General features: G+C 35.0%; 8 protein-coding genes, 1 long non-coding RNA gene and 1 other non-coding gene across 17 annotated transcripts in view; 4 read left to right on the top strand and 6 right to left on the bottom strand.

The window, feature by feature from the left end:
* Window positions 1–246, bottom strand: part of LOC109147011 (eukaryotic translation initiation factor 3 subunit C-like) — a 1,067-nt gene extending 821 nt beyond the window's left edge. The window contains exon 1 of the mRNA XM_019294653.1: window positions 97–246. Coding sequence (XP_019150198.1) covers window positions 97–231 — 135 coding nt within the window. The 5' untranslated portion in view covers window positions 232–246. The remainder of the gene's footprint in view (window positions 1–96) is intronic.
* A 19,111-nt stretch (window positions 247–19,357) lies between these two features.
* On the top strand, window positions 19,358–19,431 carry TRNAI-UAU. The gene has a single exon. It is a non-coding gene; the product is annotated as a tRNA-Ile (tRNA).
* Window positions 19,432–29,649: 10,218 nt separating this feature from the next.
* On the bottom strand, window positions 29,650–35,784 carry LOC109147083 (peroxisomal acyl-coenzyme A oxidase 1-like). Its single transcript, XM_019294733.1, has 13 exons — window positions 35,382–35,784; window positions 34,633–34,741; window positions 34,467–34,528; window positions 34,092–34,301; window positions 33,531–33,618; window positions 33,281–33,443; window positions 32,862–33,060; window positions 32,072–32,269; window positions 31,852–31,983; window positions 30,901–31,021; window positions 30,688–30,798; window positions 30,385–30,454; window positions 29,650–30,281 (listed from the first exon to the last, which is right to left on the bottom strand). The coding sequence occupies exons 1-13, from the start codon at window positions 35,517–35,519 to the stop codon at window positions 29,888–29,890; spliced, it is 1,995 nt and encodes a 664-aa protein (XP_019150278.1). The 5' UTR covers window positions 35,520–35,784; the 3' UTR covers window positions 29,650–29,887.
* A 35,961-nt stretch (window positions 35,785–71,745) lies between these two features.
* LOC109147069 lies at window positions 71,746–87,211 on the top strand. 6 transcript variants are annotated; one of them, XM_019294705.1, is made up of 16 exons: window positions 71,756–71,783; window positions 71,888–72,063; window positions 75,996–77,869; window positions 77,966–78,379; window positions 78,951–79,264; window positions 79,365–79,744; window positions 80,699–80,754; window positions 80,830–80,937; window positions 81,012–82,822; window positions 83,040–83,145; window positions 83,879–84,059; window positions 84,953–85,020; window positions 85,106–85,215; window positions 85,303–86,142; window positions 86,622–86,718; window positions 86,865–87,211. In XM_019294705.1, exons 3-16 carry the CDS (start codon window positions 76,006–76,008, stop codon window positions 86,879–86,881), a joined length of 6,366 nt encoding a protein of 2,121 aa, XP_019150250.1. In that variant the 5' UTR covers window positions 71,756–71,783; window positions 71,888–72,063; window positions 75,996–76,005; the 3' UTR covers window positions 86,882–87,211. The 6 variants fall into 6 exon arrangements, with proteins under 6 accessions (XP_019150252.1, XP_019150247.1, XP_019150251.1 ...); XM_019294704.1 differs by having other exon boundaries at window positions 71,763–71,783; window positions 71,888–72,090; XM_019294707.1 differs by having other exon boundaries at window positions 71,746–72,090; window positions 77,972–78,379.
* A 1,320-nt stretch (window positions 87,212–88,531) lies between these two features.
* Window positions 88,532–94,371, bottom strand: LOC109147084 (uncharacterized protein At1g04910-like). Its single transcript, XM_019294734.1, has 9 exons — window positions 93,879–94,371; window positions 93,206–93,296; window positions 92,376–92,452; window positions 92,169–92,257; window positions 91,866–92,055; window positions 91,081–91,262; window positions 90,516–90,618; window positions 89,799–90,130; window positions 88,532–89,123 (listed from the first exon to the last, which is right to left on the bottom strand). Exons 1-9 carry the CDS (start codon window positions 94,122–94,124, stop codon window positions 88,766–88,768), a joined length of 1,668 nt encoding a protein of 555 aa, XP_019150279.1. The 5' UTR covers window positions 94,125–94,371; the 3' UTR covers window positions 88,532–88,765.
* Window positions 94,372–101,686: 7,315 nt separating this feature from the next.
* LOC109147064 lies at window positions 101,687–103,652 on the bottom strand. The gene is made up of 3 exons (XR_002048544.1): window positions 103,609–103,652; window positions 103,278–103,391; window positions 101,687–101,784 (listed from the first exon to the last, which is right to left on the bottom strand). It is a non-coding gene; the product is annotated as an uncharacterized LOC109147064 (long non-coding RNA).
* Window positions 103,653–105,230: 1,578 nt separating this feature from the next.
* Window positions 105,231–108,081, top strand: LOC109147081 (F-box/FBD/LRR-repeat protein At1g13570-like). Of its 2 annotated transcripts, XM_019294729.1 has the most exons (4): window positions 105,231–105,421; window positions 105,828–106,616; window positions 107,271–107,429; window positions 107,532–108,081. In XM_019294729.1, exons 2-4 carry the CDS (start codon window positions 105,870–105,872, stop codon window positions 107,871–107,873), a joined length of 1,248 nt encoding a protein of 415 aa, XP_019150274.1. In that variant the 5' UTR covers window positions 105,231–105,421; window positions 105,828–105,869; the 3' UTR covers window positions 107,874–108,081. The 2 variants fall into 2 exon arrangements, with proteins under 2 accessions (XP_019150274.1, XP_019150275.1); XM_019294730.1 differs by lacking the exon at window positions 105,231–105,421 and having other exon boundaries at window positions 105,627–106,616.
* A 224-nt stretch (window positions 108,082–108,305) lies between these two features.
* Window positions 108,306–110,779, bottom strand: LOC109147082 (probable pectinesterase 68). Of its 2 annotated transcripts, XM_019294732.1 has the most exons (6): window positions 110,301–110,779; window positions 109,474–109,663; window positions 109,153–109,359; window positions 108,810–109,048; window positions 108,482–108,666; window positions 108,306–108,433 (listed from the first exon to the last, which is right to left on the bottom strand). In XM_019294732.1, the coding sequence occupies exons 1-5, from the start codon at window positions 110,594–110,596 to the stop codon at window positions 108,510–108,512; spliced, it is 1,089 nt and encodes a 362-aa protein (XP_019150277.1). In that variant the 5' UTR covers window positions 110,597–110,779; the 3' UTR covers window positions 108,306–108,433; window positions 108,482–108,509. The 2 variants fall into 2 exon arrangements, with proteins under 2 accessions (XP_019150277.1, XP_019150276.1); XM_019294731.1 differs by having other exon boundaries at window positions 108,306–108,666.
* Window positions 110,780–114,886: 4,107 nt separating this feature from the next.
* On the bottom strand, window positions 114,887–120,730 carry LOC109147080 (putative glucuronosyltransferase PGSIP8). The gene is made up of 5 exons (XM_019294728.1): window positions 120,199–120,730; window positions 116,698–116,956; window positions 116,353–116,554; window positions 116,130–116,277; window positions 114,887–115,655 (listed from the first exon to the last, which is right to left on the bottom strand). Exons 1-5 carry the CDS (start codon window positions 120,447–120,449, stop codon window positions 115,112–115,114), a joined length of 1,404 nt encoding a protein of 467 aa, XP_019150273.1. The 5' UTR covers window positions 120,450–120,730; the 3' UTR covers window positions 114,887–115,111.
* A 21,479-nt stretch (window positions 120,731–142,209) lies between these two features.
* The window catches only part of LOC109147019 (tubulin gamma-3 chain-like), a 2,210-nt gene continuing 240 nt past the window's right edge, over window positions 142,210–144,179 (top strand). The window contains exons 1-5 of the mRNA XM_019294657.1: window positions 142,210–142,563; window positions 142,875–142,928; window positions 142,989–143,093; window positions 143,827–143,901; window positions 144,003–144,047. Coding sequence (XP_019150202.1) covers window positions 142,210–142,563; window positions 142,875–142,928; window positions 142,989–143,093; window positions 143,827–143,901; window positions 144,003–144,047 — 633 coding nt within the window. The remainder of the gene's footprint in view (window positions 142,564–142,874; window positions 142,929–142,988; window positions 143,094–143,826; window positions 143,902–144,002; window positions 144,048–144,179) is intronic.

The raw sequence follows: 144,179 nt of genomic DNA, 5'->3' as shown, positions 1-144,179 counted from the left end.
GAAATTTAAGATTCTATAGCTGTAAATTATGGACCATGTGTGATATGCCAAAATATAGAGTCAATATAAATCATCTGTGACAATAAAAGGTCATACCTGTTCTGGTGTCTTTTCATGATATTGGCTTTGAGAGACACCTTGCGCAAGCAATTCTTTTACCCTGTCAGCAGAATAAAGCTCAGACAGACAACTATCCCCCTCGAAAATATAAGTCCAACCCTGAATGCACATAGACCAAGCTGAGCCATAGCTCTATTAAAAAGTATCTGTGTAGAAATGTCCATATGTTGTACATTACCTGTTGGTCCCAAAAGAGGTAAGGTGAAAGTCTAGAGTGGGAGAATAAACCAACAATTGCTAAGCCAGAGATAAACCAAAACTCTTAACTAGATTGCTAGAGTATGGTGCACAGCGGAAATAAATAAACATAAAGTGTGTGTGAGCAGTATATCTCGTGTAGAGCGTATATGTAAAGAGCAGTAAGTAAAGAAAGCAGTAAAGAACACAAGACAATTATAGTGGTTCGCGAGGTGGTGTAATCCTCCTACTCCACTTGCTCTTATCTCCAAGAGCAATTCACTATATCTACCACTCATTGGTTCCAAGATACAATGAATTTCCGTGATCTAGTGCTTTGATCACAAAGCCCGCACTAATCACGCCCAGTGACACCACACTGCTGCTTCAGGTTTCACGTCGCCGCGCTACTATCCCAGGATTTCACGACTCCGCGTTACTTTCCCCCCGTCTTCCACACTCCGGTAGAAACGTATCCCGTGATCTAGTGTTTTGATCACAAAGCCCGCACTAATCACGCCCAGTGCCTCCGACACTGCTGCTTCGGATCTCACAGCTCCGTGTGACAATCTAGGATTTCACAGCTCCGTGCTACTTTCCTCCCTTCTCTTGTTTTGCTCCAAAACAAGTGTTGTCTTGCTTCCAACTTCTGAGACTCTGTAGTTGATCTTCAATGATGCGCAGGTCTCTTTGATGAAGATAAACACTCTGGAATGATTTCTCTTGATAGCTCTGAGTGTTTTCTCTCTTTGAATATATCAAGTAAAGCACTTGATATTTTTGCTCTGTTTAAGAACTCTCAGAATATTTCTCTTTTGAAGCTCTCTGAGTTCTTTTTCTTTTCTCACTTCTCACTTGAAGATTTTTGGTATGCTCTGTACCAAATGAGATTTTTGCTCTATGCTCTTTTAAGCTTAATTGCTCTATTCGATCCCTTTTATGGATTCGAATTTTCTGCTCTCTTTTTCGTGAGTTCGTTAACTGCTCTATTGCTCTCCACTCTTCAAATCTTCATATCTTCATCATTTTATAGCTGGTAATGAGAATCTATCCGTTGGAAAGAGACGCTCTCATTTTTGAAATCTTGTATCTTTTTGTCAGAGATCTTATCTTATCTTCTGCAAAGATGTCAGAAAGGATAAGCTAGCCGTTGTTAGAGCTTCATCTCCATGTAAATGGGTTCTCAAACTTCATCTGATATTTCCTCTGGTTTTACGTTGAGTGGGAATATCTGGGTGTAGAACGGCTTCTCTGATTAGCTCTGAACTGGTCCTTGTATCTTTGGGAAAAAATATTCATTAATTTAATCCCATACTAGTTAAAACTAGTATTTTTCCTTGTGAGAATATTTTCACTGTAAGTTCATCTTCATCTTCTTCATTCTCACGTCTGGCCCAATTTGAATTTCTCCTTTGTAATTGACACTCAATTTCAATTGGCTTGTAATTGGCACCCAATTTGAATTTCTCCAATGTAATTGGCTCCCAATTGACTTTAACTTGCAATTGGCTCCCAAACTACTCCTGGTGCTTTCAATTGCTACCCAATTTGAATTGTTGACTTTGACTTCGAAACTGGTATTGAATTTCATCTCAATTCAATTTGATCTCCTATGTCTTCACTTCAATTGTTCATCTCAATTCAATTTGATCTCCTATGTCTTCACTTGAAATTGCATGTTCATCTCAATTCAATTTGATCTCCTATGTCTTCATGTTCATCTCAATTCAATTTGATCTCCTATGTCTTCACTTGTGTTGACTTTGACTTCGAAATTGGCTCCCAGACTTCTCCTGGTATTGAATTTCATCTCAATTCAATTTGATCTCCTATGTCTTCACTTGAAATTGCATCCCATACTACAACCCAAGCCCAACTCCATCAGATTAATTTAATTTGGCTTCTCAAATTTTACCTTGTAAAATTGTTGATGGTGAGTTTCAAACATGAGCCATTTCGCATAATATATCAAGCATCATCCACTTCGTCCGTACAGCTTTTGATTAAATCTCCAATCACATTTGATGTACTCCTTTCTTTCCATAGATGCTTGATCTCCAAGTAAATTTCATGCATTCTTCCAATATTAATTTTCTTCACGAAAATTCTTCTGGGATATCTTCTTTGAGTAGTAGCATTGACGTGAATATTGTATCATTCATCTTCTTCTTCAATTTGTCATTTTCTCCAGACAAATTCTTGATTTTAGGCTTGATATCTTCTTCTACTATTTTCATGCATCTTCCTCTGTTTTTCTCTTTTCAAATTAAATAATTTCCCGATCATGGTCTAAGACTCTACTAGACCTATAAACAAAATTGGGGGATCTACAAATACAAATTTGGCATATCAAAACCATTACACTTTATTCCTAACAATTTCCCCCCTTTTGATAATGCCAAAACCTATACTCAGTCATTGGCTTTAAGTCTTTGAAAAATAATCTTTTTGCTCAATTTTATTTGACAAAGCCAAGATGAGTTTAACAAATGGTTTTCTAGACATAATCAAAAGAAAAATTGTGAATTAATTTTTAGACAAGTTCCTAAACGCATCTTGAATTATTTTTATTTTGATCATCATCAATTTTTTTAATTTTGTTGTGCGTTTGACATATTTCTTGTCTTTTAATTCACGAAAGACTAATTACATTAAACAAACAAAATTAAAGACTCAAAATAGACCACGGGAAATTATTATTGATTTATTTCGAATTTATAGAGAAAAACGCAACAGAGCTTCGAAAATAGAGAATATATCAACTTAAGAGAATTTTCTGATTACCTTCTGGGTTTCTTCACACCAGAGTCTTTCTTCAAAATTTCCTTGACATGTTCTCTGAGCTTGAAGAAATCATCTTTGAACTTTGCATTCTGAAATTTCTTTGTAAGCTGTCCGGCCATGTAGTGTCCAAAAGCTTCTTTGATATTGTTGCCTGGAAGAACTCCGTTTTCCCACCATAAGACACATTCTTCGAAGCTTCTTTCTTCTCCAAGATTCATGCCCATATTTCCAGTGAAATCTCTTAGTTCATACCACATCTCGGTTCTTTTCCTTTTGCCTTCTTCTTCTTTATTCTTCTCCGAGATCCATTGGATTGATCGGCTGCAGGCCATTTCTTGATCATGCTTGGTAAATTTTCCTTGGTCCATATTGTTGTCTGAGTGGCGGTACCCTTAGAGCATTCAAACCAGCCACGCTGTTCAGCAACCTTCGATGTACTCGTACCAAGACTAGGATTCGCGAACTGAGCAAAACCAATCTGAGATGGTCCTTGTGAGGATTGTCCGCGGCTTCGGCCTCTACCTTGAGTAGACATTACTGGCTGTTGTTGACTTCCAAGAATAAATTCTTGTTGTTGCAAAGCCAAGTGACTGAGAATTTCTCCCCCTCTTTTGGCGTTATTAACCAAAAATGCAAGGGTCTTAAAATCTCGGTCTTGGTTTGCCTTCATAGTTTCAACACTATTGTGCGTTTCAATGGAAACGGTTTATACGTTGTCCAGCTTGTTTGTTGTAACTGCGAGTTCAGGTTCAAGTTTGTTGATTCGGCTTTCTTGGTCTTGAATTGCTTTGATCTGTCTCAAGTGACGTTCGTTGTTAATCTTTTCAGCTGCTTCTCGTTCCTTCTTCATGAGCTGAATCACTTCAAGTAAGCCTTTTGTCAATTCTCCTTTCAAAATTCTTTCTGCTTTGTCAATCTGGGTCTTCAAAATATTTTGATGCTCCATTAATTCCTTCAGATTGACTCGTACATCCGTGTGTTATTGTTCTAGCTTTTGGTTTGGTTCAACCAACTTTTCTCCAACTGTTTGACAAACAACATCACTGGATTCGGCTACTTTGGCAAATAAGGATGAAAATATGCCATCATCTTGATCATTCATCTGCACAAAGTTTTGAGGGGATCCAAATGGACTTCTATTCGGATCTGTGAGAACAACTGTATCAATAAGTTGCATCCCTTCTTCTTCAGGTGATTCGGCTTCTTGATTGAGATCACCAACTTGTTCTTCTAGGACTTCTGTTCTCGTGTAATTGTCTGCAAATAATTCTTCATTTTCTAGAACAGGGTCCATGGTAGGCATGGTAGACTCGGTATGGTGTACCGGCAATACACTGGATAAATCCTCTGTGATTTGCAGTCTACTCTCAGTAGCAACTTCTACTGCAACTTCAACTAGTATATCTCTTCTTCTTTCTTCTGACACTTGTTCTCTTATTTCTTCTCGTACTGACACTTCTCCTCTTAATTCTTTTCTTCTTTTATCCCTTTTTGTAGCCATAAGCAATTTTTTTTTAATTCCTTTTTATTTTATTTTTATTCATATATTATTTTTTTGTGTGTCTTTTTGGCTACGAAACTTTTGATCTTTTTATATACATAGGGATTTTTCATTTTGTAGGAGAGAGAGACAGAGAGAAAATAGAGATAAACAGAAGCACAAAATAACCATAATTTTATTCATCTCCTTCTTAGGGAGAAGGAGAGAGAGAGAGATAACATAACATTTGTTCAACAAGCAGAGAAGCCAGTACTCATGCAATCTTCTAAGTCATAGCCTCTTGGTGGTGAAGGAGCATATCCCGGTCCTGAGTCACCACTGGACTCACTTTCCTCGAACATCGACCCGTTTGAGCTTGAAGATGAATAGGTTTGATTAAAAAACCTAGTAAAGTCCACTCGAGGACGGATGAACGGGTTGAGTGGCATCTGCTGAGGAGGCGGTGGAGGAGCAGGGATTTCTTGTGGCAGTGGTGCAAGAACTGGCAGACTTGGTGGAAACTTCGGGAGAGGCTCTGGTGGAGGTGGAGGTTGATAGAGCCCATCAAAACCGAAACCGGGAGGAGGTAGAACCGGTCCAAAAGTCAGTTGTTTTAAATACTGGAGATATTCTGAATTGCTCATATTCAGAATTTCAGCATACATATCAGGTTGAACAATTGGAGAGAACTTCATAAATGGAGGCTCAGACCCTTCCACTCGGTCTTGTTCTGCCAATGGTTTCTTGCACCATCATCTTCTTCATAGATAAAGCCCGGTTCACGCGGTGGTGATTCTGCAACTGTTTGAATTTGTGGCGACTCCTTTTCTTGCTCCCTTTCATTAGATATTAACACCAGAGGGTTGCTTGGTGTTTCTCCTGCTGTTTTTCGTCCGTCCGTGCGTGTTGCCCTTCGGGGTTGTTTGAGAACTTTCTCCCAGGTTCTCTGACTTTGCTTCCTTATCTCGTTTTCCTGAGACTCGCTGGACACCATCTTGCACCTGCAAAAATTCAAACAACAAAATCTTCCACAACAGGTATGTCTCGGCTGTCTCCCAATATATAGGGTGGTCAGGAGTGTAATCGGTTCACTTGTCGATGGAGAATTAATTCTTCTTGCCGTCGTTTAGAGTTTACGGATGTGATGGATAGCGGCAAGACTTCTCATTGGCTAAGATGGCGGTGGATGGGAAGAGATTTGATGGGCAACGGTTTAGAGGGGAGAGTTAAATGAGGGGTTAGGTTTTAATTGCTCTGTGGGAGACGATTTATATTATTAAGCTGAGAAAAGGTATGGAGTGCCGATTTGAGAGAGAAAGAATATCAGTTTGGAAAGATTTGATCTAGGAGAGGATTATGGGGGGAGGTTTAGGTTGGGTGGAGGTTTAGAAAGGGTGGGAGTTTATGGGTGGAGGTTTGATGCCCAATTAAACTCTAATTTTCCTCCTTTATCTCCTGATTTCCTTCTCAAATTCGTGTACCACAAACATAATAACACTCAAACATCTCGTTAGTAGCAAAAATTACTCCTCAAATAATTAATCACACATACCAATTTTATTAAACTCATACACGGTAATTTCCAATCAAAAATTAAACACATTTGGAAACTAACAAAATTAACATTCATATTCCAAATTAACATTTAGAAACATCTTCATAATTAGCACAGAAATCAGATTCCAAAATATTTTAGAAACTAACAAAAATATTAACTTCTAGATTTCTAAAACATTTTATTGCAAATTATATCACATATACTGCATATATACGAAACACACATACAATTAACACATTAAATCACATTTTGCACATAACACGTATATATTATCAAACAAACACGGTAAATCATTTTTAGAGCAAATTGTTCATGCAAACAAGTTAGTTAATTTACAGAAACATGAACACATACTCAAAAACTGATTAACATATTAAAACATGCAATTTTATACAAATTATCAAATAAATCACGAATTGCATATTTCATCAAATTAGTTTGCATGGCATATGATCTCACGTTAAATAACACATGCAAATACACAAATAAATTCCTAACACATATTGCAATTTTATCATATAAAAAATTTCGAGTAAAAACATACATGCAAATACGTAAAGCAATTTATTCATATAAAATAATTTATTTTGAGCACAATTATCAATTTAAATATAGAGATTAAGTCCAGTGATACTTAGCTCATTTCGATCATTCCCAACTCGTGCCTTAAGGTAGAAAATCTCGTTTCGCATAAAGGCTTCGTGAGAATATCAGCAACTTGGTTTTCCGTAGGGATATATTCGATCTTCAGATTTTTCTTTTCAACGTGATCCCTTATAAAATGATGTCGAATGTCGATATGTTTGGTTCTTGAGTGAAGCACCGGATTGTGAGTGATAGCGATTGCACTAGTATTATCACAATAAATACTAACGTCATCACAATTAACTCCGTAATCCTTCAATTGTTGCTTCATCCACAAAATTTGCGCACAACAACTTCCTGCAGCAATATATTCGGCCTCGGCGGTACTAGTTGCGATGGAATTTTGCTTTTTGCTGAACCAAGAAACAAGCCTTCTCCCTAAGAACTGGCATGTCCCGGAAGTGCTTTTTCTGTCTATTCTGCAACCTGCAAAATCCGCATCTGAAAAACCCGTTAGAGTAAAATCTGTACCTTTTGGATACCATAATCCAACATTGATTGTGCCTTTCAGATATCGTATGATCTTCTTTGTTGCGGTGAGGTGGCTTTCTTTTGGATTTGCTTGGAATCTTGCACACACGCCCACAGCATAAGAAATGTCCGGCCTGCTTGCAGTAAGATATAGAAGTGAACCAATCATTTCTCTATATTTTGTTTGATCGACATCCTTTCCATCTTCATCTTTGTCTAGACTTATTGATGTGCTCATTGGTATTTTGATCGATAATTTTCCATCAAGGACAAACTTCTTTATCAAGTCGCGGGTGTACTTTGCTTGATTGATGAATACTCCTTCTTTCAGTTGTTTGAATTGTAAGCCCAAGAAGTAATTCAATTCACCCATCATGCTCATTTCGAATTTATTCTGCATAAGCTTCGAAAATTTCTCACACAAAGAATTGTTAGTGCTTCCAAAAATAATATCATCAACATATATTTGCATTAATAAAATATGATCACCATCTTGAATTCTAAATAGAGTTTTGTCAACAAGGCCTTTGGTGAATCCACAGCTTATCAAGAACATTGACAAAGTATCATACCAAGCTCGAGGTGCTTGTTTCAACCCATACAATGCCTTTTTAAGTTTGTAGACTTTATCACCTTCGCCTTTTACCTCAAAACCTGGGGGTTGTTCGACATAAACTTCTTCTTCGAGTAGACCATTCAAGAATCCGCTTTTCACGTCCATTTGATAAACGGTGAAATCTTTGTGTGCGGCGTAGGCTAGGAAAATTCTGATTGCTTCAAGTCGGGCCACCGGTGCAAAAGTTTCATCAAAATCTATTCCTTCTTCTTGAGAGTATCCTTTTGCAACGAGCCTTGCTTTATTCCTAACAATCACGCCTTCTTCGTTTGCTTTGTTCCGGAAGACCCATTTGGTTCCTACAACGTTGTGGTTCGCCGGTCTTGGAACAAGTTCCCAAACATCATTTCTTTTGAATTGATCGAGCTCTTCTTGCATAGCATTTATCCAATCTGGATCATTGAGAGCTTCGTCAACTTCTTTCGGTTCAATCTGAGATGGATAACAAGTGAACAATGCTTCCATGGTAGATGATCTTGTTTTCACGCCTTCATGAATATTCCCAATAATTAATTCTGGAGGGTGATTTTTGAGCCATCTTAAATCTGGTTCAAATGGGTGCATGGTACTGGGTGGATCCATTTGTTGTGTACTGGGAGAGTTGGTTCGAATTTCCACATTTAATTCATTTTGTAATTGACCACCAACTTCACCAGTAACTTGATCACTAATTGGATCACCAACTTGTACTGCATCCTCATTCTCACGTGCGGCATCACTCCCAAAATTATTATTTAAGGAATTTCCAACTTCTTCTAGATGAGGGATGGGATTTTCTAGAGAATTAATTTCCAACTCATCCATTCCCTGCAAAACATCATCTTCACACGTATCATTAGTATCACAAAAATCAATATGACACTTGTTACCATTTTGTGCAATTTATTCGTCCAGTGCATCATTTTTGATCTGTAATTTTTCATCAAATACCACGTGTATGGATTCTTCAACCACAATTGATCTTTTATTCAAAATTCTGAACGCCTTGCTGGTAGTCGAATATCCTAGAAAAATTCCTTCATCTGCACGCTCATCAAAAGATTTTAGATGCAATTTATCATTAATATGAATAAAACATTTGCATCCAAAAATATGAAAATAACCAATATTTGGTTTTCTCCCTTTATATAGCTCATATGGCGTCTTCTTGTACTGCTTATGGATCATGCTTCGATTTTGCGTGTAGCAAGCAGTGTTGATAGCTTCTGCCCAATATCGTTTCGGGAGACCGGCAACACTAATCATCACTCGTGCGGCTTCTTTGAGCGTCCGGTTTCTTCTTTCGGCAACACCGTTTTGTTGCGGTGTTCTTGCGGCAGATAATTGATGAGAAATTCCATGTGAATTGCAAAAAGCTTGTATAACTCCATTCACGAACTCGGTTCCGCGATCCGTTCGTATTTTTGATATTTGCAATTCTTTCTCATTTTGTAGTTGCTTCAACAGCTTCGGTAGAACTTGCTCAACTTCATTTTTCTTCTTGAGAAACACGGTCCAAGTGTACCTAGAAAAAATCATCAACAACAACGAGAGTATATTTCTTACCACTTACACTTATTGGATCAACCGGTCCAAATAAGTCCATATGTAGTAAGCTTAGCGGTCTTGACGTTGACTCGTGTGTCTTTGATTTGAATGATGATTTGATTTGCTTTCCGCATTGGCATGCATCACACACTTGGTCCTTCTTGAACATAATATCTGGCAAGCCTTCTACTAGATTCTTCTTTGCAAGCTGATTGATAGTCTTGAAGTTTAAATGGTTGAGCTTTCTGTGCCATTCCCAATTAGCTCCATTCGAATTTCTGGCCATTAAGCACACTGAATCTTTGTTTGTGCTCCAATCAACAACATACATATTCTTTCGCCATTTTCCAGATAAAATAATCTCATTTGTGAGCTCATTTTTTATTAGGCAATTATCTTTAGAAAATTCTACAAGATAGCCTTTATCACAAAATTGACTAGTGCTCAACAAATTAAATTTCAATCCTTCAATGAAAGAAACATCTTCAATCTTCAAACCATTTTTCTTGATCGTGCCAACTCCTTTTGTAATTCCATAATTTTGATTTCCTCCGAATATAACTTTTGGTCCATCGATTTCTTTGAAATTCTCTAGATATGATTTATTTCTAGTCATGTGGCGTGAGCAACCACTATCGATGTACCAAATATCCTGCAAAAAAGATTAATTAACTTTAGGTACCCATATTTGCTTGGGTCCTTTACTGTTAGTGATTTTTGGTAACCAAACCCACCTTGATCTTATTGAATTAAGATGAGACGATTTGTAACCATTAGAGACACGATAATCATAACTCACTTTAGAAAATATTTTTGGCGCCGGATTTTGAAAATTATTTTTATATTTTGGCACCTGGGAAGAGAATGGTTGCTTTGGTCTATAAAAAGTATTACATCTATTGCACAACCAATCCTTTTGAGTGGGATGAAATTTCCCAACTTTATTTCTAGAAAAGCTTCCCTCTTTTCTATGAAATCTTTTTGCACTTGACTCTTTGGCATATCTTTGCTTGATGAATTTTTGTTGTTTTGCCGTATCATAGAATTGTTTTGGCCTTTCAACATTCAACTTTGCATTTGTTTGATAGCCAAGTCCTTGTCTCATCGTGCTATTCTGACTTTTAACAAATTTTACCACTTGAACTTTATTATTTAAAGTAGTAGTAGAATTAGTCAGATTTTGAGGGGTTTGAGAACATGTGGAGTCATAACCAATTCCGGTTCTATCTCCTGATGGCTTTTGCATGCTCACCATTTTATCTATTATTTTAGACGAATTAGTGAACGTAGCAATAGTAGCTCTAAGATTATGTTCTCTAACCTCTCTAGCTTTACACTCTTCTTGAAGATGAATATTTTGTCCATATGTGGAAATGTCCATATGTTGTACATTACCTGTTGGTCCCAAAAGAGGTAAGGTGAAAGTCTAGAGGGGGGGGGGGGTGGGGGTGAATAGACTTTCAAACGTTTTCGCACAGCACAACAATTGCTAAGCCAGAGATAAACCAAAACTCTTAACTAGATTGTTAGAGTATGGTGCACAGCGGAAATAAATAAACATAAAGTGTGTGTGAGCAGTATATCTCGTGTAGAGCGTATATGTAAAGAGCAGTAAGTAAAGAAAGCAATAAAGAACACAAGACAATTATAGTGGTTCGCGAGGTGGTGTAATCCTCCTACTCCACTTGCTCTTATCTCCAAGAGCAATTCACTATATCTACCACTCCTTGGTTCCAAGATACAATGAATTTCCGTGATCTAGTGCTTTGATCACAAAGCCCGCACTAATCACGCCCAGTGACACCACACTGCTGCTTCGGGTTTCACGTCGCCGCGCTACTATCCCAGGATTTCACGACTCCGCGTTACTTTCCCCCCGTCTTCCACACTCTGGTAGAAACGTATCCCGTGATCTAGTGTTTTGATCACAAAGCCCGCACTAATCACGCTCAGTGCCTCCGACACTGCTGCTTCGGATCTCACAGCTCTGTGTGACAATCCAGGATTTCTCAGCTCCGTGCTACTTTCCTCCCTTCTCTTGTTTTGCTCCAAAACAAGTGTTGTCTTGCTTCCAACTTCTGAGACTCTGTAGTTGATCTTCAATGATGCGCAGGTCTCTTTGATGAAGATAAACACTCTGGAATGATTTCTCTTGATAGCTCTGAGTGTTTTCTCTCTTTGAATATATCAAGTAAAGCACTTGATATTTTTGCTCTGTTTAAGAACTCTCAGAATATTTCTCTTTTGAAGCTCTCTGAGTTCTTTTTCTTTTCTCACTTCTCACTTGAAGATTTTTGGTATGCTCTGTACCAAATGAGATTTTTGCTCTATGCTCTTTTAAGCTTAATTGCTCTATTCGATCCCTTTTATGGATTCGAATTTTCTGCTCTCTTTTTCGTGAGTTCGTTAACTGCTCTATTGCTCTCCACTCTTCAAATCTTCATATCTTCATCATTTTATAGCTGGTAATGAGAATCTATCCGTTGGAAAGAGACGCTCTCATTTTTGAAATCTTGTATCTTTTTGTCAGAGATCTTATCTTATCTTCTGCAAAGATGTCAGAAAGGATAAGCTAGCCGTTGTTAGAGCTTCATCTCCATGTAAATGGGTTCTCAAACTTCATCTGATATTTCCTCTGGTTTTACGTTGAGTGGGAATATCTGGGTGTAGAACGGCTTCTCTGATTAGCTTTGAACTGGTCCTTGTATCTTTGGGAAAAAATATTCATTAATTTAATCCCATACTAGTTAAAACAAGTATTTTTCCTTGTGAGAATATTTTCACTGTAAGTTCATCTTCATCTTCTTCATTCTCACGTCTGTGTGTTCTCAGACTTCAAACTGGCTTTGAACTTCCACCCAATTTGAATTTCTCCTTTGTAATTGACACCCAATTTCAATTGGCTTGTAATTGGCACCCAATTTGAATTTCTCCAATGTAATTGGCTCCCAATTGACTTTGACTTTGTAATTGGCACCCAATTTGAATTTCTCCAATGTAATTGGCTCCCAATTGACTTTGACTTGCAATTGCTTCCCAATTTGAATTGTTGACTTTGACTTCGAAATTGGCTCCCAGACTTCTCCTGGTATTGAATTTCATCTCAATTCAATTTGATCTCCTATGTCTTCTTTGAATCGGTCCCCAACTTGAAATTGCATCCCATACTACAACCTCAATTGGCTTCCAATTTCAATTCTACATTGGCTCCCATGTGAAACTTGCTCCCAATTTCAATTGATTTCATGTGAAACTTGCTCCCAATTTCAATTTCTCTGAAATTGGCTCCCAATTTCAATTGATTTCGAACTGGCTCCCAATTTCAATTGCTATGAAATCGGCTCCCAATTCCTTTGAATTGGCTCCCAAGGGCAATTGCATCTCAATTGCCACCCAAGTGAAATTTCTTCCCAATTTCGACTTGTAATTGGCGCCCAAAGCTTAAACTAGCGCCCAACTCCATCAGATTAATTTAATTTGGCTTCTCAAATTTTACCTTGTAAAATTATTGATGGTGAGTTTCAAACTTGAGCCATTTTGCATAATATATCAAGCATCATCCACTTCGTCCGTACAGCTTTTGATTAAATCTCCAATCACATTTGATGTACTCCTTTCTTTCCATAGATGCTTGATCTCCAAGTCAATTTCATGCATTCTTCTAATATTAATTTTCTTCACGAAAATTCTTCTGGGATATCTTCTTTGAGTAGTAGCATTGACGTGAATATTGTATCATTCATCTTCTTCTTCAATTTGTCATTTTCTCTAGACAAATTCTTGATTTTAGGCTTGATATCTTCTTCTACTATTTTCATGCATCTTCCTCTGTTTTTCTCTTTTCAAATTAAATAATTTCCCGATCATGGTCTAAGACTCTACTAGACCTATAAACAAAATTGGGGGATCTACAAATACAAATTTGGCATATCAAAACCATTACACTTTATTCCTAACATTACCCTGCAAGTGACTCATCAGCAAGAGATCACGGGAAACAGAAAACTCATTCAAGATAGCGTGGTGGTATATATCACACAGCATAGCACGGGCTTTAGTTCGCTCATCACCACTAGTACAGATCTGCACATCCGTCACTGTTGTAAATGACATTTCGCAACTGTTGTACAACAGTCACGGATGTCATGGTCGCAGAAAGTTGAGCATCTGCCACCGTTCTTCTCAAAGAACGGTGGCAGATTCTTTTTTTTTTTCTTGATTATCAGTGACCGTTCTTTGTTTAGAACAGTCGCCGATACCCCAAAAAAAAAAAACAAACAAACAAACAGATTCAAAGATGCAGCAGTATAGTTGGGCTACAAACAAATATTACTCCAGACCAACAACAACTTTTATCAAAATAGAACAAAAAATAGAACAAAGTTCCTGAAACCTGATTATAGAACAAAATATCCCACTTCTTGATTATCAAAAAATACATTTTCATGATTCATTTCAGCACTGTATCCAAAACTACACCTGACTCGGGCTATATCTTCAGCTCTTGCCAGCTTGCTTTTCCTTGGCTTTCTGAATCTTCAGCACCTTCTTCACAATCTTTTGCTCTTCCACCAATAATGCTCTGATAATCCTACAAATCTAATACAATATAGTAGATTGAATCATCATTCTAGTGAAATCTTTGCATAATTGCACACTCAAAGTAAAAATAAAAACAATCTGGAAAGTATGCCAAATATAGACAACTTACCTTTTCCTCACAACACTGCCTGATAATACTCCACCATAAGCACGGTTCACAGTTCTCATGTTCCTAGATAATCTAGACCTCTTGTATTCAGCAGGCCTCAAGTGTGGAATCTGAGGTTAGGACAAATTTTATTTTAAAAATTTTCATTAAAATCAACATCAATGAGCATGGATGACATGCAGCACTTTACCTAATAAACTAGGTTTCCATTCCAAAGCTTAGAATAATCGGAGTACAAATCAAACCACAAGGTATTAACGTAACATTTTATTCAGCTAAACAAAATTAACCTTCAATATGAAGTACAGAATGCTATCCTAGATCCATATGAAGATAAATTGATACCATATTAAGTAGAATTTCCATCAGAAGCAAAATCTAAGCGCAAAAATACCAGTTAACAAACATTGATATGAAACAGCAATAATTTTACAATCCCAAAGGAATTTTGAAAGAATGTGGATCAATTATAGAGTTATGACATTATTGACATACAAATAGTACACAGCATTGAGTCCAAAAGGAGGGGTACTCGTAACTCATGAAAGCTAGGAGGCTTCAATCCCGGCCCCCATTGTCCAATTGATTCAACCATTACTTCAAAGCTTCTTGAATTAGCCGCATTAAATGGTATGCCATTCTCATAAAAAAAAAAAAAAAAATCTGCTATATGTAGCATTGTCCTCTTTGTTTCTTCTTTACTCTTTGTACAAGCCTCAATTGTTCTTTGAGTAGGACCCTTGGAATGCCTCTCATCAACTACTTCTTCAGGGGTCTTTCTAAGTAGTGATGCAACGGATTGAGTTTGTTTTCCTACTCTCGGTTGCGGTTCGGCAAATCTCAACATGGTTTGTTTTCTCTTACTAGCCGTCCCGGAACTTGGATAAGTAACGGAATCGTTAGATGATGGTTGTGTTTCTTCCCTTGCCGATTCTTGCACATCATCATCCACATTATCATCCAAGACCACCCTTGATCTCTTCATTCTTGATGTGCCTTGCATATATTGTTGCATTTCCCTCATAATCTCCGTAGTTGTTTTGGGGCATTTAGCAACATCTCCGTAACCCGCCGCCAAGTGTTGTTTTAGTCTTTTGATTCCCAAATGCATTTGTTTGTGGCAAAGTGAACATTCGACTAAATCTTTGTTTGCCAAGTCCGGCCAAAAACCATACTTCCATCCCGGATCATTTGATTTAGCTTTCCTCTTAGTGTCGGTAGATGGATCATAGCTTTCATTTTCCAAATTTGCAGCCATAATTGAGTGTAATCCTACTGTCCAACCATGAAACAATGTACAATTTTAAAAAAAAAAAATTTTTAAAATAAAGTAATGACCAAGTGGCAGGCAGTGAGCACTGCCTCTGCTCACTGCCCCCACGTGGCCATAAGGCCATTAATGGCTTAAATACCAAACAAAGTCATTTGACTCATTTCTTTGGTATATAAAGCCACTACAAATGCAAAACAAAGAGAAAACAAACAAAAAAAAAAAAATCGACGAAGTGAGTCAGTGACGAACAGCGAAGAAGAAAGAAGAAATCAGGAAGCAACTCACAGGGAAACGGTGGTCCGGCGACGGCGGTGGTCCGGCGATGGCGGTGGTCCGTGGGCGACGGCAGTGGAGGGAGGGAGGGCCGGCGTCGGAGTCGCACTGAAGGTCACAGAGTCGCACTGAAGGTCGCAGAGTCGCAGCAGTTTCTTCGTTTTTGACTAAGTCTGAAAGTCTCGCACTTTCTATTTCTTATCTTAGGGTTTTTTCCTTATTAGTTGTTACTTAACTTAAAAAAAAAAACAAAAAAAAAACAAAAAAAAAACAAAAAACAAAAAACAAAAATGGGCCGGGTTTGCGGGTTCAGCGTCGGATTTGCGTCCATGGCGTCGCATGGGACGCCATGGCGACGCCTTGTCGACGCCATATCTCGACTCGCCCCTTTCAGGCGAGTCGAGCCCCCCAGGCGTCCTGTCTCCACCGACAGGACGCCAAGGCGACGCCATGATAACTATGCACAGCAACTCTCATAGTTTTTTAGTACTTCATGCATATGCCAATTATAGAGTTATGACATTGTATCACTCGTGGTACAATGTGAATTTGCCATATTTAGCATGAGGAAAAATGCTCAGCTACTAGTGTAAGCAGCAAAGGTTTAACTACCACAGAGAGAACAAAGTGTTGGTCCCAAAAGAGGTAAGGTGAAAGTCTAGAGGGGGGGGGGGGTGAATAGACTTTCAAACTTTTTCGCACAGCACAACAATTGCTAAGCCAGAGATAAACCAAAACTCTTAACTAGATTGTTAGAGTATGGTGCACAGCGGAAATAAATAAACATAAAGTGTGTGTGAGATTGTGTGAGCAGTATATCTCGTGTAGAGCGAATATGTAAAGAGCGGTAAGTAAAGAAAGCAGTAAAGAACACAAGACAATTATAGTGGTTCGCGAGGTGGTGTAATCCTCCTACTCCACTTGCTCTTATCTCCAAGAGAAATTCACTATATCTACCACTCCTTGGTTCCAAGATACAATGAATTTCCGTGATCTAGTGCTTTGATCACAAAGCCCGCACTAATCACGCCCAGTGACACCACACTGCTGCTTCGGGTTTCACGTCGCCGCGCTACTATCCCAGGATTTCACGACTCCGCGTTACTTTCCCCCCATCTTCCACACTCCGGTAGAAACGTATCCCGTGATCTGGTGCTTTGATCACCAAGCCCACACCAATCAGGCCCAGTGCCTCCGACACTGCTGCTTCGGGTCTCACAGCTCCGTGTGACAATCCAGGATTTCACAGCTCCGTGCTACTTTCCTCCCTTCTCTTGTTTTGCTCCAAAACAAGTGTTATCTTGCTTCCAACTTCTGAGACTCTGTAGTTGATCTTCAATGATGCGCAGGTCTCTTTGATGAAGATAAACACTCTGGAATGATTTCTCTTGATAGCTCTGAGTGTTTTCTCTCTTTGAATATATCAAGTAAAGCACTTGATATTTTTGCTCTGTTTAAGAACTCTCAGAATATTTATCTTTTGAAGCTCTCTGAGTTCTTTTTCTTTTCTCACTTCTCACTTGAAGATTTTTGGTATGCTCTGTACCAAATGAGATTTTTGCTCTATGCTCTTTTCAAGCTTAATTGCTCTATTCGATCTCTTGATGAGTTTCGAATTTTCTGCTCTCTTGTTCGTAAGTTCCCCATCTTCAAGTCTTCATATCTTCATCATTTTATAGCTGGTAATGAGAATCTGTCCGTTGGAAAGAAACGCTCTCATTTTTGAAATCTTGTATCTTTTTGTCAAAGATCTTATCTTATCTTCTGCAAAGATGTCAGAAAGGATAAGCTAGCCGTTGTTAGAGCTTCATCTCCATGTAAATGAGCTCCCAAACTTCATCTGATGTTTCCTCTGGTTTTACGTTGAGTGGGAATATCTGGGTCTCAGTTTTGATGTAGAATGGCTTCTCTGATTAGCTCTGAAGTGGTCTTTGTATCTTTGGGATTTAAAAATATTCATCAATTTAATCCCATACTAGTTAAACTAGTATTTTTCCTTGTGAGAATATTTTCACTGTAAGTTCATCTTCATCTTCTTCATTCTCACGTCTGGGTGTTCTCAGACTTCAAACTGGCTTTGAACTTCCACCCAATTTGAATTTCTCCTTTGTAATTGACACCCAATTTCAATTGGCTTGTAATTGGCACCCAATTTGAATTTCTCCATTGTAATTGGCTCCCAATTGACTTTGACTGGCTCCCAATTGACTTTGACTTGCAATTGGCTCCCAAACTGCTCCTGGTGCTTTCCCAAACTGCTCCTGGTGCTTTCAATTGCTTCCCAATTTGAATTGTTGACTTTGACTTCGAAATTGGCTCCCAGACTTCTCCTGGTATTGAATTTCATCTCAATTCAATTTGATCTCCATGTCTTCTTTGAATCGGTCCCCATCTTGAAATTGCATCTCATACTACAACCTCAATTGGCTCCCAATTTCAATGTCTTCTTTGAATCGGTCCCCATCTTAATTGCATCCTATGTCCCCATCTTGGAATTGCATCCTATACTACAACCTCAATTGGCTCCCAAATTTCAATTCCTTTGAATTGGCTCCAAGTGCAATTGCAATCGGCTCCCAATTCCTTTGAATTGGCTCCAAGTGCAATTGCATCTCAATTGCCACCCAAGTGAAATTGCTTCCCAATTTCCACTTGTAACCCAAGTGAAATTGCTTCCCAATTTCCACTTGTAATCGGCGCCCAAAGCTTAAACTAGCGCCGCAATTGCATCTCAATTGCCACCCAAGTGAAATTGCTTCCCAATTTCCACTTGTAATCGGCGCCCAAAGCTTAAACTAGCGCCCAACTCCATCAGATTAATTTAATTTGGCTTCTCAAATTTTACCTTGCAAATTTTACCTTGTAAAATTGTTAATGGTGAGTTTTGAACTTGAGCCATTTCACATAATATATCAAGCATCATCCACTTCATCCGTACAACTTTTGATTAAATCTCCAATCATATTTGATGTATTCTTTAGCCACGAACAAGTTGTAGAGTTCTCTTCGGTACTTACACACTGCAATGACATGTGCACATGGTAATCTATCGCTCTTCCACTTTCTGCATTTACATGTACGGTTGAGCAAGTGAACTTGGACATATGTTTATGAACCTTGGGAGATTTTTCCTGTATCAAGAGAAAAGTCGTACAATCTAGTCGCGTCATTAAATCTTTGAATGGTTGCATTGTACGCCGGTTGTTCTCTACTTTGTAGCTCGTTAGAAATAATCGTTGGTCAGCGCAAACCCGCATCTTGCATTCTTTGGCTCGCGGTACGTCTGTCGGCAAACATAGTGCTTAACTTGTTGAAAGTAAGCCTTGTTATTGACGTTACCGGTAGCATTCGACAACCCTTTAGAGAATTATTAAAGGATTCGAATGAATTTGTTGTCATTATGCAAAATCGGTGACCACCATCATGAGACAATGTCCACGCTTCGGGCTCGATTGCAGACAAATAATTGTGGACGTCTGGCCAATATTGTTATATGCTTTGCATTGATGAACGGAATTTTCTTTTGATAACGGCAATATTGTTGTATGCTTTGTATTCTTTTAGTATGCAATCAAAAGAAACCAGGCAGAGATTAAATTGGCTCTTGATACCAAATGTAAGCACATAATCCACATTAAACATTAATGGGAATAAGGTCAAATAGACACTTCAACTATAGGCTAAAGTACAATTAGCTCCTTAAACTAACAAAAGTTTCAAATGGTTTCGTAGCTCAGTTGGTTAGAGCGTTGGTCTTATGAGCTGAAGGTTGCGAGTTCGAGCCCCGCCGGGACCATATGTTACTAGTGTATATTTGGTGCCCGCATGGGCATAGAGGTAGTTTGGAAAGAATAACTAGGGGTCGAGTCTCACCAGGGGCGGAGGGTGTTTGGTTCACGCAATGTTAGAAAAACTACATAACTTAACCAAACATGAGAATGTTATATTACCAAGCAAATATAACATTGGTTATCTTATATAACCCGAACCAAACGCCCCCTTAAGTTACATGTAATTTTTTTTTTAATTTTAAAAAATAACTAAAAATGAAACTCGAAACTGGGGGTCTCGTTCTTCCCGTACTGGAAACCGGCCCGAATCAGCACCCTCTTCCCTTCCACCTCTGTAGAAGAAAAAGAACCACTTAAGAAGTCGTAGCAATTTCGAGACCCGTTGGGGAAGCTTCTGACTGTCCAGAGATGCATGTCGGTGCCTCTTTTGATGTAGCCTTTTCCGATCGTGGCGCTAATGCCGGCACATGCCTATAAGAACGGAAAATACTACATGTACTCTCATTTCTTACTCTTAACTTGTATTCTCTCCCACAAATTCTTGATGTAGACACATTGCCTCGGACTCACATGATGAAAATATCAAATATTTGTTTGACATGTCATGGAGTAAAATTAAGAAAGTAGAATTTGGGAGTACATGTAATAGAACTCCTATAAGAACTCCGCATCTGGCAGGTAAACTATGCTGGTTTCTCGTCTATGTAGCTGCTTCCTTCCATACATCATTATCAACCATTGAATAAGTTATGTTCTATACGGATCGGATAAGGATAAAGATAAAATGTTCTATACATCATTATCAATCATTTAATAAGTTAGGTTCACCATACATATTATCATGAATGAAATACTTAACTGACCCAGGATAAATATACTCAACATAACAGTGATCACTAACCATTATTAGTATGTCGTTATCCTCCATATTGAATAATATATACAACATCATCTGGTACATTAATTTTAAAATGCAATATTATTTAATTTCCCCCCACTATTCTGTGAAGAAGGTTGTATCAAAGTCGAGATCTAGCTTTTGATTTCCAAAGAATAGTTTGAGCGTATCACTGAAAATGTTAGAATCTCTAAGGTATGTAGACAATCTTGCATGCTAGAATAATGTAAGATGAGCTCGCACGGGCTTAGCTCAATAGTTCAGTGGGCTGTATTTGGGAGAAGAATAATGTAAGAAGAAATTAATAAATAAAAATGTATTAAATGATGGAATTGAAGTTGAATGTATAAATTGTCAATGTATATTGTCTCACCGCTAAAGGTATGGGGAAATTAGTATACAAAGAACGAAATCTTTGTACATAAAATGAATATGCTGGGGGCAAAGTGGACTTTGCTTTGACACGTATTTGGTCTAATGTATAAAGAAAAAGCAATTAATGTTTGTAGGTATATGTATAACATATGGTTGATACATTGTAGTGTAATGTTACTGCTTTCAAGAGGGCGAGAAGTTATGTAGTTGCTTCCGAATTGCTTAATCTTTCAAAGGGACAATTGTACGTGACTTTCTCCTGAGTCACCCATCCTGATGGCCTGAAGGTGTTAGCTCTAGACGATGATGGACAAGATTGTGTTGCGACTACCAATTTCATCTACAAAGAGGTTTTCAATAATGTGTAAATACAATCGTTGATATTATGTTTTTTTTTTTCAAAAACGACAAAATTGCTATATATCTAGACATTAGCTATTAATTTGAGCAATTATTTGCTCGAATTCAAGTAATGATAGCATCAACAAACATAAACGATCCAGACCATATCTTCAATTGCACTATATAATATTTGATGTTATAATTTAAATAATCGTATAACGACCCAAATATTTTTAACATATTATAACAAATCCGTTCCGTGCATCGCACGGGTGAAAATACTAGTTATTATGCAATAATAAAATAAAATTTTTAATAATACTAATAATAATAACAATAACAATAATAAAATAAATCCTCCTATGTAGTTTTCCGCCCAAACTTTTATTAATAATAATGTTATTTCGCTTAAAAAGGGAAAATAGAAAAGAATCGGCCGTATCAAAAATTTATAAGGAAGATTGTGTGAAAATAATGAGACCAAATTAGATATTAATAATTAATCGTCCAAATTTAATAATAATAATAATAATAAGCTTATTAAAACAATCAGTAATATATAGAATTTATAAGGAAGATTTTGCGTGAAGATGGAAAACAAATAAAGCAAGAATCCCATTTCTTATAGAATTTGTGTAATTAAACGGAAGATTTTGCAAAATGTATAGCTGTAGAGTCCTATTTATACACTTCATTATGTTAATCGTATAGCTGTAAACTTTTTCTCGGTTATAAACATTTGAATCTTAACAGAGTACAAATCAGCATAGAAATCTTATTACACCAAATACGTATGGCTTCAACTTCAATTGACATTGTTGGGCGTGAAATTTATCCTAAGAACAAAGGAATGCAATAAAGGTTCGATTCCTGCGCCGGAGTAGGGCACACGCGTCGGCGCGTGGACTTCCAGCGAAAGATAGAGGCGGCGCGTGAGGGTCACTCGCCGGGCGAAAATGCGTCAAACTCGACAGTCCGGCCTATCGGCGAACGGCGACTCTCCTAATGCTGGAGGTGACAACAAACGGTCGGCGAAAACTCCCAACCCAAATCTGCTGTGAGCGCAGAAGAAGAATAGAAGAGAAAAAAAATTCTTTCTTATAGACCTAGAGCTCTTGATACCATGTTAAACTCCATCTAGTTTGTATATATTTCAATCAAAGGGTACACCTATTTATACAAGAGTATACATGCTAGCTAAGGTAAGTATCGAAAATACATCTCTAAGAATATACCCTAAATCCCTAAGGTTAGCTGAATATAATCCCCTGAATCCCTAAGATTATGATAAATATAATCCTACCATATAATGTCTAACAACCACCCAGGCTAAGGACACTGAAGCTAACCTAGATGACAGTACCCAAAAAAAAAAAAAAAAAAAAAAGAAGAAAAAAACTGAGAAAGATACATGTAGTGATGACTACTATTGTGACTCAGCAGAGCCACCAACTCAAGAGTCAGAAGAAGAAGAAGAAGTTACACAACATATCACACCTCCATCTATGAAATTTAGGCTGTCATCTTATAATCCAGAATGTGATTTCCCTGAGCTTGAAAAGGGGATGTTATTTGAGGATGTAAGGCAGTTTAAGACTGCCATGATAAAGTATGTGTTGGTCTCGAATGGGTGGCGAGAAGTCTAGAGGGGGGGGGTGAATAGACTTCTCTAACTTTTCAAACTTTTCTTAAGCACACAACACTTTGGTAATTTCAAATCTAAGTAACAAGCATAAACAAGTTAAACAACTTAGAGTGTGCACAGCGGAATATGTAACGGCAAAGTGTTATGCTTGATTGTGCGGTGCTCAAAGAGAGATTCTAAACATGCAACACGTTAGAAACACTTGATATAGATTAAGGATGATGTATGTAAAATTTCACTTGCATGCAAACGTGGGAACTATCAAACCCAGACTGATAAAGATATGCAATAAATCGTAACGGGTTAGTTCGCAATTGATAATAGCATGCACGAAATATAATGAGCAGTAAGTAAAGAGAGAGAGAGAGAGAGAGAGAGAGAGAGAGAGAGAGAGAGAGAGAGAGAGAGAGAGAGATTTATAGTGGTTCGGAGATGGTGTAATTCTCCTACTCCACTCTTCTCCTTTCACTCCAATGAGGAAATTCACTATTCTTCGATCACCCAGATACAATAGTGAATAAGTGTCCACTGACACTTCTCCGAGTGCTTCGCACAAAGCTACACTCCACCAAGGTTTTTCGCAAGCTCCTCTTGTTACTCCGCCTTCCCGAGTACTTCGCACCAAGCTGTACTCCTACACCACGAGAACTACGCACAAAGCTACGCTCTCATAGGGTTTTCACAAGCTCCTCTTGTTACTCTTCCCTTTACAACTGAGTGCTACGCACAAAGCTACACTCAAACCGGGTTTTTCACTCTCTCTAGTTACTCTACCCTCTTTCTACACTCAGTAGAAGTGTTTACAACGAAATACAATGATTTCTCTCTTAGACTTGAATTTTTCTAATGAAAATCTATTTCCCCATTTACTGGCTAATAAAAATATATCTTGCTTTTCTTGATTAGTCGTGCTTGCTTGCTCATTCGTTCTTCTAGTCTTCAAGTCTGCTTGGACAATTTATAGCCAATAAAAGCTATTTGTCCGTTGATCAACTTTCGATCTCGATCGTCCATTTTGAATTGTAGTTGATCAAATAATTGATGTGTCAACTTGATCTGCAAAAAGTCATTTCGCCGTCTGTCAGAAGATTTGAATAATCTTGCCGTTGCTCTTCATTAATCTGACAAAAGCTGTGTAGCCTCCAAATTTGAATTAATCTCAGGCTTGACTTTTGTTGAATTATTGATCTGATGTGCCAAGTTGTCTGATGTGCCAAGTTGATCAAATAATTTATCTGCTGATATTGCTTGAGTAATAAAAAGATCTCCTTCGTGAATCAGCTTCTTCGACTTCGTCATATCCCGTCTAAAGATGATGTCATATCCCGTCTAAAGTTTTGTGTATCATGTCTAAAACTTTAGCCCGTCTAACTTGTATCATGTCTAAACACTTCGTGTCTAACATCAAAATTGCTTCAAGTGAAAGTTGAACCAACTATCATTTGGTAGTTTTACAAATCTCCTTCCAACTCCATTAGTTAACCTTTTAATATATCTTATGATATTAATTCCTTTTGTCTCTTCTCTTCACATGGGTTCCATAACCCGTCTAAAGACTTCATGTCTAATGGTGACATCATCACCCGTCTAAAAAAATGTCTAAAAAGCTTGATTTGATATCACTTCATGTTTAATACTTGGCTCGATATCACATGGGTTCCATAATATTAATTCCTTTTGTCTCTTCTCTTCACATGGGTTCCATAACCCGTCTAAAGACTTCATGTCTAATGGTGACATCATCACCCGTCTAAAAAAATGTCTAAAAAGCTTGATTTGATATCACTTCATGTTTAATACTTGGCTCGATATCACTTCCTGTATAACCAGGAATTGAACCATAGATTATCAAGTATCTTGCTTCAACAAGTCTCTTTCCATCTCGTCCATCTCAACCTTTAATGACTCCAACGCTTCATAAATATGTTAAGCTATATCCCGCTTACATTTATTCTTCCATCAATAAGGTGTTCACGTAGGCTTCATGGCAAGGGTGCACCATACTTTGTGAACTAGAACTGACTCAAATAAAATAAAATTGGGGACTACAAAAATACATTTGGCTCATCAAAACTTATACAATATATTCCTAACAGTATGCAGTGCACTTCAAAAGGGATATATACTTTTACAAAAATGAGAGTATGAGGGTGAGAGTGAAATGTGTTGAGGGGTGTCCTTTTCTCTGCCACTGTAGTTGGGAAAAAAGGTATAGGTGTTTCCAGCTGAAAACATGCCTACTTGACCACTGTAGTTATGAAGGGTGAGCTCTTAGCTGCTGTTGGGAGGGATTCTAATAACCATATGTATCCAACGGCTTAGGCAGTGGTTGAGATAGAAAATACAGATTCTTGGATATGGTTTTTACAATTATTGATTCCAGACTTGGCTATTAACAATAGTTGAAATTGGACAATAATTTCAGATCAACAAAAGTTAATTTTAAAATGATAAGAACTTACTTATTTACTTTCTTATATACTAACTGATTTACAGTTGTATTTGGACAATAATTCTTGTTTTTGTTTGTTTTTCTGTAGGGTTTAGTGAATATAATCTAGGAGCTTCTGCCAAATGTGGAACATAGGAACTGTGCAAGATATATACATACAAATTAGAGCAAGAAACATAGAGGAAATGTTTTGAAAATGCACTTTTGGATGTGTGCTAATGCAACCACTAAAGAGCAGTTCAATGCAATGGTTGACTAAATAGGGTTAAAGGATGCACAAGCTAAAGGAGATTTGGGTAATTATCCTGCAAAGTTCTGGTGCAAAGCTTTTATGAGAACTGAAGTGAAATGTGATTCAGTTGATAACAACATGTGTGAGGCTTTTGATGGAACAATTGTTAAGGCAATGAGCAAACCAATAGTGGAGATGTTGGAAGATATAAGGGTAGCTACCATGACAAGGATTGCAAGGTGTAGAAAAGAGGTAGAGAAATGCCCTGGTAACTTTGGACCTAGAATAATGAAAAAACTGAATGAGAACACAGTTGAAAGTATAGGTTGGCGTGTTGACTTCAACGGGGATGATGGCTATGAGATCAAGAAGGGAAGGCAGCAATTCAAAGTGAAACTACAAGGGAAAACATGTTCATGTAGATCTTGGGACCTCACAGGTATACCTTGTGCACATGCATGTTGTGCCATCTTTATCTAGGCAAAGATCCAGAAGAATACATTGATGAATGCTACTCCAAGAATGTTTCCAAAAACATTTACAGTCATACTATCCAGCCACTCAATGGGGAAATCTACTGGCCTAGGACTAATTGTGAAGAAAGATTAGCCCATTTACCAAGGACAATGACTGGTAGGCCCAAGAAAAAAAAAAAAAAAAAAAAAAAAAAAAAACCAGAGAGCCTATAGAACCCCCAGTTGGAAAAATTTCAATGCAAGGTCGAGTTATGACATGTTCCATTTGTAAACAAAAGGGACATCAAAAGAAAGTTTGGCCTTTAAAGAGTTTTATGCCAATTGCCGCCTCAGGTGGTGCATCTGCCTCAGCTTCTGTTGTTGCCTCAACTTCTATGCCAACTGATGCCTCAGCCTTTGTTGTTGCCTCAACTTCTGGTTCTGCATCATCTACTAGGAGAAGTAAACTGCCTGTGAAAAGATCTAGTGGCTTTCATGTATACATCAACCCAAATACTAGAGCACAAATATTAAATGCATGCAAGTTAATGCATGGTTCTTAAATTTATATACTATTCATGGTTATAAATAGCATGAATAATGTATTAACCTTTTTGCATTTTGTAGCCTAGAAGAAGAGGACAACAAGTGCTATCAGTTGGAAGGAAAACAAGTGCAACGGTTGCCAAGAAGAAACAACAGTGGAAACTTGGAGTGAAACACTCATCGTTTTTTGTCTATTAACTGTGGAACTGTGGAAACTTGTATGGACTAACTTGTGAATGGCCTAATATTTTGTAACTGCCTGTGAATGGCTTAATGTTAATGGTTAATGGTTTCATCTTCATCTTTTGACAGTGATGGACTAACTCTGTAAACTAGCAGTGGCTTAATGTTAGTGGTTCCATTTATCGTTTCAGTATGATTTATGCTTTCATATTATGGCTTCTGGTTTACCTTTGAGTTGATGGTTTATGGTTTATGCTTTTAGTATGGTTTTAATTTGAGTTGATGTCATATGGTTTATAGTTTCATATTATGGCTTATGGTATAGCTTTCACTTGATGCTTATGGCTTATGGTTTTAGCTTATGGTTAATTCACATGACAGTGAACAATTTGGTATTGCGACCATTCATAAACTAGTGAACACAGTCATTCATAAATCAGTGAACTATTCATAAACAAGCGAACACAACCAAATCAATAAATAATCATTCATATTCATAAACCCTACATCTACAGAATACAAGCAAGTCCAAATTTATTCATAAACCAAACATTAAACCATTCAATTGCAGCTAAAACAACTACAACTCCAACACCTACAAATTTAACCATCTTTACAGTACCAATTTTCTTCGTGGCTTCTTCAATCCTCCCCCATCTTGTTTGGACCACCTTCATCTCCTTAAACTTTCAACAACCCTTTTTAACTCCATTAAATCAATTTTGGTAGATTCATACTCCATAGCTCCCATTCCTTGCATCAAATCCTCAATGCACATCCATTGCCCTGAAAAAACACGCAAAACCCTAATGCAAACTGAAAAAAAAAAAAAAAAACAAACAAACAAACAAACAAACAAAAAACAAACAAAAACAAACAAAAAACAAAAGTAAGAAATCTAACCTTCCAATTTTGACAGCCAAAAATTTTTCTTACACTATCCCGAGTTGTGCATAATGGGGATTTCAACCCACATTTACAGTACAAACATAGCTCATATTGAAAAGTATAATTGCGAGAAGGTATTTTTGCAAAACTTGAAGACGACCTAGAATTGGAAAAAGCCATTGCAGTGGCGTTTCTTCTACACTTGCGCCTAGGGTTTCTTCTACACCGAGTTGTTGTTGCCTCAGCCTCTGGGAATTTCGCAGACTGGATTTGGAGATTTTACACGTTGGATAGGTAAGAAATATAAGGAGGAGTGATAATAATACAATGTAAACAGTCATGTCAGCGCTCAACCGGAAAAAAAGGGGTGGATACCGGCTAATTGGTGAAATTAGAGGGATTTGCGCTGTTAAGTAGACTAATTGAACTTTTTTAGGTCGAGTGGCCTGATTGCACTATCACGTTACGTTCAGTGGTCAATTTAAACCTTATTCCTTGATTTTATTATGTTTTTCTTTCCATCACACATTCACACTCATTTAAAAACAAAATTAAAAAGATTAATATTATTATATATCCAGTATAATAATAATATATAACTGGGTATATAATAATATTAATCCAGTAATAAGAAGACGACACCTCAACTTTTATAAAGTTTTACTATGTATAAAATAGTTAACATTTATGCTTTCAAAAAAAAAAAAAAAAAAATAGTTAACATTATATTGACTAACTTAATATTTAATATTAGATAGATAATCTTTAATACAGTATTCTTAATCTTTTGCCCACAAAATAGTATATTTTGTCTAATGAAGATGCAATGTATGCATATCTAAACAAATTTGTTTCTTGTAAATTTGTTTTAGGAATACTCAATTTCGTCCTTTGGTTATTAAGATTTTACCACATTGGTCATTGATTTTTGAATTTGTTCAATTTCATCCTCAACTATACAATTTTATCTAAAATAGTCATTTGTCCAAACCAAAATAATCTTGATTAGGACCATTGTTGTTAACATTTATATAGTTGGGGATGAAATTAAACAAGTTTTGAAGTCGATGACCAAAATAGTAAAATCTTAATAGTCGAAAGACCAAATCAGATATTAACTCTTTTTTTAGTACTATTAATTAACTCTTTCTTTTAATTACTAGAAGTTTAATTAATTTTGTAAAAAATGAAATGAAAAAAAATTAAAATATAAGTATTTCTAACATAATCAATGAAACAATTTCCTATTTGGTAACATAGTTAGCTTATCAGCCAATTTTAGCTTAATTGACCACTATTAGTTGCTTGACTTGGTTAATAACTAATATAAGTGTTTGATTAATTATTTTTTTGTAACAGCTTATTGCTCCAAAACGCTAAAATTCAAAAAGGCACTTTATCAAACAATTTTTTTGGCCAAAAATGGTGGATCCACCATTTACCAAACATGGCCTTTGAGAAAATCATTTGCATGTAATCATTTATCAGCTAACAGCTAATTTACCAAACATCTTTCTACAATACCAAACATCTTTCTACAATCAGCTAATGCTAACTAGTCAAACTCAATAACACAATCAGCTAACAGCTATTTACCAAACACCTCCAATGATGGCAAATTATGTTGTGGAAACGTGCCCACCTTGCAAGGTGGGCACGATATCATATCCATAATGTCTATACTGTAGATTCATAATTTTTATATTGTAAATTCATAGTTATAGAGCTATATGTTCATAATTTTCGATGTTTATATTCTCAATTGTTGAACTCTGTTTTCACAAATTACAGAACTATATGTTCATAATTTGATAATTATACTGTTTAGAAATTATGGATCTACAGTACAGATATTATGAATCTGCAGTATAGAAATTATGAATCTACTATATAAAAATTATGATTATGAATCTACTATATTTAAATTATGAATCTAAAATATAAAAACTATGAATCTAAAATATAAAAATTATGAATCTACCGTATAAAAATTATGAATACAAGGTGGACACAATTATGAATACAAGGTGGACATGATTCCACAGCATAACGTTCCTCCAATGACGCTGACATGCATGCATTTTAAAATCTTCATTCATTAATCATTATAACAAGGCAAATATACAATAAGCCCACTCCGGCAACTTAATTAATTCCTAAATGGTAAATTGTAAATAATAACATAGGATCAAGTCCTAAATTCATTGTGGACACTGAGCAATAGTCCTCATATGCTTAAAGAATCATCCATCATATGTATAATTGTATATAAGTATTATTATGCATTAGTTTCATGAACATTTGTAGGATTCCAGTTGTAAAAATAATTGCTTTCAACCACCATTCCCCTTCATGAGGGAAAAATCACCTAATTTAACAAACAGGCAAACAGCCCATAGCCATCAGACCCAATCCATTGAAAAACTAAAGCAAACAATTCTTTATTCAAAGTCTAGCCATTCTCAGTTGTTGCTTCAGCAATGGCCTGATGTATTCATGGTAGCCATCAGGCACGACGGATTCGTTCAGAGGATCCTTCCACGCCGCCTCGTACAGTTTTGGGTACACGTTTCCGTCATAGCGTCCCAGGATTGAATCGAGGAAGTGATCGGTGTAGTTAAAAGCATCCACGAGTGCCACAGCGTTGGGACGTACCAAAGTGTACAGGGCCCTCAGCTGGTCGTTTGCGAGCGAGGCCTGCTTCGGGGTGATGCAGCCGGTGGAGAGGAAGTCTCCTTGGTGTTTGTGGATGAGGTAGAGCGAGTAGATCCCGAAAAGATTCTCCAACTGCTGCTTCACGCCATTCCCCGGAATATCCTGCTTCAGCTTTTCGATAAACCTTAATATACCAAAAAAAACACAACAGATTCTTTCAGTTGGCAACTAGAGTTTCCAGGCAGTTGTTTAGAGTTTAAACACGAGAAAATAGGAATAACGCTTACTTGGAAACGACGATCACTTGGCAATGAGCGACTGCTGCTTCAACTAAATCCGAAGATAATTCTGCAAAGCCTGCAGATTAAAAAAAAGGATAAATTGAAAGGGTAATAAATTAGAGTGAATGAAACTTCAGTAAACTTGGGCTAAGGTCACTCAACTGGGCGATAATGCACATGAGCCAAACCACACTAAAAAATTGAATCCAACCAATTAGATAGTTTAACCCATGGCCTTATAAACCCATATGTTTTCTCTTATTTTATCAATGTGGACTCTTAACAAACTTAAACGACTAGAATTGGTACCGTCTTCAGAGCTAGCAAAGTTGTTTAGGTTTTTAGCACAAGAAGCGATCATTCTCGCAGCTCTTGCTTCGTAAGCCTCCAATACTGCACTAGGGTTCATCCAATCCTTTGCTGCACGGGTAACATCAAGTAAACAAAAAGCCAACAGATTCGTATAAGCTGCAGCCCGTACAGGCCGTTTACCTTTGCTTCAAATGAAGACGAGCAAATTACCTTGCTGAACATTAGAACGACATTGCAGCAGTTGTTGCAGTCTTCCCATATAAGCTGTAGTTCCGACAGGATGTTTACCCGAAACCAGCTGAGAAACGGTTTTCATGAGAAACCTAGCAACCTGCACAAAAACAGATTAGTTTAGTTTAGTCCACTTCACAGTTACACTTAGGGATGTCAATCTGGCTATCATGTTCGGTTTTGGGCTGTCGGGCTTATTGTTTTTTGTTTTTTTTTTTGGTAGGGTTTAAAATTCTTGGCCCTAACACTAAAACCTCGAATTGTCAGGTTTATCAGGCAGCTCAACTAAAATTGACAATTTTCAAATAACATTATAAACTTTCAATTTTACGGAGTAATAAACTAGCGCATTTATACTAATAAATACTCTGTATAAACTTATATATCATTAATCAATCTAAACCTCCATTTCCAAATTCCAACTAAAAATAATTAATATATTTACACTATAATATAATAATATAATAAGTTCCTTTATATTTCATTATTTATTTTCATAAAAAATATTTTATTTTGTAATACATTTATTAATATATTTATTAAAATTTTATTTTAAAATTTAATAAAAAATACTAAAGATGAGCTTACATACAAACTCAATGTATATTTTGTTCCACATCACTTGTCAAACAAAGAATAGCCAGTGGCTCAGGCTAGCCCACTAAATTTCATGTTAGCCCGTTCGGGCCACCAACATTATCGGTTTCAGGTTTATTGGGCTAAAAAATTTCGGCCCTAACTCTAAATTTTTTCGGTCCTATCAGGCCAGCCCATTGGTTTCGAGCTAAGATCACATCCCTAGTTACACTATATAGTACTCCATATCTTATTGATGATAATTGGAGTTATTAAAGGCATTTCCGTAAATGCCAGCCTATAAAAGCAACAGTGAAAACCCTCAGGATCTGAAAACGAGTTAGTATCACATACTTGTAGAAGTAGCACGGTGTTATCTCCTTCGTATGTACAAGCAGGGATATAAACAGCAAACAGTTCCGGAAGCCCACTGCTATTAAGATAGCCGTGGCCCCCACATAACTTCCGACATTCTTCAATTCCATCCTGCATATCGATGATTAGGCGAGGAACAAAACCATGTCAGGAAACGCAACAGAACAAATTCTACGCAAATATTTCATTCATTACGTACGGCAGTAGCCGAGGTTGTCAAAGACTTCAATCCCGCAGTGCATGCATGAGCCTCTGGCAAAGTTGAGAAGTCACCCGCTTGCAGTTTCTCGGTCACGTCGGTGTACAATGACTTAAGCCACTCCCCGACAAATCTGAAGGCATATGCAGAAGCCAACAAGGGAAAGAGTCGGCTTTGTTGCGTTTTATAGTCAATAACCTACAAGCAACACAGGTCAAAATCATTTCAACGGTTTTCGGCTTATCCATAAAGCATATGACAAGATAACAAGTCTACCCTCCATTAGTTCATTGCTAAACAACTCATAAATCAACAAAATTAAAGCTTGGTATCCAAATAGTTGCGAGAAAAACACAAGTGCTGTCAAGAAAACTAAGACATCGGTGGCTAAATAAGAAAGTGGATAACTACAGATACATACATTAAAACGTAAAAACAAGAATACCATAAACAGCATAAAGTACTTTAAAACAACTTTAATGAAGTATCATAAACTAAGATTCTTGAAATTGGACTGAACGGACTTACAAAATCCACCAATACCCATAACCGGGAGGACCCAAAGTGAACCGAACAGATACCATGTTATAAACTAAGATTGAGCTAGGGTCACTCAATTGGGATACAATGCACATGGGCCAAACCACACTAAGAGACTGAATCCAACCAATTAACTAGTCTAACTCATGGCCTTATAAACCCATATATTTTCTCTTATTTTTTTCAATGTAGGACTCTTAACATAAAGCAAATAAATTATTTTGATGTCATAAATCTCGTCCGTGATTACCTGAGTTTCCTGTCCATCATTTTGCAAACCAAATTGTCTTCGCACAGCACTATATCGAGTAGCTATGCACACTGCACGTGACAATGCAGTGGAAGCATCTGATACTATAGCTTGCCTAACATATACCATGGTCCCGTAAAGTAGTTGTCGAGGAACATCAGATTGCACATATTTTCCATCCCTCGTTACTTGCGAAACTCTAAACAAAAATGAAACTAAAATTTAGTGCAAAATTCATAGTTCTTTACCTCAAGCATAAAAGTTCAGGAACCATAACGAGAAAAACATATATATAAAGGAACCGTGAAAAAAGAATTAATGTTATCCCAGTTGACTTTAATGCCAAAACCCTCACATGGAAATATGTAGTCACATTAATGGTTTAAAAAAAAAAAAAAAAGATGCAGATAAAGAGATACCTCATCAGCATTTGATCCCGTGGGATACGAACATGATCAAATCTTAAGACCCCATTATCCATTGTGTTGTATGCACCAGACCCGAATTTCATTCCAATATCACCAACCGTTATACCCGGAAGAGGCTTATGATCCTCCAAACTCCTTAGTTGAACAATAAATCCTATAAAGGAAATATTACAAGAAATAAATTGACACTGGACCTATACAATAACTGGGAACGTCTTACAAAAAAATCATTTACTCTTACCGTTAACTCCATAGTCTTTACCATCTACTATAAGACGTGCATAAACAACTGCATGGGTAGAGACTTTACCCAATCCACCGGGCCACCACTGTTACAAAAATAATGTAAGGATAAGAAAATAGCTACTCCGTACAAAAATTACCAAAAATCAGAAGAAGAGGTAGGCAGGTAGCAGTTGGAACATACTTATATCAGATAACAATTTTCAAGCAAGAAAGTGTTTATTTTATTTTTACATTTTTTAGATGTCCTATGTACCTAATGCCCAAATTGGGCCATGTGAAAACAACAAGAAAAGAATAACCTAACCCCATTTTCACAATATATATATATATATATATATATATATATATATATATATATATATATATATATATATATATATATATATATATTTTGAAGCAAGAAAGTGTTGTTTTTATTTTTACTCTTTCTAAACGTCATTCGTACTGAATGTCAAAATTGAGCCATGCGAAAAGACAAGAAAAAAATAACCTAACCCCATTTTCACATATCTATCACCCTCTTATCATTGACGTATTAATCCTTCAGTCCTCCCACCTTGCTTGAAGTCAGTGTAGGACTGTGAATAATAAATTCATCAGTTCGGGGATCAAAAGTGGCAGTGGTTTCAAGGCCTTGCACGTTCGATCCATGACCAAGCTCAGTTTGTGCGTAGCAGCCAATAATTTCCATTTTGTAGGCCAACGGTAACCACTTCTTTTGCTGTTCTTCGGTGCCCGATCCTTTTATGGCAGGTACAAACATACCCTACACAAAAGACAATTATGTTATATTCAAAACGGGCAAGAACTTTATAGAACAATACATAAAGTCGGTGGAAGAGGCTATTGAATGTGAACATACATAAACCAAAATGAAAAATCATTACACAACAATACATGGAAAGGAAATTATAACAGTGAATAGGGTTACCCAATGAAGGTCAGTATACGCAGGCTCATCCATATAGAACCTAAACTTTCGTGCCTCTTCCTCTGCAAATGCAATCAAACAAAAACACCATAAAACATGAAATTCAAAAACCTAAAGCAAATTCAGTATATCAGAAGAATAATAAGAACATAAACACAAAACGTACCGGTAAGACGAAGTTCATTGATTAGTTTCCAGGCATGATTCACCTTCCTCAGTGCATTCTTAAACAATTCCTTCCTTGGCATCATAGTTCTGCCCTCCTTACTAAGAGCCTAATCTCCCATACATACAATAATTACACACATTAAAACAATAGGAAAAAACATACTCCTTAACTTTTACTAAGCTGACTTTTCTTGCCAAATCAACTACAGTATTACAGAAAGTACAACAGTATACACAAACAACTGTATAGTACAGTACAACATTACAAGGACTACCTAACTAAACAAAAAGTGATCACTTTTCTTGTTATCATAAAATACCCAAGTTTTGCATCAAAGAAAATTTAAAGAATATTGCCACCAATTTCCAGAATAAATAAATTCCAACAACATAAACAGAAAAAAGGATAAAAGGCCCGCTTGAGCAGCTCAGTTGTCAATGACCCGGGATCCAATCTCACCTGCAGCGAGGGCTCCTCACACACAGTAAATAAAGGTCTAATCTATGTGTTCAGCAGAGTTTACATGATTTACATCCCATATGCTCTGTCGGGCCAGGTGTGGGCCCGGGTGGGCAGCTTAATTGGAAAGTAAAGTTTAGGAACAATGACCAGATCCCATTGGATCCCACCAGAGGCAGTCTCAAAGTGAGGGGCTCCTTGTGGGCAGTAAGTAAAGTCTAGTCCACAGGGTTGGGAATTTAGCCTTTTGGGAACAACAAGAAAAAGGAAAAAAGGGGAAATTTTACAGGATCGCTGGCAACGAGCTTGGAGATACGGTCATGGAGTTGAAATTCAGATAGAGAGCCGGCCCAAGCGATCTTCATTGCATCAACGTCAAACTCAGCCTTCCTCCTCTCGCCGGCCAAGAAGTCAACGGATGCCATTCTCTTGTGTCTTTCTCTACTGCTCACAAACAAAACCCAGAGCTCTGATTTGAGAGTAATACACAGAACTCTCGAGTTTATCCCTTAAAAATGAGACGCGAAAAGGAATGGGCACAGCCTTGAAGCCTTTGTAGGTGTGCGGTCTGTGACAATGTGGGACGGTGGGCGTTCGTCGAAATTTAGGAGTGAAATGTCGTTTGTGTTTCCCAGCAGTCCCACGATTAACTCGTGCTTCTTTGTTTTTTTCAACTCAGCCCTTGTCGGTTCATATTTTGCCGATGGATTAAGGATAAGCCCTGAAACTGCTGGAAGGGATCAAAAATATATCGTAGACTTTCACCGCATTGTGAACCTATTCACATTTCACACTATGGATATATTGGACAAACCTAGTGAAAAGGTAGCTAAAGTTGAAAAAGAATTTAAATAAAGTTATAAGTTAAGAGTTGAAAATTAAAAAATTATTAAAGAGAGAAGTGTCAAATAGATCCATGTACTATTGTCAAGTGCTCAATCCCCCATGAACTAAATTAAAGGTTAATCAACCACACTTACCTACTAAATATGTTCAATTAGCTTTTTTTGCAGGTAATTAACTTTTTTTTGCAGGTTTCCAATTCAATTATTAAAAAAATAATTTCAAAATAATTTAAAAATTATTATAAAAAATAAAAAAATAAAAAGAATAGCGGACAGCCGGGGGCTGTATTCTTTTTTTTTTTTTTAATATTTTATTTTATTTTATTTTATTTATTTATTTTAATAATTAACTAGGTAATTTGTTATTAACCTGTAAAAAAAGATAATTGAACAAATTTAACTCGTAGATGGACCTATTTGACACTTAATTTAGTTCGTGGTGGAAATTGAGCACTTCGCAGTAATAGATGGACCTATTTGACACTTGTGTCATTATTAAATTAGTTGTTTATGCTTAAAAGTGTTTAGTAAAATTAGTTTTCTGATAAGTTGATAAATGTAAAAATACAAAAAAAGGACATCTCATACCATTTAAATTAGTTTGTTTACATATTAAAGTTTAACATTTTGTCTTTTAAAAAAATTACATTTTGAAATAAAAATATTAGCATAATCATGATATAGCATCTCATAATGAAGTATCAATATTATTGTGAATCTCCTTCATCTAATAATAATAATAAGCTACTAGCATCCCATAATAAAGTATCAATATTATTGCGAATAAGCTACGAGCGTATGAGATGATGTAAATATCCCCTCACTTTGAGAGATTGTTCACATACTATTGCTTGTGAGACTTGATCCCTTATTATTATTCTCAAACTTCACATTGGACCAACTAAACTGTCCATGCGGCCATTTTCACGGCAATTTATATCCTATACCACGGTGGGCGTTGCATTGTGCGCCCAGATGCAAAACGACGTCGTTTTAATTTTTTTTTTTTTTTTTTATTTCCCGCTCCAGTGTATGGCAGTTAATTTTTCTTTAAAAAAAATCTCTGTTCAAAAATGTACATAATGTTATACTAGAATACACATAATTGTATATATGAATGTACATAATTATATAACAAAATATACATACTCTTTTTAAAAGATAATACACATAATCTAACATAATACATAATAAACATAAACTTTTAACATAATACACATCAACTCTTAACATAATACACACAAATTTTCTTATTCGGATGTACATAATTGTATAAAAAGAATGTACATAATTGTATAAAAAATGTACATAACTGTATAAACAAATATACATAATTGTATGAACAAATATACATAATCACAGCAACTTCCTACCGCGCCTCCCAAAACGACGTCATTTTGGGAGGCGCGTGGCGCACAGTGCTACGCGCGTCGTGGTGTAGGATATAACGATTGCCATTTTCACACTATATATTTGTAGTTGTACTTTTAGTGGATTATATTTGTGAATAAATTAAATATACATAATATATTAATTATAACATTTTAATTGATGATATATAATATATTAACTGTATCTGCATAATTTAGACAAAGTTTATAAAGTTCATGGTAAATCATAGACTACGGCATAATCTATATAAAGTTTATAGTGTTGTTATTGTATGTTCTTGTATATTTTCTCATAAATTTATTATTATAAATTTATTATTATATGTATTCATGTAATTGGTAATGTTAATTTTTATTTATAATTTTAAAATTTTAAAATTTAGCTAAAAAAAACTCCGCTTAATTGGTTAATCGAGAAAAAAATTTTAATTTGATTAATTTGGTACTAAAAATTTGATTCGAGTAACGATTATAATTTTAAAATTTTCGGTTAATTCAGTTTGGTTAATAGAATGCACACTTCAAATTTTTTTATATTCAATTTTTAGTTTGTTTTAGCACCTTTACTAGTATTTGACCCGTGCGATGCACGGGATGTTATTTAAACATTTTTAATTGTGTGTATTTTATGTTAAAATTTGTGTGATATATTTGGGAATACAACAAAAAACGTATGAAAATGGTAGGTTACAAATAGTTGCAAGGTGTTGGTAATATAAAAAGAATACATTACAAAATTACAAATTATTGAAAACTTCATGATATACAACATTAGTGGTTGATGTAGTAGTTGAACTTGAGTCTTTTACAATCAATATTTTAAGACCGTCTGGATTATTAACCCGAGATGCAGCTACGTACAACTGACCATGTACAAAAACTGATTTCTTTAGTATTAAACCTACATGAGTCAACGTTTAGCCTTGACTTTTGTTTATGGTCATCGCATATGAAAGCATCAATGGGAATTGCCTTCGTTGAAACTTGAACGGCAATCTTGGATCCGAGGGTGACATTGACATTCGGGGGATTAACACTTTTGTACCTTTGTTGGGACCAGTGAGAAGCTCGCCTTCAATAACATGGTCTGCTAACTTTGTGATTATCAACCGAGTTCCATTGCACAACCCAAGAGAATGGTCAATATTTCTCATTAACATTACTGGTGAGCCAATTTTCAAATTCAGTGTATGATTTGGTAGACCCGACACACGAATGCTATTTAGAAATTCCGGTGTGTGTACATCTCCAAGTATACCATTATCGCCGTCGGCTTTGCATACTGTGTCTGAACTATAGTATGACCTGCTTTCGGCATTATGCAACTCAGTCATATATTCATTAACTGCGTTGACCACGTCGAGCGTTGGTGCTAGTATAGCACGACCTATTAGATGCTCGTGGTCAGTGTTTCCATTTGCAAACATTGGAAATGTACTGTCCACAATTGCTTTAATGTCGTCCCCCCGGATGATACTAACATGTGATTTGGTATTTCAACCTCTGCGAACCCGTCATTCCGCCCACCCAGCTTTCCATCGCCGATATTGGCAATCTAGTTAGCAAACTCTTGTAATGCCCGCCGGTTCACACCGTTGTGTACCGAACTTAGCCTGAGGTTTTTAGTCAACCTTAAAACTTTGCAACTATCCCAAGGTTGATTTTACCAATCTAAGTAAACAATTTCATAGTCTTATTACACATCTAATATAAATAAATTTCTTTTGCAAAACAACATAATATAAATATCCCTGTGGAATACTTAAAAAACTATTAATTGATACCATATTAGTTACAATTTAAACTATAAATATTTTAATTATAATAAAAGTATTATAACAATGATAGTGTGGGCTTTCACATTTCAGATTTATATTACCAAATATAAATATAAATATATAATATATAAATATAATAATAATAACAATAATAATAAATACATAAATAAATAAATAATTTTTTTTTTTGAATGCTACTAGCTCTATTACATTGTAGTATCTGTTCATATACTTAATAAATAAATAATTAATTAATTAATAAATTACCTTCAAAAAATTAATTAATAAATTAATAAATAATAATAATAATAATAATAATAATAAAAGTATGCCGTGCGTTCAACCCCTTTCCGAGCTCTTTCTTCACTGTAATCCATCCATCCATCCAACCATTTCCAAAGCTTCAATCGAGAATCTCCGCCACTGCGCTTTCCGTTTTGCCAGTTCGAGAATTTTCGCAACTCCATCCCCGCTCCCTTCCAGATGCGTCCGTATCTCGTCTCTTAGCTAGGTCTAGAGCTCCCTTTCCAAAACGTCTACAATCTGAAGTTTTACCGGAGCTGTATTTGATCTTTGACGCACGATTCACAGAGAAACATCGATCGATTCAACCTCGAATGATCTAGAAGGGTATTTTCATATATGATGGACAATTTTTGAATGTCCTCGCAAGTGCACGAGTCAATTATTAGTAATAGTGTGCTTTAGCAAGGGTCGATCCCACAGGGAATTAAAACAATGCAACTTACAGATTGAAAACGATCAAATTAACAAATTAAAGTTCTAGAAACAAGATCCAAAAATTAAGACTAGCTTAAATTAAGTAAACGAATAAATTACCAAAAAACGATCAAATTAACAAATTAAAGTTCTAGAAACAAGATCCAAAAATTAAGACTAGCTTAAATTAAGTAAACGAATAAATTACCAAAAAACAGATTATCAACTTAAACTTCAGATTAGAAAAACAAAACTGGGAACATGAATCAATTACTATTACTAATTCTGCATTTTAAGTCTAATGGTGCCAACCAATTACGAGTTCGCTCTTTTCTAAAATATGATAACTTCGTATGACGTCCAAAGTAATCATGTGTTTTAACCATTCATGTACTTAAGATACTTATTCAAATAGTTAAAACCCATTAAGTCCTAAAAGAACTACGGAATACCCGGGTTATGAACCAAATAAATAAGCCAACAAGACAGCCAAATTATTTATCCTTTTATCCTACAAAGCTTAGAATTAACAGGTATGGTATGTACACAATTAATTCCATCAAACGACTAATTAACGTTAGAACTGGCCAGATTCAACACAATTAATCATCACATGAAAGCGTAAGATAAAACATAATTTAATTGAAAGCATTAAAACTCATATTAGTGCAGAATTTTCATAGTTATTGTTTCATGAACCCAGATTAAAGAATTAGCCACTCAACATTTCGATTGTATAACTAATATATGAATGCTACTGCAAAGATACAACAACCTCACGTATCCCAAAATTGCAATCTTGATTTTATATAAACTAATAGATACCATGCACTACTAAATTGCAAATTAATTCTAGAACCTGGAGTGTGCAAATTGCCAAAATCAATTGTCCCCACTGCCGAATTGAACCTAGAATTTACTGCTATAATTAATCTGCTGGGACTGAGATGCGAAGCGCCTTCACCGTCGTACGCCGCCGAAATCACTCTCCTTCTCTTTTCTTTTCGCAGCAAATACTTTGGGTGTGAGAATTGAAGGCTGAATCTGTGAGATTGGTCATGAAAAAAAATCGATGAACACTGGCTTCTTTTTATAGTGCTTAGTTCAACTGCTTCACTGAGATCCCGCTGATCAACCGGAGATTCTATAGCTCAACGTCTCAATCGGATCTTCCAAAGGACTAGGCAGCGCTGGGAGAAAATCCTTTTGGATCGCGCTTGAATCGGCCAAACTGATGCGTCATATCCTTTTGTTTTGCTGCATCAATTCTTTGCACAATGATAAAGGACTTTATCAAATGGACTACAAATATTGGGCTCAACTAAATAATCATACTAATTGGGTTTAGAAAAACATAATACTAAAAGTAATAATAAAACAACCTATTATTTAATTATTTTAAGAAAAACTAAAAAACATAATGAAATATAAAAATATGTACAATAACTAATTAAAAATTACTTATTAATTAGAAACAATAAACTAAATTAACACTAAAAATATTGTTCATCAAATTTCCCCACACTTATTTATTTGCTTGTCCTCAAGCAAAGACATTATTAAAAAGAAAAGAAATTAAAATAAAATCAAGCATAAGATCGAGCTTTACCCAAATAGCCTTTCAAATTTATTGCCTCATAAATGCAAAGTTAGTGTCAAACTCAAAGATTGTATAAAACATTTGACTAGAAATTAAAAACTTTAACAACTAAAATAATTATAAAACGTGTGTTCGTGTGCTGACACCCCTTATATGAATTATACAAAAACTCAATAGAAAAATATGAAAATTTCACCAAATTCAACCTAAACCAAATTCAGAAATATTCAATCACAATGCAGGTGCAAAACATGAAGGAAATCAGGATCAAGGCACTTATTAAAATTGAAAAGCAATTGCTTGTCTCTTCCAAAGTTCACTCATTATTCTTCTATTTTGACTTTTTCCAAAGAGAACTTCCCCAAAAACCTCGCCATTTTACGCCAGACTTGTTTGGGTTTTCAATTTTGTGTGTACTCATAAACCAGACCACGACACTTATTTATTTATTTATGGTACATGTGTATAGGTGGCTGATTCAGCGGAGTAGAATCTCTGAATTTATTGCAAATAAAATAAATAAATAAATAAAACACTCTCATTTTTTTTAAAATATTTTTTAATCCTTTTCTTTCACCTCGCTTATGCCATAAAGATGATCCTTGAAACCAACATACTACACCACAATTTATAGCACTCAAGAATTGTTTAAGAATTTGATAAGGGTAATATAAGTTGAAATCAACATATAAACTATTAAAGAAAACGCATAAAACATATAAGGGTATTTGTGATTTTCATATTCTATTTTTTTATTTTTATTTTTTTGTTTTTTTTGATGTTTTTGGTTTTTTATTTGACAAAGATATAAAATTAAAGAAATTAACAACTAGTTAAAAGCAATATACACACTAAGAGCTGACAAAAACCTGCATTATTTTCATCATAGGCTAATCAAAAGACTTACTAAGTAAAACTCAAGTTCGTACTTAATTGCTTTTAAAAGTAAAACATTTTTATTATTATTTTATTTATTTATTTATTTATTTATTTATTTATTTATTTGCAATGAAAACACATAAGAGGAAGAGAATGACAATTATTTAGAATATAAATACCTTCCCCACACTTATTTCAAACATTGTCCTCAATGTAGAGAACAACAATTAAAAGAGACACACAAAAAACTGTCAGAGCTCATCAAATTATTAAAATAGAATAAGCAAGTCAAATTAATAATAAAGGAAAAGGGAAAGAGAATTGGGTTGCCTCCCAATAGCGCTTCAGTTATTGTCTGTAGCTAGACAACTATGGGCATTCAGAGTGCTGCAACTCTATCCGTTCAACAATCTGGGCTGAAGATTCACCCTCGAGGTACTGCTTAAGTCTTTGCCCATTTACCTTAAATTTTTCACCTGTTCTTGGATTTTCAATTTCACAGGCACCGTGAGGAAATACCTCACGAACCACAAAAGGTCCTGTCCATCTAGATTTTAACTTACCTGGAAACAATCTCAAACGAGAGTTAAATAACAAAACTTTCATCCCAGGTTCAAATTTTTTCTTCAAAATAAACTTATCATGATAAGCTTTAGTCTTCTCTTTATAGATTTTCGAGTTTTCATAGGAGTCATTTCTTATTTCATCTAATTCATTCAAATTTAATTTTCTAATTCTACCAGCCTTCTGCAAATCAAAATTTAGAAATTTAATAGCCCAATAAGCTTTATGTTCTAACTCTACTGGCAAATGACAAGCCTTGCCAAATACCAACCTGTACGGGCTCATACCAATCGGGGTCTTGTAGGCTGTCCTGTAAGCCCACAGTGCATCATTAAGTTTGATGGCCCAATCCTTCCTAGAAGGATTCACCGTCTTTTCCAATATCCCCTTGATCTGCCTGTTACTCACCTCTACTTGGCCAGAGGTTTGTGGATGATATGGAGTAGCCACTCTATGAGTAATGCCATATTTTTTCAGAAGACCTGCAAAAAGTTTATTACAGAAGTGGGTACCTTCATCGCTAATAATAGCTCTTGGTACCCCAAACCTGGCAAAAATATCTTTCAAAAACTGTAGAACAACTTTACTATCATTTGTCCGAGTAGCTACAGCTTCAACCCATTTTGATACATAATCAACAGCCACAAGAATATAATTATAACCAAAAGAAGTAGGAAAAGGCCCCATAAAATCAATTCCCCAAACATCAAAGAGATCAATGACCAAAATATTTGAGAGGGGCATTTCATGACGCTTACTTATATTACCAGTTCTCTGGCACCTATCACACTTAGCACAAAATTCAAACGCATCCTTGAACAACATCTTTTGAAAGCAGGTTACATAAAGGCTTACAAATTTTTGAAAAATCTTTTATGAAGCGCCTGTAAAAACCTGCATGACCAAGAAAACTTCGCACTTCTTTTACAGAAGTAGGGGGAGGTAATTTCGAAATAACATCAATTTTAGCCTTATCAACCTCGATTCCCCTGTCAGAAATTATATGCCCCAAAACGATGCCCTCTTTAACCATGAAATTACTTTTTTCCCAACTCAAGGTTAAATTCATTTTAACACACCTTTCAAGCACAGACGATAAATGAGCAAGGCAATCATCAAAAGAGTCACCAAATAGAGAAAAATCATCCATAAACACTTCAACATATTTTTCAATCATATCAGAAAAGATCGACATCATACACCTTTGAAAAGTCGCAGGTGCATTACATAACCCAAATGACATCCTGCGGTAAGCAAAAGTGCCAAAAGGGCATGTAAATGTCATTTTTTCTTGATCCTCAGGTGCAATAGGAATCTGAAAATAACCTTGAAAGCCATCAAGAAAACAATAATAAGCATGCCCAGCTAATCTTTCTAACATTTGGTCAATAAAGGGCAAAGGAAAATGATCTTTTTTAGTGGCGGCATTTAATTTTCTGTAATCTATGCACATGCGCCACCCAGTTACTGTCCTAGTTGGGATTAATTCATTTTTGTCATTATTGACCACAGTAATCCCAGACTTTTTTGGCACTACATGAACTGGACTTACCCATTTACTGTCTGAAATTGGGTAAATAATACCTGAGTCCAGCAACTTTAGGACTTCTGCCCGTACAACCTCCTTCATATTTGGATTTAACCTGCGCTGAGGTTGACGGACAGGAGTTGACCCTTCTTCAAGAAGGATACGGTGCATACAAACCATTGGACTTATTCCTTTAATATCTCCTACTGTCCAACCAATTGCACTTTTATACTTTTGTAATACGTCTAGCAGACTTTGTTCTTGTTCAAGTGAAATGTCATAGGCAATTATTACAGGATAAGTATTATTTGGACCTAAGAAAGCATATTTTAAAGAACTAGGAAGAGGTTTTAGTTCCAGCGTGGGTGGAATTTCAGCTTCGATAGAAGGACGGTGTTTTCCCTTGATTTGCTCCAGACATGTAACTGAACCTCCTTCAACACTCCCCTCTTTTATTGGGCTTTCGTCGTGTTCCACGTCATCAACCTCGACCTTCAACGGATATTGATCTAAAAACTTAGCAGAAATTATTGAATCTAAAACATCTACAGCAAAACAATGATTATTATTGTTTTCAGGCAGTTTCATTGATTTAAGAATGGAGAATTCAATAGTTTCATCAAGCACAGTCATGGTTAATTTTCCATTTTGAACATCAATCATTGTTTTTGTTGTGGCCATGAAAGGTCGGCCAAGCAAGATAGGCATGTCCTGCTCATAATTATACTTTTTATTTATGTCTAATACGACAAAGTCAGCAGGAATTATTAATTTGTCAACTTGGACTAAAACATCTTCTACAATGCCTCTAGGATATCTGACAGAACGATCAGCAAGCTCTAAGGACATTGTAGTAGGTTTCAATTTATCCAGACCTAACTGCAAGTAGACAAAATATGGCATCAAGTTAATGCTTGCCCCTAAATCAAGCATAGCCTTTTCTTGCTTAGAATTCCCCACTGTAATATTTATTATGAAACTACCAGGGTCTTCTAATTTTGGAGGCAAGTTAGTTTGCAAAACAGCACTTACAGTTTTAGACATGAAAACTTTTTCATTATGTTCATATCTACGCTTTCTAGTGTTCAATTCTTTTAAAAACTTAGCATAAGCAGGCATATTTTTAATCATGTCTAACAATGGTAAATTCACATTCACTTTTGACAACAAATCATAAATGTCAGAAAATGATTTATCAAATTTTGAATTCCTTAATCTACCGGGGAATGGAACCGGGGGAACATAAGGCTTAGGGGGCACATAAGGATCATCAAATTTATGCAACTTGGGTTTATCATTATTAATATCATCATCAACATTCAAGTTTTCAACTATTTCAGTTTGTTTAGGAGTGGTACTTGCTTTCACATTATTTTCAATAACTTTACCACTTCTTAAAACAGTCAAAACCTTAGCTTGTTCAGGTTGGCTGGGCAACTTACCTGGCACATGGCCTTGTAGAGCTTCGGCGATTTGCCCTATTTGTGCTTCCAATTTTTTCATTGAAGCTTCATGTTGTTGAAATCGTCGTTCACTTGCTTCTTGTTGCATCTTGAATTGCTGCTCCGTTGTTTCCTGCTGTCTATTGCAGGCTTGTACCAAAGTATTCAATGAATCCTCCAAAGATGGTCTTTTTGGTTGAGGTGGATCAGTTGATTGATAATTTTGATTACTACCCCATGAAAAATTAGGGTGATTCTTCCACCCCGGATTATAAGAATTGGAATACGGGTCATTTCTTGGCCTTTGATTAAAATTGTTCATTGCACTGACCTGCTCAACATTGTCAGTTTCTTCAATCATACATGCATTCTTTTGGTTCATACTCATCATAGAACACATGCTTGTCATTTGTTTTGTTAACTCAGACATATACGCCGTCAAATCAGAATTTGAGCTAACTTCATACATTCCTGGTGTCCACCCCCTTATGCTTTTTTGTTGGGAGTTTGCTCCTAGCATTTCATACAACGCTAAGGTCTCCTCCGCAGTTTTTTCTGCCATGGCACCTCCAGCCGCATTATCAACTACTGATTGGCTGGTTTGGGTCAAACCATCATAGAATGTTTGATTTTGCAGCTCCAACGGGTAGCCATGGTGGGGGCATTTAATGAGCAACATTTTAAACCTTTCCCATGCCTCATGAAATTGTTCGCCTTCAGCTTGCGAAAAAGTCGCAATTTTTCTTCTTAATTCGGAAGTCTTGGCATGTGAATAGAATTTACCTATGAATTTGTTGTACACCTCCGGCCATGTCCGAAGGGACCCCGGTGTGAGAGACATGAACCATGTCTTTGCTGCATCTTTCAAGGTGTAAGGGAAACACCTCATTCTCAATTCATCCTCCGTTAGGTCATTCAACGGAAAGTTTTGGACTACCCCGTAGAAATCCCTAATGAAGGTGAGGGCATCCTCAGTTCCTGAACCATGAAAAGACGGCAATTGATTGTAATGAACCGTCTTTAACTCATAATTCCGCCCTGCATTGGTAAGCACTATACAAGATGGTGAAGTTCCTACTTGGGGCATACCAAAGTCTTTCATTAGCCTAGGATTAGGCCTGGGGTTGGGGTTAGGATTGGGATTGGGTGGAGGAAGTGCAGCCATGGTGGTGGTCGTTTCTTGTGGTTCAAAAATGGGATTTTCAAAAACTAATATTTTTTTCTTTCTCCTGTCAATACGGTCGTCTAAAGGTAACAATTTAGGGTTTAAAGAACGACGACCCTGCATAACATAAATAAATAAAATAACAAAAATAAATAAAGAAAAAAAAAAGGAAGAAAAGAAGAAAAAAAAAACAAGCAATTGAAAGTAAAATAAATAAGATAAAAGGGACCAGGACTATGTGGTCCAATGGTATCCGGGTTGGACTTCCATTTGGAAGATTATGAGTTCGAGCCTCAGTGGAGGCGTTATTGGTTCTCTGTGTTTCAGTAGGTTGAGAAAGTATATGAACAGATACTACAATGTAATAATGCCATTAGCATTCAAAAAAAAAAAGATAAAAGGGAAATAGGAAAAAGTAAACCAATATTAAACACTTAAAAAAAAAAAAAATTTAAACAATTCCCCGGCAACGGCGCCAAAATTGATGGACAATTTTGGATGTCCTCGCAAGTGCACGAGTCAATTATTAGTAATAGTGTGCTTTAGCAAGGGTCGATCCCACAGGGAATTAAAACAATGCAACTTACTGATTGAAAACGATCAAATTAACAAATTAAAGTTCTAGAAACAAGATCCAAAAATTAAGACTAGCTTAAATTAAGTAAACGAATAAATTACCAAAAAACGATCAAATTAACAAATTAAAGTTCTAGAAACAAGATCCAAAAATTAAGACTAGCTTAAATTAAGTAAACGAATAAATTACCAAAAAACAGATTATCAACTTAAACTTCAGATTAGAAAAACAAAACTGGGAACATGAATCAATTACTATTACTAATTCTGCATTTTAAGTCTAATGGTGCCAACCAATTACGAGTTCGCTCTTTTCTAAAATATGATAACTTCGTATGACGTCCAAAGTAATCATGTGTTTTAACCATTCATGTACTTAAGATACTTATTCAAATAGTTAAAACCCATTAAGTCCTAAAAGAACTACGGAATACCCGGGTTATGAACCAAATAAATAAGCCAACAAGACAGCCAAATTATTTATCCTTTTATCCTACAAAGCTTAGAATTAACAGGTATGGTATGTACACAATTAATTCCATCAAACGACTAATTAACGTTAGAACTGGCCAGATTCAACACAATTAATCATCACATGAAAGCGTAAGATAAAACATAATTTAATTGAAAGCATTAAAACTCATATTAGTGCAGAATTTTCATAGTTATTGTTTCATGAACCCAGATTAAAGAATTAGCCACTCAACATTTCGATTGTATAACTAATATATGAATGCTACTGCAAAGATACAACAACCTCACGTATCCCAAAATTGCAATCTTGATTTTATATAAACTAATAGATACCATGCACTACTAAATTGCAAATTAATTCTAGAACCTGGAGTGTGCAAATTGCCAAAATCAATTGTCCCCACTGCCGAATTGAACCTAGAATTTACTGCTATAATTAATCTGCTGGGACTGAGATGCGAAGCGCCTTCACCGTCGTACGCCGCCGAAATCACTCTCCTTCTCTTTTCTTTTCGCAGCAAATACTTTGGGTGTGAGAATTGAAGGCTGAATCTGTGAGATTGGTCATGAAAAAAAATCGATGAACACTGGCTTCTTTTTATAGTGCTTAGTTCAACTGCTTCACTGAGATCCCGCTGATCAACCGGAGATTCTATAGCTCAACGTCTCAATCGGATCTTCCAAAGGACTAGGCAGCGCTGGGAGAAAATCCTTTTGGATCGCGCTTGAATCGGCCAAACTGATGCGTCATATCCTTTTGTTTTGCTGCATCAATTCTTTGCACAATGATAAAGGACTTTATCAAATGGACTACAAATATTGGGCTCAACTAAATAATCATACTAATTGGGTTTAGAAAAACATAATACTAAAAGTAATAATAAAACAACCTATTATTTAATTATTTTAAGAAAAACTAAAAAACATAATGAAATATAAAAATATGTACAATAACTAATTAAAAATTACTTATTAATTAGAAACAATAAACTAAATTAACACTAAAAATATTGTTCATCAATATAGCCTATATTTATGTTTTTCTGTGTGCTTCGAAAGAGTTCTACTTCCTAATCTTAGATGTTCTTGCTATGTTCTTGCTACAAATTCAGATTTCATTTAGCATTAATGCCTTCTTACTGTTCAGTTTTGCAGAATATGGGTAAATAACAACAAAGATTTGAGATTCAATCCCCAAATCGAAGCTGTAAAGTGCGATCTGGAACATGCATGACCAGATCTGTAAGATTTGGAACCAACAATTGGATCTACAAATAAAGAAGGTGTTTTTTTTACCGAACTTTTGTTTATATAGTTTTTTTTTTTTAAATAATTATATACAGTCATGGCTTTGAGTGTTATTGCCTGCAAAAATCCTTCTTGCATCTATGTATGTTAGTTTCTTAGAATGGTAATACATCAAATAGTAGAATTGCATACCAACCTCTTTGTTAATCTGTTTTTCTAGACAGTAAATCATGCTTTTAATGTGTATGTGGTTGATAAATTAATGATGTTCGGATAAGTTATTTGTTTTTTATGTTTCTTAATTGTTTCTTTTTTGTTCTTACTTGACATCCATTGGAAGCTATAATTGATTCGGCTGATAATAAAAGTAGCAACCATGTGTTGTCGGGAGATTTTATTAGCAAATACTTATGATTAACCTTCCAATACTTAAATTTCTTAGACCAAGACCAGGTCCATCTAGAAATTTTTGCAACATTTGTGAATAAGCTCCTAGAATGCGATCTACTGTACCCTTCCCTTCTTTCGCACCCAACTTTGGCAATCTGCAATGTTTGAACTCAATTCTCCTTAATCCAGAACAATTGGAAAACCCTTGAACACTCCAAGTACCTTATTTCCTATGGTATAAACTATTCCTTTTCAGTTTCATTTCAATAATCTCATATTTTTGTGTACATTTGACACATTACCATAGTGGTATCCGATGGTGTTCATGATCTGAGCATGTGGCAGTTAATGTCCCCTATGTTTTTTATCAATTATTTACTATAGAAATTTCGATTTGCATTGTTATAGAAATTCCATATGGCTTTTCCGACTTTGAGGTTAAGGTGTTTGATGGATGTGCAAACACATACCAGGGTCTGGCTTCCATAATTCCTGCTGGGAATGACGGTCCACCCAGACGCTTAACTCTCCCCGAACCATTCGGTAAGTTTGCACAATCCTCTAACAATGTCGGCTCAGTTAAAACTACTCCATGCAGACAACATCGTATGTAGTTTGTTGCTTGTATTAGTTTTCATTGCTTGTAGTGTTGCTTGTATTAGTTTGATGTCCTGAATCAAAAACAGAAAAAAAAATAGATTTAAGATTAGTTTTGAGATATTTTGATAATTTACCCAACATCAATCTACTGTTTTCACAAATACAAACTTTAAAATTCAAATATGCTTTCGGACTACTGTAGATAGTGTCTCTTTGGCTTTATCAGGTGATTATTCAGATGGTCAAAGACTATTGGTATGCTATATACTCACATAGGAAACTAAAATCAATACCCTATTTATATGATCTTGCCTTCCTCTTGACTCGTGTTGGTGTGGTTCCTTTAAACTTCACCATGAATATCTAATATAAACATTTGTAATGTTATTTCGTCCATTTTGAAATCTGAAAATGTGAATGTAAAATTCCCAACAACAAAATAGTTCAGAAAGAATGGATAGTGAAGAAATACACATCAGTTCCCATTTAAAAAAAAAAAACCTCTGTCCACAAAGGAATTAGAAGAGAAAGGCATCTTGTAGAATGTTTCCCAAAGTGGCTTAGCAAATTGGTTCAGGAGGCAAAAATTTTTAGTTTCTGTTTGACAACTTGTTGATTGACAACTTACCCTGTTATTGTACTGAGGTTTATTTACTAAATCATTTTGCTATTACTAATTTGTTAATCTGTTTATATACTAAATCATTTTAAATTGGTAATAATCTGTTTGCTGTTATTCAAATAATAATTTTATACTAAACTCTTTACTTGTTTATTTATCTACATGCTATGAAATCTTTAGCTGTAGTGAAGATTTTCTTAACCCTTAGAATACAATTTTTAAATCATCTAATGTATAGCTTATATAATCTGATTAATTTTTAATTTATTGCATGTGTATTTCTGTGTAGAAAAAAATACTCAATCATATGAAATTGCCCTCTCGCACAAGCAATTTTCTGTTTGTTAATCAACAACCCAAATACCCTGTTTTGCAGGTTTTCTGCCTAAATACTTGCTAAGTGCTATTTACTCAGAGAATATCCTAAAGATTACGGTTGATGCACATGCAGTGACTGGATTAAAAAAAAAAAAAAGATAAGTTGAAGTTTAATAAGTTAATAAATACATATTCTCTATATTATGTAGTTAATTTTTATAGTATGAAACTTTTCTTGCACTATTTTGTGTTAAGCTATGTGTTAGTTATATTTTACATAATCCCTAATCTACAAAGAATATGAACACATGAAACATTGAGCTGTTAGTGAAATCTGGAAACATACCTTTATTTTGAGCATTGTGTTTCCTCTTTGCCTTTTATATTGAACTGTGTCCTTAATCTCTGTCCTCTAACTCTGTATTTGTGTTATTTATCAATTCAAAACTTTTGAGGGTTATATTTTTATGAGTGCTTCTGGACGCCGCATTGCTATTGCACTTCCATGCTTCTAGAGAATCAATTCTGAAATTTTATCATAGTAGTGAATTTTTCAATAATGTACATATTTTATGGAACTCATATTGTTCTCCACTCATTTCCATTTCCCCCATGGAAGTGGAGATAACATTTGGTGGTGAAGAATTTCATTTCAATGAAAGTCCAGTCTCTGCATGCTGGCTTGATATAAGGGAATATTTTGGTTCTCATAATAGTGTCTTTTTATTAATAGCGTGATTATTTTTGAATGTTTTCTCCCCTTCCTCCCAAACCAGCTGGTTTCTATTATAATGGCTCTATTGATATTCCACTTGATAGCACTGCAGTTCATGAAACCTTTCATAACTGATGAATGCATACAACCATGTTCATCATTCTTGTCTTGATTTGTTGCCAATCACTTTGACTCTCAAATTTAAGTCAACATTGAATGCAGGATTTAAAAAAGAAAGAGAAAGAGTTGCAGGCTAAAGAGGCTGAACTGAGGAGGTGAGAACAGGTATATGTTAATGGAAAAACTAACCTTTACATGTAATAATGCATTTGTGCCCTGCTACTTTTTTTAAAACTGCTATTAAGACTGCATTTGATAGACTGAGCTGTGTGTCTCCCTCATATTTTTAGATGGAGTGTAGTGCGTATGTTTACCAAAAAAAAAAAAGGATTCAGAGGTTTACCAAATGTACAGATGTTTTGAAACCGGCTCTTCTGGATATGGAAGCTTCGGCGGCCACATCATACAGATGTTTTCCCTTGGTAGGCTCTAATTCGACGCCGCTTCCTTTCCGGCGAAGCTTCTGGTATCAATGCTGGGCAGCATGACCTAGTGTTTGTATTGAAGACTGAAACTTGATAGTCTTTGTATTGGAGAGGAAGTGATGTATATATAGATGTTTAGATATAATTGCTTCCCTATCGTTAGTTAATGAAAGGGCAGAAATCGATTGGTCTCCAACCAATTACTTTGGAAACACAAATCTGGCTCTTCACCATAAATATTATATGGGAAAATGAAGAGTACACACGGCTTAAACTTATAAATTGAATCTGATTGGCTTATAAAAAAATCTTGGGCGTAAAATAAATAGAAACAAAATATTTAGTTTAAATATTTTTTGGTAACCGATGAGTTTACACGTTCTTTTAAGCAAAATGATATAAATATTTGATACTCCTCAAAACGACGTAGTATTGTTTGGGCGGGAATTTTTTGCTCCTATTGTTTTGCTTTAATATATATAGAGATAGAGATAGAGATTGCTATTTTGTCGGAGGTCAAGTCAGAAAAATATATTATTTATACGACAAAAGCAATACATGTTGCATCAAGGGGTGGTGGCGCAGTTGGCTAGCGCGTAGGTCTCATAGCTTCTGAGTTATCCTGAGGTTGAGAGTTTGAGCCTCTCTCATCCCAATTTTTTTTTTTGTTCAACCAAAATTTGACCTATTTGAACAATACAGTCCTCCTATACAAATTGGAGCTCTATCTATACACTTAATCTGAAATTAAATCATTATATTACTCAACTTTTGGTACCGACCATCATTAAATTTATTATATGCTTCTAATTATGATGATATTTATTTTAAATAAAATATTTGATAAATTTAAAATTTTAGAAATAATATCTAAAATAGTATATTGATTATGTCATAAATTTCAAATTGATCGTCAATTATCAATTCACCCAAAATGACCATTTGGTTACGCGAAAATGTATTCAATTTAGTCTTTATTAGTTTAAGTAACAAGTGACTAAAATAGGTAACATTTTACATAGTTGAATCGATTATTTTGGATGAATAGATAGTTGATGAATAGTTTTAAATTATTAAATAGTTAAGGGATCATTTTAGATATTAACTCAAAATTTTATACAACTCACCATTTTAAGTCATTGCATTTTTATTTTATTTTTTGGAAAACAAACAAAGTTGTACATTAATTCATTAATTCATAGTTGGGCACATCATAAAGAGAAGAAAAATGAATGGCTTGAACGCTCAATGGTTTAGTATGCAGTATTTGGAAAAAAAAAAATCAAAATTTGAATCTCGACGGCGACAATGTGGGGATTATGTTCAAAATGGACAGACCCCTTGTGTGCACCGACATTTGACCATGTCTGCTAAGTCATTGAACCACCGTGATTTACATCTTTCCAAATATTTCATCGGGTTGTGGTATGAGGGCCCATTGGGGCTGGAGATTCAACCAATCGTTATGTTGTGAGCATGTGCCCACGAATCTATATCCATAATTTCTATACTGTAGATTCATAATTTTTATACTGTAAATCCATAATTTCTAGACTCTCGGTGAGCTAAAATTTATATTTTAGATTCATAATTTCTAAAATCGTAGGATCCATAATTTAAATACAGTAGATCCATAATTTCTATAATGTACTAATTTGTGAAAACATGGTTCAACAATTGGAATCTAAAGTATAAATTTTAGCTCACCAAAATTCTATAAATTATGGATCTACAATATAAAAATTATGAATATAGATTCGTGCGCACCATATGCATGGTGGGCACGTGCTCATAGCATAATTTGCCGGATTCAACCTTTTCAGCACGTTTGGTTCACGGAATGAATTTTGAGGTAATAGGAATGCTATTTCATAAGGAATGGAATAGACAAGGAATAGAATAGGAATTATATTCTATTGTTTGGTTCGCCGAAGGAATAGACTTTAGGAATTATATTATAGTGTTTGGTTAATTTAAGGAATAGGAATGAAATATGTTTTAAAAGACATAAATAGCCTTATAAAAATATGTGATGGTGGCGATGGTGGTGGTAGTGGTGGCAGTGGTGGTGGTGGTGGTAGCGATGGTGGTGGCAGTGGTGGTGATAGTGGTGGTGGCGATGGTAGTGGCGGTGGTGGTGATGGTGGTGCTGGGGTGGTAGTGGTGGTGGCGATGGCGGTGGCAGTGGTGGGGGCGACGGTGGTGGTGGTGACGGTGACGGTGACGGTTGTGGCAGTGGTGGTGGGGGCGTCGACGGTTGTGGCGGCGGTGGTGGTGGTGCTGCTGGGTGGTGGTTCTGGTGGCGGTGGCGGCGGTGATGGTGGTGCTGTGGTGGTAGTGGCGGTGGCAGTGGTGGGGGCGGCGACGGTTATGGCGATGGTGGTGGTGGTGGCGGCAACGATGGTGGTGGTGGCGACGACGGTGGTGAAATAGGATAAATTTATATATAGGGTAAAAAAAGGAAATAGATTCTAAAATCTATTCCTGAGCGTTCAGTAATAGGCTAATACCAGAGGGGGCCCTAGTAATAGCAATTACCTTATTTGATGTAATAGGCTATTACCAGGAATATTATTCCTGGTAATAGAAATGGTTACCAAACAAAGAAATAGACCTATTACTGGGAATGCTATGTCATTCCCCGCCTATTCCGTGAACCAAACGGGCCATTTGAGAAAAGAAAAATGAATGGGATTGCATTCTATATACAACATGACAAAAGACGAAACTTCCCAAATTAAGAGATAAACATCCATCTCGATATGAAAATTATCAAAATTCACAAGCTATTCATCAATCTCAAACGTATTCAACAAAAACTAAATCAACTTACAATTTCATTTGGAGTTCATTTTTTTTTTGTTATCCTTTTATCATCTATGATTAAACTATAGTCAAAAAATAAAAATTCAATAAGTATAAATAAATACTAGGCTACTTCGTTCTCTTCCAACTTGCAATATGTGTAGGAATGCTCCTCCTTATTAAGTCCCAATCAAATCGCTACCGAAATTGAGTTATTTACAAACTTGATTGGGTAGGGTGTAGGGTTTAACCTTCACTAATTACAACATTGCCCATCTTGAAAGAAAATATAAAACGTGTACACTACTACAACATAGTAAAATCTTGAACTTGATTTAGTTCTAAAAGCTTATACTTTTTGTACTTTAAGGTATATTATTTTATTTCGAATGCAATAAATGTTCACGATTTATGTTAAGCATGTAGAATTTCAAACACTAACAAAATTGATGATAACAACAACGATAATTTTAGAGGTTAACTCTTATTGATTGGTGTTTATATGTTTTTCAACTGATTGAAATGTTTGGAAAAATATGATTGTTAAAATATTAAGGAACTACATAAAATTTGTATTGTAAAAAATATATTTACAATTTGCTGTAGATATTACTTTCAAAGCATGGGACAACCAACGATTATATGTTATATAATATTGAGTAAAAGTATTTTTAAAATGTTACTATAAAAGTTCATGCATTATAGAATCTTCCTAGATTTGAAATGATTTTTGTTTCTAATGAAACGTCATTAACTCAAGGCCTTTTTTTAAAAGGGTTTTAATATAATTTAGGGAAAATGGCACTTTTTCCCCCTAAGTTATATATTTATAGCACTTTTTCCCCCTCAATTATTTATGTAAGCACATTAGCCCCCTCAATTATTTTAAAAGTGGTGATTTTTCCTCCTAATATATTAAATTGACATTTTTACCCTTAAAGTAAACATTTTATTTATTTTACTTCTCCAACAAATTATTGCGTATATGTAGCGATTACCACGGTTCGGTACGAACTGAACCAGACACTATAGCAATTGAATTAAAAGTTTTCGGTTATGATTCAGATCTAGAACCCAATATTTGAATTTCAATTTATTAAATTTAAGAATAAAAAAACTGGATCATGAACCGTGAACCGGCGGTTCCGGATCCGGTTCGCGATTTTGAACCGTCTTTATTTTAAAATTTTATTTTTTATTTTAAAATAGTCTAAATTCAACAATAAATATATTTTATTTTTTCAGTTCGAAACATGAACCGGCCATTCTGGTTCGCTATTTTAATAAACTCTAAATATCGCGTTTTGATTATAAATTGTAATTGAGATATTTTGGTTTGGTTGCTATAGTATCTGTTTGGTTTGAACCAAATTATAGTAATAATTTGTTGGAGAAGAAAAATAAATGAAATATTTTTTTAAAATATTTATTTTAAGGGTAAATATGTCCATTTAACATTTCAGAGGGAAAAAGAGTCACTTAAATAATTCAGGGGGAAAAAGTGGTATAAGTATATAACTCAGGGGGAAAAAGTGCCATTTTCCCTATAATTTATATCAATTTACTTTTTTTTTAAGATCTCAATTTACTTAATTTGGTAATAAATTAAAAGTGTTTATTATATTTGAATGAAATATTTAATGTCATAATGATCATTATATCAAATATGATTAAATTATTATTACTATATTAATCAAGGTTTCCTAGTTTTGTCAAGACATCTCATCATGATGTGGAATGATAAGTCCAAATATTTTGTCAAACAAATTTATACTTCATTTTCTAAAGGACAATTATACGGTGTTCAATTGCATTAGTATATTTTGTATCAAGTATAATCATATACAAATATGATATTACTCTTTTCATTTATATTTTGACTAAATATATAAATACATTCACTAGAAAATCATTACGACATTATTTATATGTTTACAAATACTTGATAAAAAATTAATTTATGATAAGTGTTGTTAAAGTTTTCCAAATATCAACATTTATAGTATGTTTCAAGTTATATATATATATATATATATATATATATATATATATATATATATATATATATAAAATTTATTACACAATTATTTTATTAACAATTAAGAAAGACATTCAAGACCAAGGACCTTGTAGTCCAATGGTACCATGTTGCTCCGCTAAGTGAGAAATGTCTCGATGGAGGCATTTGATGTAATAAGGTATCCCCTTCCCATAAATAAATAAATAAATAAATAAATAAGAAAGACATTCAAGGAGTTGCTTATGCATACACTAGTTTGTTTCCTATTATTATTATTATTTTATTATTATTATTTGACTATACCAGTTCGTTTTTATGTACTAACTAGTTTTACACGTGCATTGCGCGAATAAGTTAATGTCCAAATGTTTATAATTAAATAAATATTTGAAAGTATATCAATACAAGATTATATATGAAAAGTTCATACATAAGTAATTTAATGTCAAATTTATTTATTTAAATATGCAACTCATAGTATATGAATATAATATAATATAGGAGATTCATTATAATTGTTACTAAACTTTTTTTAAATAGTAATCAAGTATTTTTGTTGTAAAGGGTTCTAATATATTTAATGAATGCACATATATACAAGATCGATTAATACCAGTCCTTTAGGTGTTTTGCTCAGTGTTTATTTAGTTCAACCATTATTGTTGAATAAATTATTATGGATACAAAAATTCCTAATTTAAAGAATTTAGATGTAGTAAATTTTTTTTTTTTTTGAGGAAACCATTGTGGTTGCATTTATAGATAACATGAAACTGAGTCTGGTGGGATAGCATCCCAGTACATAGTGTAACAACCCAAAAATTTCATTTTATAAATTCGGTATTAAGAAGTTCCAAAATAGCCGTTTTCACTCCATTAAAATTTTTGCGATCAATCGGTGCTTGAATAAAATATTTTAGTCGCATTTTAAAATTAATTCGACACCGAAGAAATGAATCCCATTCGAAAATCCATAAGTTTTCGGGTACTTCGCGTACCAAGATTTAAATCGAGAATTTTATCTGAGTGAGAACGGGAGAATTCAAAAGGAAATTTTGAACAAGTGTTCATCCATATAGCTTTTGGAAAAATTCACTTTTAACCCCAAAGTATTTGAAATAGCCAATCTACCCTTGGTTCATGGAGCATGCTGGACCACACTACTCCAAAGTTGCCTGATAACTTTTCTAGCCAAAGTTTTTACACTTTTGTCATCCACCAATCATAGGAGATCATCCTAGGGTTTTGTGTTCCTATATATTGAGGATTTATCAGACTTAGCCTCTTTGTTTCCACCATTGAGCTCCCTCCCCTGCAAGAGCACCAAGAAATCACAGTAAGTTTTCAACCTTCATCTCCATCCACTCATCTTCCCTTCTAGCTTTCATCATTCCCTGAGATTTTAGTTTAAGTTGGTTGTGTGTGTTTGTTGAGATGTTTAGAAGGTAAAGGGGGTTGTGGCTAGCTAAGGAAGAAAGTGGAAACCAAGCTAGAAGAAGAGGAAACTACAAGAGGTATAACCCCATGGATTCCTCTTTAAATTTGGCTATGTGAAGTCTAGTTTTGAGTAGAAATGAGTAGAAACTATGAGTTTTTGATGTGTTTATGCTTGGAAGTGTTTTAGCATGTGTTTGTGAGTTGTTGAGATTGTTTTGGACTTGTTTGGATTAGTTTTTGCAGGTGAAACACCATCTGGTGCACAACACAATGTGCACCAGATTTAGACCAGCAACCCTAGTCGCGGCCCATCAGGAGGGTCGCCGGCTAGGACCGTAGCTACACGGAACTAGGGCACGGCCCTAGAGGAGGGCCGCCGCCTAGTCCCGTTGAAGTAACGGGGCTCATGGGGCGGACCATGAGGAGTCCTGCCCCAGGTCCCTGAGTATTGTTCTGATGAGATTTTGTGCAGTGGTCGGACCCTTGTGGCTCAGCTACGTATCGTTTCGGACCAAGTGTTACGGGCCCTTGTGGCTCGGCTCTTTGGGACCATCTCGGCGCACGTTTTGGCTTTGATTTCGTTGAATTTGGATTAAAAACGAGTATGCTATGAAGGAATTTGTGAAGAATTGCTACACAGAGTATATATCTGCTTAGTTCACTGTGTATGAGAAATATATGGCTATGTGATCAGATAATGTTTTTATTGAGTAAAGAAGCATGATCATTTGAGAATATGATTTATTATGAAAGCGTGATTAAATTGTGTTATTTGATCAATGAGCATAAACGCATATTTGTTGAGTGAAATGTATAGAAATTGCTATGTTGCAAACCAAGCATGATGATATATTCTTGAATACTTCATGTTAGTTTATACATGATTTAGAAGCATGTTATAGAGCATTTTGACATTTCACATGAGTCATATTTCAAAAATGCATAAGAGGCCAATGTGAGCCCAAGAATAATTTCAAAAACCATAAGCATGTGGTATAGCATTCTTTGATGCATTAAGAAGTAGTAGAATTGTGGCATGCATGAGAGATATATTTATGTATTATATATATCGGTGAGATTTTGGAGGATACTGTTTGGACTATGTTCCTCTCAGGAGATATTTATGGACATTGCGGTCCCAGTATATGTAACGCGGCTTATTCCCACGTTACGAGGTTGGAAACTTCCCGCCAGGCTTGGAATCCTGTTTAGGGGGTGTGCACACTAATAGTTCGATACCTGATTCCACAGAGTTTGAACCACGAGATTGGTTCCGTAGACGGTAGGAGATATTAGGTCGGAATTATGCCATTCCCAATGGGGTAAGTCACACTTCTATGAAACCCTAAGCCGTCTACGAGTATAAGAGAAATAAAGAGAGTCAACAGAGACTCAAGAAAGAGAGTCAACAGAGACTCAAGAAAGAGAGTCAACAGAGACTCAAGAAAGATAGTCAATAAAGACTCAAGAGAAAGAAAGAGAGTCAAGAGAGACTCGAGAAAGTAAGAAAGAGACCTCCACAGAAAGTACTCTATTTTATAAAAGAGTGTATGAGTATATATATATATATATATATATATATATATATATATATATATATATATATATATATATATATATATATATATATATATGTATGTATGTATGTAGTTGCACAAGATTACATATGATTATATTATTGCACCAGATTGCATATGAGTATGAGAATATAACTGCACAAGATTGCATATGAGCATGATTATATTGTTGCACTATATTGCATAAGAGTATGACTATATTATTGCACTAGATTGCATAAGAGTATGATTATATTGTTGCACGAGATTGCATATGAGTATGAGTATATTATTGCACTAGATTGCATAAGAGTATGGTTATATTGTTGCACTAAATTGCATATGAGTATGATTATATTATTGCACTAGATTGCATATGAGTATGAGTATATTGTTGCACGAGATTGCATATGAGTATGGGAATATAATTGCACGAGATTGCATATGAGTATGATTATATTATTGCACTAGATTGCATAAGAGTATGATTATATTGTTGCACGAGATTGCATATGAGTATGAGTATATTATTGCACGAGATTGCATAAGAGTATGATTATATTGTTGCACGAGATTGCATACGAGTATGAGTATATTATTGCACGAGATTGCATAAGAGTATGATTATATAGTTGCACTAGATTGCATATGAGTATGAATATATTGTTGCACCAGATTGCATAAGAAGTATGATCATAATGTTATACATGATTGTATGCGAATAGAGCATCGTAAAATATTGTTTAATGAGAAGTTTAACTTGAGATATTCCTTGCGCATGATTATTGAATTGTATTAGAAGCTCTATTTATCAAGTTATGTCTTCCATTTTGGGGGAATTTTAAGCTTCCATAGGGTGTTCCACTTATAAAACCCATAGTTGTTCTCATAAGTGCCCACAACACGTCTGTATCCATTCTTGACAGTATAGCATCCATTCGGGTCACCATACAAATACCATATATCCTCGTACTCCAGTGAGACCGAGATCTTTAATATTTTAGGTATGTCATCCAGGTGGAAAATATCTGATAAAATATGAGGATCCCATGTACCAGTTGTTTGATCAATTAAGCCCCCAACTTTTGCCCCTGCTAACTGAGATGACATTTATGTTTGAATCATTGGATCTAAATCATCATGCACCAAGGATGCTCCCATATTAATGTTGAATTTTCATTCCCAATTCGTCGTCTCACTCCACTAGTTATTAATCCTTTGGCAGCCATAATACTTCGCAAACAATAACTAGGATTATTTCCAATATATGCCTCAAAGAAGGAATGCTTGGGGTAATACCGTGCCTTATAAATCCGAGAGACGAGCGAGTCAGTATTAGTAAGCAAACGCCATGCCTGCTTACCCAACATCGCCAAATTGAATGCCAGATCCTTGAAACCCAGGCCTTCATACTTCTTGGGAATACATAGCTTATCCCATGCTTTCCAGTGAATGCCAGGGCCAGTCCTTGTTCCCCACTAGTAATGATTCATTGTTCTCTCAATAGCTGTACAAACAGATGCAGACAAAAAAAAACACTCATTGAAAAGGTAGGCATAGCTTGAGCTACACTTTTCAACAATACTTCCTTACCAGCCTGAGTTAGTAATTTTTTATTCCACGAACCAATTCTCTGCATGATTTTGTCCTCAAATTAAGCAAAAACCGCATTCTTATTCCTCCCCACAAAAGCTGGTAAACCCAGATACTTTCCAAAGGTAGGGGCCTATTCCACACCTAAAATTTGTGCCACTATATCCATGGTCCCTGCATTTGTATTTTTGCTATAGCAAATACTAGACTTGTGATAATTAACCATTTGTCCAGATAAACTCTCATAAGTTGCCAAACAATTCTTTAGCTCAGTAGCCTCTTGTTGGTTCGCAAGTAGTAAAAATGTTAATTATAATGTAACCCAAAGATATGGACGATTGGAAAATATGATGTAACCCAAAGATCAAAATGTTAAACAAAGTGTTTGGTTATTCAACAGTTTGAAGCAACAATTTGTTCAAGCCACTGAAAATACAAACATTGCAATTAACAATATTTTCACTTACCGTTTTTTAGAACGATTTTCCCAAAACACCTCTATATTGAAAAAAAAAAAGTTAAAATTGTAAAACCATTTTGACTCCTTGAATAACAAGAGCCAGTTTCGCTCGCTCACTGTTTGTCCATCAACAGATGGACAAGCTTAATTTTTAAATCGGAGCCGTAATTCCCATACCACTTTTCATACCGATGTGGGAAAAGTGACAAAACTGTTCAGGTCCCCATATGTTTTATTTTTATTTATTTATTTTTAAATTAAATTTTATTACTTTTATTAAATTACTATTATTTTTATTTTTTTAAAACAATTATTATTATTATTATTATTATTATTATTATTATTATTATTATTATTATTATTATATGTATTAGGTCATTTTATATATTAATCTAAACAGTTAATTTTTTTAAATATTCTTTTACCAACCATTGATATAATTTGTTGGTCAAATCCGCTAATATAATCCGAACGCTAACCGCTAACTACCGATTGCCAAACGTAACAAGGACATTGCGAAATAGTTTCCCACTTCAATTTGTTGTGTGATTTGAATACCCTGTTTGTCAACAAATCCCTCAAGTAGTTAATATGATTGACTTAATTATATATATATATATATATATATATATATATATATATATATATATATATATATATATATATATATATATATATATATATATATTTTCATGGTATTAATAAAATACTTGGTAAATAAATATATAGCATTATTTTGTATTATAACTTTGATATTTAATTAAAAAAATAGTGCACAAAAAAGATAATAGACAATGTAGTGAATATAATCAATTGATGAATTTGAGTGTAAATAAGTTTTTCATTGGAGAAAAATAAAGGCAATATAACTAATGAATTATTTCTCTTAATTAATTTATTGATAATAAATTATTATTTTTGAATAAAGACATTATAGGGACAATGTAGCGAATATAATCCATTGATGAATTTGAATGTAAAGAATTTGTATATTGGAGAAAAATAAAGACAATATAACTAATGAAATTATTTCTCTTTTTTTTTTGAAAATTTATTTCTCTTATTTAATTTATTGATAATGAATAATTTTTTTTTAAATACGGACATTGTAGACACATAATTCTAAATTAAAGAAATACATATTTATTATTTTTTTTGTTGTAGCTACTAAATTATTATTTCTACAATTCTAATAAGAACCAACAATGTGTTAGGCCTTAAGTGGAACAAAAAAAATGTCCGTAGTATTGTTTCTTAAGATGAATGATTCATATTATTTTGATTTTAGTATTTTTTAATGATTTTCCTTATTTACCCTCTATTATATTATTTTTTTTTCTTAAATAACCTAAATTCCGTTAGTATAAACTTTAGTAACGAAATATTCCGTTAACTATTTACTCGTATTATTTTTAACTTACTCATTAATGTATATAAGAAATGTCTTAGGTTCGAACCATATCCCAACTAGAGTTAGCATAATTGTTAAACATATACTACGAATATGTTAATATATATATATATATATATATATATATATATATATATATATATATATATATATATGTATGTATGTATGCATTGTCATTCTTTACTCTATTTGATCATTTTCTCAAGATATTATTTAGAACCTCTATGTATAAACAATACTATATGTATTATCATTCTTTACTCTTAATTTTTATTTCACACTTAAAGTTTTAATATAAACATTTTTACAGAGACCCACAAAAAAAAAAAAAAAAAAAAAAACTATTAGGGTTCGTTTGGTTCGCGGAAAATATTTTAAGAGAAGTGGAATTGAAATTCCATGGAAAAACAATTACTAGGAAGATGAATTTCATTGTTTGGTTGGTGGAAAAAGAATTATTGGGAATACTAATTCTATTGTTTGGTTAGATTGGAATTGTAAAGAATAACGAGTATAAAGACCTATATGCCCCTACAAATTAACAAAAGTAATATAATTAAAAAAAGTAAACAAGGATAAAATAGACATTCCATCTCACTTTTTCTTCCCATCTTTCCTGGAAAACAAAATCCTTGGTCCAACCAAGAATTTTGTTTTCCTTAAATTTGAGGAATTCATTTTCTAATAGAAAATGAATTCCATGAACCAAATCTATATATCTATATCTATATATATATAAAAGTAAAATCCTCCTAACAATTTCCCCCCCCAAAACTTTTGTAGTAAAACTTATTTGGTAAGTAAATGTCAAATGGAAAATAAATAAATAAAATCCTTCTAACAAATTTTCCCCCCAAAACTTTTGTAGTAAAACTTATTTGGTAAGTAAATGTCAAATGGAAATTAAATAAATAAATAATAATGTTAATAATAATAATAATAATAATAATAATAATAATAATAATAATAATAATAATAATAATGTTATTACCTTAAATAAATAAATTATTATACTTTCCCTTAAATAAATAAATTATTATACTTTCCCTTTGAATTAGTATTTTCTACCTATAAATACAAGAGCTTCTTCAATCAAAGAATCTCAAACTCATCTTTCTGCTTTCTTTTTGTATGAATTTTCTACATTTTTCTAACTATATTCTCACGTACTTCAATATGTTTTGCAGTTTGGACATCATGAATAGCTTCATCAACGATATCTTCTTGAAGCTTGCCCAAGAGGTGACTCGCTTGGCCCACTACAACAAGAAGCCGATAATCACTTCCTGCGAGATTCAGACCGGCATGAGATTGGTTCTTCCTGGCGAATTGGTAAAGCACGTTGTCTCTCTAAAAACACTAAAGCAGTCACCATATTTACAAGCTCTTAGATGAAATCATTTAAATCTATGTTTCCTTATTATATAATCTTAATTAGGGGTTAATAGATGTAAAGTAACTTGGATTTGAGTTTAATTTCATATTATTCTTCCAAAAGGTTTAATTTCATATTATAAGTATTGTTATCTACCTTCAACTATCAGTGAATCGATTAGCATTCTCAAAAAAAAAATAAAAATGAATGTCTATATCTACGTGCATTTAAGATGCAACATGTGTATGATTCATTAGGCTTTGAGGCAGAAGAACACATCTGGGTACATTGCATATTAGTGGATCTGTATCTCATTGCAAAAAAATATCCATACAATTCATTAATTAATATAATTACAATTATCATTATTCTAATTCAAAAAAAAAAAAAAACTAAAGAATTAATTGTAATAATAAAATTTGTTATTAATATTCTGTTACTAATTGACACAGAAATCAGAGCAAAAGAAAAACGAAATTAATATTAAAAATGGACTCGAATTAAAAAATGTGCTTAATAAGTAAATAACTAATTTGCTAGACAGAAAATTTGGGTAAAGGAAAAAGAAAATAATTATTAAACATTGTACCAGATTGTTTTTATGATTGAAAATGAATATTACAAACGTACCAGATTGTTTTTATGACCAGAAATAAGAATGAATTTTACACACGAGAATCTATTATTAATATTCTGTTATACTAATAGGCATGGGAATCATGCCAAATGAAAAAAGGATTTAATATTAAAAATTTATTGGAAATATAACACAGTTTTCCCTACGAAAAAAATTAGTAACCACCAAATGAAATATTAGGAAAAAATTATGAAGAAAAAAGAAATGGAAACAAATATTAACTCTTTCTATGAATGAAAAAAGGAAATGAATATATCCATATTTCACTTAAAATATAATCAGTAATTATATTATTATAATTATATTAATTATTTATGAAGAAAAAAGGAAATGAATATGAAAGGAAAAAAATAAAATTTAGACACGAAAATCTATTATTAATATTCTGTTACTAATAGACACGGGAATTAGGCCAAATGAAAAAAAAAGATTTAATATTAAAAATTTATTGAAAATGTAACACCGTTTTCTTTACGAAAAAATTAGTAACCACCACGTGAAATATTAGAAAAAAATTATGAGGAAAAAAGAAATGAAAATGAATATTAACTCTTTCTATGAATGAAAAAGGAAATGAATATATTCATATTTCACTTAAAATATAATCAGTAATTATATTAATTATTTATGAAGGAAAAATAAAATGAATATATTAATAGTTTACTGGAATATAATCAGTAATTATATTTTTATAATCATATTACTTTTTAATTATGTGGAAATGAATATTAATTCTTTTTATGAACGAGAAAGGAAATGAATATTTCACAAAGAAATCTGTTATTAATATCATGTTACTAATCGACATGAAAATCAGGCCAATTAATCGACAATTATTAAGAAAAATGAATAAAAATCAATATTAATTCTTTTTATGAAGGAAAAAAAAGAAATAAATATATTCAAAAGGAAATGAAATATGATGAAAAACGAATGAATATGTTTATATTTCACTAAGAATATAACACAGCTTTTGGCACAGAAATCGGACCAAAAGAAAAAAGAAATTAATATTAAAAATGGACTCGAATTAAAAAAAAAAAAGTGCTTAATAAGTAAATAACAAATTTGCTACACAGAAAATTAGGGTAAAGGAAAAAGGAAATGATTATTAAACACATACCAAATTGTTTTTGTGATTGAAAATGAATATTACAAACGTACCACATTGTTTTTTTTGACCAGAAATAGGAATGAATTTTACACACGAAAATCTATTATTAATATTATGTTACTAATAGCATGGGAATCATTCCAAATGAAAAAAGGATTTAATATTAAAAATTTATTGGAAATATAACACAATTTTCTCTACAAAAAAAATTAGTAACCACCAAATGAAATATTAGGAAAAAATTATGAAAAAGAAATGGAAACAAATATTAACTCTTTCTATGAATGAAAAAGGAAATGAATATATCCATATTTCACTTAAAATATAATCAGTAATTATATTATTATAATTATATTAATTATTTATGAAGGAAAAAGAAAATGAATATGAACAGAAAAAATGAATTTTACACACGAGAATCTATTATTAATATTTTGTTACTAATAGACACAGGAATTAGGCCAAATGAAAAAAAGATTTAATATTAAAAATTTATTGGAAATATAACACCGTTTTCCCTACGAAAAAATTAGTAACCACCACATGAAATATTAGGAAAAAATTATGAAGGAAAAATAAATGAAAATGAATATTAACTCTTTCTTATGAGTGAAAAAGGAAATGAATATACTCATATTTCATTTAAAATATAATCAGTAATTATATGATTATAATTATTATACTTATATTAATTATTTATGAAGGAAAAATAAAATGAATATATTAATATTTTATTAGAAATATAATCAGTAATTATATTTTTATAATTATATTATTTTTTAATCAGAAAGGAAATGAATATTTCAAACAGAAATCCGTTATTAATATCCTAATCGACATGGAAATCAGGCCAATTAATTGACAATTATTAGGAAAAATGAATAGAAATAAATATTAATTATTTTTATGAAGGAAAAAAAAAAAGAAATGAATATACTCAAAAGGAAATGAAATATTAAGAAAAACGAATGAATATGTTTATATTTTACTGAAAATATAACACAGCTTTTTAAATTTTTAAATATAAATCTATTAATACAAATTATAATGAATGAATTATATTATAGAATTTTTTTATATACATATTAATAAATATTATGTGTATATACAATGTATTATTCAATCATATAAGGATATGCGTCCGATTAGAGTTTATATTTATTCATACAAAATTTAGAATTTACATTTTTATTAATTTCTAAGTACAATTTTCTTAGTTATTATTATTATTATTATTATTATTATTATTTTTGAAATTATAATATATATATGAAATACAATTTGTAATAAATCAATTTAATTTTATAAATTTTTTCTATAAACTTATCTAAATATGTACATGATTAGATATTATACTAACCATACAATATTTTAATTTTAATTTTGTATGTTATGAAAATAGATACTTGACCAAATATATAAAAGTCCAACTATATTATTATATTATACATTTTAAAATCTTTTTATTTTTCTAATTTCATTTTAAATTCATAATAACAAAAAAAAATTCTCTAGTAAAACACTATATTTTAAAAAATACAATTTGATAAATATCATAAATTAATTAATACAATATCATTTATGTTTATAATAATTAAAGAAAAAAAAAATAATTCAAATATGTGAACCAATAATTTCAAAATGAAATTAATATATAGTTACAAATGAATATAGTATGAGTTCATTTACTTTAATTAGTTTTAATTCCCTTAATGATATGACTTTTCTTTATCAATTGTTTATGGGAGGCTAAGGGAGTGTTGAGTTGGTGGAATTTTTATTTTTTTTAAATACTTACTAATAAAAAATAATTTTAAAATATTTTGTAACCCCTCATACCATTTGTAAATCTTATATTTTTTAAACAATACAATTTGATAAATATCATAAATTAATTAGTACAATATCATTTCTGTTTATAAATTATAATGATTAAAAACAAATTCAAATATGTGAACCAATGATTTCAAAATGAAATTAATATACAGTTACAAATAAATATAGCATGATTAGATTTACTTTAATTAATTTTAATTTCCTTAATGAAATGACATTTCTTTGTCAATTTTTTTTATGGGAGGCTAAGGGAGTGTTTGGATTGTTGAAAAATATTTTAAAATAAAAATACATACAAATAAAAAATAATTTAAAATATTTTTTAACCCCTCATAACATGTGTAAATGTTATATATTTTTAAAAATACAATTTGGTAAATATCAAATTTTGTGTTTATAATAGTTAAAGAAAAAAATAAATAATTCAAAAATGTGAACCAATGATTTCAAAATGAAATTAATATACAATTGCAAATAAATATAGCATGATTAGATTTACTTTAATTAGTTTTAATTTTCTTAATGAAATGACTTTTCTTTATCAGTTTTTTTTTTTTTATGGGAGCCTAAGGGAGTGTTTATCCTGCTGGAAAATATTTTAAAATAAAAATACATGCTAATAAAAAATAATTTGAAATATTTTTTAACACCTCATAACATGTGCAAATGTTATATAAATACAATTTGATAAATATCATAATTTTTGTTTATAATAGTTAAAGAAAAAAATAAATAATTCAAAGATGTGAACCAATGATTTCAAAATGAAATTAATATACAGTTACAAATAAATATAGCATGATTATATTTACTTTAATTAGTTTTAATTTTCTTAATGAAATAACTTTAATTTTTCAGTTTTTTATTAGAGACTAAGGGAGTGTTTGGGTTGCTGGAAAATATTTTAGAAATAAAAATACTTACTAATAAAAAATAATTTTAAAATATTTTTAATCCCAAAACATGAGAAAATTTTACATTTAAAAAAAATACAATTTGATAAATATTATAAATTAATTATTGCAATATCATTTATGTTTACAACGAGAATAATTAAAGAAAAAATAAATAAATCAAATATGTGAACCAATGATTTCAAAATGAAATTAATATAATATGATTAGATAAAGTGACTAATGCCCCTCTTTTGGGTGAAAGGGCTGGCCTGGAGATTTAAAGTTGCTCAATTCCCAAAGGCAATGATCAAATCCTTGTCTTTGGTTAATAAGGATGGATGCGTCCCTTCCACTCAACCACACCCTCCAAGTTCTTAGTGAAATGACTTTAATAAAAGTAAAATCCTCCTTTACAACATCCCAACCCAAATTAATATGAATATTAATTAATTAGTAAAAAATAATAAAGCTTAATTGGTAACAAAATTTTATATGAAAATTAACTAATATCTAATGAATTGTTACCACATATTAAAGTCAATATGTATATAAAAATGAAAAATGGTTACCAAATTATGAGAATAATTAAATTATTATAATTATAAAAATAATGGATACAAATTCTATGTAACAAATGAGAAAATTCGTTTGAAATTCTGCGTAATTTTATAAACAAATAATAATTTATTAATTATTATTTACACCAATTTATACTATTAATAAAAGTAAAATTATCATCTTCAACATTCCCGCCCAAATGAATATGAATATTAATTAATTGGTAAAAAAAATTTAATAAAGCTTAATTGGTAACAAAATTTTATATGCAAATTAACTAATATCTAATGAATTTTTATCACACATTGAAGTCAATGTGTACTTAAAAATGGACGATGGTTATCAAATGCTGAGAATAATTAAACCATTATAATTGTGAGAATAATGGAAACAAATTCTGCGTAATAAATGAGAAAATTCATTTGAAATTATATGTAATTTTATAAGAAAATAATAATTTATTAATTATTATTTACACCAATCTATATTTATACTATTAATAAAAGTAAAATCTTCAATTAAAATGTCTTTCGCCCTTCTGATACGAGATTGTCATTCAAGTTCTAACGAAAACAATTCACGTTGATGCTCGCATATGCCATGACTATCAACAAAAGTCAGGGTCAAACACTAACTCACGTTGAGTTATTACTAAAACAACTCGTCTTTAATCACAGTTTATTGTATGTGAATTTTTCCCGAGTCATCCATCCTGATGGTCTGATGGTTTTAACTCTAGACGAGAATGGATAAAATTCCGTTACTACTACCAATGTTGTCTACAAAGAGATTTTCAATAATGTATAATTCAAGTTATTGATATTATGGTTTTTTATATACAAAGATGACAAAATTGCTATATATCTACATAGAAAATATATCTTCCGTATAAATAATTTCTATAACTGAGTTGCTAGACAACGAGCTTTTTTTTTTTTTTTGAAAGTGCTAGACAACGAGCTAATTAGTCCAATTAATACAAATTATAAACACTGATATATAAAATCTCTAAAGTTGCAACACCGAATGCGTATATCTACACGTTAACTATTAATTGGGCAATTATTTACTCGAATTCAAGTATTGATAACATCAGAAAACATAATCGGTGCAACTCAATTCTTCAATTATATTTTATAATATTCGATGTTATAATTTATACAATTGTATATCGATCTAAATATTTTTAAAATATTATAACAAATTCATTCCGTGCAACGCACGGGCGCAAATACTAGTATAAGAAAACAACATTTTCCTCTACTTTAAAAAAAATATTTTTCTTTGTAAAATATTTTTCACTAACCAAACATCCCTTGACAATTACATAGAAAGTGAATTTGAGAGAGTAAAATTAAAAAATACGCGTACAAATCTCTATGTATTGCCCAAGCATGGGACAACCAACCATAGTGACTTCTACTCTCAATAACCAATGTCATCAAACCACGTCAAAAGATTCCTTCCCGATCTACCCTCTCTCATTCCCATATATTTACTAAAATACCCCAACAGTGTCTATGTTCTTTCTTCAATTCTATCGGTTCACGCAATTCTCTCTCCAAACCTGAAACAGAACTCACACTCACCGGTCTGTTCTACTCTTTCTCTCTCTATATCAGCACTGTGTATCTGTATCTATATTTGTCTCTCATTCTGCTCTTTCTTCGTCTTCTTCAATTTTCTGCTGCGAAGTTTTGAGCTTTAGTTTACGACGTCGTTACGTTATCGGGTTGGTTGGTGGAGCTGAGTTAGGGTTTATCAACAATTCCGAACAAGCCCTATACGGCGTTGTTATGAAGCATCGTGTTGACGGTACCGTTGGGCTTGAGTTGATCAACGGTTAGGATTTCGTCTCCGGATGGAGGGAGGTAGCGTCTCTAGACTTACTTCTTCTGGTACCCTTCATTTCCTCTTTTCCATTGAGCCGTTGCTTAAATTCACTGTAAATCATTTTGTGGTTGCGAATACCTCTTTTTTTTTTTTTGTGTGGTGGTGGTAGTAGTTGAATTTTTTTTTTCTTTCTTGTGCTTATTTCATTTTTCCATTTGGTTTTTGCTGAAGTGGTGTGTCAATTTTGCTGAAGTGGTATGTGTGGTGGTGGTGGTGGAAATGAAGAGAAGTTAGTGAGAATTAGGACTTTCTTGAACTTAATGCTGATATGTTTGAAAAAAGTATACCTTTTTAAGTTGCTGGTGGAAGACAGTGTGTGGTCTTTGAAAATGGAGTAAGTTGGGAATGGATTGAAAAAAGGAATTTCTTAGGGTTAGGTTTGGTTTTTGGTATTACATGTGCTGTTAAGATTGTGGTTGTAATTTCTTCTGCCCAGTATGATTTCACTTGATGTTGTCAAAGGAAGGCTATTTACATGAAATTTACTCTGTTTTGTGGAAATGTTTTGTCCTGGATTTGTGTTTATTGCTGGATATTAATGTTGCTGCCTTAAATGATGAGTAAAGATGTGTTATTGGATTTGTGAACATATCTCAGTTTGGAGATTGAACAGAATAGGACACTGTAAACTAAGATTCCTTTATGTACAGAGCTCTGAGTTTGATCATTTATTACTTTGAGCAATGAAAATATAATGGCAATGGTCATATAAACCTTTGAACATTTGGAGATAATGCAATTTGCCCCCCAAGGAAAAAGCTTTATAGAATCATATGAACTTGTAAAAATAATGCAATTGTACTCCTTTCAGATGTTGACAGCCATTTACCACCGCCTACATGTCCTATAATGTGTAATTTTTTCAAAATTATTGGTCTGATGTGGAAATAAAGTAATTGAGTTTTTTTCATTAGACCTATTATTGAATTCAGGTCCTTGGGTAAAAGTAAAATAATTAAACACATTAAACCAATTTCAATCTTCTCAAACTCGCAACCAATTTCAATCTTCTCAAACTCGCAACCAATTTCTCGACTTCATCTCAAAATCAATAAAAATTAATCCTTTATGGAGGAGTACTGTCCAGCGGCAACAAGGCCATCCCAAAATCTAGCAATTCAAGGCTGAGAAAAGATAACTACATTAGGTTCAATCCAACAAGCTCAAGGGAAAAAAATATAAAGGAACTTAGATAACCAAGAAGAAAAGAGAGGACAATGGATAACAAATTGAAATTAACCTCCATGGATTTGGGCACCAACACTCTATAGATCTCTCAGTATGCATCTTTTAGTTGGGGTGCATGAGAGGTAGCTTCCATCAAGTACATGCTGTCAAAGCCCTTGTTAGGGAAGGACATCAGGTAGCCTCAACCTAGTAACATTGATAGCTAAACTTTATTTTATTGATGTTGGAGCTATGCTGTTAGCTTTCCCTAGGAATTTCTTTGAATTGCTATCTTCTCCTTCCTTTTCCAAATCTAGATGAAGAATAAACGCAATTGGTTTTGCTAGTGAAGAAAGGTCGCCTTGGAGGAAGTTGGCGAAGGAAGGCTACTGGTTGACCCTTTTTTTCCAAAATAAAATCGTTTTTTACCTTTCAAAAGAAAATAATCATTTTAATATTTTGCTTTATTGCTATTGTAGACACTAGATTCTGAATTTATTGAGTATGCAAACCAACTCAAGTACTGAAGTACTCAACTAAAGGTGCCAACTTTAGTGAATATTTGGTAGGGGTGTGAATTGTTCCACATTTTCTATTTTTGTTATCATTTTGTGCTGTCTCCAGAATATTTATGAATTGATTATATTTTTGAAATGAGATTTTGAATTTATTGACCAAACCAAAGATGGCAACATTTTTGGTAGGGTGGCAATTGCTTCACATTTTCTCCTTTTTGCTATTTTTTAATTTTTTTTTTTTTTTTTTGCACTGTGCCCACAATTTTTTATGAAATGATTAGATTTTGGAATGAGATTATGAATTTATTGAGTATGCAAACTAACTCAATCAAAGATGTCAACTTAAGTGAATGTCTTGGAGTGGTGGCAACTGCTCCACATTCTCTCTATTTTGCAATGTACCCACAAATATATGTTGTATTTCAAATCTGCCTTCTGTGTGAAAAGGGTGATTATTGGGACTGTTGGCCACCTGAATTCGGTATTCTTTTTTGCATGTGCCTTGTAACCCACACAGTAATTACTTCACCACCATGCCACTATTCTTATTTTGGTAAATAATCCACTAACTCATAAGTATATTTATATTAATTCCACACATAAATTTTGTCGGTTTTGACTTAACAAGTGATATGAGTCATCTTCACCTTTATATATTAATTTTTTTGATAAGTATCTTTATATTAATTTCTAGAGCATGCACGTTGGATTATTTAATATCCCACATCTTTATGTTATCCATAATGACCTTGTAAATTTAATTTTATAAAAGGAAATTCACGACTAAGAAAATTGATAAGCCTCATAGTTCTTAGTAAATTATAATTTTTTTTCCCGTTCAGATCTTACAGCTCCAATTAACATCTTCAATATGAATGCCATTATAGTTCAAATCATTTATTTTAGTGGTTGTTTTTGTTTTGTAACAAATAGAGTTTCCTATTTTTATGTAGGGAAAATTGCATTTTTTGTCTCAATTGTTTTCCATTTTTAAATGAGATCTCAATTTTTTGCTCAGGTTCTCAATAGTGGGGGTGGGTGTGTGAGAAAGAGGTTTTGGTGATTTTGGTAGTGATGGTGGTGCTGTGATGACAGTGGAGGTGCAGATTTGAGCTCTAGGTGGTGGTGATGGTGGTGGTGGTGGAAAAGATGGGAGGGGGGGGGGGGGGGGTAAGTGGTGTTTTTGAGAAATGTGGCAATTTGAGAGCAGATCTTTTGATTTGGGTGGGATTTGTAGTTTGGGAGTGGAATCTTGTTGAGATAAAAAGTGAGTCCATTGGAAGATGATAGCTTGGTTTGGATCATGTGAGCTTGCCAGTACAGTGGTTTGGAGTGGTAAAGAAGAGGGGATATGTGTAATTACCAAAAATTCCATAAGACTCCATAGGTTCAATTGGGCGTTGGTTGCTTCTATTAGATGGAAAGGCTGAATGACAACTTGTAAAAATTGGACCTCATTTCAGAATGAGGAATATTTGTGGGACCAAACCTTTGATTCTCCCTTTCAGTTTCTTAAATTTTACTATTTCTAGTTGATACACTGCTTTGTACTGCGGAATGTATTGAATCTGCTTAGTTATCAATAAAAAATGGCCTCGAACAATTATGTGGTCTTCCCTTGACCTGTGGAGCATAAATTTGTTGGGATTTTGAAACTCAGACCACTAAAAGTAAAGGACTTTGAATTATTGAGGTGTGAGTGTATGGAAAGAAAGAGATGTTTCAAGTAACCTGAGATTGTTATAATTGGAAAACTTTTTTTTTTTTTTTTTTTTTTTCCTTTTTGCCAACCATTCAGCTTGTAAATTGTAATGACGGATTTGCTCCTCTATGGTTGGAATTGATATATTGTGGAAGTTATGTTAATTGCATTCATTGCAGATCAGGATAACTTAGATTTTATTACTTAATGTTACATTGTCATTGTTAGGTTGGTAAGAACTGGTGGAATGGATTTTATATAGAACTAATAATTTGAATGGGATGAGTTTGAATTTAGCTGGGCTGGATCAATGTTATAATAATAATAATGAAGGTCATTGCAGTTTAGCTGTATAGAGACATTTCTTAATAGTGGAAAGGAAAGACACAAGCTTGAACCTGTTTCCTGAAAAATATGATGGCTGGATTTTAGATGCAGTTAGCGTGTAACATCTTTAAAAATCATTGTGATTGTTTTCCTCGGGTTTGTTAGTTTATTTTATTCTACTTTTTTGTTGTTACAGAGGTACACAGATGGATTATGATGACAATGATTATCAAAGCCAGAATTTTCACATAGTTGGTGACGATAGCTCAAAGGTTTCTTCTGTTTTGTGCCCTTATGCTCTTCCCAAATTTGATTTTGATGAGAGCCTCCAGGGACATTTAAGATTTGACAGCTTAGTTGAAAACGAAGTTTTTCTTGGAATTCCTAGTCAGGAAGACAATCAGTGGATTGAGGAATATTCTCGAGGAAGTAGTGGAATAGAGTTTAGTCCAAGTGCTGCAGAGTCGTGCTCCATCCCTAGGCGAAACAATGTTTGGTCTGAAGCAGCATCATCAGAATCTGTTGAAATGCTGTTAAAATCAGTAATCCAGGAACATAATCTTCCAGTGGATGCTATTATTGAGGAATCAGATGCTGGCAACGAATTGGGTAACTTAAGCCAACAAATAATGGAGCCTAACCTTAGGGAGGATGATAAAGTAGATTACGATAAAGATTCCAATCCAGGTGTACAACCTGATGAGTTTTCTAGGTCAAAAGAGACTACTGGGGCAGAAGTTATCCAAATGGCTTTAGAAACTCAAGTGGTGGAAACATGTGCTTATGAGAACATTGAGAGTAGAGAGAATGATCAGATCATGACTGATGATAGCATACAAATTGAAGTGAAAAACAATGATTCTAATAAAGTAGAAGTTGGCACTTTAGACAATGAAACGGTTAACCAAACTAAAGGAAACCCATCTGCTTCGGGTGTTCAAGTTCAAGGTGAAGAGTGCTCTTCACATACTGTTACTGTAGGGAATTCTAGTGAATGGGATAAACAATCTGGAATTCGTCTTGAAACTACTAGTGGATTACCTAATGATTTCTGTAAAGGAGCAGGGGACAATACCATAGTAAGCGAAGACACTACTATCAATGATGAAAAGTTAAGTGGGGTGGCATTTCAGACTGGTATCCCAGCTGTTAATAAGGATTCCCCTTCTAATGTGACTTCAGAGGTGGTAGGTGTTAACGAAGCTAGAGGTGAAAACAGAATTACTAATTTGGCGGAATCTTCTAGTTTGCTAGAGATTTCGGACCATGATTTGTCCACTGCTGAGGTATGTAAGAAAGATGTACCTTTTGTTGAGCCTCCTAAAGACAATAAGTCTGACATTGTTGCATTGCCCAAAGCAACCAAAATCCAACACCAGTATGATGATTGTAGTATGTTGCAAGATGAGACTTCTGTGGCCTTTAAGAGCACAAGTGCACCTGATGGGCATGTTGCAGAGGTCAGAGATGTTGAAGGCCTAGAGACCTGCTCCAATCTTGAGCTGGAGAAGTGTTCTGCTTTAAATATACCATCTGGCCTGAGCAAGATAGCACAACAGAATACTACTGAGAGTTTTATCTCATCAGATCAAAGGCCTTCATTTGCTAGCTCTGGGGGATTGAGTGAGCCATTTGGACCACAAACTGAAAGCAGCATTGACCAAGGAGGTGAGTGTGACAGTATAATGGAGTCATCCACTTCTGCTGGAATTCTTGAGGAGAGACATGCTACTGAAGATTTGAAAGGTGGAAATGTTTGCGTGGGAGCAGACAAAGTTGTATCAGGGATTGCACACGATCCTTCATCCCTTTCCAAAGCTGAATGTGTGCAGTTATATAGAGAAAACTTACCGTCTGAGGTACCTGTTGATGCATGTAACAGTGATCAAGATAATTCATCTGGTGAGAAAAGGAGAGCTATGTCATGTGCTGTTTTAAGTAATGAGGAAGGTGATAAATCACTTGATTCCCATATAAGGGTCGGATCCTCTTCTACCATTGAAGAGCATAAAGAAGATGTTGAGATTACTTGTGCGCCAGAATTTGGCACTTCAGTACAGAACAAACAAGGTTCTCCTTTTCTACTAATGTAAACATGAATTTCTTGTTTAACCAGCTATATTCACTTGTGACCAGTACTAATTGTTTACCCTTAATGCTTTGTAGCTTCAGCTGTTGAGGTGAAAGATGTAAACTGCTCCTCGCATGACACCATGGATAATGTCAACTCACTTTCTAAACATAGTGATATTCCACCGGTGATGGTTAATCACCCTGAGCAAAAGCCATTGTCAGTAAAGGAGAGCTCAATGCATTTCGGTAACGAGGAAATGAATACTATATGCCCCAAAGAAGCAAGCCCATCAACATTAGGTTCATCTGTTCAAATGATAGTCAAGGCTTCCCATATAACAACTGCTGCTGCTGATGCTGATGCTGGTCAAGACTGCTCCAAAGATTTGAAAATAAGAGGTGTGCAGCATGACTTGACGATGAGAGAGGGAACTTGTGATAAAACCGAAACTATTGAAAAGCATGAGGAAGCGAATAATGATGGCCAAGACTTGCCAAAATTTGGAGGTTAGTCATTTCTGGTTTCTCCATTTGTTTCTAGTTTTCTCACTTAAATTAAAACATTCTCCTTCAAGTCTTCAACTTTTATGCACCTCTTGGTATATGAATTGTCACTTCTACGGTTTGTCTATGTTCTTTATGGAGTAATGAACCATTGCTTTTAACTTTGTGAAATGAAAGGAATGACATACTCTTCTGTCTTCCTTGAGTGATTTATAGCCTGTTCAATTTTTATTCTTATGGGGATTGAAAGACAAGACTCTAAACTAGTAGACTAATTTGTAAACCAGCAGGATTTGATTTGATGCTTGGTTGCATAAAGACTAAAGAGTTGATTTATTAAACTATGAGAATAACATTCTTTTTGGTTCACTGACCTTTTTGTTGGTTAGACACGATTGCATTATTATTAATGCTTCTTTATAGACTCAAATATTACCAGTACGAGAACTGCTTGTATTTTTGCTTTGAGTTACAGTGTTAGTTCAGTACTTAAGGGCTTTTAGTAGTATTGTTCTCTTAATTGGGCTGTTCATGCTGTAGTGTTAATCTGAATTGATTAAAGTGCATCTTGCAGAGATAGGAAGTTCTGTGGAACCTGTTGCTCCTAGTCAAGTTTCTACTTCTATTACCAATTACACACAACCTTTGCAAACAGAGAAGAATAAAGAAGAGTTTGGCAATAGGGCTGCGGTTGAGAGCATCCCAACTCCTCAGGTTACAGATAACTTCGTTGGTAAAGTTCAGTCAATGTGCATGAATTCTGGAGTAAGTGCTTCATCTAAAGAAGAGAGCTTAAATATCAAGGTCACTCCAGTGGCAGGCTCTTCTGAAGTAGAACCCAGCAAGGACATGCAGTCATTTCCCAGTAACAGATCTGAAGTACCAATGGTGCACATTTATCCTTTATCTTTTTGGATTATGTAATATTCCCAGCGAATTATTTTCTACTAATTAGTTTTTTCTTTCTTGATTTTTTTTTCTATTCAAGGTTGGGGAAGAATTACCTCTGATATCTGTTGGAGCAAATGCTGGTAAGGAAAACCCTCAGGTATCTGACCAGATCACGCCTTCTAGAGGCTCAAAAGCTGGTTCTGAGCGTAAAACAAGGGGTGGCTCCAGTAAGACTGGGAGAAAAAGTACTAAGGGAAACCAATTGAAGGAAACCCCTGTCAAAGTCATAGAGAGGAGGGACAAATCACGTGTGGCCAGGGAGAGTAGTGGCACAAAGACCAGTGGTGTTGTTTCCACTCCAACATCCAATCTTCCAGATCTGAACACTTCCACTCAATCTGTATTGTTTCAGCAGCCTTTCACAGATTTACAGCAAGTGCAATTTCGAGCGCAAATCTTCGTTTATGGATCTTTGATGTGAGTCCTTGTTTCTAGTATACAGATTTTCATTTGTAAGATGGCAAGGAAATGGCAGAATATATTAAAAATGAGTATTGAGTAATACGCCCTCCGTCCGATTTTTTAAGGGGTAATTATGTTTAGCTTGATTTTTAAGAAAACAAATAAGATGTGTGTTCTTTTCAAAATTTCCCTTCTAGAAGGAGGTGAAATTGGTCCCACCTAGAAAAGTTAAAAGGAAGAAGGGTAAATTGGAAAAAGTAAAAAGTTAGTGGTGTTTACATTAATAAAGTGGATATTATTTTGGGACAGACTAAAAAGGAAAGTTGGACAAATTAAGTGTGATGAAGGGAGTGTATTTTTGTTTGCTTGCTCTTACACCTGTGAAACATACCCCATATGTTCATGGGTCATTTGTTAGCATCCTGTCTTTCACCCCAGATAACAGGAGCAATGGGTTTTGATGACTTGTTTTCTTCATTGATTCTCTTATGATACTAGAGCATATTAATCTTTGAAATATAATGAAAAAGGATCATATGCTGAAGGTAATATTTATTGAATTGTAGGAATGATTTCAATTCACCTCTTACCCCGAGGTTTCCAACATAGGGTTCTTGTTCCAAAGATGACACCTTATTCCCTTGAGATTCAATTTAGAATTTCTTTTTGGTCTGCTAGAAAAAATATATTAAACTTATTTTCCATAGTGCCCCTTGTTCCCATTACTATTTCTTTTAAGAATAGGAAAGTAATGTATCTTATTGGGGGAAAAATAGGAAAACACACATTTTTTGGTTTGACAAGGGTTCTAAGTGTACTTTTTCTAAACAAGAGGGGGTACACAGGTTAAGGTGAAAAATATCTCTTGATAATTATATATTCTTTGTTGAATCAATTGAAATAAAATCCCCACATAATGCTCTCATTTGGTGTTTGCTATGAGTAAATCTTTTGAAATGGTTATTGCAGTCAAGGTGCAGTACCTGATGAGGCCTGTATGGTTTCAGCCTTTGGGACAACAACAGGTTAGTTTATTGGTTTTTTCCCTCATTTTTTAAAATGTCTTTATTATAGTTGATGTTGGATACATCTCATTACAGATGGAGGGAGGGGCACTTGGGAGGCTGCATGGCGTGCTTGTTTAGAAAGGCATCTTGGGCAGAGATCTCATGCCATCAACACTGAAACACCTGTGCGTTCACGCTCAGGTAGCTATTTCTTTCTGAAATGTTTTGTTTTGTGTAATTCTCTATGCATATTATTCTAAAATTGGGAAATGCAGGTGCAAAGACGCCAGATCAGGCAATCAATCAGGGCTTGCAGCAAAGCAAAGTTCTTTCATCAGCAGCTGCTCGATCAAGCAGCAAGGGTTCTTCTACACCTATAGTCACTCCTATGATACCTCTTTCATCACCTCTTTGGAATATAGCTACCCCCTCCTGTGATAGTCGAGTGTCAAGTAGCGTAGTGAGTGGAGCAGTTGTAGATTATCAGTCATTTTCTTCTTTGAACCCTTACCAGATCCCCCCTGGGCGGAACCTTGCTGGATACACTACCTGGCTATCACAGACCTCTTTACCTGCTCCCTGGGTTGCTTCTACACAAACTGCTGCTTTTGATGTTAGTACGCGCTTTCCTGTTTTGCCTATTACAGAGCCAGTGAAATTGACCCCTGTCAAAGAATCATCCATGGCTGCTTCTGGAGGTACAAAGCACATGCCAACAAATTCCATGGCTCCTAGTGTACTTTCTGGCATCATTGCAGGGAATACTTCCATGATTGACAACAAAAAGGCTCCAGCCTCACCTGCTGATCCGAAATCTAGGAAGAGAAAAAAGCCATCTGTTACTGATGGTCATGGACAGATCTCCTTACCTGTGGCTCCAGCGGAGTTGGTCTCTGCCCCTAGCAGCAGTGGCTATTCATCGAAGAGTGTTGGATTGATCTCATCGGTGGGCAGAAGCCCGTCACAAACATTGTCTGCTCCAGTTGTTAGTAGTCACTTTTCTACATTAGTTGCTGTCACCACTTCTCCTAGCTTTGTGCCTAAGGGAAAATCTGACTTAGTCACTGCTTCCTCTTTACTTGTTGATCACTCCAAAAGAGCAGAGATTAATGTTGTGAGAAGGACTTTAACTCCGGAGGATATTAAAAACGTTGAAGAGGCTAAACTACAAGCTGAGGAGGCATCTGCACATGCTGCTGCAGCACTAGGTCACTTCCAAGGCATATGGATTGAGTTGGATAAACAAAAGAGTTCTAGCTTGATGCCTGATGTTGAGGCTAAGCTAGCGTCTGCTGCTGTTGCTATAGCAGCTGCTGCTTCTGTCGCAAAAGCGGCAGCTGCTGCTGCTAAAGTTGCATCGGATGCTGCTGCACAAGTAAAACGGATTGCTGATGAAGCACTGGTCTCAAGCAAAAGTGTTACAATTGAAAACAGTGCAGTTGCTCTCTCGAACTCCGTAAGCAACTTGGGGAGTGCAACTCCTGCGTCCATATTGAAGAGTGGAGATGGAAACTTTGTTCGTATTGAGGCTATGTCAGCTGCTTCAAGGCATGCTGAAAATTTAATGGCTGTAGTGAAGGCTGCAGAATTGGCTGCTGAAGCAGTATCACATGCTGGAAAAGTTGTAATAGGTGATCCTTTACCCTTGAGTGAATTAGTAAAAGCTGGTCCTGATGGTTTCTGGAAAGTTTCTGAATCCATGTCTCAATCAAAAGATGTAAATGGGGGGAAATCTGGTGTCAACATGGTTGAACAAGGTTCTGATGTTTTTCCTAAGCAATCTGCGGGTCCATCTGTTAAGGCATTACGTGCCCTGAAAGGTGGTTTGTCACCACATCCGGGAGGGACATCTGCTAATACCATAGCAGGGAGTGTCAGGGCTGAAGAGGGCATTTCATCTTCTATTCTACATGCTGATAAGGATATTTGTAGTAACAAGGGCCCTACGACATCAGAATTTAATAAGACCCTTGACATTTCTACTGGGCCAGAAATTGAGTCAAGGTCAACTTCTCTTCTTCATGGTGACTATGGAAACATTGCAAGTTCAATGATAGACAGCATCAAAGAGGGCTGTCTTGTTGAGGTGTGTTTGCACTTGTTGTGACTTATAAGACTGTTAATTTATGTTTTTGTTAACTATTCTGCTCTATTTCCTTTATACTATCACCTTTACCAAGTGCAATGACACATGTTTTAGTTTATCTTGCCCATAATTGTTGTATTAGCTACTGTTTCTCACCAATAGTGTTTCACCAGTGGTAATGCTAGTATTTTCTGTAATTATTTTTCTCTGATAATAGGTACTTAGAGGTAGCGGTGACCTTAAGGCGTGGTTCTCAGCCAATGTATTGAGTTTGAAAGATGGAGCTGCATTCATTTGTTACACTGAACTTCAATCAGATGAAGGTATGACACATTTATGTGATTTGCACTGTAGGTGGATAGCACCAACATGTACTGTGGGAAACTGGTTTAAATATTGTTTTTCATCCTCAGAAGGATCATATAGGAGTAATTTGTCGGCCTATTACAGTCCATCAGGTGATTGGGAGTGGGTATGCTCCTGAAGCCTTTGTCTTTGAGGATGTATGATGACTGTTTCTCTGTGAAACTTTGGTAAAGAAACTTGATAAGCTGGAGTATAAGAGTATTAGTATCGCCAAAGCAACTTTTCTTTTGTTTTGTTTTTTTTGTTTTTTTTTTTTTTTGGTTTTTTGTTTTGCTGTTCTCTAATAAATGAAAATGATAAAAAAAAAAAAAAAAAGAGAGCAAAAATGCTGAACAAGCTTTACGTATATTAATATATGGAATCACTTCTAAGTTTGATAAATGCAGTGGAATCTGGTGCTGATGCTGATATGATCTCCAATTTTACATATAACTGCCAGTCTGATGCCTTGTAACTAGATTTACGAGTGCACTTTCCCACATCCACTTTTGCATTTCATGCAATGCATTAGCCTTCAGAAATAACTCACTGTTGTAGTTCTTGATGGCCAACACATGAGAACTTATATTTTTAAAGATTTGAGTTTTAGCCTGTTGATGCTATTGTTAAGGTTTTGACTTTGGCATTAAAAGACATTTTGCAATATTGTGTTGTTTAAATAATTAAATCTGTTCTCTCCTCTCCTTTCAGGGTCAGGACAGTTAAAGGAGTGGATACCTTTACGTTTAGATGGTGAGGATGTACCTAGCATACGTATCAGCCATCCTATGACTGCTGTTCACCTTGAGGGAGCCCGAAAGAGGCGACGAGCAGCTATGAAGGACTATACTTGGTCTGTCGGTGATCGAGTTGATGCTTGGATGGACAATTGGTAAGTGCACTTATCGTATTTAACGTTTCCCAACTTCAAATCTTATCATTTTCTTCAAATTGTCAGCTTTGGGATTTATGAAGTTCAGTTGATGTAAGAATGCAATATTGAACAATTTTTTATGTCCATCTATTAAACAATTTCTTATTGCTATAATTGATAAGTGCTTTTTTATGTATAAAATAAAACCAATAGAAATTTTATTCTACTAAATTATGGAGTAACACATGAGAAAAAGGTTATTTTGAATTTAATTACTTTTAGTAGAGATCCACACGTGCCTCACCTCAAAGCGCACATACCCAAGAACAGTTCGAGTTGGATCTACCCCCCCTCCCAGACTGTCACACCTTTCTGTTGAGACCATGTTGATGCTATACTTCCATAGCTCACTCATGGTTTAGAAGCAGCGTACTTGTAGTTAAAGCCATAGTAAAATAATTTCTGAAGGATGTGTTTGTTTCCTCGTTTCCTCCTGATTGAATCAAAATTATTCTTGCAGAAGATGCCAAAAGAAATAGTAGTTCTTCCTGATGAAAATGATAGTTTGTCCACCTCAGGTTCTCTAGTATTTTATGTATGTGTTGACTGAATAGTTTAGGTCTTCTGATGTAGACTGAAAACTTGTGTTCCATATGATAAAAAGATATGACATCGGTCATGAAATATCTTTGCCATGACTGCTTGATTCTTAGACAAAGGCATGGTTCTGTGCATATTCCATCCACATACCCTGCATAGCGTGGATGCTTTGCATATAAAGTCTGAACTTTCTGCAATTTTAAGTGTGACCTGCCTAAAAATTATTTCCAGATAGGTGCCATAGATGTCTTAATTGATTTCAATTCATTGTGAATAACTTGTACTCTTTCTACTTATGTATGTTGTTTAAGCTGGAGAGAAGGGATTATTACTGAAAAGAACAAAAAGGACGAAACAATATTGAGTGTTAATTTTCCAGGTATGTTAAATTATATTTTCCCATTTCCAGTTAAACTTTAGTTACAATTGGTCATGTGATGGTTTTCTTTTGGACTTGTTTGCAGCTCGGGGTGATACTGCAGTTGTAAGAGCATGGAACCTCCGTCCAACCCTTATTTGGAAGGATGGGGAGTGGGTTGAATGGTCCACTTCAAGAAACGAGCCTGCTTTTCAGGTATGCATGCACATGGATGCTGTAACGTAGTTTACAACCCAAAAAGCGTCTTTTCCAGATTGACTTGATTGTTAATATGCCTTGCAGGGTGATACCCCAAAGGAGAAGAGAATGAAGTTGGGAAATCCTGCTGGTGAGACCAGCGGAAAGGCCAAGCTCTCAAAAAATATTGATTTGCCAGAACCTGGGACAAACAAAGAACCAAAGTTGCTCCCTTTATCTGATAATGAAAAAATATTTAATGTTGGTAGCAACAAAGATGAGAATAAGCCCAGCACGGTCAGAACAATGAGGTCTGGTTTACAGAAAGAAGGATCCAAAGTTGTTTTTGGCGTGCCTAAGCCCGGAAAGAAGAGGAAGTTTATGGATGTAAGCAAGCATTATGTTTCCAGCTGGGGCATGAAGGACACCACAGCTAATGATTCAGCGAAACTTGCAAAATATGTGATGCCACAAGGTTCAGGAGTTGGTGGATGGAAAAATAATTCTAAAACCAATCCTAAGGAGAAGGAAGTAGCTGAATTTAAATCCAGACCACCTAAATCTAGGAAACCACCCAGTTCAAGCCGGACATCTAAAGATAACTCTTTGACATCAAATCCATCAGCTTCTGGTGATGCTACTTCAACTGACCATGTGGTCAAGGATACTATGAGCTATGACAAGAACGAATCAGCTCAATCGGATTTTGTCAAATGCAATTCCAATGTCGAAGAAGCAGCTGAAGGACACATGCAATTTTCTTCCGAGGATCTTCAAGCTGAGTCCACTAAGAAGGTATCAACATCGACAAACAAATCTGAGAAGGTAAACGCAGGAAATGTTGCTCCTGCCAGTGGGAAATCAACAAAAGTTGAGGTGGACAAGTCAATTCCTGAAGTCACAGAACCCCGGAGGTCAAATCGTAGGATTCAGCCGACATCAAGGGTAGGTCTTGGATCTTCCTAACTTGTTTTTTGATTGGCTGAATCTTGAAGCTTGTGTAGGTGGTAAAAATGAAATAAAATGGGTAGCGTTTTAGTAATTGGTAAAAAAAAAACTAGATGGAAATGATAGAGTTTGTGTGTTCTTGGACAAGCAAGAGATGAGTGAAGGAAAAAGGAATAGGGAAATAGGACAAATGTTTAGGGTATTAGAAAGCATCCAAAAACAATATTGAAACATGAGAATAAAAAAAGAAAACCTCTTGAACCCATTAGAATCTTTACTGGTTCTAGATCTACTAGTTTTCTTGAAACTTTTAACCTATTTTCTGGCCCTTGGCCCTTCAGTTTCTGTTAGTTTGAACCTTTGAGTTGCCCAGTTGGTCTTCATCATTCTAATGCTATATGTCAGTTTACATATTGTCCATTGTGTAAAAACCTTCTGGCTAACTGAACTCTCGTGGGATGCATTGTGGCTTACAGTTACTGGAAGGTTTGCAGAGCTCACTAATCATCCCAAAATTCCCATCTCTGTCCCATGACAAAGGTCACAGAAGCCATCACAGGGGCACATCGAAAGGTATGTTTGGATTTTACATTTATTATTTTCCGAGCATTCTCCTCTCAAGCGTTGGTTTCATACTTTCCTTTGCTTCTCCCCAACCAAAAGAGGGTGGAAGAAACTGAATTTAAGAAGTTTAATTCCAGAATGCACTTTTGTAACAGGTAATAGCCATGGATAATAAGCGCTTTTGGAATAATAATCCCATGCGTCCATAGAACCTCTATCGTCTACAACGATCAGGACGCATAGTTTTGTATATTTGCCTTGAGGTGAAAATTGGAGATGGAAAAAGTTAACTTATTTTATTTTTTTTGTTCTTTTGTGCTTTAGGTGTTGTAAAATTTAGGCAGTAGGTGTTCATAATAGATGTTTACAAAATCATTATGCAATGGCTCGTCTTATCTTACTATTTTAGGGCTGTATATGGAACTTCTCCAAGTAGTTGGATAAATGCTTCAGGAATCTGTTTCAAATGGTTTTTATATTCTAGTCTCTTGAAATTGGATAAGAGCATTTTCAATAGTTGTAGTTTTTGCAGGTGTGATTAGGAAAAAGATGAAAGGGAAGAAAAAAGGAAAAAACAAAAACAAATTTTGAAAAAAAAAAAAAGAGAGAAAAGATTGGCGCGCCCGGTTGGGTGCGAGATTTACGCCAGTGTTTTTTTTTTTTTTTTTTTTTTGTGGCACACAGATCTTACAAAAACTTTGGTTTTTCAGCTAAGACCAAGTATCTTCTCTCTCCTCTATCTTTCTCCTCCATCTAAGTTTGACCTTTTTAAAAATCTACTCAAAATGCATTGATGGGATGCCCTAAGAATTATTAGAAGGTGTTGACTCAAGATGTATGCAACAACACTCTAGAAAAATTTTCTCCTAAAGATTTGGGAAATGTTTTAATCAGCAGTTTGCAATCTCCATTTATTTGTTTTTTATGAATGCTTGCTGCTGCTTGTATGTCTCAAATCTGAGCAGCAAGTGTTATAATAATATTAATATTAATACAAAAGAAGGATCACAGGACCACCGTAGCCGACTATATATATGAGGTTTTTATGAGAACTAGTATCCTCATAAATCTGAGGATCATTCTTATTCATTAAAAAATAGACTTAATTGGATATTAAAACGCCCATGTGCATATTAGGCATTATGATGTGTCTCTATAGTGGCATGCTTAATATGAGCATTTCATAATATGTAGTATGTACATGCTTGTTTTTAATCTCTCAATTAATATCATCTATAGAATTCTATATATATATGATTTTTTTAATTATAATAATTATGGGTAGGGCGAGGATGAGTATCCATGTCCGTATCTCCGACGAATCTCAAAAATCTTTTTCATCTAACTCATTAACAGGGTAAATTGTCATCCTTATTAAGTATTGCCAAAACGGGCTAGCTTGCCAAGAAATCTCCAACTCATCCCGCTTTGTAGTTTATTCACGCCTAGCCCCCATTTTTTTTTTTTAAAAAAAAAAAACAAAACAAAAATAAACCAAAGGGTGATAAGAACGATCATAGAACCACCACATATGATAAAATGGGTAAAATGTATAGTTCCACACTTCTGCTGTAATTAACATTCTGAAATGCCAAAGGGTGTCTTACAAGATGAAGTCAGAAAGTAATAATCAACTTGCATAAGCCAATGGCCCAATGCTGCTCTCCCTTTCTCTCTCTCTCTCTCACTATATATATATATATATATATATATATATATATATATATATATATATATATATATATAGAGGAATCAACTTGCATAGCCAATAGCCAACTTGGAGCACCATTAATGAACCGTAGCTTCCTACCGCGCCAGCGTATGTTACAAAAAGGATGGGAGTATATATTTACGAACAATTGCAGCTGATCATCCATCAGTAGTTAGAATCTTGCTATGTACAGATCCAGCAATAATATATAATGGTAGCAGACAACTGAGAAGTAGGCTAAACTTTGACGACTCGGAGGATCAGTTGGCACTCCAAGCAGCAGTTTAGAAACACATATGCAGCACTTTGGCAAAGCCAAACAATGTTTTGTAGTTTCCTCCTTAGTCAGTCAGACAAGGGATTAACGTGGTCACTCTCATCGAATACAGAGGCTGGATTTTCTCTCGAGTTTCCATTACTGAGTTTCTGCGAGTTCCTCACGCTGAGGTCGTCGCTACTGTATTCATAACTAGAATTCTGAGCATGGGAATATCTGAATGGTTTCTGGCAGATGCACGAGGCTGGATATTCATGGAACTCACCACGCCCTGGTCTCATCTCGTCTGGTTCTCCCATGAATCCTCTTTGGTATGATTTAACCTTTGTAGCAAATGCATCCCAATCCATCTTCTCTCGTTTCATGAATAGAGCACTAAGTCTTTTAGCATTTGGTCGGATGGTTCTCTTGTGCCCCATGTACCGCCTTGAGCATCAGTTCAATTGTTCAAAAGAAAATTAGTTTAGCAGGCTATCAACAGAGACCCAAATGACACGTAGACTACATAGTTATAAACAGTATTTATCTTTATTGTTCTTGAACAAGAATCCAGACTATAGTTATCATGCAAAAGGCCAAAGCCTTGAATATCTCTTTATTCTTAACCTCTAAACCCCCATTCTGAAGTGCTTATAGTGGCATTTTATGACAAAAAAGAATCAGTCACTTCATCAGATCAGTGTTGATTCCCCAAGTATTCTATTTTTCATTTCTAAGGTCAGTTCAGAAGAAAAGTGCAGTTTGAAATGACTAAAACGAAAAATATCTGAGACTCAAAGAACCAACTTGTTGACCAGCATGGTTGGCGTGAGTGGCCGTGCACTCTCATCCCTTAAGAGAGGTCGGGAGTTCGAACCCCCTCTCGTATGCAAAAACCAATCTGGCTAGCACTTTGCCCCTTAATTGGGCCGGCCCAGTGCGAATGGGATTAGTCTGAGTATGGTACGGGCTTAAAGGTGCCTCCTACAGTTAGGGCCTGCTCAGGACACCTTAGCAGTAGGGACTAGGGAATATCAACATTGAAGAACTTGGATAAAATCTCATTCATAATGAAAAAACTAAAAGGAACATCCAATTTACGAACAGTCAAGCAATTGTTACCTTCGACCAGCAAGGATCTTTGCCATGTTTCCATTATTGTTGGTGACAAAGACATCACTTTCCTCACAAACAATGTAGTCAATTGCAGCCATGCGGGAAGAATATGGAAGGAAAGGTTTGAGTTCTTCTTCTCCAGCAAGCATCTCCTTAGAATAAAAGTTTGGAAACAGTTCTCTTAGGGGCTGCAGTGTCTTTTCTCCGCCATAAATTTCCCCAGATGCAACATAAAGGTACGTGTCATTTTTGAATCCCAGTGCTCGCAGCATCAGACCTACTTCATGGGGTGTAAGAGGGCACTTCCCTCGCAGCCTCTCTTCATCAGGGCTTATTTCCTGTACAAAAATAGACTCAGATGTCCAGTTTAAGTAACTTGGGAGAAGAAAATATTTTAATGTTATAGACATGCTTTATTAATTAGTGCAGACAGACTCTCAACTGCTGCTTAAACTATAGACCTATAGTGTACAGATAGCACAAGTAGCCATATTTCAACAGGTGTTGCTTGACAGGGGCTTATCACAGTTCAGAAGCTTGGCAAGATATTTTACCTTTTAGATTTGACATGTTCCTAAAAGTTAGAGAAGCTGAGAGATTTTGTAAGTACTATCCAAAATTTAACTTGGCATGCAAATAAAACTTATTTAATGCACTACAATTAGCACGTCTATTGAAATGAACAATCTAAACCAAGAATTCTTTTTAGGCTTATAATCTTACAGGTAATGTGTCCCATCGTTTCCTTATCTCTCCTAGTTCATATCTTTCTTGATCTCCCCCACCATAGTAGCATCCAGAAAATGCCAGCATATCAGGTTCAAACCTGTGACATTTCAGAGAAATGGACATCAAATACAAGGGCCAAAGGTGATGCTTGTGAGTTGATGTAGGAAGACAATTTCAAACAAACCATACTCTAATTTACTAAAGCAGATTCCAAATCCAATTTCCTTATTTTGTGTAACTTAGATGAGCCTATAAGATTCTCCTTCCATCTATCATAAAAGTGTAATAATACTACCAGATGTGAAAGCATAATGCAGTATTGACTGTTCTAAATTTCCATTGGAGAAATGGTTCAATCATTATCAAATTCAAATGATTAACAGCGAACCAAGGAGAAAGGTTTAGATGTCAGCTATCAATAAATTAAGTAATTTTCATGGAACTGAAAAATAAATCATTAAGAAGTTTAGTTTCAACTTAGAAGTAGTTGCTCTACTGAGACTCACAGGGCAAACTTAAGCAAATAGTTGCATCATTCAAAACAAAAAGTGTAGCAAACCTCAAATGAACAGCAATAAAACGTTTTTCCATCTTCCGCATACGCATCACAAGTTTTTGACCCATACTTCTAATGGGTTTGGTAAATCTTAAAGCATGATAGTTTACTCGGCAACGCAACCTTTGTAGCTCTTCATCAAGTTCATTTGTAAGCCGATAATCAAACTTTGTCAGCTGAAGAACCTGCAATCATCAATTTTGAGGCTTTATTTTAGCATAAAATTACCATGAAACTCAATCCACCATTCAAGTCTTTCAATATTTTCCTATGGTTTCACAGAAGACAATAGTGTTAGGTTGGCTTGTTAAAATAGTTATATAAATTTTCATTTAAAGTCAAAGCAGATCCTAGTGAAATAAGTCAATAACTGATGCAAAAAGTTTTGCTCTACTCTGATAGCCTACACAAGCTGACAAGCTCATGGAAAATTTTAAAGTCCAAGTCATCATACCGGTCTTTTAGAACCAGCACACAAAAGAGACATTAAGAACCATAAAATAGCAAGCAGATACACAGATGACAAAACTTGATGAATCTCAGTTCATCTACAACTTAATAGCATTATTAAACAGACACACAAGGAAAACATCATTTCCATGAGCTATAGTTTTCAAAAAACCAGATGCTCCTTGGTAAGAAATACCTTGGTCACCAAGTTAAACAAGAAAAATACTGTGTGCATACAGACAAAATTATTCTTTCCCATGCATAACAAAGCATTTGTAGTTCATATCAGGAATAAATAAAATAAAATCACCAAAAGCAGTGACAAGTTTGTCACTTACACGTCTTCTTATGAGTATTGGCAATACTTGGTCCAAATAATATTCTGGCTCTGACTTTCTAGGAACACGCATTGTATATGGGGGTTTTTCCATTGATCTCATAACCCTCTCTGGGACTCTTTTGACAATAGTTACATCTTTGGCAAGGTAATTGATAAACCAATTCACGTCGAATATGTTGAGAAAATCACTGCGTTTCAGGTTTGTTTAAAAAATATATAAGAATATGCAGAAAACTTGCTTCAAATCATCACAAGCGTTGCAATGCATTTCTCCAAGTAAAACAGCACAATCTGGACTAACCTATCATCCTTCCAAAATGAATGATGATCCAACTCAGGTACAACTAAAGTTGCATTAAGAATTCTTGCAACTACCACTGCATCTGTTATCTGTAAAACAAAATTAAATTCAACAGTTGGAGTTAATGAACAACTTAGGAAAAGAGTAGTTTGAACATCCTAGGACATATTTATTCCAACAAAAATGAAGATGAATGAATATGCGTACTCCAGTTCTTTGCTGGTTGAGCCCTCCACTAGTTGCAATAAGTAAATATCCATTTGATGATCGCTCACTAACAGAGCCTACAGTTCAAAGTTTTGCATTGCTAATCGTTAGGGACAATATTCTGGCCAAAAGTAAAACTATAGCCACAAATTATTGACTTAACAGGGTAAAATCATTATATAACTTTAAAAAAGAAAAGAGACAATTTGCCAAAGCAGAATAGGAGAACTAAGAACAAATTTAGAGATGAGTATAAAAATTTTCAATAAAATGGCAGCTATATAAGTAATACAGTAATTGATAATTCTACTGAGATGACAATTCAAGCCCAACAACTACTTTAAAAATTTCATATTATTTAACTATACTGCAAAATGAATGAAGGGAAATTTTCAGTAGAAAAATATACAAGCTCAAAATGCATGCTTATACAATTAAACAAGAAAAAAAAAAAACCATTATCTTTTTCAAATCACTTTCAGTAGAAAGATTCAACCATTTAGCATTTAAGATATGATATACCATTCAATGCCACTTATAAAAGTTCAGAGTAGAATTTAAAATGTTTCCATCAACTACCTCAATCATAGAAAAACTTATTGCCTTTTTCTAAATCATTTAAAAATCAAACAAGTAAAGACCCAATCTCCATAGTTTGTAATAGATGTTAGAATTGGGCTTATGTGTCAAACACTTAGTTTCAGTTATTCAACAAACAAAATGATACTCCTTAGTATCAAAATATAAGAGTGATTATGGCTAAAAACATGAATGGTTCTATCTCTCACATCCAAGGACACCATGCAAGTGTAGTCACATAGACAACTTACCCCCAAAAAGATGGCCTCTTTCACTGCATCCATAGTAAAATTTAGAATATTTTGATTTCCAAATATCAATCGGTGCACGAATACTCCTGTCCTACATAATATCAACAAAAAACATAGTTGGAGTTTTTGAAGGACATAAAATATGTACTCTGGGTCACAAAGAAGATCAAGAATTTTGAATGCACATGCTAGTTTTGAGCATAGAAACTTTGCTTCACTGGAATTTATTGTTAATTTATCAACAATGTTGAAATTTAGAGCTCCATAATTAAAACAATATTAAATGAAAAATCAATATCAATATTAATATATTAAAACAGCAATAATTTCCACACATTGAAATTATATGGGTGGTTCAAAAATGAAAAGATGTGCACAAATGACAAAGCCACATTGCAAAAATGAATGCACTTAAGCTGAAGTATAGCTATAGGTTCTCCCCATATCTGGAGGCCAAAGGAAATGAGACCAAACATCATCTTGGACAAATGCTTAGCATTTTCATAACACAAATGAAAATCCAACCCCTCAAATCCACAATGCAAAACAAATAACTCAGCTCGAACTCCATAGTTTGCCTGGTCTGACATATTTCAAATTTCTGCAAAGGAACAAGACTAAAACCTCCATAGGCACTCAGAAACGACAAATAAGAGAGTGCTGCGTAGATTACCCGTCTGAAGAACCAAGAGTGCTGAGAGTACCACTCGAGATTAGACGCGACATGGCCAGTGAAGAGCGAAATCAACCCCAAGGCGAAGAGCATCACCCCGCAGATGGCCGTCCACGAGATCGGCCGCCTAGACGAAGACGCACAGAGGACGAATAAATGGTGCTTCTGCCGATTTTGCACCGCGGCCACAGCAGCAACATTACTCAACGCGCCACCGCCACACCTCCATGCCTTGGCCACGCCCATCTCTACTCGCTCTAACTCCTCATGATCTCGCTGTTTCCTCCCTCATGTTGCCAATTAAACTTCAGCTCCATCCAATTTCCAAAACCTATTCAATAATATTCTCTTATTTTATATACATTAAATATTACATATGTATATATGCACACACAATTAGGTTTGCAAAAACCCTAATTTGAGAGTGTTTGTGCGCGCAATGCTTGCAAGAGACTGTGGAATTGGGGATTTTTCAGAGGGATCTGAAATTATGAATGAATTTTATAAATTAAAACAAATATCAAAATTAGTGGTGATTATGGGCATAAAACAGTAGTAATAAGGTGGCATTTTCATATTTAATTTCCAATTTTATTTTCCGAATATTTTAATTTTGATCTTATATTTTAATAGATTAAATTCTATATGATTAATATTATACTTTTCATATATATATTTTTTTAATGTTACCGACTCTGTATCAACCTAATGAAGCACAAAGAGTTAACACACCTCCATTAGGCTCGATCTTATGACCTCCCATGACCTCCCACATAAAAGAAGTCATTATATGTTATCTGAGCACAAAGTGCTTGGTACATGTTTTAAAATTCTCTTTCATCAATTCTCTTTCATCTAGAACTCACAATTCATATAAACGAGATTTATTAACGAGTTGACACGATACAATTAAGCTAAATAGGGACACGATTCTTTAAGATTATAAACACGAACACAACTTTTTAAACTGGTTAAATGGGTTGATAAAATAAACACATTTTGTTAACAAGTGTTGAGTCCATACAATACTACATGACACAATAACTTGATAAAACATTAAATATATTACATTCAAAACATACCATCATATATTCATAAAATGGTAAAATAATATCTAAAACTATAACATGTGTTTATATTAACAAGTTAAGCAGAGCGAGTTAACACAAAACTTAACAAGTTCTGAGTTTATTTGTTAATGACTTGGGCCATGTTAAAACTAAATATTAACTTGTTAATTTTCTTATCCAAATTTATATTGTGTAATGAGTCATGTTGCAAATTGTCAATACAAAATTTATTCAAAGTATAAATTTAAAATTATTCATTTTCGTCAAATGAAAAGAAAACCCCCCTCATTTTTGGGAGAAATGTATTCAAAGATTTTTACTCGAAAAACATTTAATAAGTTCATATACCTCACATAGTTCTCTCTTCACCTCTCTCTCTCATTTAGCGATATCAAGTGGATGAGTTTGGCAACCACCAATATAGTTATTATTTGAACTAGAATAGCATAATTAAGTTAAAATATTAGTCATCTAATCGAGCTGGACCAAACGATAAAAATATAAGATCAAACCAATAGTCTAACAATTGTTGTACTGCAGAGTTAATTATCGATTTGGTCCCTCGACTATGAGGAGTTCACCACTTTGGTCCTCGACTTTCAAAATTGACCAATTGCATCCTCAACTATGTTATTTATCACTGATTTGGTCCTAAGTCGTAACAACCGTTTGTGAGACGTTAAAACTGAGGATAAAAATGTAATTTCATTCTTTTAACCTTCTTCATTGTGTATTTCCTTCCCATTTCGACGGTTTTAGATTACAAAGTAGAGAAAACCCCCAAATTCGTAAACCCTAATCGCAAACACTACATCTTCAGAGCTAATAACCGCAGGGGCTTGTAGTATGCGAGTGTGTTGAATACGAGGAGAAGGAAGATGACGACAATTTTTAGGTTTTGCTGCAATGATCTTCTCTGATTCGCTTCCGTCAATCTGGATCACCTCACTGAAACTTGGTGGCGCCCCTGACCGACGACTGCGGCGGAGATGAAGTGGCGGCTCTGCCTTTGCAAGCGTGATCCGCCGGAAAACGGTGCTTTAAGCATACCGGAATCTGGAAGCCCTTGCAGACGGTGGTATTTGAGAAGGTTAAAGGTTCCTTGCACCGCCTCACGGGGCACGTGGGTTTCTTCTTCTTCTTCTTCGTGGGATCACAATGCCCTAATTTCTGCTGCCTCTGCAATATGGCCTTGTGGTCTTCGCCGCCGCAGCCGGTGGTCTTGATCGACATGGAACATGCATCGCACACCACCACCTTCCGACTATGGCAGTATGATTTTGGGTAGCGGTTGGATTTATATGATCTGTGGTCTACACAGAAAACCTGACGGCATGCGTCGCATTGGAAGGGAAAAAAATTGAGTTGGCAGCAATTGGAGAATTGGGAATGGATTCCTAAATTTGGAAAAGCTTCTAGACTAAGAAATATTGGAAGAGAAATTATGAATGTCAAGGAAGATGAGAATTATTTGAAGTTCCTAAATTACCCTTGCATTTTGAAGGTTAAGTAGACTGAGGACCAAATCGGTTAACGGTTAGCATAGTTGAGGGACTAAATTGGTCAATTTTGAAAGTCGAGGACCAAAGTGGTAAAATCCTCATAGTCAAGGAACCAAGTCGGTAATTAACTTTTGTACGGCATATCATGGTCCAATATGAAACCATTTATTTTAGTTAAAATAAACAATTTTTAAAAGTTTTTTTTTTTTAAATTTAAACTTATTATATTTATCAATAGCCATTAAAAATATAGACCGGATTAGGTCAGACCAAACAAAAAAAAAAAAAAAAAAAAAATCATTGTCAGATCCATGACCCAAAAAAATCAAATTAATTTTTGTCAACTTCTTTAATTTAAAGTTATTAAATTTATCAACGATTGATTTAATTACAAAACAAACAATAAAAATCGTGCGAATCCATCTACAGAATTATTTTTAAGTAAAACTTTCATTCAATTTAGTTAGTTCAACATTATTATATTTATCAATTTATGTATTTATTGTTTTACTATAATAAGTTTAAAGTTAAAAATTATTTATTTACATATTTTATTTAAATTATTATTAATCTTTAACTATTATAAAAATTAATTTATAATTTTATTTTAGTATAACTAATACGGAGTAAGTATTATCATCATTAAAGTAATTAAAATTATAAATTAAACTGATCACCAAATGCCTAGTAGCTAGGCTTCGGAACATATTGATAAAATTGGTTGGGCCGCACCAAACAAGCTTCGTCCCAGGGAGGTCCATAACAGAGAATATCCTCGTCTATCGAGAAGTATTACATTCGATGAGGAACAAGAAAGGGAAGTCAGGCTGGTTCATTATGAAAATTGATTTAGAAAAAGCATACGATAGGTTTTCTTGGAGGTTCATAGATGATACTCTTAAGGACATTGGTTTCAATCATGCTTGGAGAAGGAATATTTGGGAATGCATCTCAACTTCGAGGCTGTCAGTCTTGTGGAACAGTCAGCAAATAGAATGGTTCAAACCTGGGAAAGGAGTCAGACAAGGAGACCCTTTATCTTCTATTCTCTTCGTCTTATGTATGGAAAGATTAAGCCACATTATTGAGGATTCGGTCAGGACTGGTAAATGGAAAGGTATTAAAGTCGTAACGAATGCTCCACTAATTTCTCACATCTTTTTTACAGATAACCTAGTGTTGTTTGGAGAAGCTTCATTGGAACAAGCTATGGAGATGAGGAATTTCCTGGAGCGTTTCTGCACAGTTTCCGGGCAGAAGATGAACTTCCAGAAATCCAGTGTTTTTTTCTCAGGCAACACACTTCTAGATGTTCAGCATGCAATCATTCAAGCTGTGAACGTCCCTAAGGTGACCGACCTCGGCAAATATCTAGGCCTCCCATCCTTACACGGGAGGCTCAAGAGCGAAACCTTTACAAGCCTGATCGAGAAGATGCAAATGAGGCTAGCCGGATGGAAATCAAAAACAATATCCTTTGCAGGCAGACAAGTTCTTGCACAATCCGTGCTTTCATCCATCCCGTTCTATGCAATGCAGTGCTCCCAACCTTTCTTATCGATAGAGAAACTAATCAGAGACTTCCTTTGGGGAAGCAAAGAGGGCGAAAGAAGGTGTCATCTAGTCAAATGGAACACAGTTACAAAAAATAAACCTTCCGGGGGTTTAGGCATTCGCAAATTGGAACCAATGAACCTTGCCTTTTTAGCAAAGTTGGGTTGGAAAATTCGGCAAGACGACAATGAGCTATGGTCCCAGATCTTCAGAGACAAGTATTCAATTTCGACGTTGGACTGCTCCTTGTGGCGCCCCAAAGCCAGCAGCTCCAGTGCGTGGAGAGGAATTATTAAAGCTAGACCCATTTTACAGGAAGGTATTAGAAAGCATGTGAGAAATGGTGCGAGGACTCTATTTTGGCAGGATAAATGGATCAGTGACACACCTTGAAGGAAGTAGCTATAGAATAACTAACAGAAAGGGATCTAGATAGAACGGTGGCGAGCTATTGGGCAGCAGATTCTGGCTGGATGTGGGCAGGGCCGGTCCTATCATTTTATAGGCCTGGGGCAGGATAAAAAAAAAATAGGCCCCGGTTAATATATATTTCATGCCTAAAATTTAAATTAAATAAGGAAAAAATTATTAATATCAATAACTTTAAATAAAATTAACAAGTTTTTAACAATTTTATATACACAACAATAATCATTAAAAAATTTTTAGGTAGTTTCCTTAATGCAAAATAATAAATAATCGTATAAGTGCCTTCATAAATAAATAATATTATAGTTTATAAAAATAAATAAATAATTTAAAATCGAGTAAACGTTTAAACAATAACAGTGTTATCATAATAAACAATAAATTAATTATATATTATTAAAAATTTATAAAACAATAATTACAAACACGTGTGAAGCTAAAAATCTTTTTTAACTAGGAGCAAGAAATTAAAATATTTCAAAACGCAATAAAAAATACAAAAGGATATGAAACATAATTATCTAGATAAAATAGTTTGAACATAAAGCATATTATAAATCACACATCTTCTATATTATTTATATGATTTTTTTAATACTTTTTCTTTTAAATAAATAAATTTTAAAATTTTTTAGAATAATTTAAATACAATGACACATGATATAAGCTTATATATTACATTGATTAGATATTCATAAAAAGGTACGGAGTAAATTATCTTTTAATTTTTTTTTATAATTCAATCTCAAAATATATCATACAACCCCCGCCCTCCGTCCTATGTTTACGTGTCTTGTTTGGCCCTGGATGTGGGACAATTTGAACCACCTTCTGCCCGAAGAAATTATAAGTAGACTAGCGGCTTTTATAATCATTGATGATCCGGAAGCAAAGGACACCATAGCTTGGGCCAAAGAGGCATCCGGTAAATTCACAGTGTCCTCTGCATATGACATAGCAAATGGCGACTCAAATTCAGTCAAAGCATCTAAGTGGAGCAACATTTGGAAATTAAAGGTTCCAAATCGTATCCGTTCTTTATATGGCTAGCAACCCATGAAAGGATCATGACCAACAGCTTTAGAGGAAGAAGAGGATTTACCGATTGCAACAAATGTTGGAACTGCAGCGACTCAATTGAGGATGTAGACCACGTTTTTCGATCCTGTCCGGCGGCAGAAACCCTTTGGAGAGCAATTTTCCCAGACTCGTTTGATAGGATGAGAATGCTACCCTTCTCCAGTTGGTTGTAAGCAGGCATAACTAGCAAAGGGGATGAAAAAAGACCCTTCAACGCTAGCTCGCTATTTGCCATGACCTTATGGTGGATTTGGAAATGGCGGAATGAGGCAGTTTTTAACGACATAGTTAAACCTCTTGGCTTTAAGATTTCATGGATCAAAGCTCAGACTATGGAAGTAGACAAGGCGTTCGCCAAATCTTCAGGGAAACTGAACTCACAAACTATAGCATCCTGGAAGCAGTTATGCTGGGAAAAATCACAGGATAACTTCTTTAAACTAAACGTGGCTTAATTCGGGATAGCTCAAGCAGATGGTGCCAAGGCTTTGTTTACAATATAGGTAACTGCACACCTTTTGAAGCTGAAGCATGAGCCATATTAAAGGGACTAGTTTTTTGTACGCGCTTTGCGCGAAAACTTGTGCCCAATAATTAAACTTGATTAATAAATCATTTTGAAATGTATAAAATGCATTTGTAAAGTTTTTTTTTTTTTTTTTTTTTTTTTGAGTTGGCGAAGTTTCATAAATATTCACAAAAAAATTTATTTTGTTGATGTAATTGAAATTTACACAAGAAAAAAAAATTCATTGTGATGAATATATAAATTTGTAATTTTAAGTAAAGGTATTGAACGTTCTATTACAACTATATTCTGCTTGTATTATTTAGTTAACATGTATCTTCCAATAATAAAATTTAAATTAAGAATGTGTTAATTGGTATCTTCCAATAATAAAATTTTGGCAAATTAACAAATTCACAATATATTTCATCAAATAAACTTAACATATTTAATGAAAGAATATAAATTCATTTTCAAAATTCCTTTCTTGTCTTTTCAACTTACCATAAATACATATGTTCAATTCAATTATTTTATATCATATTTTAGGAGGACAATGTCCATACTCGTATCATGACAGATTCATAGTAATGTCATATTTTATTGAATCAAACAATGAGATGTGTGATTTTATAACATTCACATTGAACTAATTTCACCCATAGCCTGCTGTCTTTGGTAACTTTGCTATTCTTAGTTCTAGATTATGAAAATTGATAGATGGAATCCTAGAGTATTGAAACTTAGACACTTTTTAGTCCTCCTGTCAATATTCCTACAAAGTTATGTTAAGAGCAATGATATTTTTTAATTACAATCTCTTTATATTTTCTAGGCATAGTCTTCTTATCTTTCACTCCTAATTTTCAGCACCAAAACCACCATCAATTAATTCGCAATGTAAGTAGACAATAATGGTATGTGAAGGTAATTAAAGTAATTTTTGACATAATTGAGAAAATGTTTTCAAGTAGAAGAGTAAAACGGCATTTACAAAAGTATGCTCCATGGATGGTTAATGTTGCAGAATCCATAATGCTATTAAATTTACTTCCTACTTTATGGGCTGCCGTACATGCAAGTTAGATCATGGACAAAAAAACACATGCATTTACTCAAGTATGCACATATTGGCATTTACAGTATTAGTGTGAAAAAAAAAAAAAGACAATGAAGAAAGTAAAGAACAAACATGTCCTGCACTCATAAGTGACACGTGCGTATATAGAGTGATGGGTGGAAATATACGAACACACGGGAATAAAGGAGAATTGCGTAAATTTAAGGTAAAGTCAATGAGAAAAGAGAAATGCGTACTCCGTAATGAATAATGGAGGAGACCAAATTATGGATGCGAAGGGACAACACACTATACACTCATAGTTGGCAGTCAATTAAATAGGGAATTATTAGGACAAAAAACGTGAAAACAAAATCACCACAAAACAGGAGAGAAAAAAAAAAAAGGAAAAGTATTTCACATGCACGTCGGAATGTATTCAATCTACTGGTTTCCACCACAGCCACAAAACCCCAAACGTAGGCGGGAAATGGAACCAACGAGAAAATCACACTGAAGCCAAATAAAACACAGATACATTTCGTGTTTAAATTACGAAAATATCCTCTTAAAATGTAGGCGTTTGAACTAAAAACCATAAAGGAAATGTTGACCTTTGAATTAGGGTAATTTTAGCCAAAGCTTGTATTACAGGGTAATAACCTTGAACCATTAGTCCATGACCACCAGAAAGTACATTCTCCTGCACATAATGAACCATTTATCATATAAGCACTCATGCAATACTAATCATATTTATTGAAAATATATTGTGTATCTCATACTCTTTTCTGCACATGGAATTTGAAAGCACTTAATCAAAAGCTAGTATAAACATTGGCAATAGAAGACATACTTTATACTTGATAAACATACATGTATAAATTATGAATATTCTGAAATCTGGATTAATATTCACTCACTTCTAGATTTTTTTCCCCTTGAGAAGGTTATATAAACAAGTGTAAAAAATGGTTAAAAAGAATAAAGGAAAAGAAACAAAACAAAACTCAAAATAAAAACAGCACTGTAGAAGCAAATAAGCAAGCTCCCAAATTGATTCCTAGCAAAAATCCATCCTCCTTTATCTCAAGTATTCACCAAAAGGTGGTCATGATAGTCAGGGCTATTTGACAAAACAGGGTAACATCTCAACAACTATGGACGCATAGGTTTAAATAGTCTGAGGCTGAGAGAAGTTTGGCCTTTCTGCCAACTAATCATGAATTTTTAGACTATGGAACTACCTCAATTTGGGATACAATGATCATATTGTAATATAATAAAAAACAAACAACAATTTACAGTAACTTGCCTGATCCCAAGTCTTTAGAGATATTGAGTTTGCATCTGCAGCAAACCATGATTCCATTCTGCATATGTACCACTACAGCAGCATTTCGTCGGCAAGTCCATCTTGCCTTAGTTTTGGATATTTGTCCAGTACGATTGATATTGCTTGCTGAACTGACATGTCTTGACTATGTTCATCCCTCACTTTCTCAGTGTATAGGAGCCAAAAAAATAGATTATCACAATTAATCTAAGAAAGCAGCTCATGGAAGATTATGAAAGTAAAAAATAGAAATAATAATTCAAGGAAAGCATACCTCTTTGAGAATTTTTGTAAATGCATCTCCAACTTCAATAACTATCTATTAAGGAACTTGCTTTCCATCAATACCAAAGAGCATAAAACTGCAAATATAATTATATATATATATATATATATATATATATATATATATATATATATATATATATATATATATATATATATATATATATATATATATATATATATATAAGGCATTGGATTATATGTGTAGCACACTAAAATAGTGGTGCAAATAACCCAAGAGGTAAAAACTAAGTTATAAACCAAATCACTCTGAATCTGTTCCGGACCTAAACCAAATCTAAGCTCAGAGAGCTACTGTATCAATCTGTTACGCTTAAGCCACCCTATAGGTATAGCAACTAAAGAGTACTTTCTCAGGTAAGAAAACTGATACTGAATCACCAAAAAAGTAAATAATAATAATAATAATAATAATAATAATAATAATAATAATTAAATGTCAATGAAACTTCGACTGAGATGATCCACAACTGCATAAGTGATTCATTGATACCATAGTGCATTAATGATATATTGATCTTGATTTTTAGATGATCTGGTGAAAGATAAGTTACCTCTCAAGATCATGGTCATACAGTACAGAGTTGTCACCACTAGTATGATATAAGTTGAGGCCCAAATGCCTTAACATTGGAGCCAAAGGATTCTCATTACAAACACCATGTAGCCTTAAACAAAATATGCTTTCTTAAGGTAGTGATCTATAGTATAATAAAATATTGTGGCCAACAATTATAAAAAGGAACACACCAGAACACAAAATATCCCGTATTTATTGTTTCTAACTAAATCAAATAGTAGTTATACAACCAAGATCATTGAACCTACATGTAAAAATGCAGAAAAGTGCATTCTGGATAAAACTTTTGAAATAGAAACACTTACCACAATACTTCCATGTCAACAGGGCAACCAAACGAGTAGTCGGTCTCTTGATTCCAGCAATATCACCTAGTACAATACCATATATATAGCCTTTGTTACATTGAAATTGGTCCAAAAAAAGTAAGTTTCCAGCCAATGAGGATAAGATAAATCATAAATGAATTCAATCTACCTTGAAAGATGCATTCTGGAGGACACGTGCAACCGCTAAGCCTGAAATACCTCCACCAATTACAATTACAGATGGAGAAGAATTATATTGCCTGCCAATGTGGGAGGTAAATGTACCTATCAACCAAACAGCAAAACATCGGGAAAAAAAGAATGAAACTTTTTACAAAATGGATGTAAAAACATAGCAGACCATAAGAAACCTTGCCCAACAAGTTGGGTATTGACGAGTAACTAATAAGAATAAAGTCATACATTTGGTCTTCCATGATATATCTCTAAAAGCAGAGATCACTCAACCATGAGCATAAATATATTATAATACATCAGACATGCAGATAAAAATGAAACTTTGCACTCATAAGAAAGACAAGAGTTGATCGGTTGAGAAACAAACAGGTAGGATTTCATGGCTGGTTATACACTTCTAAAAACAGAATGTAAAATTAGAAAAACCATAGGCGCGATCAACGATCAAATTAAACCCATTGAATCCCTTTAATTGCTCCAATCCTACCCAATCTCTGCTTCGAATATCTTGTTTTTCCCTTTGATTGCTTAAATCCTTGATCGGAACTTGTGCTTACTATTAGGATGAAAATGAAGGAAGTGAAGGAGAAACTTATCCCGTTGATTATGATAGTAGATTGAGACTCATATTCTTTGGCGATGAAGGAGGATGAAGGAAGAAACGTCTCAGATTATTAGGCGATGAAGGAGGAAATCTCAGATTCTTACGCGATAAAAGGGGAAGATGGAGGAAACGTGGTTGCAAATGGTATTTAACAGTAACAGAATATTCTGGGACATTTTTGTCTTTAAAAAGATTATGTACAATATTGATAACACAATGTACAAACAGATCAGCAATAATAACACGGACAAAAACCCAAGGACATAACCTGTATTGACACTTATTTTGTTTTTAGAATCCAGTTAGCAGTAGCCAAGAGTTGCAACAACCTGATCATAGAGAGTGATTCTTCAAATGCCATCTACTACATAAAAAGGAGCAGCCCCCCTCGCACTCCAGCTCACAACATCCTTGAAGCCTGTAAAAAAGAACTCCGTCGTCTTGAAAGATGGCAAGCCGTATCAATAGCAAGAGAACAAAATTCTGTCGCGGATCGCCTCGAGTTCTACTCTAGAAACTTTCCTCTTGGAGTGCATATTTTGAATTCACCACCGGAAGATATATTGAGCTTTCTGGAAGATGATTTAGCTGGTTTCCCCTCCTGGAGGTTCATGTATAACATACTTTGACTTTGTATTGCAATATTTGGGTTTCCCCCTTCCTAATAAAAAAAAAGTAATTAAAATTTTATAAGAAATCATTTGTAATAGATTTATATTCATGTTTTTAAAAACTAACCAAAAGAAAGAAAGAAAGAAGAAGAAAAAAAAAAGTGGCAGTAACTTGTAACTCTATTTATGATTTTCATTTTTACTACGGAGTACATTATTCGTGTCTGTCCTGGTTTGCCTTCTCGGCAAGGCTTAGCTCAGTCCAAGTTTCCGGTCGATCCTCATCGGCGTTCTGACTGTCTTTCACTTAGGGTTCATCACCGTAGTTGGGTAACCCTTTTCCGGCGGTCCTCCCTCTTGATTGTCTTGTTCGCGCTCTAATTTCTCTTCTAGTCGGGTACGAAATTAAGTTTAGAAGCTTACTGAATTGTCTTTTAATTACATATTTACAGTTTGATTTGTGTGAACTTTCCTTAATTGTTATTAGTATTAAGACTTAGGTGTTTGCTCAGTTTTATTCTGGCCTATTATTTTGTGTGTATAGGTGGTTGTAACTGGTTTCCTTTTCTTCAGCTATATATTTTGGGTTTGAATAAATACAATTAGCAATTTATCTACCTTTTGAAGGCATACGAGCTCAGGTTTTTAATTTATGATGAATCTGAGTTTCCGATCAGCGAGCGTATTGACATATTCTTAATCCACAATATTTGGATCATATGCTTGCAACATTCTTTGTTTGACTTTGAAACTGTGAAAACTGAGAATTTAGGGTTACTGAATTCTAATCCTGCTTCTAACAGATTCGATTTTGCACGAACGCTATTGATTGTCGATTCGATCTGATGCTTGAGATGATAAAGGCTGGAAATGAATTGGTGGAGAAGCCTTCACAGGTGGATATAGTTGATAGAATAAGCAATCTGCCATGGGAGGTGCTAGACAACATCCTAGGTCGCCTCCCGATGGATGTCGTTGCTAAGATGAGCGTTTTGTCCAAAAAGTGGAGAAATAATTGGAGAAATGTTTCGACTATCACACTTGCTGGTGAAAGAAATGTGAGAGTCATCTATCATGTCCTATTATCTCATCATCTGCATATAGAGAAGTTTACACTTTCCATGTTAGAGGGGTCGATTGAAAGTGCTGATTTAACCAGTTGGTTAGACTTCTTAAGAAGAAGTGGTATCAAGGAATTAACTTTCGAATTCAATAGGACATCCCATTTGAATAAAACCGTTGGGTTTAGCAAACTGGTTAGTCTTTGCTTAACGAATTTCCTCACGGAGGCTATAGTACTTGAAAATTTGATCGAAGGGTGCCCACTTCTTGAGAAGTTAAAGTTGTTGGATTTTCGCATATGGGACTGCCTTAACATCAACGCACATATGCTGAGATCGTGTCGTATTGAAGGATCATTCAAGGATGTTCGTATCAAAAGCAGTCCTCAGCTGAAAGATGCTTATTTTAACCTGACATTGAGACCTGGAAGCCATGAATGGAGAGAGCAGGGGGTTGCTGACTATCTGGTGCAATTTCTTGGTTGTCTATCACAATTCAAAAAACTAACTCTTTGTGGTTCTATCCTCAAGGTAATTGATAATTATGACTTCTTAATATGGTTGAATTGGTTGCTCCTATACATCAGTGTTGTAAAAATCGGCCTAGGCAGCCGAATAGGCGCTAGACGCCCCTAGGCTGAGGCAATTTCAGCCCTAGGCGCCCTAAGTGCTGAGTTGGGCGCCTAACTCCACCTAGTTGGCGCCCAACTAGGCTGAGTCGGCCCCAACTCGTCCGAGTGGTATTTTTTTGCCTACTTGGTTGCTTCTTTTCTATATTCCTCCCATGTACCCAACGAACCATCTAACCTATGTAGTTGACTAGTTTGTGGAGTTATAATAGTCTAACAACTCACAGCTCTTAGTGGGAAAAGTGGAGACGATATACTCGAATTACTCGACCACCTAGGACCCCGGGCGCCCGACTAGTGCCTAGCGCCTCCTGCAACATTGTTATACATTGTGCCTTCCATAGTTACCACACTCTTTTGAGAAGTCTGACTGGTTGAAGGACTTAGTACATTTTTGTGCCAACAGTGGAACTGTTTCTCTTCAATCTTTGAAGAAAACTGAACCCTTGAAGTATAATGCCACTTAAACGTTAAGTATGATAGTGATGAACCAAGTAATGCTATCTGGCATTTGTGTTAAACTTATACCACAACTTGATTGCATATTTGTTTACAGATTTGGGCAGCAAGTCGCATTAGGGGGAAGGTCATAGTTTCATGTGATTCTTTAAGTGTTCTTGCACTACTCAACATTGGGGATGATGATGCTGATCAGCTTTCAGCTCTTTATATTCTTCTGCAAAAGGCTTCATATTTGAAAGAATTTTCCATTAAAGTGAGTTTTATCAGACACCTTTCCACTTTGTCAAATTTAGAAACCATCTTGACGTAGCCTCTAAATTGTGTAAAATAATATAAATATTCCTCGTGTCTCCAGCTAGGATCCACTCATCATTATGAACGGCGCATAACTGATGCCAGAGAATTATTCAGTACCAGCACATTAAACTTTCGCTTCGACCAGCTCCGATTTGCAAAAATAGATATGGGAGAGGTCCCAAGTAGAACTCGGAGACCTGATTATGAGTGGAAGCAGGAAGCCGGTGTGGCTTTAATAAAAGCACTCTTTGTTTCTTCGCCTGTACTGAAAGAGATGGTGGTTAAGCGGTCCAACTGTGAAGTAGGCTTCTTGAGGGAGCTGCTATCGGTCGAGAGAGCATCCATGGATTTATTATTCAAATACTTCTGTAGTCACTGTAGCCGGACTTTTCTAACCTGAAAGTGCAGTAAGATTGCCATTGCTTGCTAGAAGTGCATTTGGCTGGGATCATGTTCAACCATATCCATGAATAGGTAGGTAAATAACTGGTGAGAAGAATGTGTGTATATGAGGGTGTTATATGAAAAAATATGATAACATCCAAATATTCCCAAATGTATAGCCTTCATCTACTGTTATGAAACACTTGAGATGATATGTGTATGTGTTGTGTTACGTTTGTACTTCAATTGGTCATAAAGGTGTGATGTTCTAATTTGTTTGGATTGGTAACAAAAAAAGAGTCCACATAGTTATGTGGACCATACTATCAAATAATGTACTTTTAGTATATTAAAAATGTACATTATATTCAGGGAAAGTACAAGTACTGAAAGAGTGAAAGTACATTATTTTGTATACTTTACATTCAACACACGAATCAGATAAACATTGCTTGTTCAAACAATTGAGAATTGAGTTTTGTATATTATGATGTAAATTACAAACCTTTCAAATTATGAATTTATAAAATTACATGGAATATGACTAATATATAATAAATGAATAAGAATGAATAAGTGAAATATATATTTTTTGATTTTTTTTTATATAAAAAGAATGAATAAATGAATGAATGAAATTTAGTATGCGTAGTTAGGCATCTCCAAGTGCAATCCAATGCCTCCCATTTACAAAGCTCTTGGCGAGGAATGGGTGGGCCGTATCAAAATCAAGCTCTCGGGCCCATGATACTCCTCGGACCGCTGCTGCTCCTGGGCCCGAACATTTGTACACCCCAAAAAATGCAGTCCTGCAAGTGGCCCAAAGCCCAAATTTAAAATAAAATATTATATATATTACAAGGCAATTCAATACATTTTTAAATATAGAGGAGGGGTGAAAATAAAATTGAGAAAAGCAAAGAGGATTTTGTGGATAAGAAGTGGGGCCTACTTGCTCTTGTTGCTGGCGTGGTCCCAGTCATCCCAGCCACCATGGGCCACCACGTCATCAAAATAAGTATAGGAAAAGACAATCCTGGAATACTGGCCCATGGCCCGGCCCACGTAAAGCGGCCCAGTTCCTGTCACCGTGCAGTTTACAAACGAGAACCCGGTTTTTTCGTCGGGAGATTTTCTGTCCTGGGCCGCAACGGACCCGAATCTTCTGGCTATTGAATTTATCTGGCAATCCTGTACCAAAATTTTCACCCAAAAAAAAATAAAAATTATTTTTAATAAAATAAAAATATATAATATTGTGTTAATAATTTGGATAAATTGAAAAAAAAAATTACTTTGTACATGGAGCGGCCGTTGCCGAAGATGAAGTCGATGGAGCCTTCGATGTAGCACTCCTTGAAGTAATGCCGGCCGGCGTCGTCGCAGAGCGTATCCTGAGCGCCGTAGAATCCGCAGCCGGAGAAGTAAGCTTTGTCGCCGGAAATCCTAAACGCCACCGCTTGCCATCCTTGCATTCCCGGCAGCGGCGCCGGCGCCGTATTCTGTGAGTAAATATGTACTAATTAATTAATCTTCAAATACAAAACAGTAATGGCGATCAATTTTCTACTCAAAGTTGAAAATGTAAACCCTAGAAATTGATATTTTGTTGGTACCTTGAAGCTAATGTTTCTGGCGGAGAAAAAGCTAGCAAACACCGTGACGGAAGCCGTTTGGTAAGTGCGGAGCTGCTGCCCATCTGGGCCGCGATCGCTTGCTCGGTCGTGCCATTCTATCACCGTCGTCTCCCTCCCCGCGCCTTGAAACCTTATGTACGGTTTCGACGCCGGCACCACCACTTTCTCCCTACTCCGCCACAAAAACAGCATTTGTAAAAGTTATCTCACTTTTCACTCATTAATATAATATAATTGTTTTTAATGTCATTTATTTAGTCCCTTATGGCCTTATGTTAACTCCAATCAACAAATAATTAGCAATAAAAACAATTATTACATCACACTTAACAACTAAAAACCTATTTTGGACAACACGACCAAGTTTATCAAACTGTTGACTTGATAACCACAAAGTTTCAAGTTTGACTCTTAGTAACACCATATTGACTTTTTAGGCGAGGCGTGGTTTTTTGACAGCTAAAGTTACGAGTTATATTTCTGCCAACACCCTTTTAATTGAGACTGTAACGTTTCAACCCTCCTACATAATAGCTATTATATAGAAGTCAGATTTATCATATGCATATTCGCATTTTCATACAGTGACTACGAATTTTCTTTACTACTAAAAAAATAAATATTTTCTCAAAGAAATTGCAAACAAGGAAGATTAGAATATATAATGCGAGTTACACTATATATATGTATATACACACACACTCACACTTGTGAATATACAATAAATGTTGATATTTCATTAATTATTGTGAGATAATTTAATTTTATCACAAGTTATATATATAGTGATATAATACTAAACCTACACGTAGCAACCGGGACCGATTTGAATGAGGACGTTCATGCTATTGTGCTCCGGCACGGAATCAACGGCGGCCTGAACAGAACGGAAGTCGCCGAAGCCGTCGAGGTCCACAAAGATGGTGCGGTTCCCGGAGGGCCCCACCCAATGGTGCCCGTGCGTCCCGCTGCTAGAATTATTACTGGAACCGCCGCAGCCGGCTGACGAGGGCGGCGGCGCCGATGGCGTTGCATGGAATAACGAGAAGAATTGCAGGAATAAGAAGAATAAGAAGAGAGGAGTGAGGGAATTCGCAGCCATGCAAGCAATGCAAATTGTAATGTAGAGAGAGAAAGAGAGAGAGAGAGTGAGGGGGAGGGTTTAATATAAATTTGCAGAAATGGAGTGAGGAATTTGCAGAATTTATAGTTGGGACGATACGTCGCAAGTAACGGTCATATTTTCTGGCGTTCCCTGGTTTTGTAGTTATAGGGCGGCGCGTGATAACGTGGAGGTTTTGCTCCACCAAAAGTTAAGTGCTTGGAGGCTTATGCTATATACACTGTGTTTGTCTCTCCCTCAACAGTAACTTTGTGTCAGATTTTTCATTTTTGTGTGCAACCCCACTAACGAATAAATAAATAAAAATAATAATAAAAATAATAATATAAGTCTCCCGGAAGCACAAATCTGATCGAAAATGACTCATTTGATTGGTTAATTGAGAGTTCTTTTGATTAATCAATCATGAGACATAACCTAAAAAGTTTAACACATGAAAATTCAGATTTAGAATAAAAAGTTTAGGTTTTAGCAGGTGTGACTTTTCAAGTTTGGTTAGGCATGCAAGCTAGATTGAAACAAGAGCAGAAAGAGCTTTACATACAGTATGTTAGGCATGAATGTTCTACATACTGTACTTGTGATTTTTAATGTATCCTTAGAATATATATATATATATATATATATATATATATATATATATATATATATATATATACACACATAAAAATATCACTATTAAAAAAAAACAACAACAACACTTGCATTGTTCAACTACTTATAAAGCTTAAAAATATTACAAATGTCACTTTAAAATAATAGTCGATCTACTTATAGTTACCATAATCAATTGCTAGCTATATGTAATTATAAATAATAACGTACAATGACACTGTTTGGTAACATAGTTATTACCTTATTAACAAATTTTAACTTGTTTGTCAAATATTAGCTATTTGACTTGGTTAAACAATTAATATGAATGTTTGATTAATTAGTTTTTCTGTAACAGCTAGCTTATTGCACCAAAAGGCTAAAATTAAATTCAAAATAATTTTTTTCGATAAGCTTTTTGAAAAAATCATTTTACATGTAATCATAATCTACCAACTAACAGTTAATTTATTATCAGACTTTTTCTACACTAATGTTATCAACTAGTCAAATTTACTAACACAATCAGCTAACAGTACAACTATTTACTAAACACCTTGAAATCAGAATTATTTTTAGTAGGTAGGGAGAGTGAGAATAGTATATATAATACCAAACATGGTTAGCTACATCCGATAAAACGGTAACGTAACAACGTTGGTTTGTATATATAAGTTGTGGGGGTGGTAAAGTGGCATACATGTGAGCATGCAGCGATATGATATATGCACGATGGTCCAGGCATGGCCAAATACGTTACTTAATTTTATAGGTTATAACAACGACGTAGCATATATATATATGCAGACAGCGGTTTGTGAGTCCCACTAAACTATTCAATAAAACAATAGCATTCATTGGATGTTTGGCCCTACGTAGTTCACATTAAGTCAGTATATGTATTTTCATTTCCGAACGTTGTAAAAAGCTACCAAAGGGTTTTTATTTTTTATTTTTTTATTTTTTTATTTTTTATTTTTTCTTCTACCAAAAAGTTAAATCCTCAACTCAGTCCGACAAAACGTTTGGGATGAGATAAATCATGGTAACTCAACAGTTGGACAAACATGACCAAATATCTGTGTCTGTCCACTTTAGACATAATCCCTCACTACTATTGCTGAAGTTTGAATATTGATTTCTTCTTTCAAATACTCCCTACTAAATCGGTGAGCTAAGCCCGTATAAGGGTTATTATTTTATTTTATTTTATTTGGTAAAACACTATAGGTTCACGGGAAAGAAATGAGACAACAATGTAGTACAATAAATCCCTGCACTTTTGTAGAATTCTCAGACCCCTAGCTAACACATTATTATTGAAACCTACTGTTCACAACATAGCCTTTCTGACTTTCAGATATGTTGGGTTTATTTTATACACTCCCCAGCTCAACACCAACCATATAATTATATCAATCATTGAAAGAATTTTTGCATAAATTAAAATGGTTTCTAGATTAAGATAAGCTAAATTAAATTTTTTTAAACAACAATGTATGTATAGTTTGAACGAATAATCCTACATTTTTAACACTAGTATTCAAAAAAAAAAAAAAAAAAAAAAACAATCCTACATTTTTAAAATGTAAAAGTGAAATTTAATTAAAGATCGTTTAAAATGTACCGGCAATATAAAAGTAACAATAGCATATGAAGGTAAACTGAAGGATGTGTCGTTTCAAGTGATATATATGAAAGTTTTAATTGTGGAGTTTGGCCACATATATAGGGAGCATAACAAGGTTGCAGACATCTTGGCGAAGAAGGCCCTATCCCATAATATTGGTCTTCGGGTGTATAATGTTGCCCCGCTGGGAGCCTAGGATGCGGTTTGCGATGACAACATTGAACACTCCAAAAACGTGCAATTTCACATGATAGCAGGTTACCATCAATTTTAGCAGGTTACCTGCTTACATGGCAGCTGAGTTGGCATTTTTAATAATTTTTAATTTTTTTTAATAATAATTAAAAAAAAAACTACGGGATGGCCGGTCGTTTTTTTTTTTTTTTTTAACTTTTTTTTTAAATTTTTTTTTGAATTTTTTAAAATTTATTATTAAAATTTAGTAAAAATTATTTAAAATTTATTAAAAATGCCAACTCAGCTGCCATGTAAGCAAGTAACCTGCTAAAATTGATAGTAACCTGTTATTCGGTGAAATTGCATACACTTAGAGTGTTCAGTGGCGTAATTGCACTTTTTGGAGTGCTCAGTGGCCTAATTGCACATTTTTTTTTTCGTTCAGTGACCTAATTGCATTTTCAGGTTACGTTCAGTGACCAATTTGAACTTTATTCCAAAAAATTACTTTAATTTGATATTAAATTAAATAATGTACTCCCACCGACCTATTTTATGTGTCAAGTTCAGTTAACAAGACTTTAAAAGTTTTTTAATTTTCTAACTGAAAAATTATTTCCTTTCTTCCTCAAGAGGAAAAAATTGTGCTAGTAAACATATTTTTTGCTTTCTTTATTCAATTCTCCAATTGTTTTAGAAAATTTAAAAAATATTTTAGTTAGTAATTTTTTTTCTCTCAATCCATTAAACTCGTTGCACAAAGTCACAAACCAATTAGGCAATTACGCGTATCTATAAAATAAAAATAAAAATAAAAATAAAATAAAACCGGTATTGAAAAGGACGGTTGAAGAGACAGCTTTTTATAGCGCTTTGCGATGGTTGGGAGTTGCATGGGGCAGCGTTTTTGTAAAAGAAATTTGGTGTGATTTGAAAAAGGTGGCTTTTATAGTCATCATTTTTTGGGCCTAGCAAACGCCTTTTTATGTTCCTTAAAATTCCCTCCTTATTCGTATATTTTGCTAAGAAAAAAAATCACAAAAGGGCAATTTCCATTTTTAATTCTTCAACTTTTTTTTTTTTTTTTTTGAAAACTTAATTCTTCAACTTGTTATAACATTCTCACTAATAGTTTATTATTATTTTTAATAATAATGAGAATAAAAGTCAAATTAACTACTAAATTACATATAAAAATATAGTTGAGCCATTTAACCCAAAAAATTACAATTAGTTCCCTAAAATTGAATTAAAATTAATTTGTTCTCCAGATTAATCACTCATATGTATATTAAAATTTAACAATTAAATAAAGTTTTTAAAATCAATTTTAAATATTACACAATTTATTTTAAAAATTAAAACCCCAACCTCCTTCCCTTTGTCTGCGTGCCATTGATGGAGAAAAGCCTCTTCTAGCCATATATGAAGGGGAGGGGAGTTGGGGTTCTGTTTAATTTATTACATTTGAATATTTAAAAAATTAAAGATTAACGTAAACATAATTTGATTTTGAACCAATTACACGAATTTGGCTTATTCAAGGGGTCAATTGCAATTTTTTGAGTTAGATAACTCAGTTGTATTTTTATGTTATTCAATTGTTAATTTCATCTTTATTCCTTTTTATTATCAAGCAATTGACTACAATTTGTTTATCACTTTTAATTCTTTCAATAAATTTCAGCTAAATATTACTAGAATTGTTATTTTTTGACAAATTTGTAGGTAGTGTTTGGTCAAAAAACTTGCTGAAATGACTAAAGTTATATATTATTTTTAAAAGTAATGATTACTATTGAGAAAATAAATAGTTGAGAATTATATATGAAAATATTGCAAAATTAAAGTCGTTGGACCAAAAGTATAAAAAAAATCAATCATTATTATATACTGTATTAAAATTTGATGAATCTGTGTAATAGTTGCAGAAATTACAAAAATAATCAATGCATTGATCATAGTCAGTGCCTGTATGTACAGGTTGAGGATCACAGCACAGTTAAACCTTCATCTAAAGAACTCTCATTTCCCAGACTGTCAAAAACTCTCATTTCTCACACTTACAGTCAAAACTCTAACTTCCCAGACTGTCAATACAGCTTGTTAAAGCCAGAAGATGGTGCAGATTCAGCTAGCCTGGGCAAGAAACCTTCCCTTTCCACCGACACGTTAAGGCAAGCCAAGATCTTCCCCGAGGCAATCCAGGCAACCGGGGACACGCAGAAAGCGTATGCAAAGACAGCTAGAGCTCTCACCACCCCATTAGAGTACCAAGGATATGCCATCACCAGAAGGGCACCAAGGAACCCGAGCCACGGGACTAAAACGGGAAGCATTGGCAAGAGGAACGCGTTCGCTGCTATGCACAAGAGCGAGAAGACCCCGAGCAAGTAGAGACTCCACCCCACGAGTGGATGAACCGTGCAAGGGATAGCAAAGAATGGGACTATGTAGGCTGCAAGGATGGACCATATGGCAATCATTTTAAGGCCACTCCTTATTAAGAAGACGCTCTTGCTGTCTTCTCGACGATAGCAGAGCTTGGAGAGATTGGGGCGCGCTACTCGTGTCACTGCCATGATTCCTAGGTATAGAACAGCTTGGATGATTACAATAGGCGTCTCAGCACCATATCTATATATCAGATAATCAACACATTAGCTATCAAATGAATAAAGTATGTGTGTAGCTTGCCATAAATGAATGAACATATCTATATTTCATACCCAACAGGCCAACTTAGCTTGCCATAAAATGGGTAGGGGCGACAATAGCATCAATAGTAGTTCTACCATAGACACTAAGGTCTGGCTGAGTTAGGCATGCTGACCAGGTTAAGTTCGGGGAGCTTGTGGCTAGTTTTGGACTTGACTATGAAGAGAACCAAAGCAATTTGAAGGGCACAACTGGTCGGAGCTATTGTCAATTCCTTTGATGAGCCCATGGTAGGGGGCGGGAAACCAGTTTGGCACCATATGAGGGTAAGGTGAGTAGGAGGGGCCAGGACACTGCAAGGGTGCTGGGCGCTATGCCAGACTCTAGGCCCGTGACATATGTCTTTCTTTCATTCATAAGCCAGAGAAATATAAGGTTTTTTTTTTTGCTTACCCAATAGTTTGGCGCCGTTGTTCATGCCATTGGATGCCAAGAGGAAGGACAGGCCATGACCACCAATACCACGGTTTTAGCCAAGGTGCACCAGGGAAAGTAATGACACTGTTAGGTCCACAAGGAACGTGCCAACGGAGTCTGAGATCTAAAGTTCAAAAGAAGTTCAGAATGAGTAATGGTTCAATAAACACTGAAAAAGAATATGACTTGTAGTACTTACAGTAATAAGAAGCATCCATTTGGTAGCCCAGAGGAAGTCTGTACTGCCCCTCAAGCTTGGTGCCATTTGGATTAGGGTGGAACATCGGCTTATCGAGTAAATCCGGGAAGTATCCCCCAATAAAACCTTGGTCTGCCCCATCTGGATTTTCCTTCCCAACCTTCAGCTCATGAAGCATGTCCTTGAATACTGTCATTGATGGCTGCAATTCACAACACTTTAGCAATCAAGACTTTTCTTTTGTTCTCTGTAGTGTTGAGCATATATAATATATAAACATAAATGTGCAATCTAACTATCAGCTTAAAAGCACATGCTTCAATTTGGTATCAGAGCCAGTTTTACCTGCAATACGAAGAGCCCGGTGTGGAAGACGCAGGGATTAATGAAGACAGCGCAGAAGTGGCCACATTGGAATAACTCATCCGTGTTTTGAAGGAAAAGGTTGTCTGCATCAAGCATTACAACTCTCTCATAATCCACTAGGCTCCAGGCATAGAGCTTGTTCAGGGTTAACTTAAATCTCCAATCAAAATTGCTCTGGGTTTTGTAGGGATTGTTCAGATTCTCGACACTCACTACCCTTGCCCCATCTTCCTGTTCACTGCACATCACATGTGGAATGCATTGTTATTTCACAGATTGTTCATTTAACAATCTTCTGTTGCTTTAGTGTGGAGGACAGGTTGAATAACTTAGTTAGTACTACCAAGTTCATAAAGCGGGTTCAAAGTTCAAACCATCGAAACAAAAATTCTGTTCCTGGTGCATTAGAAATGCTGAGTCACTTAACTCAACTTTACTATAATACACCTGAACTAAACCATACTAAAAATTGAGTCTAATCAATTATTTAGTTTAATTTAAGCCTTATAAACATATATATTCTCTATTATTTTTTCAATGTAAGACTCTTAACAAATACTAATAGGTGTTCTATAGGATGAAATTGTAATTCCATTCCTACCAAACTCCATGGAATTGTAATATGGTTGTAATTCCCTCCAACCATGGAATTACAATTCCTAGGATCCCGCCTAAGAATTGCAATTCTACACTTTGTGAAACTGAAATTCCATGGTAAATGACTATTTTACCCTTCTATTTGTTATCATATTATTATTATATAAGAGTATTTTAGTCTTTATTCATTTTTTCCCTTCCAATTCTCAATCATTTCATTCATGTCTATTAAATAATGTAATTTAAATTCTCATTTTATTCTTTTCCCACCAAAATATAATTCGATTCCTCTCTAATTCCTTCCTCCCAATCAAACGTTCTAAAAGTGATATCAAGCAAGAATAGTAGAATACACATTGCAAGGGGCAGTTGATAGTTAAAAAGCCATTCAGTCTGACCCACCAAGGCAAGGGACTGCACTTATAATTGCTTATTAAAAATTGCAATAAACAATATTGATGACCTAAAGCCAATAACAAATGGATATATTTTTTTAAGTGTAGTTGTGTTGATAAGTTTGATGTGATTGGCCGGCACAATATCTTATTAACTGCCAGCTCTGTTTTCTGATGATATCTAAGACAAAGAATAAGAATCAACCATCAAAAAGCAAGCTAAGGTAGACATCATAAGACATTGAGGCAACAAGGAATATTCATTCATTGCCCTCATTTCCATGGCTTTGCTCGCTTGATAAGACCCAAAAACAGAATAAATTTACAATCACAACCTGATCGTCCAAAGCCAAAGGTATCTTCTCCCAAAATGTTGAATCTCCAACCCCAAAGGCCCCCATACCCTGGCTCGATAGAACATTTGGAAGAATGTAAATTATGGTAACTCAATAACTCAGTAGACAGGACCAAATGCTGGTATAGAATTTGCCACTTTGAACATAATCCCCATATTATCGCCAAATACTGAACCATTGAGCACCAGAATCAGAAGGAATGGGAACCACTTATACTAAAGAAAGAATTCCCAGAAGCGACCAATTCAGGAATGCTCCAAAAGGTGATTATAATAACCAAATTAAGTCCGTCCGTCCTACCATCTAACAGATAAAACTATATTGATAATTATAAAAAGCAGCTTTCTGGTGAGGCCACTTGGGAAAGTTGTGGCTTAATTATCTAATTAATATTTTTATTCCCACCACTTTCTACACAAAACAGCTTCATCACTCACCCAACTTGTTTTGCCACTGTAAACAGTTTTCCCTAATACCTATCCAGCTGCACCAACTGCGCTTGAAAGTTGATATGGGAAGGGAAAAATATATATATAAAAGTTCAACAATCAAGAAAACTTCTTCAATGTTTTTTTTTTATTATTATAAAGAAATCACTTCATTAAACTAAGTATGGAGAGTTAGAAAACCACTCCAAGCAATCAGACTTAGAAACAGCTGTCAACAGTATGAACAACTATGATTACGATGAAGATTAATAAATAGAGCGTGACTCACACCGTAATAGATAATTTACAGTTGTGATATGATATTGCCGTACTAAGTTATTTAGACACACATCATGATAGGTAAGTTAGAATGGTGATATAATTTGAATAGAAAGTGACTGGTATAGTGATATTAGCACCATCTAGGTTTTCAAAAAAAAAAAAAAAAAAACACCATCTAGAATGCTTGCACCAGAAATGGAGTGTTTGGTTGAATGTAATTTGGGTGTAATTGAATTGTAATTTTGTGAAAGGTCCAATTACGCCGTTTGATTGGAAGGAATTGCAATTCCGTCAAATTGTAATTCCCTCAAAATGCTGAATTCTAATTACTGCATATCAAGCAGTGTAATATGAATTTCTACTTTATTCCACTGCATACCAAATTCTGTAATTTGAATTTCTACTTTATTCTCATCTTATTCTTTTTCCCTACAGAATTACAATTTCTTTCCCTACTTCCAACAAAACACCCCTGAATGGCATGATTTCAATATCCGTTTCATAGTGGACCTGCTTAGCACAATCATATCCATCAATTGGAGCTCGAGACTTACAAGGAATTTCTTCCCTTTTTTTCATTCTAAAAAGACAAAATCCTAAATTAACCCGAACAAAACGCATCTGATGCCGATTTCCTAGCATTATGCGAAATCCACGTATTTTCCCCAACACTTTGTTCCAACAATCAAGAAAATAAAATTAAAAAATAAAAATAAAAAAGCACGTCATTTTAAACCAAATATTATATTATTCGAAATATTTTACAGTGCCAAGTAATAAAATACTACTTTTACTTTTATTGTTTATAAAATTATCATCATCTTTTCTCATCAAAAAATAATAATAATCATCATCATCTTTCTATCTATGATAGTAACCTCTTTGTTCTATTTTACATATCTCATCTATTGTTCATGGGTTAAACTAAATCTTTCTTTTAATATATTTTATACATTTTTAATTTGACTTCTTGAGTTTATAATATTTTTATGTAATTTGTAATTATACGAAAGAGTAACGTTATTTACCTATAAAAAATTGTCCCTTCCAATTTCTTTATGACATGATATTTTTAAATTGATTACTTTACTTTTTCATTATAAGTTGTAGTGTCTCTTAGCAGCAGCAGTGACTCTTTGTGCTTAATAATTTAAATTAATAAAACGTTTATTGTTCAGTGAATTAATCAATTCTATTATTTTAATATAAATTTATATTCATTCTTTCCGTACTCATGAATTACCTATCGACAAACCCAACCATGATTTTGTTAGTAATATATTCCCCGACAAAAAAAAAAAAAAAAGTATTCAATATTTTTAGACCGACTACTTGAGTATTGATGGTCTCGTCATCACACGATAATAACCGTACCAAAAGTGGAGGAAAAAAAAAAAAAAAAAAAAGAGATCAGAAGCTTACAAGGTTTGGACCCAATGAAGAGGAACGTCCATGGAGGCAATGACGACGATATCGGCATCGGCGCCGAGCCGCGCCAGCGATCGGAGCATGACACGTGTCGCGACGTAGAACTCGTAATCCCTGGGAGTCCCCACGTACATCATGGTAGCATACGCGTTTCGGTGCACCCGCTCCCGCCCGGTAACAAACGGCGTCGCTTCGCACAGCACCGCCGCGGCAACCCATACCAACAACCACCACATTCGCGCCATTGCAAACCTTTCTAAATTTCTACACAATCTCTCAAATAAATAAATAAATAAATAAATCTCAATGGACAAAGAGAAAATCTCCCTCGTTTTGACTCTAATGCATTTCACTTCCCTTCTCCGGAAGCTCAAATGCTCGCAGGAAAATGGCGGTTTTCCGGTGAACCGGTGCCGGCGGAACAGCGCCGGAGTATAGTACGGAAATCCGGAGAGAATATAGGATGCAGACCGTACTCCAGGATAGTTATATAGACGCTATCGTTTTCTGGGGACGAGCTTGACGAGAGTTAAGAGTTCAGAAATGGGATCGTCTTTTTATAAGAAGGAAGCTTGAAGGGTGGCGCTAAACGTTAAACAATTATACTCCTTCGTCTCATTTTGTTTGCCTCAATTAACTGAACCAATTTTTTATAATATTAAATTTATTTATTTAAAAATATTATTAAATATAAAAAAATTAAAAATAAATAAAATTACAAAAAAAGAGAGTTAATTTAACCTATAAATAATAAATAAAGCATGCAAAAAGGGACAGATAGAGTATTAGTTTTATTTTACTGCTATCAAATTGCCTTTTATTTTTTATTTATTTAGAAAAGAATTAATTTCACTTTTGGTCCCACGACTTTAGAGGATCTATCACTTTTGGTGCACAACTTTAAAAGTTTTCAATTTTGGTGCCTAACTTTGTTGTTTTTATCAATTTTGGTCCTTTCAACCAAATTGACGATGAAATATTGCCGGATTTTATATTTTTAGGGGTAAAATCGTCATCCCAAGGAAACATCTTCAATATCTAAACAAAATCACTCTAAAATCATATCTATAAGTGTTTGATCGATGAGAATAATTGGGAAGACGGACAGAAACTAGACACAGATCTATGAGATTTATAGCATCGACGATTGCCAAACTCTTATATTTCTCTTAACATGATTTTTCTTTTGTTTGGATATTGAATATCTTTCCTTGGGATGACAATTTTGCCCCTAAAATGTAAAATCCAGCAATATTTCGCAGTCAATTTGGTCGAAAGGACCAAAATTGATAAAAATAACAAAGTTAGACACCAAAATTGAAAAAATTTAAAGTTGTGCACCAAAAATGATAGAACCTCTAAAGTCGTGGGACCAAAAGTGAAATTAGTTCTTTAGAAAATGTTTAATTCCTTCCCTTTTAAATTTTCTTTTAACCCATTACTGATAGAATGCTAATAAAATACTAAGGTCAAATGCTCCACGATTAGATGGACGGAGTCAAATTATGTGCACACAAGTACACAACTCAAACCTAATATGTAATCCTTTTGTTTGTTGGCATGGTTAACGAGCATTAATTGAATTGTTTACCATTTAAATTTTTATAATATTAAATTTAGTATTAATATATAACTTTTATATGTCAGTCACTTTGTGCTCAGATGATACATCTGTGTCTCTCCTTTAAGGAGATGTCACATGATCGAATCCTGGTAGTGGGATATTGACTGTATGAACTGTAACAAATTGAGAATGTATTGAACAAATATTACCTTGTAATAAAGTCAATAGTATTAAAAAAAATATAATTTTTTATATACTTATAAACTACATTAAAAATATTATTACATATTTAAAAAAAAAACAATTTTAAATAAAAAATAAACTAAAATAATAATTTGACTAATAAATAAGAAATATGATAAATGAATGGGACATAGAAAGTATTATGTTATATGTAAATTTATTACTTTTGATATTAAATAACTAGATTTTTTGAACATGTCTATCTCATCAAGTACAATTACAATAAATTTGCATGTAACACATAATATGAATACTCATATCATCCGTACTCGGCATAATGATACTATTAGCACCATAAAAATTTCAAAAATTACTTATTTTTTGGTACATAAAGTCACTTTTTTAAAAAATGTAGCATTAAAAAGCTTCTTTATATTAATTGGTTTATTCATTTCTAACATGAATTGGTCATATAAGAAGTATTATAATAAAAATAGATATATAATAATTGAATATAAAAATTCTAGTTAGAAAGGGTTGAAATGTAATTAATCTTTTTATTTTTATCTTTTGATGTGAAAACATTGAGTAACAGTATAATTAGTCAATCACTTCAAACGAGAAAAATATCTTGTTTGAATAGATCAAATTTTCACCAGTTTTGGAAAACTTTCAAAGTTAATGGATGCTATGGCATAATCCAGATATATGATTGGGCAAAACATGAATGAGAGAGTTAATAAATTTTATTTTATTTTGTTATATTATGACAATTTATAAATTTTCTATCTTTATTTTAGATTTTTACAATAGTAATACAACGTTTCACAATTTCATTGTCTAATTTTTATTTCTTACATGATAATATTTGATTGTTTTGTTTTATATTTGATTAGTACATAAGTTCATTTTTTTAATATTAGGTGAAGTGGATCCATTCATAATAGCCCATGAGTAAAAGACTTTTATTGTTATACCAAATGAAAATATGAAGTCAAATTAGAAGAGAAAAATATAATTAATCTTTGTTAAATTAAATAATTAATAGTTTGTGTATATGGAAAAGAAAGCTAATTGTGGACGTATATTAATCAAAAGAGTAATGATATATTCCTCTCTTGAATTTATCTAAGAAAAACATAACAAAATTTAATTGATTTCTTTATATTTAAATGTAAAAATATTACATTTGTTCTTAAAACTATTACGTTTTCCTTATAAGTAACAAATATTTTATTCTTAATTAATATTATATTTTTCAATATAAATATTACATTTTTATATTGACACGATTCAAAAGAATATGTGAGACAGTCTCATACAAGTGTGATCATTTATATATATGTGAGGATTCAGGTGAGATTTGAAATCATACTCCATATAAAAGGTGATGAATAATTTTATCCATTAATCTAGATATATCAATCGTTAATTGTTGATGAACGCCATAATTTGGTTTTACTAAAATCTTTAATGATTGATAAATTTGATTAGCAATTGAGATCGATCCTCACTTTTTTTCTGAATAATAATATTCTTATTGAGTTCTATTACATTGACTTCTTATTTCTAGTACGTTTTTCACTTTTACTCCTCTATGTAGTAATGAATGATTAGTTATTTTCATTCTGTGTGTCTCAGACAAAAAATATCAACATCAATATTTTGTGAGAAAAAGTAAAAGGTAAGGAGTATAAGGTATTTTCCATTTTCATTTGACTTGTCATGTATATATATATAGACCGTGTAATGTTTAGTGCATATTTGGGTGGCCCCGCGGGATGGGAGTTGCCGAGTCTGTAGGGTGCAGAAAGGTCAGAAAAGGAAGCTGCCTTTGGCGTGTACGTTCACGCGGTGCGGCTATTGCCTATTGCCATTTGCCATGTCCGGAACGTAACAATGAATACCAATATCGCATATATATGACAGATTCAATACTATGAAGGGTTTCTTAGTATTAAGACCTTTTCATGTTGTTTGGTTTAGAACAAGTGGGTGTATGAGTCAGAATTGGACCATCTGATTATTAATTATAGAATATCCAACTCATAATTTTGAAATATGGTGTGTGTGTATTGTACATACAAAAAGTCAATCATCTTTATTACTACTGTTGCATTATTAGTCCACTTATCAATTATAACAAGTTGTTGAATTTTAGTTTTGAGTTTTCAATCACTTAATTGGATATAATGATATTCATTGATTGCATTGAGAGATTTTATTTGTGCTCGTTTCAATTTCAAATATAGTAACAATTGTAATTTTAAAAGTACAAGCAAAACGAGAAACTATTAAGGAACAATGCAAATAGTGTGTCGTCTACATTTTCTTTTAAAAATTTGATTCGATCCCTCCTGATGGTGCTATAGGCATTGTAGTGTCAATCTCTAAGATAAAATGAATCAATAATATAGTTGAACATTCAAACTGTATTGCTATCGACAAACGTTAACAAATAAAGCACTAACGAATTTATGAGGGATCTGAGAGTATTCTCAAGGATTTTTTGAGAGAGTACGTGAGTGGAAATTGGATTTTTGAGTTTGAAGTGGACCCCATTGAGAAAGAGGCGAATTTTAATTTTAATCCCTTAATTATTGTATATTTTTATTTTTGACTTTCAAAATTAAAATCAATCAAATTTGATCATTTACTATGGAAAATGCTTAATTATTTCCCTGTATTGTTTCACTCCCCAACGTCCTTCATTGATGTTACTAAGTTAAAAGGGCACGCTCGGACATTAACTCACTAGTTCAAAAGATAGTATTTAAGAGAAGAAGTTAAAAGCGCACGCTAATAAAAATGTTGAATAGTTAAAACACTTTTATTGGTGGAAAGCATTTCCAAGCCATAAAAAAAAATACAGTGAAAAATGGAAGGAAGTCTAAAATGATTCATTTATTGTAAAAAATGTATCAATTTTAAAAATCTATTAAAATTGAGAGTAACACATTTTAAAACTAAATGTAAACTAAACACATTGAGGGTGTAATATTTGTGTCGCTCTTTTTCCTGTTGTTGGTATATTGGGTTTTGAATTGTTATTTAAAGAGACGATAGTCAGTTTGTTGATGTTAAAAGTGATACTATTCAAAATTGTGTTGATCCCCGTACTACAAAGGCTATTGCATGCAAGGAAGATCTCTGTCTTGGCTTAAGGGATGCACTATAATAATGTTATTTTGGAGATGAATTGTCTTCTTTATCAGCAGAGGCTTGTTAGCACGATGAGAAATTTGTATTATAGAGGCATTATCATTGATGAAAGTAATTATCTTATAACCTCGTTTAGATTTATTTCTATTAGCTATGAGCTCAAATCAACGAATCATATTGCTCACTCGCTTGAGCAATTGGCTCTCAGACTAGTCTAGAAGTCAGATTCTCTTTGCCTCCTTATTGTATGTGATAGCGTAACTTGCTGCTAAGTAGTCATTAATGTATTCGTATGCATGAATATATGAAGAAGAAGAGAGAAATTGGCTACAAGGGGCCTGATTTATTATTTAATCTTATATGTTGTCTAGAACATGTTATGGGGAAAAAGAGAGAAGAAACTCATCATTTAGAGTTGTAGAGAGATAGAGTCGATGAGCATAAAAGAAGGCCCATCTTCTTTAGTGTTGTAGAGAGAAGTGAAAAAAAACCTCCCATTGTGCATGCTTTGACTACTTGAACCCAAACCGAATACTGAACAGGCCGAACGTATAGGGATGTACATCTAGGGAATAATCCCTATCAAGTAGCGTCCCCAGTCTGTGCCATGACATCGAGCTATGAAGGGTTCAAGCTAAAAAATTTGAAAACATAATCCGCGAAGAGTCTCTCAAGTTTGAGTTGAGCATAGGGGCGCTATTACACTGGTTGCCTCGTTAAAAACTTTAAACTAAAAAATAAAAATAAAAAATCAGTCAAAAAACACTTAGCTAAAGAAAAAAAATACAACCACAAGTACTACCTAGGGACCGAATTAATTGTGATCTAGAGATCCAATTTTGCCAATTAAGAGATTTGATTTACTTAAGATCTAGGGAAAAAAGAGTACGACAGCAAGTGCTACCAAGGGATCGAATTAATTGTGATCTAGAGATTCAATTTTGCCAATTAAGGAATTTGATTTACTTAAGATCTAGGGATCGAATTTTAGCATGAGTAGTCATTATTGTATTGGTATGCATGAGTATATGAAGAAGAAGAGCGAAATTGGCTACAAGGGCATGGTTTATGATTTAATCTTCTAATGTTGTCTAGAACATGTTTTGGGGAAAAGGAGAGAAGAAATCTATTTAGAGTTGTGGAGAGTTCTAGAGAGAGAGACTTGAGGAGCATAAAAGAAGGCCCCTCTTCTTTAGTGTTACGTTGTAGACAGAAGTGAAAAAATCTCCCCTTGTGCATGCTTTGACTCTTTGAGTATTTGATTTTGACCCCAATACCGAACAAGTCAAATTTATAGGGATGTATATTCAGGGAATAATCTCTATTTTTTTTTTTTTGATCAATAAGAGGGTGTAACCCAGAGAGCCTAAGAAGCAACGATCCCATCAGCTCTTCTCCGGTGTGTCTTGCGCGGGTACTTAGCTCCGACACGGTCCTGTTGAATAGCCATCCGTATCTCTGGAGGTGCCTCACTCAGCACATGTAGCCCAATCTGGTTCGAGATGGACATCGACGCAAGGGCATCAACCACCTTGTTCTTTTCTCTGTAAGTGTGCCTGTAATCCACCTGCGCCAAGCCCGCAGCCTCGCTCATACAATGTCCCACAATGTTGTTTCGAGTCACATCCCCAGTTCGCATGCTCTCCATGATCGCCATAGAGTCCCCTTCAACAATGAGTTTATCAACCCCCAGACTTTTTGCAAGGCTGATGCCTTGTAAAATTGCCCAAGTTTCCGCATTTTCCACATTACCCCGTCCAATATTGCACATAAAACCCCCTCGCCAGTTCCCTGTATAATCTCTAAGAATTCCCCCACATCCAGCGACGCCACTGGTCTTTCTGCAGCCATCCACATTTATCTTCCACCAGCCATGAGGTGGTTTTTCCCAAGCTATTGTAGTCGTATGAGACTGAGTGTTGTGCCTAGCCGAAGCTCTGCATTTTGCGTATGCCACATTTACCTCCGCATCGTACGCCGTAAGCCACCCTCTTCGTTGCGCGGGAGTGGTCGTAACTTGCCTGAACACTTCGTCGTTGCGCCATCTCCATAACCACCAGAGCCGAATTGCAAAGTGTTCTGGCCATCCCTCCTCGAACCCCAAGGTAGCATCACCCCTCAAGTTCGCGGAAATCCAGTCGCACCAGTCCAGTCTACTGAGCTGCTCCGCTGTTCGCCTTGTGAGCGCTGCTTCCCAGACCTCCCTAGCTACCGGGCACCGGCGGAAAAGGTGGTCAAGATTTTCCATCGTACCTGCACAACGAAAGCAGTTAGCATCAGTTGCTATGTGTCGTCTGACACGTTCAGCGTTGGTTAAAATTCTCCCATGTTTCACAAGCCACATGAAAAAGCATATTTTCCCCGGTGCGCGGAGCTTCCAAATTATTTTCCATTCTTCATCTGGTTGTGGCGGCTCGGCTTGTACTATAAGATCGTACGCCGACTTAATCGAGAATTTTCCATTCTCATTTAAACCCCACCCAAGCCTGTCTGTCATATTTGGCTCCGCCAAAAGAACGCTCGCTAGTCTTTCCATCATCTCTCTCGGCAGCACATGATCTAGCTTGTCCCACTTCCACCCCTGATTTTCACCCCAGTAATCCACCACAAAAGCGTACAAGTCCGGCAAGCAAATAGGATGGAGCATCTGGTCGTAGAGCGGCCTCGGAGTTAGCCAAGCGTCCATCCAGAACCGGGTTGACTTCCCGTTACGAACTATTCGAGTCAGGCCTTTTTCCATTTGTTCCCATGTAGCGGTCAACCCTTTCCAGACATTTGAGGTGTTCTTCTTTCCCACAGCCGATATGCCGAGGTTACCGTTCCGTGCATATTTCGTCGCAATAACCCTGGCCCACAAGCTGGAGGGCTCGGTTTTGAGGCGCCAACCTAATTTAATCATGTAGGCATTGTTCAGATCATGTAGGCGTCTAAGGCCTAGACCCCCTGCATCTTTCCCGGATGTCACCATGTTCCAGTTCATGAGGCTCATTTTGTTGCTTCCCTCGCTATTCGACCCCCAGATAAATTTCCTGGTTCTCTTCTCCATTTCCATGCAAATGCTTTTCGGGAGGTAAGCCGTTTGCATAGTGTAGACGGGGATGGCATTTAGGACAGACTTAGCTAGCACAATCCTCCTAGCTGTGGTCAGCGTCTTCGCCTTCCAGCCTTCTAGGCGAGCTGAGATTCGCTCCAGAAGTCCCGCGAAAGTGCTGCAAGTGGCGCGACCATGTAGGGAAGGGACACCAAGATATCTACCTAGATCCTCAGTTGCCTCAATACCGAGATTCCTGGCTAAAGCGTCTGCCCGGGCCGGATCCGTGTTTCGTGAGAAATAGACATGAGATTTACTGAGGCTGATTTTCTGCCCCGATGCCTTGCAGAATTTGTCCAAGCATGCTTGAATGACCTCTACCTGTTCAAAGGAAGCCTCCGCAAAAAGGACCATGTCATCTGCAAAACAGAGATGAGAAAGAATATGACTATTAGTGCCAAAAGTAAAACCCTTCCAATTACCCTTACCAACTTCCGAAATAATGAGCTGGCTAAGGCGTTCCATGCAGAGGACGAAGATGGCGGGGGACATGGCATCTCCCTGATGTATGCCCCTTCCAGGGCTGAACGAATCAAGCCGCTCGCCGTTCCACGCAATGGAGAGCTTGGCCGTACGCACGCAGGTCATTATAACTTTTGTCCAGTCTTCCCTAAAACCTGCTTTCTCAAGTGTGTCTTGGATAAAGTCCCACGAAAGACGGTCGTACGCCTTTTCCAAATCAAGCTTGATGGTCATAAGACCGGCCGTTCCTTGTTTAATGCGCATGGTGTGCATAGCTTCCTGATAAATAATAATGTTGTCTGTAATTTGCCTGTCCGGGACGAAAGAGCTTTGGTAAGGCCCTACTAGCTTCGGCAGGACCGCCTTAAGCCTACTTGTGATAGTCTTAGTAATAATCTAGTAGCTCACATTACAGAGACTGATAGGCCTGAATTGTCTGATATTCTCTGGGGTTTTCACTTTGGGAATGAGTACAATTAAGGTATCATTGGTACCTTCAGGTATGTAGCATGTAGTAACTGCCTTATGAACCATACCAAAAATGGCATCTCCCGTTATCTCCCACATTTGTTGATAGAAAGCTGCTGGGAACCCATCGGGCCCCGGGGCCTTGTAAGGTTTCATATCCGAGATAGCTTTGTGAACCTCATCTTTCGTGACCTGCCTGTTGAACATGCACCAATCAATATCAGATAATTGCGGGAAGGCCGCCTCGAAGTCTCCTCCCAAAAAAGCTTCATCACTTCTGGCGAAGAAGGTAGCATAAAAATTCTGAACAAAGTTTTTAATATCGCTTTCCTCCGTTATCCAAGTCCCTTGGTCATCTAGCAACCTCGAAATTTTGTTTCTTGACTTGCGGATTGTTGCAGCCGCGTGGTAGTAAGCGGTATTCCTGTCTCCCGACACTATCCATTCCTCACGGGACCTCTGAAACCACAACAGTTCCTCCAGGTACAAGGTGTCTTCTAGTTCTTCCCGGAGCTTCACTTCGAGTTTAATCAGTCCTCCGTGATAGCCCCCTTCTTACTTGCTCTGAATACCCCCCCCCCCCCCCCCCAGCCTGGCAAGAAGGGTCCTTTTGCGTATGAAAATATTCCCAAATTCGGTCCTATTCCACTCGGCTAGCTTGTTTGCTAGGAAAAGAGTATTGCTCGGAATCTCTTGGCTGTTATCCCATGCCTGGTCCACCATTTTTTGCATATCTGGGTGTGTGAACCAGGCCGCTTGGAACAAAAAGCGAGGTGGTGTAGTCCTGAGCCTATCCCCTTCAGTTTTGATCAAAATTGGAGCATGATCAGATGCAACTCGAGGCAGGTGGATGACATGAGCCTCTGGGAAGGTAATCCGCCAATCAGTGTTACACATAGCCCTGTCAAGGCGGGCGCCCTTGATACGTTCACATGTCCCGTCTTTGACCCAAGTTAGCTTCGGCCCAGAGAAACCAAGATCAATAAGCCCCTCCTCCTGAATCCAGCTCGTAAAGTCCGAACTGCGCTGGGAAGAGAAAGAGACATAGTTCATTGTGTCCTCCCATTGTGTGACGGCGTTGAAGTCCCCCGCTACCAGCCAGGGGCCCGTGATAGACCTATCTGATTGTCTTAGGTCCCGCCATAGCCGCCGGCGAAGGTGGTGAGCCAGACTCCCGTAAACCGGGGCAAAAAACCACGGTTGGAGCCCCCCTCTGGTGACTTGCAAAAGAATAAATTGCGGGTGAGTAAACAGTATATTAATTTTAACCGGGTCTTTCCAGAAGACCCAGATGCCTCCGCTGAAACCTAAGGCTACTACTCGGACCCAATCGGAAAAGCCTAATTTCGAGCAGATCGCGTTGGCTTGCGCGCCTGACACTTTCGGTTCAAACAACCCCAGGATGCACGACTTGTGCACTTGCAGCAAGGTTTTGAGGGTGCGGTGGGAACGTCTTCCACCCGCCCCTTGGCAATTCCAAAGCAGACAATCCATAAAAACTTAAGCAAAGAGGAGAAGGGAAAGATCAAACCGTGAAAACGAAGACACAGCACCAAAGTGTTCAACACGCTTAACTGGCACTTCGTGCCCTCTCACTCTCTCGGTTCGCCCCCGGCCCGTCAAGGTCCATAACCACATCGCCTTCGTCATCTAGATTCTCCGGTGGATCAGCATGGTGTTCTGCCAGACAGGCGATGGTAAATTTTCTGCCGTCTCGCCCAAGAACACCCTCGAAGAGCTAATCACTAACCCTCCTTGCTCTCCCCGTATGACCACATGTTCGTCCTCCTCGGCTGCGCGCCTCGTCCCTGCTACCCCAACACGCCGGATTCTCTCAGATGATCCTCCTCCTCTCGCTGGTGTCCTTTGCATAGCATCTGGTTCATTGTCGATCTGTTTCTCTAAGGCAATCACATTAGGCCTTCTTTGTTTGCCGTTTTGCGCCGGAGCTGGCTCCTGGTTCCATGTCTCTGCCACCTCCATTGCGCCTAAACCAGCATCGTTGATCCCCAGGCCATCATCAAGCTCCTCTACTCTTTCTTCTATATTGCCCCCATCATCCCCCTGAAAAGCCAAAGGTGCAAATCTAGATACCTGAATGCCCTCTTCTTTATTCGCATGGGCGTGTGGGCCACGATCTCCCGATCCCTTCTGATTTCGGCCTGTTTGTGCCCTGTTCCGAGGACGCCGACCAGGCGCTATCATCCATGCACCAAATGGAGCATCTCCAACGTGAACCTTCTGGTTATCAGCTGCCTTACTGGACACTGCCGTGGTCTGCCCCGCTGCCACCTCACCACGATCGTTCTCGGATTGGGGCGCTGGCTTGTGTGTCGTCGGACAAGTCTCCGGCGCATGGCCGTAAATTCCGCATGTAAAGCAAACGAGGTGGATACCTTCATAGGCCACCGATCTGACTTGGCCTTTGTAGTTGAATTTCGATATTAGAGGTTTCGTTATGTCGACTTCCACGCAAATTCTGGCGAACATTCCCCTCGACACTAAGCTTGTAGCTTGATCCACTCGGATCGATCTTCCGATCTTGTTCCCCAATTTCCTAAGAAAAATAATGTTATAGTATTCGGCAGATATACAAGGGATACGAGCCCATACCAGGACCTTCTGCGCATTGTCAGTGTAAGGATCAAAGTCAGGTTTCCATGGCATCACTATGAGATAATGGTCCATCACCATCCACGGGCCTTCGAACATTGCAAATTCCATGTCGTCCTTCGATCCAAAACGTACAAGGAAATAGTCGTTCGCGATGGCAATGAGGTCTATACTGCCGTTCGGTCGCCACATCAGATTAAGTCGCCGGAGGAGGTACGCATACCCCACACGCCTCCCCATCACCTTGATAATAAGCGTCTGCCTCCATGGTGCACGGATCGTGTCTAGCTCCTCCTGAGTCATTCGAATCGTGGGGCACAGAGGATTGTCCTCCTCTTCATCACCTATCTCCTCTGGATTCTCGTTCATCTCGTCGCCCACAGGTGGGCTCGGAGGGATCGTCTGGCCTGTCACACTCTGCGCGTAAGTCTTCTGAGACGTCGCCGGTACCTGCACAGAAACGGATAGCGTTAGAGGTGGTGACACATCCGCTACTCCCGCGTCACCCTCGACCATCTCCTCCACCGGAGTTTCATTAACCAGATCCACGTCCACCCGCTCAACTCCATCGTCTACCCCATCCATCCTGTTGCCCACCGGTTCCCCTGCAGATCGCTTGTGTTTCTTCGTGCTCCGCTCAAGGAGATCACGATCTTCTTCAGAACGTTGGCTTGAGAGCATTTCGAATTCTCCCGTCGACTTTGTAGGGAATAATCTCTATAAGTATGCATAATTTATTTACTCATTATTAATGCATTTATTCAATTACTTCAAAAAATAAAAGTAAATGTAACACAATTTCAATAATTGGGAATCAAAACTAGTTGATTTTAAATTCAATAACAGGAAAAAAAAAAGTAGTCAACAAAATTGTAGGAAATATGTGTAATATATTTTAGTGATAGAAAATTCTTTTTAAAAAGATAAAAATATAAATCATGAGGTAAAAAAATATACGGAGTATATAAGAAAAAAAAAGTGACAACTCTTAAATGTTATATGTTTAATTATTGTTAACACTTTATTAATTTTTTATTATTTATTTTTATACAATTTACTTCTTTCCTATGTGGATCATAATATTACATAGTCTAACTTCCGTCACGTCTCTCAGCGTTGAACTCGTCGACTTATTTGATGATTCTTTTTTTTTTTTTGAATGCCACTAGCTCTATTACATTGTAGTATCTGTTCATATACTTTCTCAACCTACTGAAACACAAAGAGCTAATAAGGCCTCCACTGAGACTCGAACTCACAATCTTCCAAATGGAAGTCCAACCCGGGTACCATTGGACCACATAGTCCTGGTCAACTGGCATTATTAGTTCCGGTCGTCGGAAGAAAGTCAAGAAACAACTCCAAAACTTTGACCTCCTCTTGCTGGATTCTTTATGCTTAGTCGGTTTTTACTTTTTGTTTATTTTTTATTTTTATGGGTAATGTCTAATCACAATTCATAAGCGCCCCTCAAGGATCGAAATTTGTTCGAATCCTATTGCATGCGTTCTACTGAATATATATATATATATATATATATATATATATATATATATATATATATATATGATCATATGAGAACACTTGCTTAGGTAAGAACGTGAGAACAAATCATGTGCATCCATCTAATATTTTGTAATGGTCTAGATTAGATTAAGTATGTGCGAACGCGAATCAAATGTGTGCAAACATTTAATTCGCGTGTTTGCGCACATTTAATTCGCGTTCGCGCACACTTAATCTAATCTAGACCATTACAAAATATTAAATGGATGCACACGATTTGTTCTCACGTTCTCACCTAAACAAGTGTTCTCATTGGAACCCTACTATATATATGTGTGTGTGTGTGTGTGTGTGTGTTTGTGTGTGTGTGTGTGTAAGGTTCAAGTGAGGACATTATCTCCCATGAGGATTGTGGATTAATCTTGGACGTTGATTAAGGTTAGATATGTGGGTGTGATTTGTTCTTTTTGTTGTTATTAAATCACACGTGCTTGGGGGTTGGGTTTTTTTTTTGGTTTTTTTTTTTCTTTTGATTTATTTTCCATACATGGTTTTAATTATTTTGGAATCATTTGCTTTTTTTTTTTTTAAGGATTAGTAATTAAGGTAAGTGATGGAATAATATAATATGCATGCCATATTATTATTATTATTATTATTATTATTATTATTATTATTATTATTATTCATAATAATAATAATGATATTAGTCAAAGGAGGAAGAAGTCATGACAAGAAAATAGGAAAGGCTACGGGAAGTTACAACTGCACAAATCTACTATCTACTATCTACTATACTAATAAGAGCCCAAGAGAGTTAGGTCAAACTTATAATGCGTAAAAAAAAAATGGCGGTCAAATTTTTTAATCAAATGAATGACTCAGATTGATCAGATTTTAATTTTTCCTTAAGATTTACTAATTTATCCTTAATGAATATGATTATCCGTTAACTTTTCCGTTAAATATTATCTTTTCCTTTAATTTCTGTTAGTTCACCGTTAACTTACTCATTGATTTCAATAAGAAAGGTCTTAGGTTCGAACCACATCCCAATCAAAGTTGGCATAATTAGTACTCTATTTTACTCTTATTAAATTAAATAATAATTTAGTAGCTACAACGAAACATAATACATATGCATTTCTTTAATTTAGAATTATGTGTCTACAATGTCTTTATTACAAAAAAAAAAAAAAAATCATTATCAATAAATTAAATAAGGGAAATAATTTCATTAGTTATATTGTATTTATTTTTCTCCAATATAAAAATTCTTTACATTCAAATTCATCAATTGATTATATTCGTTACATTGTCCTTACAATGTTTTTATTAAAAAAAAAATTATTCATTATCAATAAATTAATTAAGAGAAATAATTTTATTAGGTATATTGTCTTTATACTTCTCCAATGTAAAAATTCTTTACATTCAAATTCATCAATTGATTTTATTCACTGCATTGTTTATTATCTTTTTTGTGCACTATTTTTTAATTAAATATCAAAGTTATAATACAAAATAATGTTATATATTTATTTACCAAATATTTAATTAATACCATGAAAAAATTAAAAAATAATAATTAATAAAACCAATCATATTAACTACTTGAGAGATTTGTTGACAAAGAGAGTATTCAAATCACACAACAAATTGAAGTGAGAACTACCTCTCAATGTCCTTGTTTGACAATCAGCAGTTAGCGGATTATATTAGCGAATTATATCAACGGTTGGTAAAAAGATATTTGAAAAAAAATTAGCTGTTTAGATTAACATGTAAAATGAACTAATGGTATACATATAATAATAATAATAATAATAATAATAATAATAATAATAATAATAATAATAATAATAATAATAATAATAATAATAATAATAGTTTTAAAAAAATATAATTAAGCCAATCATATTAACTATTTGGGGGATTTATTGACAAAAAGAGTATTCAAATCACAAAACAAATTGAAGTGAGAAACTATCTCGCAATGTCCTTGTTTGGCCATCAGCAATTAGCTCTTCAATATTAGTATATATTTAATATTTTATGCCCTAATTTCTATTTGCTCTCCCTTATGTCCCGTATTTGGTTTCAACCATACCTATACAATTATTTTATTGACAATTATAATTAATCTTGACTATATTATCTTGCATTTGTAAACTTAGAATTGCATATTTAAATATGCAAATTTAACATTCAATTATCTATGCATGAACAATTCCAATATAATCTTGTCTTGATATACTTTAAAATACTTAATTAAGAAAAAAGAAAAAGATTGAGCATTATCCCAGTAAAAAACTAGTAACATTATATAAAGGCTTCGGGCTACAGACGAAGGGACACGCCGGTCTTAAAGGAGAACCTCTCTCTTAAATAACCTCTTCTACCTCGCAAATTATGCTGTGCAACCGAATGCACCTTGCAAGGTGCATACGGTTGCAAAACGGCGTCGTTTTGGTTTAAAAAAAAATGCGCATCCCACTTAAAGAAGAAATCAGGTTCGATTCCCAGCAATAGCATTTTTATATATCTAGAAATTCATAACTATATATCCAGAAATTCATAACTATATATCCACAAATTCATAACTATATATCCACAGTGAATGAATGAAGTAAAAATCCACAATGAATGAATGAATGAAGTAAAAATCCACAATGAATGAATGAATGAAGTAAAAATCCACAATGAATGAACTAAATATCCACAATGAATGAACTAAATATCCACAATGATTGAACTAAATATCCACAATGAATGAACTAAATATCCATAAATTCATAACTATATATCCATAAATTCATAACTATATATCCACAGTGAATGAATGAAGTAAATATCTACAATGAATGAACTAAATATCCACAATGAATGAACTAAATATCCATAAATTCATAATTATATATCCACAAATTTATAACTATATATCCAGAAATTCATAACTATATATCCACAATAATGCTATTGCCGAGAATCGAATCTGAATTTTTTTTTTTTTTTTTTAAAGTGGGACGTCGTTTTGCATCGTATGCACCATGCGCATGGTACATTCGGTTGCACAGCATAACTATTGCTTCTACCTCTTCTATCTCATGGCCATGGTCATCTATGTACATGTACTACACCTACAACTTAGTGGATTTCGGCTTGGCTTAGCCTAAAAAGGCTCGTGGTTTTCACCGTATTGGTTTCCACATTAAATATCTTTGTGTCTTGTCTATTTATTTATTGATTCCCTACAATCACCACTTTACATTATTCATATTTTCTTAGGGAGATTGTTGATTCATATAAATACATACCCTGGGTCATATTCCTGGATCAATTTTCTCCACCAATGGTGCTCTTATTGAGAGCGGCTGTACAAGCTTAAGCGTGCTATCTCTCCTATCTATCCCTAGCTGATTAAACACTCAAGTTTAACTTGCTTTCCATTCGTATCTCACCACGAAATATGTTATTCATCTTTATAATATTCATAATTATACTGTTCATCTTTTCTCATGCATAAGCAAACCTCATCATTCCATCCGATACATTATCTATGATATCCATGCAAATAATACAATTCTGAAGAAACACCTTGTCCTTCCATCTCTCTCTGTTTCTTTCAAATCTAGCTTGAACCTTGAAGCAAAAAATGGATAATGTGAATGCAGCAGCAACCAAAGCTTCGCCCGAGGAGCTTCTGGAGAAGTTTCCCGAGGTGGTTTCCGAATCGGAGGCCAAGCAAGAGCTGCGAATCGTCACTGTAAAAGGAGCTAGCTCGCCACGGCGGCAGCCGTCGGGAAATAAGCGTCCAACAGTGTTGTTACGGCCAGCCCGCGTGTGGTTTCTTGCCGACGGTGACGGAGTGCGCCTTAGGCACTGCAACGTCAATCGGAGAACAGGCGGAGGAGGCTAGGTGGTGCCGAAGTGGCGATGTCCGGTGTTTGGAATCCTGCGGAGTTGCGGTTGGCGTTTTAGTGGCTGACTGCTGTCTTGGCTGATGTAGTTCCGGCGATGGGCAACACATGAAAGAGTCACTGGCTGGCCACGCGTGAAGAAGATGTTAAGGCAATTTGGGTTGTCTACTTCACACGTCCAATGTGTAGTTCTCTATGAAGGGGACTCTTGTATTGAGACCTTTTGAAATATCTGGGCGTCTGCCATGAAGTCGACGGATGCTAAGGTTGATGAGAGATGCGAATTCCCTGAAAAGATTAGATGAAATTTATGCAGACTAGTGGATTGGGGATACAACAGATCATGCATGCACAACGCAACTTCCTCCCTTGAGGATGAATCCAACCAAATCTCTATTCTTCTTCTCATTTATATATTATGAAAAGATAAGTCATTATTATCCTTTCAAAACAAAAGTAGTTATTATTATTATTATTATTGTTATTATTGTTATTATTGTTATTATTATAGTTTTGTGTGCTTTGTTACTATGCGGGAAAGTAAGATATGTGATTCAATAGGGGAGTGAGAATTATATGGGTTGTGGTAATTTGTTATGTAATGTGCATCGTTGTTGAATACATTTGTGCAGTTATGGCATGTTGTTTAGTGGATGTGGTTCTTGTGTTTTTTTTTTTTTTTCGTTTCTTTTTAAAATTTTCATGTTTGTGCATGGTTGGAGGTTTTTGAGTGCGACGGTAAATCACAGTGTGTTTGGTGGGAATGGCCATGATTAGTTGATGATGCTTGTTTTCATTTCATTTAATCCAGCTTAATCTTTATTTGGTTCTTGTGCGTGAGACAAAGTATTAGATGCCGACGTGTGATGAGGCTCTCAAGCCTTTTATATGTAACGTTTGAACGTGGTGTCGTTTTTTATCGGCATTATGCGTCTGTTGTTGGTATTCCGCATTTGGGGTGGCATTTTATTTGTTATGTGTATTGTGCTTATTTTTTTTGTGTGCATTTGGTTTAAGATGTGGTTTGAAGTTGGTTTTTGGGAGTGTCTCAACTGGAACAGATTTTGATATAACTGTCCTCATGTATGTCGTTTGTTGTTATCATGCTACTGCACACAAAATGCACATTTAAAGTGGATACAATCCGCCTCAAATTTAATATAGTCGACTATATGTGAACATAGGAGTTGCTAAGTAGTTGCACACGTCATCTCTACTATAATAAAGCCAAACATTTTTGGTAATGAAAATTGGAAAAAAAGTTCCCGCCCACGCAAAACGCTACGTTTTGGGCGAGAATGATGGTGCATCTTTTGCATTATAGCAGGTTGGGAATACCAAGAATTCAAATTTAATCCAAAAAAAAAAAAGAATTCGAATTTAATAAACGAAAAAATGGTGTGCCTTTCCGAGAAAAGTTTACATATATTCAGACTTACAAAAGACATGTCCAGTTGGGAATACCAAGAATTCAAATTTAATAAATGAAATAATGGTGTGCCTTTCCAAGAAAAGTTTACGTATATTCAGACATACAAAGCAAATCTATACAAATATCTATTTATTTATTAAATGTGAGAATCACATTTTAAATTACAGTGCGGCTATTCATCATTTCCGATAAAACGTTGTTGGTTTCCAATAGAAGTCTACGAATAGTTGCTTCCACGCCTGTATTAATAGATGAATCTATCACTGCTTTACAGCCACCACACTATTAAATTACAATATGCAGCTATAAAAGTAGTCCATCACTGCTTTAGTGCAAGTTGTAGCAAAAAAATTGTTCTCTGCAAATTATAGAGAATGAAGAAACTCACTGGGAAAATACATATAGGATCAAAGACACTACAAGAAAAATGCACATAGACAACACTAGAAAGATAACAGTTTTTAAGAAAAGTGTTGTCTTTTGTATAAAAGACAACAGTTTGAACCAAAACCGTTGTCTTTGATGCAACACTTTTGTCAAAGACAACGGTTTTTACTTAACCGTTGTTATAAGTGTGTTGTCTTTGTGAATTTTGTGAAAAGACAACACCACAACGACAACGGTTTTTTTAAAATCGTTGTCTATGTGCGTTTTTTTTTAATAAGACAACAGTTTTTTTAACTGTTATCGTTGGTGTGTTGTCTTTAAGCGCACTGGAATACACAACACTAGAAAGACAACGGTTGTTTAAAACCGTTGTCTTTGTGCGCTCTTTTTTTTTTTTTTTTTAAAAAAAGACAACGGTTTTATTTAACCGTTGTCGTTGGTGTGTTGTCGTTAAGCGCACTCGAATACACAACACTAAAACGACAACGATTTTATATAACCGTTGTCGTTGCGCGTTCTTTATTTGTTTAAGACAACGGTTTTATTTAACCGTTGTCTTTGGTATGTTGTCTTTAAGCGTATTTGAATACACAACACTACAAAGACAACGGTTTTAAAAAACCGTTGTCTTTGCGCATCATTATTTAACTGGTATATAAAATAAAAACAAAGATGTTAACAACAAAAATCAAACCTATGACCTCAAACTTAACAATTAAACGAATTAACCAACTAAGCAACACAAACTCTTATATCTAAAGGTGCAACATCTGGTATATAACTTGGTTGCTTCTGTGTTGTTTGTGAAAACCAAGACAACAATTTTAGAAAATAGTTGAAAAATTCCCCCCAAGAAGAATATAACCTAAAACCTCTAACATAATAAACTAAGTTAAACCCACCAAGCCACACCAACACTAGTATACTTAAGTGCAACATCTAGTATATTACCAATTTGCTTATGTGTTGTCTTTAAGAACCAAGACAATGATTGTATAAAATAGGTTAAAAATGCAACCACAAAAGATAGAACCCAAGACCTTTATAATATAACAAACAAAGCTAAATCCACCAAGCCACACCAACTCTTGTGTACTAAAGTGTTACACCTTATCTTTTACCTATACTTTAACAAAGAAAGAATACAATTCAAATGTTAATTTAATAGTTCTATTTTCGTTCATATTTAAATATAAAATTATTCACCAAAATTTCAAAGTCAATTCATTAAAGTTTTATTTTCAATTATATTACAATTAAGACCAATCTATGAATTCAAAAAAATAATAATAATTATCAAGTATAAAAAACAATAGATTATATGTATGATATTTTTTTGGGGGCCCTGTGCGGTCGCGCCAGTTCGACATGGCCTAGAACGGCCCTGGCGGTGCGGTGTGGTGTTCATAATGGTACGGTATGATGTGTAGGGGTTAAGGGCGGTATGATAGGGGCCGGGGTTGGTAATCGACCCTTCCGGCTAGCGCATGACTAACAATGTTAGCTATATGTTGGTAATCGACCCTTCCGGCTAGCGCATGACTAACAAGGTTAGCTATATGTTGGTAATCGACCCTTCCGGCTAGCGCATGACTAACAAGGTTAGCTATATGTTGGTAATCGACCCTTCCGGCTAGCGCATGACTAACAAGGTTAGCTATATGTTGGTAATCGACCCTTCCGGCTAGCGTATGACTAACAAGGTTAGCTATATGTTGGTAATCGACCCTTCATGGTGCACATTGTTCTCTGTATTCACAAATCACATAACTATATGTTCATAATTTGATAACTATACAATTTAGAAATTATGAATGAACAATAAAGAAATTATGAATCTACAGTCCAAATATTATGAATCTGCAGTGTAGAAATTATGAATCTACTGTATAGAAATCATGAATCTACTGTATTTAAATTATGAATCTACGGTTTAGAAATTATGAATATACCGTAAAGATTTTATGAATCTACAGTATAGAAATTATGAATCTATAGTATAAAAATTATGAATCTATAATATAGAAATTATGAGCCTATAGTATAGAAATTCATAATCTATAGTATAGAAATTATGAACTATTTTGGACCTAGCACCCTAGGTAATAAAACTACTATTTTCTTACCTCCCGTTCTGTACCTATATACCCGGTACACCTCGGGTAATAAAACTACTATTTTCTTATCTCGCGTTCTGTACCTATATACCCGGTACTATTTTGGGTCTAGCGCACCGGGTAATAAAACTAATATTTTCTTACCCCAGATCTATACCTATATACCTGGTTTATGGTGGACTCGGTCCCTATAAAATCATGAATATACTTATTTAATTTGAAAAAAAAATGAAGGTTTTATTATAAAATTAAAATAAAATTTCGTCGTTTTTGTTATTACGGAGTATATTAGTACATAATATATAGTATATAGTATATGTTATGTTATTTCCCTCTTTGCAAAATAAAAATAATTCCTTCAATTCTTTCAATTCCCTCTTTTCTCAAATTTTTACTTAGCGCGAATTTTTCCCTCTTTGCAAATTTTCACTTCGACAGTTCACTAACACCGTCGTTCCCAACTCTCCATTGCAAATTTTCCATTTCCTCAATCAGTGTTCGCGCCACTCAGTGTTCTCTGCCGAGAGTGTCGTCTCACCGCCTCCAACCTCCGACGCCGTCGCTGCCTCCAACCTCTGCCGCCATCGTCGCCTCCAACCTCCGACGCCGTCGCTGCCTCCAACCTCTGCCGCCATCGCCGCCTCCCTCATCTGCCGCCGCCATGAAGAAGTCAGTAAACTAGTGTGAAAAATTGAAGGTTAGTTTTTCTCTTGAAATGTAATAAGCTGTGAAATTCATCCAAATATTATCTGGTTGTATCAATGTGTGTGTTTATGTTAAACAATTTTGGATTGAAGCTAGGGTTGGGGAATTGGGGTTTGACGATTTGAAAAATTTATGGGAAATTTCTGCCTCAATGTTGTTACATTTATGCTAAAAATCCGAGTTCTTAGTCACTCAATTGCTGGTGGAACAGGCTCATGGAAGTGATAGTCTTGAGGGTTTTGTTCTCTGTCACTCAATTGCTGGTGGAACAGGCTCAGGTTTTGTCTCTTTGTCAATTTGGATCAAGTTGTTATTCTTCTTTGTATTTTTGTCATTTAAGTAATAAAAAAGTTTTAGTTGAAACCCATTTTGTCTTGCACTGGTTGCTGAATCAAATGTGTTGTGTTTGTTCTAAATTTATTTTGTGTCAAAATGAGACAAGTGATGTAGTTGTTCAGCCATACAACTCCCTTCTCACACTCAAGAGACTGACACTTAATGCTGATTGTGCTGTTGTTCTTGATAATACTGCACTCAATAGAATAGCTGTGGAGCGCCTTCATATAACGACTCCTACTTTTGCTCAAACAAATTCTTTAGTTTCTACTGTCATGTCAGCAAGCACAACAACGTTGCACTATCTAGGGTATATGAATAATGGCTTGGTTGGCCTCCTTGCTTCTCTAATACCAACACCAAAGGTGCCACTTTCTGATGGCTCCCATACACCACTCACAGTGGAGCGTCAAGTAAGATTTCTAGTCATGATCTAATTATTACCTAATTCATGTTTGATGCATTAAGGACAACATATAAGTGAGAAGCCAATTGATGGTAAACCCTTTAATTAACTATATAAATATTCCATCATACATTCATACTGTCTTCTTAATATGAAATGCACATATCTATATCTGTGTTTGAATATTTAAACTTCAAGACTAGAAAGTTAACAAAGTATAATGAAAAGGCCTGATGTCAACGATGCACTGATGCATTTTGTTCAGGAAGAAAGAAAAGAGAAAACCCTGTATTCTAATGCAGATAGTCCTTTTTACAGGTTAATGTAATACGCAAGACAACTGTTCTTGATGTGATGAGAAGACTTCTTCAGGTGGGACTGAATCAAGCAAATAGTGAAATGCAAATATACTTAAAGCTTTCTGCTGTGCAGACTAAGAACATCATGGTTTCCTCTTACGCTCGGACAAAGGAAGCTAGTCAAGCAAAGTATATATCAATATTAAACATTATTCAAGGAGAAGTAGATCCAACACAGGTATTCTTGATGCTATGCTCATTAAGTATTTGACCTTTGTGCTAAAGTTACAAGTGTACTTTGATCATGTCGTTACTGTAGGTTCAATGAATCATAAAGCATCTTATCTTATCTATAGTGCTACTTATTGAAGGCCTTTCTAAATTTTATCAGTGAAAGTAATGAGTTTATTTCACTTTCTCAACTATAGTTAAATTTCCACTTTTGCTTCTCAATTTTGATTTGTTCCACTTTTTAGTTTACAATTTTAGATAACATTCTACTTTGTCCAAAATACCAGAACTGCCATCACAAAGAGTTGTTTCCATAAATCAAAGTCGAGGACCAAATGTGGAATTCTCACTATAGTCAAGGATTAAAAGTAGGATAATCTCTTAAAGTAATCTATAGATGGTTGAGTTTGGTGTAGAACCAAGTGTTAGCCCGGTGACTATTAGATTTGGCCCCTGGAAACAACCTCTTTGAAGACAAAGTTAGGTACATCTCCCTTCCAAAATCTTGCATGGTTTGGACACATCTCATATTGGCAATGATATTTTAAGAAATAAATCCTATAGCTTTCTCAGCAATTTTTCTCATCTTAATTATTAGTACCACTTTGACTATATCTCATCCATATAATGGCATAAGATATATATATTTAGTTTGTGGTTCCAGAAGCATGCAAATTTTCATTAAACATTCTAGATCCCATTAAGATTCATTGTAAAATATATGGACTTTCCAAATTCAAGTCCATGAAAGCCTGCAGAGAATTCGTGAGAGGAAGCTTGTCAATTTTATTGAGTGGGGCCCTGCTAGTATCCAGGTAAGCCTTTTAGAAATATATTACTCACATTAATATGTGAGATTCAGTTTGTTTTACTCACATTGGTCCGTAACGTGACAAAAACTAATCTTTCTTGGTAAGTTGCTTTATCTAGAAAGTCACCATACGTCCAAGCTGCTCACAGGGTAAGATTTCCTTGTTTAAATGGTCAATCCTTACTAAGGAACTGATTGCATGATTTGTCAGAATTACTGTGGATCATATTATCGAAAAATTAGCAGTAAGCTAATCTGGCCCATATAACTGTTGGAATACGT

Source organism: Ipomoea nil, unplaced genomic scaffold, assembly GCF_001879475.1.
Source record: "Ipomoea nil cultivar Tokyo-kokei standard unplaced genomic scaffold, Asagao_1.1 scaffold1971, whole genome shotgun sequence".
In the NCBI taxonomy this organism is placed as follows: Eukaryota; Viridiplantae; Streptophyta; class Magnoliopsida; order Solanales; family Convolvulaceae; genus Ipomoea; species Ipomoea nil.
The sequence above is the reverse complement of the archived record's forward strand: the minus strand, read 5'-3'. Positions and strand labels throughout refer to the sequence as shown.

Bases quoted from the DNA above. Each gene is read 5' to 3' on its own strand.
- LOC109147082 (XM_019294731.1), bottom strand. From the start codon at position 110,596: ATGGCTGCGAATTCCCTCACTCCTCTCTTCTTATTCTTCTTATTCCTG. The intron at 109,664-110,300 runs GTAGGTTTAGTA...GTGGCGGAGTAG, and splicing joins ATCGGTCCCGGTTGCTACGT to GGAGAAAGTGGTGGTGCCGG. The intron at 108,667-108,809 runs GTAGGCCCCACT...GGCCACTTGCAG, and splicing joins CACGCCAGCAACAAGAGCAA to GACTGCATTTTTTGGGGTGT.
- LOC109147081 (XM_019294729.1), top strand. From the start codon at position 105,870: ATGCTTGAGATGATAAAGGCTGGAAATGAATTGGTGGAGAAGCCTTCA. The intron at 106,617-107,270 runs GTAATTGATAAT...ATTTGTTTACAG, and splicing joins TTTGTGGTTCTATCCTCAAG to ATTTGGGCAGCAAGTCGCAT. The intron at 107,430-107,531 runs GTGAGTTTTATC...TCGTGTCTCCAG, and splicing joins TGAAAGAATTTTCCATTAAA to CTAGGATCCACTCATCATTA.
- LOC109147069 (XM_019294702.1), top strand. From the start codon at position 76,006: ATGGATTATGATGACAATGATTATCAAAGCCAGAATTTTCACATAGTT. The intron at 85,216-85,302 runs GTATGCATGCAC...TATGCCTTGCAG, and splicing joins GAAACGAGCCTGCTTTTCAG to GGTGATACCCCAAAGGAGAA. The intron at 86,143-86,621 runs GTAGGTCTTGGA...TGTGGCTTACAG, and splicing joins GGATTCAGCCGACATCAAGG to TTACTGGAAGGTTTGCAGAG.
- LOC109147084 (XM_019294734.1), bottom strand. From the start codon at position 94,124: ATGGGCGTGGCCAAGGCATGGAGGTGTGGCGGTGGCGCGTTGAGTAAT. The intron at 91,263-91,865 runs GTAAGTGACAAA...TGATGATTGCAG, and splicing joins CAATACTCATAAGAAGACGT to GTTCTTCAGCTGACAAAGTT. The intron at 90,131-90,515 runs GTAAGATTATAA...ATTTTTGTACAG, and splicing joins AACGATGGGACACATTACCT to GAAATAAGCCCTGATGAAGA.
- LOC109147083 (XM_019294733.1), bottom strand. From the start codon at position 35,519: ATGGCATCCGTTGACTTCTTGGCCGGCGAGAGGAGGAAGGCTGAGTTT. The intron at 34,302-34,466 runs GTAACCCTATTC...TCTTTTGTGTAG, and splicing joins CGTATACTGACCTTCATTGG to GGTATGTTTGTACCTGCCAT. The intron at 31,984-32,071 runs GTACGTAATGAA...ATCGATATGCAG, and splicing joins TGACAACCTCGGCTACTGCC to GATGGAATTGAAGAATGTCG.
- LOC109147080 (XM_019294728.1), bottom strand. From the start codon at position 120,449: ATGGCGCGAATGTGGTGGTTGTTGGTATGGGTTGCCGCGGCGGTGCTG. The intron at 116,957-120,198 runs GTAAGCTTCTGA...TGTGATGTGCAG, and splicing joins CTTCATTGGGTCCAAACCTT to TGAACAGGAAGATGGGGCAA. The intron at 116,555-116,697 runs GTAAAACTGGCT...TGTGAATTGCAG, and splicing joins CCGGGCTCTTCGTATTGCAG to CCATCAATGACAGTATTCAA.